This window comes from Manis javanica, chromosome 5, assembly GCF_040802235.1.
Source record: "Manis javanica isolate MJ-LG chromosome 5, MJ_LKY, whole genome shotgun sequence".
NCBI lineage: Eukaryota > Metazoa > Chordata > Mammalia > Pholidota > Manidae > Manis > Manis javanica.
The window spans coordinates 30,828,368-30,972,546 of NC_133160.1; the positions used below are offsets into that span (position 1 = coordinate 30,828,368).

At 42.6% G+C, this 144,179-nt stretch overlaps 1 protein-coding gene and 1 long non-coding RNA gene across 6 annotated transcripts; one reads left to right on the forward strand and one right to left on the reverse strand.

Annotated features, from left to right (window-relative positions):
* Positions 1 to 9,518: 9,518 nt before the first annotated feature.
* Positions 9,519 to 90,051, forward strand: LOC108398375 (uncharacterized). Its single transcript, XR_001853407.3, has 6 exons — positions 9,519 to 9,715; positions 13,345 to 13,472; positions 16,140 to 16,280; positions 78,633 to 78,777; positions 80,924 to 81,059; positions 89,942 to 90,051. It is a non-coding gene; the product is annotated as an uncharacterized lncRNA (long non-coding RNA).
* PROKR2 (prokineticin receptor 2) lies at positions 49,658 to 63,726 on the reverse strand. 5 transcript variants are annotated; one of them, XM_017662339.3, is made up of 4 exons: positions 62,541 to 63,726; positions 61,099 to 61,168; positions 59,870 to 60,474; positions 49,658 to 53,843 (listed from the first exon to the last, which is right to left on the reverse strand). In XM_017662339.3, exons 3-4 carry the CDS (start codon positions 60,409 to 60,411, stop codon positions 53,147 to 53,149), a joined length of 1,239 nt encoding a protein of 412 aa, XP_017517828.2. In that variant the 5' UTR covers positions 60,412 to 60,474; positions 61,099 to 61,168; positions 62,541 to 63,726; the 3' UTR covers positions 49,658 to 53,146. The 5 variants fall into 5 exon arrangements, with proteins under 5 accessions (XP_017517828.2, XP_036873267.1, XP_017517829.2 ...); XM_037017372.2 differs by lacking the exon at positions 62,541 to 63,726 and adding an exon at positions 62,247 to 62,387; XM_017662340.3 differs by lacking the exon at positions 61,099 to 61,168.
* Positions 90,052 to 144,179: the final 54,128 nt, after the last annotated feature.

The window sequence follows — 144,179 nt, forward strand, 5'->3', positions numbered from 1 at the left end:
AGCACCTCCCTTTTGGGGTTGTTGTGAGGATTTCATGAGATAATGCACGTAAGTATTTAGCATAGTGCCTGGCACATAGTAAGCACTCAATAAATAGTAATTTCTGTAGAACACAGCTGGTAATTTGAACCCATGTTTATGTCATCCCAGAGGCTGGTTTCTCATCTTCTACACTGCACCTGCCTGCAGGCAGCCTGGGTGTTCCGGGTCTGGGAAGTGACCACATGGCCCTTGTGAATCATTCCACCCACCCGTAGGACCTGGGTACTTTGTACTTAGAAGGCCAGCCCTTCAGAAGGGAGAGACATGAGGAAGGATGTTCAGAAATTCTCCCTTCTGAGTTAGAATGGTTTGTTGAGGTCTTGCCCACGGCCTGCTGCCCTGGCCTGGGCTTTGCATGGAGAAGGAGGCCCTCTCCCTGGGCAGAGGGCCTGTTTGTGACTCTCTGGGCCCTCTGGCTAGGGTCTGGGCTCTGGTCACAGCTCAGACACCTGCAGCAGTTTCCTGTACGGGTGTGTGTCCTGGGCCAAGGAGAGCAGGGAAGAAAGCTGTGTAGCAGATTATAACGTGGACGGAAGGCCTGAGAGCTCTGCTGGAAAGCTCTGTGGCCACATGAGTTGGGCGTTGGGTGCTTACAAGTTCATAGGCTCGAGGCGGTGACCACTTGAGGACGGGTGATGTGGGTGCTCCTATTGAATTCTGGGTTAGCAAAGGATCAAATGGGTGGTTCGTGAACAGAGGAAAACCGGCCCTGGGCAGAGTGGAAAACATTTTATTAACTTAGCTTTCTGAATGGAGTTGGGGAGGGAGTGTGAGGTGGAGGTTCTTCATTTTGAAGAAATGGTGCTGACAAGGAGGATCTGTGAAATTCTCAAGCCAAAAGAATAATAATGACTTAGAACTATGGGCTTGATGGGGCTGCTGTTTCCTGGGTGTTAGTGGGCAATGAAGATCAGATCCAAAGGCCCCTGGTGTTTAAATAATGGTCTCTTCACTACTTAATTAATCAGGTAGTGATTTTGACAGGATCAGAGAATATGGCCATGGGAGTGTTCAGTGAGCTGCTCTGACAGGCTGACCCTGGACTTGCCTTCTTGACCTCTGGACCCTTCTGCCAGACTTGGCACTCCCTCCCTCATTGTTGCATCTAACAGATCGAGGCAGCTTTTTGCTTTGGAGAAAAGGCTCTTCTAGACCGGGGTGATGGCTGTCTGGGCATTGGATCGGAAATGCCTTGCAGGGTCTCCCGGTGCGGGGCAGGGCCTCGCTCTTGGCCGTCTTCTGGGGTTCTTGTTGGGTATGTAGTGCTCAGAGGGCTTAGTGGGTCTGGGCACCTGATGATCTGTTCCCAGTGAGACTGTGTTTGCTGATAATCATCCCCATCGAGGTCTCCGTCCTCAGCCACTGGAACACCTGTTTCTCACCTTCCTTAGTTTAGGTTCGTGTACTGAGTTTGCAGGCTTTGTGTGGAGAACAACAGAGTAGAAAGGGAGTGAGGAGTATTCTCTAGCAGGTGAAACATGCATACCTGTTCTTTTAAGGTATCCTTTGTGTGCTGTTTCATTTAAAGCCTCCATCCACAAAATGCCATGTTGCTGCCTTCCATCATGCTGCCTGGGTGTCTCGGGACTGGTTACTAAGGGAAAAGGCTGAGCAGACATCAGGGCCAATAAAACCAAAGGACTTGGAGCCCAGAGCCCAAGTAAGGGAGAGGATACAGTGATATATTATCTAGCCAGAGGACTGTGGAGAAGCCATGGGGGCAGAGAAGAGGCCAGGGTCCTGGGCACAGATCAGGCCAGCCCTGTGTCTCTTATCTGTGTGGGGACCAGAAATGGGCTCAGAAGTCCACCCGGGGACATTGGAAGCCCACTAATTTTGGATTATCTTCTGGAGGTGATGCAGATACAAAGTTTTAATTTTCATTGATGTTTAATATTTCTAAAACAGGAGGGGAAGACCAACATATAGAGATGAGAGGCCCCTCGGTTGAAGAATTTTGGGAACTGCGGGTATTGGTTGGGCCGGGCATAGCCATGGACCTCCTCAGTTCTGTCCACTCTGAGGATCTGTTCAACAAGGAAGCTCTGCCCAACACAGAAATGGTCTCTCTGCCCCACTGGGGAGTGCCAGGCAGTCACACATAGCCCATCACTGCCCGGGTCTTGTGTGCTCAGCCCCTTTTGCCTGGCCCTGCCTCTATGCCCGGGCAGTTTCTCTGCTCCTCCCTTGTGGATGGACATGGTGGGATTCTTTCTGACACTGGAGCAGCTTGGTGTTGATAATTCGGTTTTTATGCTCAGACACGGCAACTTTGGAGCAGCTCTTGGGCATGTGTGGAGCCCATGTGAGAGTCCCTTGGGCCTACCCAAGGTGTGTGCCCATTACCTGGCCTGATGCTCCTCTAAGTCCATGTGTGTTTGCCGCAGCTGACCATTCTCTGTGCACTGTTTGGTTGGTGTTGAATAATACTCATAGATTCTTTTTCAATGCAGTGTCAGAACATGATATACTGTATATCGGAAAGTATTTACCTTATTTATCTACCTGAATGTTCCTACTACACAAATAAACACCTATTACCTTCTAGATCCTGTGTGGTTTTTGATGCAGGGCTGTCGACCTGACCTGAGATTGGGGTGGTTGGTTGTGTGGAACCTCTCAGAATGCTGCCGACCAATCCCTGCTTCTAGAGACGCCCTCTGCTCTTGGCAAGCTGCTCTCCTCCTGTTCTTGGCTGTTCCTCCTCAGCTGCCTTTCTGGGCACCTTCTGCCCACTGCTTAGAAGGGGCACTCTGCCCAAGTATCTCCTTACTCCCTGAATTCTCCCAGCCATTCTGGCCCACTCCCAGGGCTCTGATTGCCACACTCAACTTCTGTGGTTCCCAAGTCCATGTCCCTAACCAATGTGGGCTGTGAGTCTTTGTGATGTGGCCTCTGCATGATCAAACCCTCACCCTGGCCCCATCCTACACCCACCCCACCTCAGTGCTATTAACCCCAACCTGTGCTGTTACACAAGCTGGTAATTAGGAGGGAATCTCGACAGCAACCAAGGCCTGCCTGTTCTGCCTTCATCCTGGCTGCCAGCTTCTCCCTGCAGCCTGGCCACCTCTGCTGATCCCTTCCTTACTCCAGCTGGAGTGAGCTTTCTCTGCTTGGAATCCTTTGGCCTTGGGTCAAAGTTCAGACCTAATGAAGTTCCCCAGGCAGCCTGACCCCACGCTCGGCCTACCTCTCACAGCCACATGCTGGGCATGTCCCTTTTATGTCCCAGGTGCTCTGTCTTTTGGCCTTCAAGCACACCCATTTCTCTGCCTGATTTCTCTGCTTCCCAGCTGCCCTCAGCCTGCCCAGCTCCTTTTCACCTTGTGTCCCACCATGAGTGGCACCTGCTTAGGGAGGCCTGTGTGCCCCCCACCTCTGTACTCTGCTTCCCTGGAGAGGCCATGGGCCCTGCTGGGAGCGTAGAGGGTCCTGAGTAGTTGGAAGTCCTGGGTGTGAGCAGGCCAGTGGGCCTGAGCTGATGCCTCAGGCTTGTGGGACCTCCGTGTTTGCTTTTTGGGTAGGGGCCTCTGCCTTTCTTGTCCACAGGGTCCCTGGAGGTGGTGAAACTTCTGGAAGGAATTGCTTCCTAACACTAAAGGTGTAAAAAATACTGCATTTATTTACTTTCCTAAATCCAATAAAATCAGACTCCAAGCCACCAGTTTGCAAGATTGATGAGAATGTCTGATTGAAGATTGATGTTTGGGAAAGGCCATTAAAGCAAAGGCCTGAAGGGAGGGTGGGTAGAATTCTCTAGAAGGAAGACCCAGGGAGAGGGTAGGGATTCTAGTCAATGGGAACAACGTGGGTGAAGTAGCCCCTGAGGAAGGAGCTTGACTTGGCCGTGATGGCAGAGGGGTGACATAACTGAGCTCCAGACCAGGAGGGGCAGGGGCAGGTTTGTGAGGACCCGGGAGTGGCACCCCCTTTCTCCAGGAGCAGGAACTGGGGAGCCCCCGGGGTGCCATGTAGCAGGATCCAAGCACTCATGTGGTGCCAAGGACCTGGAGCCCCTGTCTCCGGGCCAGCTGCCAAAGGTTCTTGTTCAGGCCTGTGAGATCCATCCACTCACTCCCAGGGGGCCCCAGTCTGTGGCCCACCTTCCCTGGGCCCTGCACAGGTGCCTGGGTCTGGTGTTCTTCCACCTCAGAGCCCCTGTGCTCTGGCTTTCATGATCCCCATGCATTCAGTCAACACTTGTGGAGTGCCTGCTCTGTGCGAGGCCCCGTCTGGACACTGCGGATACAGCAACAAAGCCCATGGCATCCCTGTCTTCATGGAGCTCATTTTAGGAGGGTGGCAAATGTGTGAAAAGGAAGCCTGGACACATGCAAGTGTATTTTTTTTGGAGGTCCCAGTCATTGCATTGTGGACAAATTTGCAGTCCCTCATGGGCTCTCAGTTACTGGAGAATCTCCCAGGAACCCTGTGGTTGGTAGCTTCCTGAAGGTGCAATTTAACTTTTAACTTGAAGTAACTTCAGACTTTAAAAAAGAATTCCATACGTACATCACTCACATTCCCCAGATGTTAACATTTCATCGCATTTGTTTAATTACTCCCTCTCTCTTCACACACACACACACACACACACACACACACACACACACACACTTCTGAATTGTCTGAAAGTTGCAGAACCTTTTGAACTGTTCTGTAACCTTACTCAGATTTCACAATTATGTTCTTCATAGCAAAGTAGTATGTACGCTTTTGACCAATGTAGTTTGAGGGACTTTGCTGTGACTCTGAGAAACAGAACTACCCTCCCTGCCTCCTCCCTGCTGGCCTACCCTTTATCAGGTGAAATCAGATGAAATCGCTGAGGGCAACTGTCCTGGCAGCCTTTGTAAAATGTGGTGCGCAGCAGCACAGTATGGCAGTGCTGCCATGTGCCCAGCAGAGGGTGACATTGGGTCACAAGTGAGGCGCGGGGCTTTTTACTAAGAGACATAGCTGGGTGGATTCCTGGCCCAGGGGTCACTAGTTTTGTGACCTTGAACAAGGCACTGAGCTGCTACACAATGGAATCATTGAGAAAATATGCAGAGTACTTGTCCAGCACCTAACACCTACTAATCACTCATCAAAAACTTCTTTTTGTCGTATTACCACGTTGGTCTGAGAAGTGAATTTCTGGGGGATACAGGGGACAGAGCTGGCCCCCACACTCCAGTGGAGGCAGGGGCAGGGCTGGGCACTGAGGCTGGTGCCCAGAGAAGGAAGGGTGCACTTGGGAAGGGAGAAGTGAGGAGAACTCAAGTTATAACTGCAGCTGAGTTGGGCACCTCAAGTTCAGTTGAAGCTAAAATTCATTCTGGAATGATGGCTGAGCAGGTCATGGCATTGTCCAGACTCCCCCTGTGCAGGAATCCCCCTCCACAGCCATCCTGAACAAATCGGTGAAGGAGGAGTGGTTTGTCCTCCTGTCCGTGTCGGTCGGGAGAATGCCTGAGCTTGTTTCCTGATTCTATCCTTTACTGGCTGTGTGACCTGGTGGCTTTGGACAAATTACTTAACTTCTCTGTGCTTTAGTTTCTTCCTCTGTAAAATGGGGGTAATAATAGTGCCCACCCCATTGGTATTGCTGTAAGAATTAAATGAGTTAATACTTGGAGAGATTAGATTATTTCTAAAACCAGTGAATGAAGGGAAACAATCAGACATTTATCCTGCCTTTCCTGAACAACCTGTACCATTGGAATTAAATGCCTGTTGCTTAAAGGTGAGCCAATTAGCAGCCCAGGTAGTAATTTAAAAACATAAATAAAGTGAAAGAAGAGAAGCTTACCTTGCTGAGCATCCCCAGAAAACATATCTCCCCACAGAATAATTGATATTTTTTTGCCTGGCCTACAGCAGCCTCACTGGGAGATGTGGTTTGGTGGTTGAGGGATGGGAATGGAGGGTGAGGAAGGCAGATCTCTTCTGCTTCACTGACAGCTGACGTCTACTATCAAGTGCTAAGACTGTGAAATTGGCCATCGGTGATGAGTAAGACTCTCTTGAGTTCTGTGGGGACGGGATGGGTGGTGGCACTGAGAACATAACCAGAGGCATTTTGGGAAATGGTGAAGTTGCTGTATAGAGCCTTGGCCTAATCATCCCTGAGTTCAGAGAGAGTTCCTTCTCTGTGTTTCCCTCTTCTCCCTGGCCCGCTTACTGCCCTTCCCTTGCTTTATACTGTGGGCCTGAGGCCTCAGGTACTGAAAGGAGTCAGAAAAAACTCATTGGCCTGGTATTATTTCTTTATTTGTTCAGCAAAAAAACCCCAAAACAAAATGAAACAAAAAACCCAAAAATTAATTATCCAGAGATAGACTTAAAATGGACCATTCAGCACTGTGGGAAGGATTATTAATAGCTAATCATCAGTGACATTTATGAAAGCTTTCCATGGACTAAGCAGTATACTTGACCCTTTTTTTTGTACCATTTCCTTTAATTCTCATGACATCCCTATGAGCTAAATATTATTCTGCTTATTTCCTAGATTATGAACCTGGTCAAGTGTATTGTTAAGGATCTCAAGAGAATCCTCTTTACAGGTCCTGGCCCCTCAATTCGTTGTTGCTTGGCAATAACTCTTCCTTATTCTGTTATCAAACTATCTCCCAATTTATTTGAGGCCTAGTTAAAAATATGGCTGATGGCACTTGATTATAAGGTGCTGAGAAAGTGAATCGTGTTTTGGCTATATATTCATTAAGAATTGATTGTGGCTACTTATGCCTCAGGGCAGCACCCTCTTGATGCCCAGCCACTCGAAGGAGGGTTAGAGCTATCACTGGTTGGCCCAAATAGAGAAAACTCAATGACTAACTTTCTGGAGTGGCCTGAGTCCCAGCACACAAATCTGTCCATGCCATAACTCTTGCAACTGCTGACACCTTGATGGAAGACTCTCTTCCCATCACAAGAAGGTGCCAGCTTCTTGGGAATGTTCAGATTGCTTTTCCTGCGTTCAACAAATGCTGCGCCCTGACTGGAGTGGTGAAAAATAGAAACTCCTAGTTTTCTTCTTTAGCTAGGGACCCTCCTCTTTCTTTCTTATTAGTTCTCAGGGGGCTGAGAGGTGGCATTAACCTTGCTTAACCTTTCATTTTAGGTTGAGTTTCCTCTAGGTTCTTAGGGGATGTGAGTGCATGCAATTTATTTGGGAGATGCTCCTGGAAAGCCAGAAGTGGATGAGCAAGTTTGAGACAGATGAGGAAAGAAACCCAATACATGGTTTGCTAAAGACTGACTTATCTCTGACGAGCTAAGATGTAAGAAGATGACTAAAAAATATAGTGAAAAAGATCATTGAAGAAATGGTGATGTCACATTAGAAAATATTTACATAGTGTGAAAGAAAGCAGTAAAGGAGAAACAGGACAAAAAAGGTGAGACATATAGACAGCAAAAAGTATAATGGCAAATGTAAATCCATCTATATCAATAATAACACTGGATTATAAAAAAAGGCAGTGATTGTCAAATTGGATAAAGAAAACATGATCCAACTATAAGCTGTCTACAGGCGACAATCTTTAGATTAACAGACACAAGTAGGTTGAAAGTAAAAGAATGGGAAAGATATATTATGCAAACAGCCACCAAGGAAGTTGGAGTGGCGATACTGCTACTACTCAAAATAGACCTTAAAATAAAAAATGTTAAATGGGCCATTTTATAATGATAAAAGAGTCAATGCTGCAGGAAGCCATAGGAAGTATAATATATATTCACCTAACAATAGAGCCAAAAGATGTATGAAGCGAAAAATGATAGAATGAAAGGAAGAAATAGACAATTGAACAATAATAGTTGGGCACTTCAACACTCTACTTTTAGTAATGGATATACCATCTAGCAGAAGATTTAGGAAGTAGAAGACTTGAACAACACTATAAACCAACTATACTTAACGGACATCTCCATTCCACCCAGCAATAGTAGAATACATATTCTCTTCACACATGGAACACGCTTCAGCACAGACCACATACTAGGAATAAAACAAGACGCAATAATTTAAAAGGATGGAAATCATACAAAGAAAGTTCTCCAACCACAATACAACAGAAAGAAACTAGAACTTCACAAATACATGGATGTTAAACAACAAACTCCTAAATAAGCAATGTGTTATTCACAGAAGAAATCAGAAGGGAAATTAGAAAATACTTTGAGATGGATGAAAATGAAACCATGACATACCAAAAAGTAGAGATGAAGCTAAAACGGCTTAGAGGAAAATTTATAGCTGTAAATGCCTACATTAAAAAGGAATTCCATCTTAAGGTACTAGAAAAGGAAGAACCAACTAAAGCTAAAACAAGTACAAGGAAGAAAAGGTGAGAGAGGAAATTAATGAATAGAATAGAAGAATCAACAAACCCAAAAGTTTGGGTTCTTTGAAAGATCAACAAAATGGACAATGCTTTAGATAAAGTAGTGAAGAAAATGGAAAGAAGGCTGAAATTACTATAATCAGGAATGAAAGAGGAGACATCACTACCAACTTTACAGAAATGAAAAAGACTAAAAGAAAATGATGAATAACCTCATGCTAGCAAATTAAATACACGAAATGGACAAATTCCTACAAAGGCACAAACTACCAAAACTACCAGGAGCAGACATGGTCAGCTAAGAGGCTACTGCAGTAATCCAGGGAGGGGTGGTGATGGTGGCTTGGAGGGGTGCTTGGACCAGGTGGTCAGGCTGGAAAGGGAGAGGCGTGAGACCCTTGGGATAAAATTTAGGAAAGATTAGTTGAGCTTGCTGATGGATTGGATATGGGGTGGTGAGGGAAAGAGGCATCCAGACGAGTCTTAGATGTGAGCCTTGTCCAACAGGTGGACAGGGTGCCATTGTTTTCTCCTAAGAATCTTAGTACTTAGTTCTTGAAGGTGGTTATGGAGGTGCGGAGAGATTTGAGGGAGTGGGAACATAACCAGATGAAGGTTGGGGGGAATGTTTCCGAGGGAAGAAGACATCTGAAACATGTCTCCCTTTCCCTCTCCCTACTTTGGAAATCAGAACTTCTCGTAGTAAACTCTTACGCATTTGGGAGTTGATAACATTGGCCAGGGCCGATTGTTCGCTGCATCTGTTTCTGTTACCTTTGTTTTGACAGTCTCTCTTTCACTGGCATTTGGTGGGCGTCAGCATAATGAAGTTTGCAGAAATAACAGTAGTTCTTTTTCTGCCCACTGAGTGGAAATGATTTGAATCTCATTTGCATATGTTAAATTCCTCTGTAAAAATTACTTCCTGTCTACACAGGCGTCTGAAGAATAGACTTGGAGACTTAAAGGAAAAATCAACTTTACTCGTCCTTCAAACAGCTGCTCTAGGTTGGGCTTCTCCAGAAGAAGATCCTAAGACAAGTTTATTTGAAAGTGAGTTCAGGACAAACCTTCATGGGAGTGGTATGGATGGGAGACGGAGAAGTGTGTATTAATGAGCAGGTTGCTGTCGGGGACAACTAGGGCTGAATCCCCTGCAGAAATTTGGGAGACTACGAAGAGCCCATTCCACAGAACTGTCGCCACCAAGAGGTGAGGAAGATCCTCCAAACTGCTTTGTCCCTGGTTGAAGAGAGTGTCTGGGGGCATCGAATCCTCCAGTTCATCCTACCCACTTTGCCAGATGGCTGAATCCACTTCTCCAGCCAGAGGTAGCTTTCTGATAATGAGGGACAAGCCTTGCTATAGGAAGCTATTGCATGCTCGGGTATGGTGAGGACCAAGGGGATATGGGTGGGTCACTGACATCTGGTACAACAGCTTTTAGGGAAGGCATGGGCTGCTGGACTGGGTGAGCATGCAGGTGGTCTTTCCAAGCATGACATACAGATGACATTGTTGCCTGTGGTAATTTTGTGGGTTGCAATCCCCACAACAACTTACAAAGAGTAGCAAAAGAATTTCCATAGTAGTTCCATCTCAAAAAGAGTCCACTAACTGCTGATATTTCACTCACCTATTCTGTTCTTTTAAATAGCCGACTTGTACCTAGCCCGTGCAACTCTTGCAGAAGGTATGGGCTCATGGTGGCAGATCTTTTCCAGGAGTTCATGCATAAGCTATTAGATAATTGGCTGGCTTTAATTTATTGACACCTGGCTCACGTGGGCTTAGCCTGCTCGATACTGTGGCACAGACTGCATGTTACACAAGAGTGCTAGTGGATGGGGGCCAAATGCAGAACAGCTACACTCACCTAGTCCTACATCCAGTAAGGAGTTGTACCCAGTCTGTATGCATCTGGACAAAAGGAGTGCTTCCAGTCTGGAGGACGTTATCTTTTTCTAATTTGCACAAAGTTGCCATGTTGTACAAAGTTAACAAAGTTGCTAAATAGGAAAAGTGAATTCAGAAAAGAATGAGCAGTATATCCACAGTATGTCATTAAGGCAACCATCAGGCACAATAAAGACATTACTGTTCAGTAGAGATAGGAGATGAGTCATAATTAGTTCTGGAAGCTGCCATGTTTTTTCCCACATCAGTCCAAATACACAACTACACTTTTGAGGACATTTAACTGTTAACCTAGAAGGACTAAATGGGAAGTCACATCAATTCTCTTTAAGAACACCTTCTATTTCAAAACAAGTCCAAAATAACCATTAGCCCCCTACTCTACAAATAAGGGCAGAAAGAAACACAGGAGCCTACCTGTTTGGTCCACAATATTAACCAGCTTTGGAAGGTGTGTGGATGTTGACTCCAGAGTCTCTTGCAATTCAATATCCAGTAACAAGTGAGTTATTTGGCCTCAAATATTATAATAGGCAAGCTGCAATCAGAAGTCCAGCTTTGGCACTGTATGGGAATGGACCCTCCATGGGGGAAAATAGTGGATGTTTCAGGTAGTTCTTTGCCATTGAGAAGAGAAACTAGGAGCGGGGAGTGATCAGATGCTACTCCTTTCCTCTCCAAGCCCACACCTCACACAGGCAGTGCCTATGTCTGGCTCTCTTCTTGCCATGAGGGTTTTTATGATGTGGATATCTAGAACACCACTTTTGGCACAAGTGCATATTTTTCTTACCCTTTCTCTTAAAAATGATACACTTTTCAACCAATCTCCTCTTATACCTTGTTATTACCTTGGAATGAGCCACTGTCATCTCACACCTAGATAAGCCACCTCATAATTGATTTCCCTTCCTCTGTCCTTGTCTTCACTCTGCTATCAACATAGCTGCTGAGGGACCCAGCTCGCTCACATCTTGTCCCTCTTCTGCCCGGAACCCTCTTCTTACTCAGTAAAAGCCAGAATCCTTACAATGCTTGTATGACCTGGCTTTATTTTCTCCTTATGTCCCCACAGGCCCCTGGAATAGGGTGCTGTTCCAGGCACCTCCCACCTCAGGGCCTTTGCACTTGCTGTTCCCTCTGCCTGGATTGCCTTTAGCCCAGATGTCCTCACTGCTCACTCTCACCTCCTGTGGGTCTTTACCTGATATCTCCTTCCTCAGCCCACCCATCTAACAGTGCACACACCTACACTCCATATCACCCCCTTGCCCTTTCCTGGATTTTTCTTTCCTTAGTGCTCATCACTATCTAACATACCAGATCTGACTTATTTCTTTATCTATTGTCTCCTTCTTTCTGGAAGCTAAGATGCCTGAGGGCAAGGATTTTGCCAGCTTTGTTCCCTGGAGTGTCCTCATTGCCTAGAGCAGTGCCTGGGTCAGAAGTGAGTGCCCTGAAAATACAGATTTAAGTGTGAAGAATGGGAAACCCAGAGCCCAGAGGTGCTCATTCTATGAATTTTATCAGCAACCACCCCATGTGACCACTGGGATCACTTCCCTCATGGATTCCCAGGTGTGCAGAAGGTTAGCTTGTTCTGGTCACCCCTTCCGAATCCCCTGCTTCTATCTGGCTGTATGGGCAAAAGAAGCCATGATATCCCCTGGGCTGTGGTTTTCTGTAAAATAATGTGTTTGGGCTGGATGGTCCTGGGGCTCCTAAATTCTAAATTTAGTTTCCTTAATCTTAGATTTTTCTTTTTTTCATTTCTAACTTCATGTGGCCAACCTTCCACAAGACTGTATTACCAGGGTATTTAATGACCCTGCTTGGTGAGCCCCCGTGTCAGCTGCTTATAGTAGGTACCATCAGTGATCAGCCCAGCTCTTGGCACTCACAGTTCCAGGATGTGCCCACTGACTGCATTCCTCTGAAAGTGCTGGCACCTCTCTGCCTGTGCGTTTTCTCTCCAGAGTGGCAGAGGTTGGGAGTTCTGGGGAGTAGGTGTCCCTGGGAACAGTCTTCACCTGATGAGATGTATGAGTTGGTTTTGCCCCTCTTGTGGGCTGACTCTATGGGGTGTTCCATGCTGTCTCCCCTGGCTGCCCAGCAACTCTGAGCCCCAGCTGTCCCGGGTGGTATCCTATCCATCATCTCTTCCTGCCATACCTCTGTTACTCACTCTTCTCCCCTCACCAGTGTTTCCTGGGATCATATCTCCAACAAGCTGATTGCACTCAAATCCTTGTCTCAGGGTCAGCTTCTGGGGGACCACCTAAGATGGTCTTCCCGGAGTCCTGCTCAGTTGCCCACTATGCCTCCTGCCTCCATGGGCTCCCCTTTCTATGGGATCGATTACATCCTGGCCCCATTCTCCCATCTATAGACCCTTCCTTCCACCATGTTGCTAGGACCTCTTTTGTCCCACCTCCTCTTCCAAAATATATATATTTTTTCTAGCCCCTAGCTGGCAACTCCCAAATCATTATGCTGATTGATTCAACTGATCTTTATCTTCGCCTCTCTCACCTACAAAATGTTCATTCACAGAGTATTCAGGGTAAGGCATACTCTCTTTTGGCCACATGTATGGTGATAAACAGTGATACAGACAAATTGTGCAAGACAATAGCAGTCCTTTCTAGAATTTCTCTTAAAGAGAAAAGATGAGGACCCTGGATTGACATAGAGCTTCACATTGTCTCTCAGCTTCAAGTATACACTTGAACTTTTAATTTTTCTTGAATATCTGGCATACAAATGTTAGCCTCCATGTCCTTAACTAGACTAGCAGCAGGGACAGGCTATGGAAACACTGAATTGGCTGCCTAGAGGCGAGGTGGACTTGAAAATAAATAATGCATTCCACAACCCCATGCAACACCACGTGTGGTGCCTTGAGAGATGTGCTGTGCCACCACCACGCCATGCTTCCCCAAGCACTTCTAATGAAGTGAAGGCCCATGGACCCCTGTGTGGGGCTGAGGGAGAAGGTGTAGGGAGGGTACACAGATCAGAGAGTTTTTGTCTTCCTCCCCAGTTCTTATCTATATTTGGCTACCCGAGACCAACTCTGCCTCAAAGACAAGAGGAGAAAAACAAACAAACCCAAAATTCAACTGACTGAAAGTCTGTCCACCTACACATCCAATCCTGGGATCCAGTCAGGTAAGTGATAAAGGTGTGACCACGTGATGGATTACATTACAGCCCTTACAGTCATGTTCTAGAGAATACTGACTTACAGGGATAAATTCTCACAATAGATTGCAGGCTGCAAAGCAGAATGTATAGGATGTCCTTATTCTGATAAATTAGGCAGATGTAAATTATAAATACATTTGTAAATTACTCCCATATACACAACACATGTTTATATCACGCATACATGTAAATTACTTCCACATAGAAATCATATATACAAAAACACAGGGAGAGGAGATATGACCATATTCAAATGGGTACATTGGGAGAAGGGGTGACGTGGAATTTTTGGAAAGGTACTGTTTGTGTGTTTCCAGTGTTTTACATTGACCATATTCTTTTCATAAACAGAAAAATATGTCAAGCAAAAGAATATTGTCTATCCTCCTGTTTCCATGAGTATTGACACAGATAATAGGAGCAAAACTCTCCTCCCAATGCCTCTCCTTCAACCTCATTGTGATTCTGTCATTCATACTAACATGTTTCACCTAAGCTGGAGTGCTGGTCAAAGACCGGGGTGCTGTTAAAAGGTCAGCAGACCTGAGACCTATGCTCCTTGCCCTGAGCCTCTACCCCATGTAGAAACAGCAGTGTGCCCTGAAAGTCTCATCAGGCCACCTCCCTGACTGGTTGTAATGGACCTTGCTCTTCACTGTCCTGTGTATCAGCTTAGCCGGTGGGAAAATTGCTTTAGTTCAGTGATGACCCCAGCCAACGAAAGCATTGCCCTGCTTCACTGCAGAGATGGGGCCACCTACTCGCCCAGTTAGGGCTCAGCCAGTTTTTACAATGATCCTCTTGCACTGAGGGATCACTTGTCTTGGCATCAGAAAAATCTGGATTTTAGTCCTAAGTTGAAATCTCAATGCTCTGTGCTGTGTAACTTTGAGCAAGTTACTGAACCTCTGTGAGTTTTACTTTACCCATCTGTAAAACAGGATCCATGAGAGGGTTGTTGGGAGGATTAGGAAAGTCTATAGCCCAGGGTCTGCTCTCTGGGTCAGTCACCACATGATAGTCATTATTTGGGTCTACTTCTGCCACTACTTCTACTTCTGCCATATACTATTTTTGACCTTGGGCTAGAACTCTTATCTTGCCGAGACTCAAGTTTTGTATTTATTTTAAAAAAACAAAAAATGACAAACAAACTTGCCTGATATTCCACATGGGATCAGGGTCCAGGTTAAGTAAGGTGCAAGTGAGAAATAGTTGTTAATCCTAAACCACTGTTTGGCCTTAGAGAGGACCAGAGGGAAAGGTGAGTGAGTCCTTTGTCAACTGGCTGCAAAAATAGCTTCAACGCTTCCTCTCCTTATATCCACACCCTGCAGCTATGTCGCTTTGTAGCTCCTCCTGTCAAGATGTGGACTTTATTTCTCCCTCCTTAAAATTGGGCTTGGCCATGTGATTTCTTTTGCATTGCAAACAGAAGCTTGAAAAATGATTGCATAATGAAGCTTGCCCTTTCCTGATGCTCTTGGGAATCCTAATACCAGTGTGTGGATGAGCCCATTGAAGGATGCACAACACATGCTCTGCTAACAGGTCCTTTATAGTCCCTGCCAACAGTCAGCCATCCAGCAGATGTGCAAGTGAGGTCATCAACCATGAGCTAACTGCAGCACATGAGGGGACCCAGCCGACACCATGTATGGCAGCGTCTCCACTAGCCCCACACATTTATCACACACACATCCCTTCATATCTACAAGTAAAACCACTCTCTGAATTATTGCCCTTATTAGTAACCAAGCACAGCTCACAGCTCTATCATTCTTGTTCCATGTGTATTTGTAAGCAAATGGCATAGTTCCAGGCAGAGCCAAGGTTCTTGCCTTGCTGGGGAGACCCATAGATGGATGATGTAAGCCAAGGCAGGATAAAAGGCTGGAGCAGCGGCTTTCTGAGGAATAGTTAAAGCAGGTTTCTCAGTCTCAGCACTGTTGACACTTTGACCCAGACAGTTCCCTGTTACATGTGTGGGCAGCTGTCCTGCATAACATAGGATATTTAGCAGCACCCTGGCCTCTAGACACTAGATGCTTATGTCCCCTGTCCCCCACAGTGTGACAACCAGTAATATGTCCACACATAGAGGTCCCCCAGTGGGGGGCAAACTTGCCCCCTAAATCTGCACAGAATTAAGGGAGAGGATTCTGAGTAGCTGTAGGCAGTATGTCTGGGTAATGGTGAGCAGCTGCCCCAGAGAGGGGGCTTCACCCAAGACCCATGAGCAGGACTGGGAGGTCAGGAGGGCTAGCCAGTGCTTCTGGGGCTCAGTGCTGGGGTTATTGAGCCCCTGTAACCAGGCTCTGCACCTCAGTTTCAGGGTGACATGAGCTTTGAATGATCCAGTTAGTGATATACATCTCCCCTTTCTCTCCTGCCACCCCTCCCAGACCTCAGAGCATGCCACCTCACCTCTTCACTGCTACTCCCACCTGTGACTGGACAGGGGAAACTAAGACTTAAGAAACTCTGGGCAGCCAATATGTTTTTGCTTTCAGGATTGGGGGAAGGGAGAGGAAAGGAATTGAAATTGCCTTGTGGGCACTTCAGCCTCCTCAGCCCTTTGTCCCCATTATGGAAAAGGTAATTAAGACTTTGCTTTCTTTCCATGAACAGTGACATAGACCTACAGCAGTTCCTTACCAAAAAGCAACTCACAGCCAATTGTTTAGAAGATGGTGAAATCAGAGAGCTGTGCGTTTTCTCCACACAACACCACAGAAATCAATAGCTGTTTGAGTACTTCATCATAATCTGGTAAGTGTTCAGTAAATCTCTGTTGTAGTATAGTTACAAAGCCTTTGTCCATCTGTGACATATTAATATCCCCTGATGCCATTACAGAGTAAAGATGTCCTATAAACAGAAGACAATGTGCATGCCTGCTCTAATAGCTTGTCTCTCCCACTGTTACTCAAACCACCCTAATGCAGGAACTCTCAGATATGGAATTCTTAGCGAAACAAAGCCTACTTCTTGGCTGTATAACCACCCTGATATGGGTGTGGGAAATACACTAAGGAAATGCATGAATGTAAGCATGTTTCTACAGATGAGGAACATTAGATGAATTTGTTTTTATTGGTGACCTCTGGGCACTGGGGATAATGAAAGACTATGGTCAGGGATTTCTAGCAGGACTGGGAGATGAGATTTCCAGGCTACAGACATCCTGGCTTTGGAGAGCTAATGAATATAGGTGACTGTGTTAATTTGTCATGAGAAAGTACCACAGACTGGGTGGCTTAAACAACAGAAATTTATTTTCATACAGTTCTGGAGGCTGGAAGTGCCAGATCCAAGTGTCAGCAGGGTTGATTTATTCTGAGGTCTCTCCTTTGTAGGTGGCCGTCTTCTCCCTGTCTCCTCACATGGTTCTTTCTCTCTTCATGTCTGTGTCCTAATTTCTTCTCATAAGGACACCAGTCATTGGATTAAGGCCCACCCAATGACCTCATTTAATTTCTTTTAAACTAAAGTATCATTGCTATACAATCTTATATTGGTTTCAAATGTACAACACAGTGGTTCAACAGTTACCCATATGATTAAATCTTCACCCTCTCTAGTGTGGCTACTATCAATGTAGAAAGATGTTATAGAATCATCGACTATATTCTCTATGCTGTACTACTGTTCCCATGACAAACTTCTATTATGATTGAGAATTTTTGTGCCCTTTTATCCCCCTCACCTTCCCTATCCAACCATCCCAGTTCCTCCCCCTTAGTAACCACTAGTCACTTCTCACAGTGCCTATGAGTCTATTGCTGTTGTGTGCCTTCTGTTTTGCTTTGTTTTTATATTCCACAAATAAGTGAAATCATATGGTGTTTGTCTTTCTCTGCCTGGCTTATTTCACTGTACATAATACCCTGTAGATCCATCCATGTTGTTGCAAATGGCAGGATGTCTTTTCTTTTTATGGCTGAATTATATTCTGTTGTGTATATGTACCACCTCCTCTTTATCCATTCATCTACTGATGGACACAAGTTGCTTCCACATCTTGGCTATTGCAAATAGTGTGGCGATAAACACAGGGGTGCATGTATCTTTTTGAAATGGGATTTTGTTTTCTTCAGGTAAATTCCTAGGAGTGGAATTACTGAGTTAAATGGTATTTCTATTTTTAGTTTTTTGAGGCATCTCCATACTGTTTTCCACAGTGGTTGCACCAATTTACATTCCCACCAACAGTGTAGGAGGGTTCCTCTTTCTCCACATCCTTGCCAGCATTTGTTATTTCTTGTCTTTTGGATAGTGGCCATCCTAAATAATGTGAGGTGATACCTCATTGTGTTTTTAATTTGCATTTCCCTGATGATTAGCGATGTGGAGCATCTTTTCATGTCCCTGTTGGCTATACATATTTCTTCTTTGGAGAAGTGTCTGTTCAGGTCCTTTGCCCAATTTTTGACCAGATTATTTGTTTTTTGGGTGTTGAAGCACATGAGTTCTTTATATATTTTGGACATTAACCCCTTATTGAATGAGTTGACTGTATTTAATCTTAACCTCTTTAAAGATCCTATCTGCAAGTACAGTAATATTCTGAGGTACTGGGGGTTAGGACTTTAACATATGAACTTGATGGGGGAAGGGGGCACACTGAGCCCATAACAATGACTATAGCCAGGCACACATCCTCTCTCCCTCTCTCTTTCATGCATGCATCACCAAGTGTACAGAATGCCAGATGCCCGTTATCAGCCAGTGCACCAAGAATTGGCCGCAGGCTCACAGTTGCCCCCTTCTGTGCAGAGTTTTCCTTGTCCAGAAGCTTCCATGCTCGAGAAGGTATGCCCCTTATCCTCTGGCAGCCCACAGCTAATGACCGACATATGAAGGGACAGAGGGCCAGCCCCCTGGCCTTAGGTGGGACCAACGATGTGGTAAAATCCATGCTTCAGGGCTCCCTGTGGACCAGGCTGACACTAGACTCTAGCTGATGACATCCTCACTCAACTCCTTCCCCTGCCTGCTCCTCCTTCTCTCAGTCCCCTCCTCCCAAGAGTCACCCTCAATAAACACATGCACCTAAATCTTGTCTCAGCCTCTGCTCTTAAGGAACTTACCCAAAGACTGTGAATTTCAAAGAAATCACTCAAATGCACTTAACATGAACATTTCTCAAAGGCAATTTTGTTGTTGTTTGATGATTCAGAAGGCATTGCCTGACTGTGCAGTGTCACTGGGCACTTATGAAAGAACACCAATTACTTCTAGAGGTGGGAAGAAATATCCTTCAACAGAGCACTCCTATAACTAGAAGGTGAAATTACACATTTTAATTTAACAATAACCAGAACCCAGCATGTTTGGGTCCAGATGAAGTCAAATCTGAGAGCCAGAGGTCAGAATGATATCTTCTGTCAACACTGTCCACACTGGCGGCCACAAGCATAGGCACTTTGCTCTCATATGTGCAGCTTTTTTGACAGCATTTCACAGTGTTCATCTCATATAGATACATACAGGCCATCAGTGCTGAGAGGGTCTGTAGTCCCTCCAATAATAATACAGAGTTCTGTGATAGGTTGGATTTTGTTCCCTAAAAGATATGTTGAAGTCCTAACCCCTGGAGCCTCAGAAGGTGACCTTACTTGGCCATAATGTCATTGTAGATGTAATTAGTATGAGGTCATACTGGGGTAGGTGGGCCCTAATCACAAGTTCCATATGTTGTCATTGTTTTGTTTTTGAAGTCATGGAAAACCTGACTCAGAACTTGACAAAATTTCATTAAACTTAATGGCAAATATGTAGAAAGCCTCTTTTGATACTTCCTTGTTAAGAGTAAAAGATGAAAAGCTGCATGCCATGTGTGTAAAACCTTGCTCACTCTACCAGATAAAAACAATTGAAAGACGGTATGGAAACAATATGGTGGCAAAATTAAAATGCAGTTTTTGTTTAGAAAATACATGGGAGACATCTAGAAAATATTTCTGGAGGTTTGGAAAATATTAAACAGACTACACAGGTGGGAAATTTACAATACAGTCTGATAAAAGTACAGACAGATGTTCCTAATGTGTCCTATCTTACAGACCTTGTTAGATTCCGTGAGCAATAAAATGCAAGAGGTATTTCTTAAGGAGCTGTGAAAGGAAAGATGAACTAGATAATTGATTCAACAGTAATTTTCTAATAAAACCAGGGTTTGATGAAGAGTAAAAATTAAGAACAAACAAACATACCTGTAACCACCAGGAATCATCTGCTTTGATTCAAGAGGGGAACAGAAAGGATTTTAGAGTGAGGATAGCATCTCATAAAAAGGAATCACCATTATTTCAGAAGTTAGGTGTTGCAGCAAAGGGGTGGAGCCAGGTATACTCCATTGATGTAGCTTGCTGAATAAGAACATTTTTAAAAGGACAAGCATGAAAATCATTGATGACACAAGAGTTCACTGGTTATCTTGTGGCAAAGTTTATAAAAGAGCCTTTAACTTAAAGATAAATTACAGTTTTCCTTTAAAACAAGCCAGACCTTTCACATTTGGGAGCCCCTCCTGGGACAAGCGACTACCAAATAGAATTGACAAACGAAAGTAGAGTCAGATTGTCTGGAAGCCAAGAAACAAACATGGATGAGTGAATCAACAAGGTTCACTTATCTCATGGATGGGGAAGGAAGCTGACAGAGTCAGAATTCACTTCAAAGAGAGTAGGAACATTAACTGAGCCACAGAGTGGTATAAATGTGTGTACTTAATCTCTCAGAACTATAGTGTCAGATGACAACATCTGATTAAACAAGGATTCCATCAGAACTTTTGGAAACTTAACTGTCTCTCTGGCTCAAGATTTTTATAGTAAGTTCTTCACAAGAGCCAGGAGCACCTCATCACTTTTGGAGTTTATTATATGCAATATTATTATAGGTTCTAGTATCCTCAGCCACGAACACAGCCTTTTGTGTCTCCCCTGGCCTCCCAGGCTAACACAACCTTTTCCAGACACATACCTGAATTTAGTGCTGTCTAGCTGTTTTTGGACTAAGAGGGACTTGAGAGACCTAACAACCCAGTGTAATGTGCAGTTCTTTTGTGGCTTTTGGCTCAGACAGAACAACTGCAAAAGACATTTTAGTGAAAACTGGGGAAATTTGAATATGGATTGGGTACTAGGTGATAGCAAGGAATCTTTATTCATTCTTTTAAGTATGATAATGGTGTAGTCCTTACTTGATGCATATGAAAGTATTATTAGGTAAAATGTCATCATCTGTAATTTATTTTAAATACTTTGGCAACAAGTTACATGAAGCATATCTGAGTAAGAATGGTTAAGTCTAGGTAATGGGTATATGGCAGATCATCACACCACTTTTTTCTGTTTTGTATTTTTTTTAATGTTCATAATAAAAACTTTTATAACAAATAAAAAAATAATCTGTACCATCAAGGTGAAAATGTTTTCATTTTGAGGAACAAAGCAAATATTTTTTGAAATAAAATATATGGAGAGAACATTTTCAAAGTTTCCATTGTTATATTAATTTATTGATTAAAGAAACAATGGGTCATCTACCAACTTTCCTCCTGCTTACTTAAAAAATATTGGGAAAAACAATAAAAAAAGGAAATTAAGAAAACAATTCCAGTTGTGATAGCATTAAAAAGAATACAATGCTTAGGAATGAACCTAACCAAGGAGATGAAAGATTTCTGTGCTGAAAACTACAAAATGTATTTGAAAGAAATGAAAGACAACAGAAATAAATGGAAAGAGATCTCATGTTCATAGGTTGAAAGACTTAATGTTGTTAAGATGTCCATACTATCCAAAGCAATCTACAGATTCAGGCAATCCCTATCAAAATCTCTATTACTTTTTTTGTAGAAGTGGGAAAATTCATCCTAAATTCATATGTAATATCAAAGGATCCCAAATAGCAAAACAATTTTGAAAAAGAGCAAAGTTGGAGAACTCATGCTTCTTGGCTTCAAAAGATATTACAAAGCTACAGTTATCAAAACAGTGTGGTACTGGCATAGATATGGGAAAGTAGAACAATGGCATAGAGAGCCCAGAAATAAACCCTTGTGTATATGGTTAAATGATGTTTGACACAGATGTCAAAGCACTCAATGGGGAAAGGACAGTTTCTTCAACAAATGATATTGGGAAAATTGGATATCCATATACAGAAGAGTGAAGTTGGACCACATGTTATACCATGTATAATAATTAACTCAAAATTGATTAAAGATCTAAACTTAAGACCTAAGACTATAAAACTCCTAGAAGAAAATAGGGAAAGCTCATGCACTGGACTTAGCAATGCTGTTTTGGATATGACACCAAAGCAGAGGCAACAAAAGCAAAAATAGACAAATGAGACTACATCAGACTCAAAAACTTTAGGACGATATCAACAGAGTGAAAAGGCAATCTATGGAATGGGAGAAATATCTGCAAATATCTGCAAATATCCAGAATATAGGAAGAACTCTAACAACCCAAAAAAAAATTCAAAGAATCTCATTAAAAAATGGGCAAAGGACTTGAGTAGATATTTCTGTAAAGATGATAAGAAATGGCTAACAAGCATATTAAAAGATACTCAGCATCATTAAACATCAGAGAAATGTAAATCAAAACCATAAGATAGCACCTCACACTCATTAGGATGGCTATTATAAGAAACAAGAACTAACCAACTGAAAACAAAAACAGAAAACAACAAGTGTTGGAGAAATTAAAGTCCTAGTGCATTGTTGGTGGGATTGTAAACTGGTGCAACTGCTACGGAGAATGGCATGGAGGTTCTACAAAAAATTGAAAATAGAACTACTATACAATCCACCAATCCTATTTCTGGGTATATATCCAAAATAATTGAAATCAGAATCTCAAGAAGTATTTGCATACCCATGTTCATAGCAGCACTATTCACAATAACTAAGAAACAGAAGCAAATATCCATCAGCAGTTGAATGAATAGACAAAATGTGGTATATATACATACAATGGACTAAAAAGGAAGAAAAATCATATCACATGCTACAACATGGATGAAACTTGAAAACTTTATGCTAAATGAAATAAGAAAGTCACAAAAAAGGCAAATACTGTAAGATTCCACTTACATGTGGTATCTAAAGTAGTCAAATTCAAAGAGACAGAAAGGAGAATGGTGGTTTCCAGGGGCCATGGGGAAGGGGGAAGAGGGGTTGTTTAATGGATATAGAGTTTCGTATTTGCACAGTGAAAGTTCTGAAGATCTGTTCACAATAATGTGAATATGCTCAACACTATTGAATGTATACATAAAAATGGTTAAAATGGTAAACTTTTTGTTACACACATTGTGTTTTTTAACCACCATAAAAAATGGGGGGAAAATAAACTTGGGAACAGAATTGTTGAGCTGTTTAAAAGCTTCCAAATGAAGTATTTCAGTAGGTTTTGAACTGAAATCTTTGTTAAGTATATAAGAATAGAGCACCCTTTCATTAATCTGCAAGAACATTAGGGAACATAGTGATTTACTTACTAAGTGTCAACAAGAATCTTTGCCTAATTGGTGGTGGAAAAGATGGAAAAATGAGTATCACGATTTAGGAGAGAGAGTACATCCAATAATGTCCATATGAGATTTACTTTTTCTGACAAGTCTTTTCAGCTCTGACAGTAATCAAAAGCAAATTTTGAAAGAAATTGGCTTTCAGATTACATTAGCACAAAATGTTAAGTCAATATTTTAAAAAATTAAATCGAATTAATTATGTTTAATTAAAAATACTATTAAACATTTTAATGCTATCTTAATGAGAACTATTCATTATAAGAAACTATTGACCTATTAATTTATAAAAATATTTATTAAATATTTATTTCTGAATTAGTTCATTCTCTGCAAATTTCCTTTGATTGTAGCTCAAGTATTTTTACAAGTCTGTTTTACAATCCTAAAAAATTACATACTGTATAATTCCATTTATTTAACATTCTTGAAAGGACAAAATTATAGAAATGGAGAGCAGATTAGTGGTTGCAAGGAGTTAAGGACACAGGATAGGAGGGAAGAGTTTCTGGTTATAAAAGCACAACCTGAGGGACCTCTGTGGTGATAGGAATGTTCTGTATTTTGATTGTATAAATGTCAATATTGTGGCTGTGATATTTTACTGTAGTTTTGCAAAATGTGATTTTGGGTGCAAATAAGACCAATGGTATATTGAATCTTTCTATATTATTTCATTTCTTTTTATTAAGGTATCATTGATATACAATCTTATGAAGGTTTCACATGAGCAACATTGTGGTTACTACATGCACCCATATTATTGAGTACCCCTCACACCCCACTGCAGTCACTGTCTGTCCATCAGCATAGCAAGATGCTTAGAGTCACTTCTTGTCTTCTCTGTGCTATACTGACTTCCCCGTGACCCCCCTACATTATGTGTGCTAATCATAAAGCCCCTTAATCCCTTTCTTCCCTCCCTCCCCACGCACCCTCCCCTACCCCTCCCATTTGGTAACTGCTAGTCCCTTCTTGGAGTCTGTGAGTCTGCTGCTGTTTGTTCCTTCAGCTTTGCTTTGTCGTTATACTCCACAAATGAGGGAAATCATTTGGTACTTGTCTTTCTCTGCCTGGCTTATTTCACTGAGCGTAATACCCTCTAGCTCCATCCATGTTGTTGAAAATAGTAGAATTTGTTTTTTTCTTATGGCTTAATAATATTCTGTTGTGTATATGTACCACATCTTCTTTATCCATTCATCTACTGATGGACACTTAGGTTGCTTCCATATTTTGGCTATTGTAAATAGTGCTGTGATAAGCATAGGGGTGCATGTCTTTTTGAATTTGGGATCTTGTTTTCTTTAGGTAAATTCCTAGGAGTAGTATTCCTGGGTCAAATGGTATTTCTATTTTTGTTTTTTTGAGGAACCTCTATATTGCTTCCCACAATGGTTGCACCAATTTACATTCCCAGCAACCGTGTAAGAGTAATCCCCTTTCTCCGCATCCTCGCCATCATTTACTGTTTCTTGTCTTTTGGATGTTGGCCATCCTAACTGATGTGAGGTGATATCTCATTGGGTTTGAATTTGTATTTCCCTGATGATTAATAATGTGGAGCATCTTTTCATGTGCCTGTTGGCCATCTAAATTTCTTCTTTGGAGAATTGTCTGTTCAGATCCTCTGCCCATTTATTAATCAGATTATTTGCTTTTTGGGTGTTGCGGTGTGTGAGTTCTTTATATATTTTGGGGTTAACCCTTTATCAGAGGACTTGTTTACAAATATATTCTCCCATACTGTAGGATGCCTTTTTGTTCTGCTGATGGTATCCTTTGCTATATAGAACCTTTTTAGTAGTTCCACTTGTTCATTTTTCATTTTGCTTCCTATGCCTGAGATGTGTCCAGTAAAAAGTTCCTTGTGCTTACATTCAAGAGATTTTTGCCTATGTTTTCTTCTAAGAGTTTTATGGTTTCATGACTTACATTCAGGTCTTTGATCCATTCCAAGTTTACTTTTCTGTATGAGGTTAGACAGGAATCCAGTTTATTCTCTTACTTGTAGCTGTCCAGTTTGGCCAACACCAGCTGTTGAAGAGGCTGTCATTTCTCCATTGTATATCCATGGCTCCTTTATCATATAATAACTGACCATATGTGCTTGGGTTTATATCTGGGCCCTCTGTTCTGTTCCATTGATCTATGGGTCTGTTCTGGTGCCAGTACCAAATTAACTTGATTACTGTAGCTTTGTAGTAGAGTTTGAAGTTGGAGAGAGTAATCCCCCCAGCTTTATTCTTTGTTCTCAGGATCTCTTTGGCTATTTGGGGTCTTTTGTGGTTGCAGATGGATTTTAGAACTATTTGTTCTAGTTCATTGAAGAATGCTATTGGTATTTTGATAGGAATTGCATTGAATCTGTAGACTGCTTTAGGCAGGATGGCCATTTTGACAATATTCATTCTTCCTATCCATGAGCATGGGATGAATTTCCATTTGTTTCCATGTCCTCTTTAATTTCTCTCATGAGTGTCTTGCAGTTTTCAGGGTATACATGTTTCATCTCCTTGGTTAGGTTTATTCTTAGCTATTTTTCTTTTTGATGCAATTGTAAATGAAATTGTTTTCCTGATTTCTCTTTTTGATAGTTAATTATTAGTATATAGGAATACAGCAGATTTATGTGTATTAGTTTTGTATCCTGCAACTTTGCTGAATTCAGTTATTAGTTATAGTAGTTTTGGGGTGGATTCTTTAGGGTTTTTTTATGTACAATATGATGTCATCTGCAAAGAGTGACAGTTTTAATTTCTTCCATACCTATCTGAATGCCTTGTATTCCTTTGTGTTGTCTGATTGCCATGGCTATTCCAGTACTATGTTGAATAGAAGTGGGGAGAGTGGGCATGCTTGTCTTGTTCCTGATCTTAGAGGAAAACTTTCAGCTTTTTGCTGTTAAGTATAATGTTGGCTGTGGGTTTGCTGTACAAGGCCTTTATTAGGTTGAGGTACTTGCCCTCTGTATCCATTTTCTTGAGAGTTTTTATCATGAATGGGTGTTGAATTTTGTCAAATGCTTTTTCAGCATCTATGGAGATAATCATGTAATTTTTGTCCTTCTTTTTATAGATGTGGTAGATAATGTTGATGGATTTTCAAATATTGTAGCATTTTTGCATCCCTGGAATAAATCCTACTTGATCATGATGGATGATCTTTTTGATGTATTTTTGAATTCAGTTTGCTAATATTTTGTTGAGTATTTTTGCATCTATGTTCATCAGGGATATTGGTCTATAACTTTCTTTTTTTTGTGGTGTCTTTGCCTGGTTTTGGTATTAGAGTGATGCTGACCTCATAGAATGAGTTTGGAAGCCTTCTCTCATCTTCTTTTTTTTTATTTTGGTATCATTAATCTACAATTACATGAGGAACATTATGTTTACTAGAATTCCCCCTTCACCAAGTCCCCCCCACATACCCCATTAGTTACTGTCCATCAGCATAGTAAGATGCTGTAAAATCACTACTTGTCTTCTCTGTGTTGCACAGCCCTCCCCGTGCCCCTCCCAACATTATACATGCTAATCATAAGGCCCCCTTTCTTCTTCTCCCCCCTTCTTCCTCCCTTTCCACCCATCCTCCCCAGTCCCTTTCCCTTTGGTAACTGTTAGTCCTTTCTTGGGTTCTCTGATTCTGCTGCTGTTTTGTTCCTTCAGTTTTTCCTTTGTTCTTATATTCCACATATGAGTGAAATCATTTGGTACTTGTCTTTCTCCACCTGGCTTATTTCACTGAGCATAATACCCTCTAGCTCCATCCATGTTGTTGCAAATGGTAGGATTTGTTTTCTTCTTATGGCTGAATAATATTCCATTGTGTATATGTACCACATCTTCTTTATCCATTCATCTACTGATAGACACTTAGGTTGCTTCCATTTCTTGGCTATTATAAATAGTGCTGTGATAAACATAGGGGTGCATCTGTCTTTTTCAAATTGGGTCTCATATTCTTTTTGGAAAACTTTAAGGAGGATGGGTATTAGGTCTTCTCAAAATGTTTGATAAAATTCAGCAGTGAAGCCATCTGGTCCAAGTGTTTTGTTCCTAGGTAGCTTTTTGATTGCCAATTCAATTTCATTGCTGGTAGTTTGTTCAGATTTTCTTTTTCTTCCTGGGTTGGTCTTGGAAGGTTGTAATTTTCTAGAAAGTTTTCCATTTCTTCTAGATTATCCAGTTTGTTAGCATGTAATTTTTCATAGTATTCTCTAATAATTCTTTGTATTTCTGTGGGGTACATAGTGATTTTTCCTTTTTCATTTCTGATTCTGTTTATATGTATAGACTCTCTTTTTCTTGATAAGTATGGCTAGGGGTTTGTCTATTTTATTAATTTTCTCAAAGAACCAGCTCCTGGTTTCATTGATTCTTTCTATTATTTTCTTCTTCTCAATTTTATTTATTTCTGCTCTGATCTTTATTATGTCCCTCCTTCTACTGACTTTGGGCCTCATTTGTTCTTCTTTTTTTAGTTTCATTGTGAATTTAGACTGTTCATTTGGGATTGTTATTCTTTCTTGAGGTAAGCCTACATTGCAATATACTTCCCTCTTAGCATGACCTTGGCTGCGTCCCACAGATTTTTGCAATGTTCAATTATTGTTTTCATTTGTCTCCATATATTGCTTGATGTCTGTTTTAATTTGGTCATTGGTCCTTTGACTATTTAGGAGCATGTTGTTAAGTGTCATGTGTTTGTAGGCTTTTTTGTTTTCCTTGCATAATTTATTTCTAGTTTCATACCTTTGTGGTCTGAGAAGCTGGTTCAATTTCAGTCCTTCTGAATTTACTGAGGCTCTTTTTGTGGACTAGTATGTGATCTATTCTGGAAAATGTTCCATGTGCATTTGGGAAGAATGTGTATCCTGTTGCTTTTGGATCAAGTGTTCTACAGTTGTCTCTTAGGTCCATCTGTTCTAATGTGTTGTTCAGTGCCTCTTTCTTATTTTCTGTCTGGTTGATCTCTCCTTTAGAGTGGGTGGTGTGTTGAAGTCTCTGAAAATGAATGCATTGCATTCTATTTCCCCCTTTAGTTCTGTTAGTATTTGCTTCACATATTTAGGTACTTCTATATTGGATGCATAGATATTTACAATGATTATATCCTCTTGTTCAACTGACCTCTTTATGTTATGTTCTTCTTTGTCTCATGTTACTTTCTTTATTTTGAAATCTATTTTATCTGATATAAGTACTGCAACTACTGCTTTTTCTCCCTATTATTTGCATGAAGTATCTTTTTCCATCCCTTCACTTTTAGTCTGTGTATGTCTTTGGGTTTGAAGTGAAGTGAGTCTCTTGTAGGCAGCATATAGATTGGTCTTATTTTCTTATCCATTCTGTTACTCTATATCTTTTGATTAGTGCATTCAGTCCATTTACGTTTAGAGTGATTATCTATAGATATGTACTTAATGGCATTGCAGGCTGTAGATTCATGGTTACCAAAGACTCAATGGTTGCTTCTTTACTATCTAACAGTCTAACTTAACTTGCTTAGTATGCTATTTCAAACAGAATCTAAGGGTTCTTTTTTCTTCCTTCTTTTTCTTCCTCCTCCACTGTTTGTATATTAGGTGTCATATTCTATACTCTTTGTGTATCCCTTGATTGACTTTGTGGGTAGTTGATTTAATTTTGTATTTGCTTAGCAATTTATTGGTCTACTTCCTTTACTCTGGTTTTATTTTCTCTGGTGACAGCTATTTAGTCTTAGGAGCACTTCCATCGATAGCAGTTCCTCCAAAATACACTGTAGATAAGGTTTGTGGGAGGTAAATTCCCTCAACTTTTGCTTATCTGGAAACTGTTTAATCCCTACTTCAAATTTAAATGATGATCTTGCTGGGTAGAGTATTTTTGGTTGAAGGCCCTTCTATTTCATTGCATTAAATATATCATGCCACTCCCTTCTGGCCTGTAAGATTTCTGTTGAGAAGTCTGATGATAGCCTGATGGGTTTTCCTTTGTATGTGATCTTTTTTCTCTCTCTGGCTGCTTTTATTACTCTGTCCTTTACCTTTATCTTTGCCATTTTAATTATTATATATCTTGGTGTTGTCTTCCTTGGGCCCCTTGTGTTGGGAGATTTCTGTACTTCCATGGCCTGAGAGACTATTTCTTTCCCCATATTGAGGAAGTTTTCAGCAGTTATTTCCTCAAAGAGACTTTCTATTCCTTTTACTCTGTCTTCTTCTTCTGGTACCCCTATTATGTGAATATTGTTCCATTTGGATTGGTTGCATAGTTCTATTATTAGTCTTTCATTCCTAGAGATCCTTTTTTCCTCTCTGTGCCTCAGCTTCTTTGTATTCCTGTTCTCTAATTTTTATTTCATTTCATCTCCTCTGCCTCATCTAATGTGGTTTTAAATCCTACCATTGTATGCTTCATTTCAGTTACTGTATTTTTCAAAGTTTCTATCTCTTTCTTTATGTACTCTCTCAGATCTTGAATATTTTTCTGTAGCTCCATGAGCATGTTTATGATTTTTATTTTGAAATCTTTATCAAGAAGATTGGTGATTTCAGTTTCACTTAGTCCTCCTTCTGATGTTTGAGGGATTTTGGTTTGTACCAAATTCTTTTGCCATTTCATATTTCTAATGATTACTCTGGAATAATAAATTTGTTTAGGTGGTCCCCTCTAGTGCCCAGAAGCTCTATTCTCTGGAGCTGCCCAGTATCTGGAGCAATGGCTAGGGTCACGTGCGAGTGGCACCAGTGCCTGCCAGGAGGAAAGAGCTTTTCCCTGCTTCCTGGCTACAGTGCCTGTCTCCACTTCCAGGGCCAGTGGGCTGAATGCATAGGGAGGAGCCTCTGCATTTCACCCCTGTAGATGCCATAAATGGGGACGCCTTTTGGCTGGCCTGGCATGATGGTGGGAGCAACAGGTTTCTGAAGTGGTGCCGGTTAGCCGGGAGGAAGGAGTGGCAGGGTGTGTATCACAGTGGGGAGCCTTGTGGCTACATTTTCAGCCAGGGAAATGGATCACCTGAAGATTCTGAAATTTCCCAACCTGCTGGCCTGAGTGTGTTGGGATGATTTTGTCCATCTGTCCTTTCTCCTGAGTAGCAAGCTCTGTGTAATCCTCACCCCTTAGCAGCCCTCTCACTGTTGGGAAGTCTCTCAAAGTGCCTGCCCTCCTTTTGTCCTAGAACAGCTGGTTGTGAGTACCTGTTCTCCACAAGTGGCTAGAATCTCAGCCTCTCTGAATGTTCTGCCTGTCTTTGCTTTCCAACCCCACTAATCTCCAGAGCACCATGTAATGTGAGTTTGTGCTCCTGGAGATCTCCAGGGGTGGGCATTCTGCAGTCCTGGGCTTCTACTCCCTCCCTGCTGTTTCTCTTCCTCCTGCTCATGCTGCTTTACCCTTTTAAGTGAGCTCTTCTCTTTTCCCCAGATGTAAGCAGTCTTTTACAGTCTTCTTTCTGGTCGCTCTTTCAGGATTAGTTGTATTTGCTGTATTTTCATATTATATGTGATTCTGGGAGGAGCATTCTATTTCACTTCTCATGCCACCATCTTTTATGAAACGTCCTTTATATTATTTCTTGCAACTACATGTGAATCTATAATTATCTCAATATAAAAAGTTTAATTGAAAATAAAAGCAACTCATTATCTTTTAAAAAAATATTTCTACCTTTGTATTTAATTTCTTTAAACCTGTACATTATTAATTTTAAATGCAGTCTCTTTTCTCTCCCTTCTTTTTACTTGTCTCTTGTCTTCTTCCCAGTCATGTCTTTATTCACACCTCCCCCCCAACTCCAACCTCCTTCAATGTTGTTAACAGCCTTCTATGGAGAAAAGGAACCATAGGCAATGTTAGTAGATAAATGACTGATTAGAGAAAATGTCAGTAATGCAGATGACAGAGTTGATATCATTAATATTCAAAGAGGTCTTACAAATTCACAAGGAAAAGATCAACTACCCAACAGAAAAAAAAGGGAGATGATTCACAGTAGAGCAAATTCAAGTGGTGAATTTATATGCCACAGGGTGCCCAAACTCACCAGCAGCCAGGGGAATACAAATTAAAATAACAAGTATCACTTTCTACCCATCAAGACTGGAAAAAAATATCTCTGGCTGGGATGTGAGGGCAAATAGCACTTTCACTCATTGCTGTGGACAATGACTTGAAATGGAAATGAATTATTAATAGCAATCTGGCAACATGTATTACAATGAAAATACATGTATATCCTTTTCAAATGCATTGAGCCATGCACTTGAGTTGTGTACTTTACTGAAATACATCCACCTTTGCCCCAGTAACACTTCCCTAGAAATCTTTCCTATGAACTACTACTAAAACTATAGTCCATACAAAAGGGTACAGGTACAGAGATGTTTTTTACAACATTGTTTGTTGTGCCAAAAGAAACCGGGAGTAAAGAAAATGCCTATAAATGGAGGCATGCTTGAATATGGTGTAAGTACTATGGAATATTGTACAGTCATTAAAAGAAGTATATCTGAGCTACACAGATGACTTGGAGGTATTTTCTCAAGGTATTGTTGAGTGAGAAAAGGTAGATGTAGAAAAGCATGTATAACATGATCCCATTTTTATAAAGTAATTTGCCAAGGAACCCTGTATATCTGTGTATCTGTCTGTGTAAGCACATCCTTGTATATACTGTTGAGTTTCTTTTCTCACACTCATTAGTTTTAAAGTTGAGAGGGTTATCAAGTTGAAGATTTATATGAACTTGCTCCCTCCCATTCCCCACCCTGTGCATATATACACACAACTTCATTTGGTGAGCTGGTGAATTAGCCCCTCCCACCCATCAGTGAACTCTCCAGGCTTTCAGGATACACAAATCAGAAAACTTCTTTGGTGCATAAATGTCTGTGTTAATGCTGCCACTTCCTGGTGGATCAAATGTAGTGGATTAAATGGATATAATGTTTCAGTGACATAATGTCACCCAGGAATAGCAGAGGACTCCAGAATGGAATCATGTTGCTAAATTGTCTACCTGGTGCTCTCTCCCCATGGCATCTATTTTCAGTGTCACTGTGGAGCTAACTCCACTTAAAATGCAGTGATTTTATTTAAAGTTGTTTTCAAATGTTTTGGAACATTCTGGGGTAAGAATGTAATCATGATAATTATGATAATTTGTGTGTTCAGTCCATTTTTTTAAAATTAGAAAATTCCCAACTTACTCGTCTTAACAAATATTTCTTAATTGTATAATCTGGGAGTTGACAATGGTCTTAGTGTGGCTCCCTACCCCACAGCACACTGGCTCTCAGTCAGGGCTAGCCCTTTAGAAGCTTAATGAAAAACAGAGACCCAGGCCCCACTTCCAGAAGTTCTGATTTCAATCCTGGAGTGGAGCCTAGGAATCTTTTTATATGTCCTATAAATGCTGTTTGGAGACATCTGTACAACTCCCTGACAGACCATCTACCAGACCTCAGATTATACCTTTATTGGCAGGTGGTGCAAATAATTAGATGATTCTGGATATTAGGGAATGATTTAACATACACAACTCAAATCTGTATTCTGAGGAACCTTCTGTTACTGTTTGCAGGTCTACTCTTTGAGATAATGCCTCTCTTACGTGGTTATTATTCATATAATATGATATTATTTTCACTTTCACCTTTGGCCTTTTCTTTTCATGGGCAAACTCTCCTACTCTTTCTTCCTAGAGTGTGGTTTTCAGACCCTTCACTATCCTGCATAGCTACTTCTAGGAACCAACTTCAGGCCATGGACATCCTTCGTGGGGAGGTGGTGTTTCAAATGGGGCCCAGCACTCTGAGTGTGTGAGCTTTGACATGTGGAGCGGTTGTTACATCCCTAGAGTCAAACTTTACATGTATCACTCTGGCTATTGATGATACTGTTTTGTTTCATTTTTTTTTTAAGCCCATTATTATAGATGACTCAGTTGGTCTTGGGGCCAGATGCCCTCTCCCAGTGAGATCTTCCATCGGGATCCCTTAAGTCACGTCTCCCACTGTCACACTCAATAGTGGACTCTCTAACAGTGTGTTGATCATATAAATGGACTTGAATAGGAAGCTGAAGAGGCTTTTCCTGATGTTTATGTAATTTTGGTATAGCTCTAAAGATGAAGCTGGTAAATAAAAGTTACCCTTACTTCCCAAAGAGAGATATTAGAATGAATGATGCAAGATTGTTTACCCTACTATGAAGAGAGGTGGTAGACATACCTGTGCCAGATTTACTAGAAAATGTTAGGGCAAGTTCAGTGGCCATCAACCCCGTCTCCTACCTGCAGTCTTTATGAGAAGATTCTCTATTTGAAATGATTATTGGGGAGTCCTTGGGAAAGGGGAGTTCAGCCTAGTGGGAGCTGCTGTAGTTTTCTTGTCTTCTCTCCATGGTTCTTCTGTACTCCCCTGCTGTGGCCCCATCTTGTGTAGCATGGGGAAGGAGGGAAGTGAGAGCTCTCAGGCGAACCTGGACCTGTGGGTAAACTTATGTGAAACGTACTGGGGTCTATATCTTACCAGTACAAGCTAAAAGTGGAATGTTAGTAGGCACTGATTGTGAAGGCAGGGGAGGCATCAACAGGCAGACAGCACTCTGCATTTAGAGAAGGAGATGGGTGAATAGATATGGTTGGTCACCAGGTTTAAGCAGTCTTGATGGGAGCTTGCCCAAGGGTGAGGGGATTCCAGCAGGAAGAGAGTTTGGATGAATCTTGGGTTGGGCAAGAATAAGTAAGGAGATGTGGTTTATGCAGAAAGTGCATTGCCTACATCAGGGAATTATACAGCATGGGGACTTGTGTACAGATACTTCCAAAGGACCCCCTGGTGCACCCTACTCGGGGCAAGGTTGAAAGCCTGCCATGTACAGGCTGCAAAGACCTCTGCAGCCCAGAGACAACCACCAAGAGCACTAGGGAAGTACATGGATGCTTCCCTATTTTCTCTAATCCTTCCTTCTCCTGCTTTGTTTAACTGGAGGAAAGAAGTGGAGGAAGGGCAGAACAGCTGGCAGCCCCCTTCCTCCTTGCAAGGACTTGAGCCACAGTTTAGGAATGAACTGCAGGGAGAACTGATGCTTGGAATTGTCAATGAAATTTAAGCTTCAACTTCAACTAGACTGTACTTGGCTTTTCAATTGCTGAATAATGAGTCAGTATCAAAATGAGACTGTTGTTATGATTAAAAGTAGTCAGGTAGCCTGAGATGTTTTCTTGGGGTAGGGACTGAACAGTTTTGAAGGAAAATGGACAAAGAAGCTATTTCCTCTTTGGACCTCAACAAGCTCAGCATATTTAATATTGAGTGAATGAAGGAATTCAGGTTTGGTGATAATGGATTCCTATCATTGTGCAGTCCAAATCCAGAGAGCTGCTAGTTCCTTGGACTCCTAAAGTCCTTGTGATCAGATCTGACATTCATTCAATCATTCATCCACTCAACTTTTAACTGGCTTCTTACTTTGTGCCTAGCTTTGAGATAGGTCCTAGGGGTCCTAGGTGAACCAGCCTCTTGACATCCAGAAGCTGAACCCTGAAAGATGGCTCAGGCCTGGGTTAGGAGAGAAGGGGGTGTCAGTTCAAGATGGAGTGCTGTCTCTCAGAGGTCAGGCTTCCTGATACTCTGCTCTAGCCCTGGCTTGCTCGTTTGTTCATTCAAGAAATAGGTGCGGAGCATCTACCTACTTTTAAGATAATCTGCTTGGCATGTTTCTTAGAGAGGATCCCTGATGGGTAGGTCTTCCAGCATGACAAGTCTATTTCTCATTGTCTGAGAAATTCAGATAAGCAAAGAGGTGGGGTGGGTTAAATGTCTTGGATTCTGTATTTTCTGACCATTAGCACTCTGACTTTTCCAGTTGCTCCCTAGTGCTCTGTAGACTTTCGACCAGACCTAAATCTAGAAAACAGGACAGATTCAATTTGTTGCAGTCAGAGCATTGAGGCCTTGAACACCCTTAGGGTAATGGGGAAGGGTCTGTGGCAGTTATAGTGTTCCTGCCCCCCATCTAAACCTTGGGAGTAGGGTTGCCAGATAGAATTGCAATATTCCAAAATATGATTCATTGTTTATCTGAAATTCACATTTGACTGGGTATCCTATATTTTAATTTGTGAATCTGGCAGCCCCACCTGGGAAGGGGTCTCTCTGAGAAAGACCACAAGACTCATCTCTCACAGGTTTTCAGAAGTTTCTTCCCCTATAAATCTTCCTCTGACCCCAGCAAGCTGGGCCCAGCTGGACCCTGTGGTTGACCCCACATGATCAAACCTCATGGAGGTGGGACTGTGGATGGCTCTGTGTGCAGACCTTGGACTGGAGGCCAGTCTGGGTTCTAGACCATAGTCTGCCACCAACGGGTTCTGTGACTTTGCCCAGGGCAGTTTGCCTTTCTGGACCCCATTTCCCTGTTTAGAAAATAAGATGGCCGGGGTTCTGTGAAACAGTCAAATGCCCCACATGCACCCAGGGCAGGAGCATTTGGTCATTTGTCCACTCTGTTCCCAGTCAGGGCTTTGTGTGTGGAGGGATGGGTGAGAGGCCCTAGAGAATGTAGGAAGTGACTTGTTAAGTACTAACTGCCACGCTCTTCAGGTTTTGAAGGATTGAAACCACTCCGGTACCTACTGAGCCAGAGGTGAATAAGGAGCAGTTAGAGGCCCTGCCCCATTTACCTCTCAGAATGACCCTGTGCCCAGCTTTCTGAGTTCCCTGGAGAAAACAAAAGTTCCTTTTTCTGTTACTAGAATAAAGCAGGCTGGCAAAAGGGAACAAAGACACAATGGCAGACTGTTGAGCTGAGCTTGAAAAGGCCCAGCCACAGGGGCCAGTGCCCACCAGAGCTGCCTGAGGCTCGGGTCACCCTATCTGGGAGGCTGCGCCCAAAAGGCCTTGCTATTCATTCATTCAGTCTTGTTCTGAAACATGAGGCAAAGACAAGGGCCAGATCTATATAGAATCTGCAGGGAAGCCAGAGAAATGATGGCAATAAGAGCAGAGAAAATGCCTCTTTTCAAGTGCTGCTTTTATCCCTCACTCTGGGATCCTGAACATTCAGCAGGACAGAGAGACTGAGAGGCTGGGTAAAACTCACTCCAGGGCTGGAAAACTGAGCAGTGCATCCTTAGAACTGTCTGGAGGACAGAGCAAAGGCATCAGAGGGTCAGAATGTCTGTGGCCCTGAGAACAGCACTGGCTTTTGGTTTTGGAAGAGGAGCTGTGTGTGTAGTGGACACTATTGTTGTTTCTTGAAGACCCCCCGAGGTCTTCTGCCCAGCTCTCCTTGTGCACCCCCAACTGTCGAGGGCTCTCCTGCGAATGCTGGCACCTGTGCCTTTGGGAGATCGTCTTGGCGGTGGAGTCACCCTGAACCAGAGAGCTGGAGGCGCCTGGAAGTTCCATGCGTCCATGAGCTTCCCCCAGACTCCTCCTTCCTAACCTAGGACAGCTGAGGGAGGTCAGAAGCTCAGCTCCCCAGGCAGGCAAAGTCTGAGGTGTAACATATGCCCCAGAGCTCCCCAAGGATTAGGCTGAGATGACCCCTACTTAGCTTCTTTCCCTTCCATATCTGCATTCTTTTTACTGGTTTCTCCTTAATGAATTACCCAAGTCATTAAGGGGAGAGTAGGGGCTCCTAAAGGTCTGCTTCATAACCTCCCAGGTTTGTGTCTTTGCTTGGGGATCTTTGAAGTGATTTATACAGGAGATTCTTAATTTACTGGTTAATGGCATATGTTTTAGACCCAGGCAGATCTAGGTTCCTGTCCCATTTCGGACCCTCACAAGCAGCATGACCTGGGGCAAGTTACCAACCTCTCTGAGCCTTTGTTTCCTCATCTATAAAGTGGGACTAACAGTGGTTCAAACCTCAGAGGGTAGTTGAAGGTTAAATGAGCTAATGAATGTGCCTGCCTGCCTGGAGAGAGTGTGCGCGTTCTGGTCCCTGAGTAACATAAAATAGAAGCCCACATCCTCTGCTTTTCCAGGATGTTCCAAGGTGGGACATGCCAACCGCTAAGTAATGCAGCCAGCCTGTGATTTTTGCAGGAGTTGTTATGGCAACCATATTTTTAAAAGTCACTAAAAGTTGGCAAGGAATGTGAAATTGGGGCTAGGTGACAACAAAAAGTGATGGAATGATATAAATAAACCTAGAAAGGGGAGGAAGGAACTGAGAATATGGGATGTTGGGGCAGGATGATTGTATCCAAGTTGGGGGTTGGGAGTCTGTCCCTGGTCTGGACAGATCAAAGGGCGTGACCTCGGAATGGGCATTGTTACATGGTCGACAGCTATCAGCTTCTGAGCCATTCTGCTCCTTGTTGGGAACCCCTTGGAAGCAGAGAAGGGACCATCTCCCTCCACTGTCCTGAGTGGTTGGAGTAAGGAATCCTGGTTTCAGCTTTTTCGTCCTGTAGTCTTCCTCCCTTTTGCTTCTGTCCCAGCTGCCTGTGTCTCCAGTGAGAGCTCCCTGTGGGAGATATGCCCTCCCTGTCCTCTCACCCAGTAACTAGTAGCCTGAGAAAAGTACCGGGAGTGGGAGACAGTCAGTCATGGACTCACTTACAGCTGAGTAGTTGGGACAGCCTTGTGGGAGACATAATGCCTTGGCTACTGCCAGGTGGACACCTTGTAAAGGACTTATGATTAAACCTTTGTGCCAGGAGGCCAGGAGGACCCCAGCCCGGGCATGACAGAGTAGCAGCTACCATTCCTGCAGGAGAAACGAAGGGCCTGACATGAGAGGTGTAGGCGGGTGTACTGTTGCCCATTCCAGATTCATTTGCTGCCCTTCTCTTCTGCTCTGTGCTTAGATACTGACCCTTGGGGTGGCTTTTTCTGGGCTCGCATGCTAGCTGGATTCTGGCTGAGTTTGACCAGTGGAGGCACCTGAGACAAGAAGGCAGCAGGAGAGAGAGGTCAGAATATACTGTCACTGCCTCTGTTTTAACAGAGTCTCCTTCCCTGCAAGGGGAGCACCTCCACAGGGGCCCCAGCTCTCCACGGCTCCTGTGTCACCATTTTCTTCCTTTGCTCTCCAGTCCTAAGGGTGGTGAAGCTGCCCTCTGCTGCTGGTCTCTGGGGGCCCAATCACCTCTTGTTGGTCCCCTTAGCCCCACACACACCTCTGTGTAAATAGTCCCTTCATTAAAAATCCCTCACTTGAACCAGCTGAATTGAATTTATTCCTACTAAGACCCTGACTGGCACGTGGAGAAAGAGTAAAGGCACCAAGGATTTGGATGGGACTGATTTTCCAAGCCAGCAGTAGGACAGGTTAGCAGGGAAAGGAGGTGGAATAAATTTGGGAGATATGGATGTGGGACCCAGGAATCAAACCCAATAGTAGAGCTGGGTCATATGGGTCTAAATGACAGGTCATCATTTTTAGTCTGTGGTGGTACTGAAACCTGGAGCCATCCTCTGGTGAGAGGAAAAGGTGGGTCTCAGACAGGGAAGATTCCCACATTGAGGGTAAAGTTGCATTTTCACTCTGGGGAATCCTGCATGCAGCATGCTCTGTTTCAGTGGGGTGGGGTACACAGATCTGGACATGAGACCAGAACCAGCCAACAGGCTGAGAGTAATTAGAGAGAGCCAGTTCTTCCAGAGAAACTGGAATAGGTAATGTGGATGAAGGCAGGGAGATTGAGGATTCCTCTTATGGTTCTAGAGAGCCTGTATTGGTAAGACCAGGGGCAGGCAAGAATGGACATAAGTCAGCTGGTGCTAAACATATAGTGGCAGAATCATAGCTCATGAGTTATGCAACTTTGGCTTCCTCTTTAATGCTGGTAGGGGAAGGAAGGATTATTATGATATAGGTGGGTAAAGACACTTGAAAGCAGTGTCTCTGGTACAGAAAGGTCGATTGCAGACTGTTTAGGAAGTGAGTTGCTGGTGTGTTATGCATAATAGGGGAATTCTGTTAGTAATATATGATATTTGATTGGGCTTGGGTAGAGTCATCCACAGGACAGCCTCCCCGTCTCCAGGCCTCAGATCAGGTTAGTTTCTCTGCAGTCTGTCATGAGGCATCCACCTGGCAATGGCCAGGGAATCATGGCTCCCATCTCCACCTCTGCTCTTTGCTGCTGGTGACCCAGAATGCCTGCACGCCCTGTTTCCCCCATGACCTAGATATTGCTGCCTCTCTCCAGACATTAGCACAGGGCTGAAGGGGCAGACCACATTTCCTTTTTCTGTCCTGTCCCCTTATCCCTTTCAGCACCTCCACAACAGAGTGTAAGGGTAGTTAGGAGGTGTAAGTTTTAGTTAGAAGAGGTGTGTAAAAGTCTTGCTTTTATTTCTCTATAACTGAGATTTGATTAGCTCTTGAGCCTTGATTTTTACATTTTGGAGAAAACCTAATTTTGCCAATTCCCATAGGTACATGCATCTGTATCTGGGACTTCATATTCTGTTTCAGTGGCCTATTTGTCTATTCTGTGCCTGAATACCTCATTTTTTTTTTTGAGAGGGCATCTCTCATATTTATTGATCAAATGGTTGTTAACAACAATAAAATTCTGTATAGGGGGGTCAATGCTCAATGCACAATCATTAATCCATCTCAAGCCTAATTCTCATCAGTCTCCAATCTTCTGAAGCATAACGAACAAGTTTTTACATGGTGAACGAATTCTTACATAGTGAATAAATTCTTACATGGTGAACAGTACAAGGGCATTCATCACAGAAACTTTTGGTTTTGATCACGCATTATGAACTATAAACAATCAGGTCAAATATGAATATTCGTTTGATTTTTAGACTTGATTTATTTGTTGATCCCACATTTCTCCCTTTATTATTATTATTATTTTTATTTTTAATAAAATGCTGAAGTGGTAGGTAGATGCAAGATAAAGGTAGAAAACATAGTTTAGTGCTGTAAGAGGGCAAATGTAGATGATCAGGTGTGTGCCTATGGACTAAGTATTAATCCAAGCTAGACAAGGGCAGCAAAACATCCACGGATGCAGAAGATTTCTCTCAAAACAGGGGGGGTGGGGTTCTGAGCCTCACCTCTGTTGATTCCCCAATTTCTCACCTGATGGCCCCCCTGCGACTGTGCCTGTCTTAGGTTGTTCCTCCCTTGAGGAATCTTACCCGTCTCTGGCTAACCAGTCATCTTCTGGGGCCATACAGGGAAATGTAAAGTTGGTAAGTGAGAGAGAAGCCATATTGTTTGAAAAGGTTAGCTTTTTACTTCTTTGCAGATTTATGCCCTGTGGCTTCTATGCCCAGCACTTGTCTCGAGGTATCTTTACCACCTGGAGGAATTATGATACTCGGTAAATTCGATATGAGGCACGGATTCTATTTAAGGGTTGTAATTAGGAAGGAAGAAGAAAAGCTATAGAGGTAGCATATGGAAGAAAACATTGGAGGATTGATTATTTCTTTGACATATCTTCTTGTAGAGTACCTTAAGTATGTATAGGTTTTAAACTACTAATTAATTTGCACACACATATTAACATAATAGGAATACGGTGACATAAACAAAGCAAATCTATAATTACCATCCATCTCCAGTGAAGCCAAGAAAACCATTTAGGCACCCTAGGCATTTGTGAAAATTTATCTATGATATGATGGATATTGTCCAACTGTACTTGAACAGTCTGAGAGAAATCAGACAAATTAAAGCAGCCCATTTCAGGTTCACATCCCGTATGTTCTTTTAACCGTAGATAGTCTATAGTCATGAGATTTTGGAGTGCTACAAGTTGCACCCCTCCCAACTCCTGGTTGAGTTCCAACAGTCCAGATCCGGTCAAATTCGTTGTCTCACTGTATGCACATGCCAGCCTAGACATCTCCCTCCTCATTCCAATGGCAAGTCCAGGAAACAGTGGGGTGGACACAGCCACAACTGCAGCATCGCCCAGATCCCTGTGGAGGCTGTTTGTTGATCATCCCCCGGCACAAGTCCTCCAGAGAGTGCTGATGCCGGAAGCTCCTCCTCATATCGTATCTTAGTTCATTTTCTGGGTATCCAAGCTAGGCCTTGATCTTCTGCATAGAAACAAACAGACCCTTTGCCCACACTTTGACATGCCCTCTGTACCACTGTGCAGAACTCATTGGAGGTCAGTACACAGGAACTGCTTTTTTTTTTTTTTATTAAGAGAAAGGAGTATTATCAGAAAAGAGTACCTCCATAGCTGATCATCTGACACCCTTTAAGTGATCAACATTAAGGATATTTAAAGCATGTGTTGATCTTTGATTTACCAATAGTTTTATCCTATCAAGGAGTAATCCCCCTTTTCTTTCTTTCTTTCTTTCTTTCTTTCTTTTTTTTTTTTAATCTTTAATCTACACTTACATGAAGAATACTATGTTTACTATGCTCTCCCCTATATCAGGTCCCCCCTAACAACCACATTACGGTTACTGTCCATCAGCTTAGCAAAATGTTGTAGAATCACTACTTGTCCTCTCTGTGTTGTGCAGCCCACCCTCCCCTTTCTCCCTCCCCCCCATGCATGCTAATCTTAATACCCCCTTCTTCTTCCCCCCCCTTATCCCTCCCTGCCCCACCCATCCTCCCCAGTTCCTTTCCCTTTGTGAATATCTCACTTTTTAAATTACAATTGCTTTATAATAAATATTGTTCTCTGTTAGTATAAGTCCCTCCTTCAAAAAGGTGCTGTGGTTTGAATTTTGGGATAAGCTTGTCAAGTTCACTATGATTTTTGTTTCTGGATCTTGTAGCCAAGTAACTTGTTGCACTCTCTTATTTGTTCTATTAGTTTTGACTAAATTATTTCAGATTTTCTGGGTAGGCAATCACATTATCTGCAAATAATGACAAGGACATTTTTCTTTTCTTATTGTTATAGTGTTTTTTTCCCTTGTCCTATTATGCTGACTTCTAATACAGGTTGAATGGAAGGGATGAGAGCAGACATTGGTATCTTGTTCTTGATTTAAAAGGTAGCACACACTTCTCCTTCGTTCTCACTGTGGGACTCCCACTCAACTTTCTAGAAACTCCACTGGCTACCCAAAGGATCTGCCTCTCCCAGGATCTGTCCCTCTTCCCTTGCCAGTACTTTCCCTGGTGCTGAGAAGCCCCATCTGTCAGAATGCTCTGGGGATGGGGGTCAGGGCTCTAGAAGGGTGGGTCCAGGTGGCTTTTGACATTCCAAGTCCCCCAGAGCAGCCCCAGAGGAACTCTTCCTTCCACATCTGCTCTCCATTTGCGTATTTTGTAGGCACACCTCTTCATCCTTCCCATTTTTCAGTGAGTGGCTGTTGAATCAGGTGGCAAGGCATGTGACTATATGTTCTTTCTATCCCCCTCCCACCCTCTCTCCTCTTTCTCCCTCCAAGAAGAAATGATAATTGTCAGAGACAGTGAAAAATGATATTTTTCAAAAAGGCAGAATAATATTTTTCTGTTTTTCTTCATGCCCCGTAATTTTTTAAAACCATGTCTCCTCCGTGGAATTAAACCGCACATTCTTATGTGGAAGATTGCTGGCTCCCTTCCTTTGTCTCAACCTTCCCCTTCAGACTGTGCACCTGGGTGCCCTGTGCATGAGAAATAGGGCTTAGTAGCTGTTCCCTCAGCTCTGCAATGACCAGCTTTGAAAAGCTTTGAAATCGCCATAGTATGACTCAATTAAAGTCTTAGCTGAGGGCTACACTCCTTTCCACACTGCGATGAGGAGACTGTGTGGTTTTCTTCTTCTTGTTCCATAACAATAGTATAGAATACTGATAAGCTGTAAGCTTTCAAGCTCAGTTTTTTTTTTTCAATGGGATCCCCAGAAAGTGTGGGCTGAGTTTTGGTTAAATATGTGTTCCCATGGCAGACCTTCCTTTCTAAGGGGTTTCAATTGGCATCAAAGTGGCAGACTCATGTAGGAGGGACGGTGGGCAGATATTCTGTGAGAAGTGGCAATTTGACCAATTCAAGCCTTGGACCCCATGGTTTTATTCAACTAGCACCTCAAGTTCTGTCTTGTGACAAACAAGGTTCGAAGTCAGGAGTTTGCAGTTGATTCTCATTATACAGAGTAGCTACGTCTAGAAGGTCACCTCCAACACTGAATTATCAAATATTGGACCACTTATCCTGGAGGAATTACAGGGTTAGGTTTCTGTGAGCCTTTGACCACAGCATTTTGTCAACTAGTCAATGCATAACCTTGTTTTATGTGTGTTTCTGTTTAAAGACACTTTTTAAAATGTACACCGTTGATTCATTAACATTGAACCAATGGCCAACAGCATATAACTTGTGTCCGAAGAAAGCCTATCTTCATATGTTTTCTCTTTCTTCCTGCCTTGGGGGCCCTTCAGCTGTCATTTAGATGGCAAAAACCAACCAAAAAGCACAAAAAAGCAGAAACCATGGCACTACACAGAGAACGACACCTGTTTGCAGCGCGGGAGCTGGAACAAGGAGGCAGAGCATCAGCTTCTGGGCCCCAGCTTCGGGGCCCCAGCTGGGAGTATGTGCTTTGGGTGACTCAGATTTTTCCCTGCTCTGTGCATGTCTGCAAACAACCAGGGAAATGCCATAAGTATTGATTTTGGGGTTACAAATAAATTGTAGCATGTAAGAGAATTCACAAATACAAAATCTAAAAATAATGAGGATTGACTGTATGTAGAAAAAAGGCTATACATTAAAAAACATTTGTTTATTTAAAAATATACTATAAACTTATTCTTTGAACAATTCCTGGGTGGTCTTAGGTGCCTAATGCTCGTGACAGCTCTTCACAAGGGGGCCCTGATAACAACTCACATTTCACTTTGCCTATTGATTTCACTCCTACATCAAGGGCTTCCAGGTGGGACAAAGGTACAGGGATTTAACCATCTTTCATCGATGAAGTGAAATGACACAGAGGTTTAAACGTGCTTTCACAGGTCAGTTGTGTTTCACAGAACCTACCTACCAAGAAGGTGCCTTCTTATGTCCTGTCCTTTCCATCAGTTTGATTTCACCTCTTTTAAGAATGGTGCCAGGATGGTAAGAGGATAGTTGAGAATGGAGAGGATGTGAGTGAACCACTCTGGCTTAGGAATTCCTAAATTTCTAAGGAGGAGTGAGCCTGAATTTACTGCATAAGAGCGAGTGTTGTAAACCAATGGAGGCAGTACTTAGCTTTAGATGATGTGTTTTCTGTATGGCCTGAGAGGTCTGATGAGTGCATCCAGATGAGAGGGAACTCAGTCATTTAGTTCTGTTTCGATTTTAGTCTAAGGCAGGATTTTCCCAGGGGCCTTTAACCTCTTCCTGTGGCAAACAACTCCCCAATCCTCTTGACCTGCCCAAGAGCTGAGCACATCAGTCTGTTCCTTGGGGCTGAATTTGCTGTATGACTGCCTGGACTCTGCCTATTCCTCCTGCTTTTATTGCTCTCCATAAACTTGACCCTTAGGTTGCCTTGACTGACAGTATTGCCTTGTCCATTTCTGGATCACCTGTTATGTGTCTTCCAGATCAGCTTCATGCTATGGCTGTCCTTGCTGATGCGACAATAGGAGGGTAAATATCCAGCCTGAGGCATGTAGTTTGGGAAGAACCAAAGTGCCTCCAGATTACCCTCAAAGAAAACAATGGAATTGGTACCTGGGTGTATTAGTCTCCCATAGCTGCTGTAACAAGTAGACACAAATTTATCAGATTAAAATAACACAATTTATTCTCTTACGGTTCTGGAGGTCAGAAGTCCAAAGTGACTTTGAGAGGCTAAAATCAGGGTGTCAACAGGGTCGCGTTCTTTCTGGAGATTCCAGGGGAGAATTTGTCTTACTGTCTTTTTCAGCTTTTAGATGGTATCTGCATTCCTTGGCTGTGTCTCCTTCCTCCATCTTCAAAACATGTCATTCCAACTTCTGCTTTGTCATCATAACTTCTTTTCTGACTTTGTTCTTCTTGACTTCTTCTTATAAAGATTCTTGTGATATACATTGGGCTTACTCCACTTAATGCAGGAGTATCCCCTAATCTCAAGATGCTTAACTTAATCACACAAGCAAAGTCCCTTTTGCCATAAGATTACATGTTGACAGGTCCCAGCAACTAGGACTTGGGAGGTCATTATTCAGTTCTCCACAGGGGAATAGAAGATCACTCAGAGTCACTTCAATGGTTTATAAACCCAACATTAAGAGAAGTTTTTACCTAAAATCCTGCTTAAATCAAAGAAGTCAGGCTCAGGTGGAATAAACTGAGAACTACAAACATCAGCATAATGTGTTTTTATGATACTGTAATCAGAATTATATTAAAAAATAAGAATTTAAAAATGCTATAGTAAGAGATGAAGCTGGGTTTGCCCTTCCATGAAATGATCCTCAGAGATGCGGAATGCAGTGGCCTAATTATAAAACAATACTGTTACGAAAAGTGCTGTGGATAGCAGTGCATTTCTGGGTCAGCCATGGACTTCCCAATTTTGTTTCTTTCTCTTGATGCTCCCACAATTCTCTGCATATGGTAAATGGTGATGATAATGAGGAGGAGGAGGAGGGAACTAATTCTCAGAGTTCATCTACAGCTGCCTCTACATGATACAATGACCAATGCTGAAATAAAATAAAAAGACAGGACCTCAGGCATATTATCCAGGTGAGTATGTCAAACCATGCATGAGGCTTTTGTGAACAAATAGGTCAAACAATTTGAATGATGAATGACTTAGCCAAGTGTCTGCTGTCCCCTCCATATCTCTTTCAGGGATCCAAACCTTTAATAATCTTGCCTTCTCAGGATTAAATCAAGTAATGGGTAAAATCTTTAGGTTGACACAGAACCTTTTATCAATATACTTTTTTTAACCAGCTAAAACTCTAGGCAAAATATCACTTCCTCTATAAATCCTCTGTTTTCCCACAATGCTCCCTTAAAAGAAGGCATCAAAAATTTAACTGAAGTCTAGAAAAGATAGAGCTTTGACATTCTTGAAGGACTAACCCTAGACCTTTGGGAATCACCAGTTATATGACCAGCACATGGTGTATAATTTCTTTCATAAAACGTAATTTTTTTCTCATAGGCTGGAGCATTTTCTGAGGGCATTATGAGTTATTTCTTATTTCTGTATAAAGTGTATATTCAATTCATTCATGCCATGGACCTGAATAAGCAAATATGTCATTATCTTCCTTAAGTTCACCTATTCTCTGGTTAGAATTATTATTTTCTTAGGGGATCCTTAACTTCTCACCTAGTAACATCTTAATTTCTTTCTTCACTTTCCACATCAGCACCGGTTTCCCTCACCAGAAAGCCATTGGCTCTCATTGAGGGGGAATTGTTTTGGTTTGTGTTACTAAGAAATGTGATATTTTATAATTTTGTGAGAGCAACTGGATATACAATGTTGAGAAAAGAACAAGAAAGCACCATTGAAATGGCGACTGCATGTTGTTGGCTGGCCAAGTCATTGGTATGCAAGGTGGAAACTTTTGCCTCCCAAAATAACAAATAATCACATCAGGACTCTTTGTTATTGAAAGTTGCCAATATCAAGGGCTACCACATACTGTATCAACCATTCACATTGAAGACATACTCTCTTCTCTTTATTATTTTGGGCACTACTCCAAAAGGTCTGGATCTGTATTCCGTGGGACATTTCCCATTCCTATCATGTGTCCATTGTGACAGCTTCTCTTCCTCTTTTTGCCCTACTCAGGCCCCGGCTTCTGCTGCCTCTTCATCATTGTGATGCATGTAACATTGGCAGACCCACCACTTGAGTGAACAGGGAAAATGTAGCTGCTTGACTTCTCTATCGTTGATCAAAGCTTCATGAACCCCCATCTAATTGGGAGAGGTAGAGAAGCAAACTTAAACTTAGCTGTTAATGATATATAGTCTTATTGAACTTAAATAGACTCCCCTCAGTTTAAATTATCCACTTTCAGACACATTTTGGATTTCAGTCGCTGTGCCCTATTCCTTGCTAATGTGGTGGAGTTTCCTGTGGCCTCCTGTTGGAGGACGGGCGAAGGAAGACTCAAAATTATGGGCTGCTATATGGATCCTGGATTCTTGCTGGCTGTGCTGAAGGATGGACTGCTGAGAAACAATCGGTCCTGTCTGGGCTCCTGGCTACTTGTTTTTGATTGCAGAGACCTCACACATACATAATGGCCTCTTTGACCCAACCCCAGGCTTCTGTCCTGCCATCTAAGTGGAGCACATGGGAATTTATGGATCTCTGCATGTCACTGCTTGCTGCCTCAGACTCCTGTACCTTGTGGCCTCCTCTGCTGCTGTTTTGCTCTCTTGTTGGGTCATATACAGGGCTGCTCATAGGGGGCTGGGGCCTCCTCCATTGAGCCTGGTGAAGCATTCCCTACCCCTTGATCTTAGGCTTCCCTGTAATTTAGATGCTTCTATTTCATCTCCACCTCCACCACCTAGATTTAGCCCATAAAAGAGAAAGAAAGGACAAATGCATCTGGTCTTCAATTAACTTCTATTTTTCTTTCCTAACATCATAGGGCCTGGAAGGGGTGGGCTCTGTTTTCTTTCTCTGTGGAAAGGACTTCCCCTACATCATAGTCTCCCCTCCTGGGGAAGTCATTAAACTTCTTGTCTCAGCCTTAATAGTGGAAGGGCATCCTCCACACTATGGAAGAAATCCTGTGATTTGAGCTGACCCAGTATGATTGGGAGTCCAAGGTGACTAGAGACTTGGGATCAGAGAAAGTAAAAATACTCTGGCTTAATGATGCCAATATTATATCCATTATATGTGCCATAATGTGTATGTCCAGGATTCATCTAGGAGATGTTCCCGTTAATTAATCATTCTAAAAATAACGTAATATCTATTGACTGCTTATGAGGTGCTTGGCATTTTTCTAAGATATATACTTAATCCTTATATAATCCTATGATGTAAATACTATTGTTATTCCTATTTTATACATGAGGAACTAAGGCCTGGATAAGGGGTATCTTTCCAAATTCATATGGTTAAGTAAGAATTACTACTTGGACTTGATTCTGTCTGATTGTGCAGCCAGGCTCTTTGAGGCCACTCCCAGCCCCTGGCATCTTTCATCACCCTACTCTTCAGCCTGCTGCCTGAGTTCTTCCCCTAAACATGCTGCATTCTTTATACCCATCAAACCAAACTATTTTCTGTCCTGCTTATATTCCATCTCATGTCCCCTCTTCTATGTCTTTGCTCATCCTGTTCCCTTTGCCTGGGATACCCTCTCCCCCAATTCCCCATCTTCCAAGGCCTGGCCTAACTAACCCCCTACCCTATACCTTTTTGGATCATCATGGCTAGAAGGAATTTTTCATCTAAATTCCCTCCATTTTTGTGCTTCCAGTGCGTCAACTTTGACATTAAATTCATCATATATTATTTCGAGTCATCTTGAGCTATAGGCTTGCATCTCCATCACCTTTGTTTCTCTATATCAGCCAGCACAGGGACAGGAGGAGGGAGCGGAAAATCCTTTTCTATGCGCACTGGACCATCCCTGCAGCTGAGTTCAGTCAAGGGATTATATTGGGATTTTGCCTAGGCACTGGATCCAGAGGTGAGAACCCAAGGTCAGCATTAAATGAGATTCTGGAGACAAACTCTTTCATGTCAGCTTGTGACTCATAACGTGGAAATTCAGTACAGAGAGTTAACAAAAGAATGCAAGAACCTTGTGTCTACATGACCTCCTGTTCCAAGGGCTGACCTCCCTGCTTCTTGGAGGCAAACCCCCTACTTACTTCCCTGTTCATGGATAACTTGTAAGTTCCAATGAGGCCCGTGCTTCCCACCTATTTATTGAATCTGCAAAAAGTGCCAAATACATCTTTTTCCCACACTAGCTTATCTCTTGAAAAAACTGTCCTATTTTTGGAACTCTTTGAGCATCTGTGAAGGAGTAAGTGGCTTAAGCAACCCCAGGAAGTGATGTGTACCTGGCTGGCATACTTCAGGAGAGAGACTGACCAGAAGCACCATTTGGTTCCTGGGAGGCACAAAGAATGACCACTGCTGAGGGTCAGCCCGCAGTAACTTGTGTAATGATGGCACACCGACTTGGGTGACCTCAGACTGACTTTGCCTTTGAATGTGAGCAGCCCCTTCTCCCACCACCTACTCCTCCTCAGGCCAGGGTCACCTCCCATCACAATATGCTTTCTCATGTGGCTCTAGCATATTGAAAGGGTTCAGAACAAGCCTTCCTAAAACATACCACTTTGGCATGGGGATTATTTTGAGCTGTAGACAATAAAGACCTGAAAGAATCAGAAAGAGCTTTTTGCCTCTCCCCTAACTGCCTCTAAGAATTTAGATAGAGGACCTGGGAGAGACCTGTCCCCAGAGACCCCTAGGAAGAGTATAGGCTAGAAGTGGCAAGTGTGGGGGAGCTTGGCAAAGCCTGCTTGTTGAAACACCTCTCTCTGTCCCATGTCTCTGCATGGTATGACAAACGTTTGTTTACCACATGTTTCCATCTTCCTGTGAATTGTCTTCTTTCTCTGTGAAGCCCCACACCCCTACCCCTTCTCCTTAGCTCAGGATGGCATATAAGCCTCAATTGCCTACCTGTTCTTTAAGCCTCTCACATCTTTGTGGGGCTCCTGAACAAACAAAATTAAATTAGTTCTTCTCTTTTTAATCTCTTATGTCAAGTTAATTAATAGACCAGTCAAAAGAATTTAGGAAGGAAGAAAAAAAATTTTTTTATCCCTGTATTTCCAAATAGCATCATGTACACTCGAGTCAGATGTGTTCTACATCCCCCAATAGGGGCATTTCTCTTATTAGGGAAAAAGAAGGCAGGAGCATTAGGGTGGCCCTTGTGTCATTCTCTCTGGTTTTTCTGGAAGCCTGGAGTCTGGATTATGAAGTCTCTTGGATGGAATGCATTCCGCTTGCCAGAGAGAGGGAAGGTCTCTTTTGTGCACCTAAAATTCTCCCAAGAGGTCAGAAGCCAGTTTTAAATGGCCCTTGAAGCATTCTTGGCAAGGGTTATCTCCTTTGGAGATCGGAGGCAGTTACTGAGTGAAGTTACTAGACCAGAAGAAGGTCCTGGGGCAGTGTTTCAGCGCCAACAAGCGTGCTGTGCCCGTAGCAAGTCATTTCCCCATTTGTAGTTCAGAGCTCCTCACCTAAGGAAAAAGTGAGTTGAATTATATGCCCTTAAAAGGCCTTTTTTCCTGCTCGGGTGTCTTATTGGTGCATGGATGTGCCTTCTTGAGCCCGAGGGAGAGATAATGATTAAATTGAGGAGATATATTTCAAAGCCATCATATTCCCCTAGAAATAGAACTCATGTTCACTTTTCTAATCACCTCCCACATGTCATATTCTTCGTCATAAGTCTAGAATTGGTTTTTGTGTCTGAGAGCTTGACACCATCTTCTGCTTGCTTCCATTTGAGAATCAACTGATTTTAGACATTGGGTGCTGAAAGAAAAATCTCTAATAGCTTCATCACAACGTTGTCTTTTCTCTTTTGTCAAATGAGATGATCTGTTTTGTCAAATAAGATGAAATTTCTACTATATAATTGTATATATAAATGGTTACATATCTTAACATGTTAAAAGTATCTTAAGCTTACCATTAATTCATCTTGAGAAGGAAAGGGTAAATTCAAATTATTTTATTACTTTAACACCAGTTAGATGAATGAACACTCTCCATGCAAACAGCAGTTTTCATTCAACAAACAAGATAATTTTTAAATGAAGGGGTAACACGGGCACAGAGTAGTGGTTCTCTGCTCATTTGCATGCATGACTTCTAGGCTGTTAAGCTTAAGGGATGTAACCAAGATGGGATGGGACTGGTTGCTGGTATGAGATACCACTATTCTAAAAATGCCTTCAACAACTTCCTTCTTTGTTTCAGAGTTGAACTGTTTAGATGGCTATTACTTCTATCTAAATATACTAACATAGATGAAAGATCAGTGGGGTGGGGTGGAGGGGAAGCTTGAACACTGTGTGGTTGAGACTCCTTATGTTACTTAATTTGATAACATAACACCTCTACTCAATGGAAAATCACAAATGCACAACGGTATTTACAAAGGTTGTTTCGGTTAAAATAAATGAGGGAGGATGGGACATTTTTGGATTAAGAGGAAAAAGGGGGTTGAATTCTTTTGACAAACACAATTGGTACACAGTCTACCCTTAAAGAGTCTTATTAGAAGCATCAGGATGGGGTAATAAATAAAAATACTGTTATTATTATGTTCGTAAAAATGCAGATAACCCCAGATACCTACTTACCTGGCTTTAGAATGCACTCAGAATTTATAAACCATTTGGCTTAGGCTAATATTAAAGTAAGTCTACATTTTCTGAGGGTACAGACTGGGCTGAAAGTGAGTCTGCTGGGTGCTGATAGAAGAAAATGTTGATTGAAACTTCACTGTTGGATAAACAAGCCAAAAATGAATTTAAAAAAAAAAGACAAGCAAACAACTAAATAACTCTTTCTCTGTCGAAAAGTAGTTGTTGTCCAAATGTGGATGGGTTATTCCCAAACCAGACACCATTTGTATAGTCTCTGCTTCAAAATGATTCAGGAAGAGATAAAGGCAAATATACACAACCACCATAGATGTATAATAATACAGATTATGCAGCCCTGGGGAGTGCTGCTTGGCAACATTCAGGAAGATTGTTAACACTTCTAGGGCTGTGGGATGCTGAGTCTGGAGGGGTCACTCAGACCCTGCCAGTGAATCTTCCTGATTAGAACCCAGGCCGTTTTTGCTCCAGCAGAGATGGGCTGCACAATGGAGAGTTCAGGGATCCAAAGAATAGGTATGAAAAAGTCCAAGTGTTTCTTCATAATAAGCCGTAGTGGATGGGGTTTCCTTTGTGCAAACCAACTATTCAGTATCACTTATCCGTTTTTATCACTTGATTGTTGAAAAGCACTTTTACAAATTATGACCCCAATGGGGACTCTCCCAATAGTCCTGTAAGCTAGACAGCACAGTTATTTTCATTATCCTTATTTCATTGAAGCAAAGCTGAGACACAGAGAGAAATATCCAGATCATATGAGTCTTGGAGTTAGGACTTCATTCCAGCCCTTTGGATTCCAGGCAGAGTTCATCTTGTAAAAGAGGGTTTGTTCTAGAAAAGTGGTCCAGGCCTTAACAAAATGGCCACAAAGATTATGTTCATTGCCAGGCACAAGCTCTGTCTACCCTTTTCTCTGTCTCCTTCCTTCATGACATTAGAGCCCTTGAAATCCTTTATGCTAAGGAGTCAGAATCTGGATGTGTTCCTTCCTGAAGGATTGTATATCTTCATCCAAAAGAATGGTGAGCTTTCAAGCATCAGTGGAAAAGAGATTTTTTTGGTTCTTTCCTTTGAAATTATATCACTGTAGACAATCAAGGGCCTGGTTATGAGAAAAATTCTTTACTGGCAGCTGGAATCTTAGAGAATATCCTAGAGAGGTAGTAGGAGCTGAGTGGGAAAGCTCAATGTGATGGCATGAACTCTCATTCCATAAGGCTGTATGTAAACTCCACACTCAGACAAACGTTATTTGTACACCTCCACCTCCACTGTGTCTAAGTGCCTTATTCTATGGCCGCCTCACATGTCTGAATTGATGGGATACAGAATGAGGGAAGATGGAAAGTGACTCCAGTCTCCAGATAGCCATTTGTGGCCTGTCTGGTCATCTATACATCTGGATATAGCTTGATGACGCCAATAACTTCTACCATTTTGTTCTGTTATTTAAATATTTTTGTACACAGTATGTAATCAGTCAATATTAGCTCCTATTGCCCAGTCTTATCTCACTGTTGTGGCTAGCACACAGTAGACATTCAGTCAATGTCAGTTGCTGTTACCTGTGTCTGGACTCACGGGTGTGGTTGTGCACACATGATGTGTTGAGCCGAGATCAGGAAATGTTGGCTGCTGTGGTTTGTGTCTAGTCTCACCGTGCTTTACGACCCAAAACATCCAGCTCTCCAGGGTGCTGAGGTGTGAACCTAGTTGCCCTTTCCCCATGCAGCCTATGCGCTTGGGTACTCGTGAAGTGTGCTCTAAGGGTTGGCTTTTGGGTGTTTGTGAAACACCAACGGGTCACTTCAGCCTGATACAGTCCACCTCTTCCGTGGCCGGCATGCCGCTCGTTTTGAGGTCGAGGTCAGCGCTGGACTTGCTCCCGTGGTGGGAGGGACGCCAGTGGAGCAGTATCATCTTCTTGAAGTACTTCATGGTGTTGTTCTTGACCGTCACGAAGCACACGGTGTTGATCATGCTGTTGCTCATGGCGATGCACTCAACGACGTAGAAGGCCGTGAGGTAGTGCTTCTCCTTGATGAACACCGTAGGGAAGAAGTCGCGCACAATGGTGAAGCCGTAGAAGGGCGCCCAGCACAGCACGTAGGCGGTGAGGATGCACATGAGCACCAGGACGGTCTTCCGCCGGCAGCGCAGCCGCTTCCGGATCTGTTCCGTCTGGAAACCAGGCACAGCCTTGAACCAGAGTTCCCGCGAGATCCTGGCGTAGCACAGGGTCATGGTCACCACTGGGCCCACGAACTCGATGCCGAAGATGAAGAGGAAGTAGGACTTATAGTAGAGCTGCTGGTCAACTGGCCAGATCTGGCCGCAGAAGATCTTTTCCTGGCTTTTGACGATGAAGAGGACTGTTTCTGTGGTGAAGTAGGCCGATGGGATGGCGATGAGAATGGACACCATCCAGACCAAAGCGATCAGGAAGGAGGCCGTCTGATAGTTCATCCGCGGTTTCAAGGGGTGAACGATAGCGAGATACCTGGTGGGGAGGGGAGCCATCAATAATAATGAAGTGTGCTTGGAATCATGATGAGTTTCCAACTAACCCCAAGCACACACACAAACAGACAAAATGGCACAGGGGGGGCCCTGCTTACCTATTATCCAGCATCAGCAAGTTTCATCTTATTTTAGTAACATCATTTGGTATTTGTAGTAGTGATTTAGTGGAAACAGCACAGCCTTTGATTGAATGCGGGAATAGATTTTGGCTTTTTCCCGATTGGTTTTGGTGTCTGGAATGAATCACTCAGTCTCTGAGATTTGTTTCTTCAAAGCAACAAGGGGTAAAATGACACCTACCTTGCAGTGCTGCCGTGAACGTTACATATGACAATGTTTGTAAAATGCTTGGCAAATAATAGGTGTTCAATAAATACATATGGTCTGTTAGTATTATGAGTCCTTGGATTTCAACCTTGCCATTCTTCCCAAGAACATAATACTTTCAAAACTCTTCGTTCCAAATATCTTATGGTTTAGAGATGAAAGCAGGGCTGTGGACCTCAGAGAGATGGAGAACTTTCTCAGGGCAGTGGACTAAGGCTTTCTCTCTCCTCCCCCTAGGTGTCATTTTACCTTACAGAGCATGAGGTAGGGTGGGTTTGTTTGGGGTGGGAATCTAAGGCAAGGCATCTAATGAAGTAAATGACTTGCCCAAACTCAGTTGGTCCAGGGATTAGAATCCAGGTTCCTCATACAAAGTTTTTACATCCAGTACGCTGGGCTGTCCTAAGCTCAGATGAGAAGGTATGTGGTTGAATACCTTCTTTCCAAAGACCTAACACAATACCTATTAAATACTTAAGTGCTCTGGGATCATTTCTTGCATTTTATGGGGAGAGAGGAAGAGGTGGCAGGAGAAGGTGGAGGAAGAGAAAAGATATGAGAGGGCAGGGAGGAAACAATTCAACCTTGGAAATGAAAGTGTACACCTTACCTGGAGCTTGAGTCAGATTGGGACCAAGAGCATGAAGCCACTTGTAGAAATTCTATTAAACTTATTCTTCCTTTGTAACCAGACCCTTTGATCCACCTCTCCAAGTTTCTAACTTGACCAAGAAGGTTTTCTGCCATGTTATTTCTGCCTATCCCTGCATATTTTGCCATGAGATTGTTTTATCTTCTCTGGCCTGCCCCTGGCTCACTAGCAACTCTGACCTATAGAATTCAGCTAGACCATAGCAGTAGGCCTCTCCCCAGCTTGCAGCTTTTTGAAGATCTGGGATGAAGCTGAATCCCATCCCAACCATTCACTGCACCCTTGCTGGATGTGTTAATGGGAAGTGGTTGCTGGAGTTCTTCACCCATCCATGGCACCCAGCCTCACCAACCTAACCTGCGTGACTTGCCTGGGTGGCGCAAGGCTCACAGAGCTGGAGTTTCGAACAAATGGGCTGGCCCATCCTCGACTGGGACAGGGACATCTCCCAATTACTGTCTCTCTGCCATGGCTGAGGGTGTTAGCTTTCTGTTGCTGCTTTAACAAATTACCACAAACTTAGTGGCTTACGTGACACAAATTTATCCTCTTACAGTTTTGGAGGTCAGAAGTTTGACATGAGTCTTAATGGGTTAAAATCAAGGTGTTGGTAGGTTTGTGTTCCTTTCTGGATGCTCTGAAGGGAGAATCTGGTTTTTGTTGTTCTTTTTCCCTTTTCTAAGTTGTGCATTCTTTGGCTCATGGCCCACTTCCATGTTCAAAACCATCAATGACCACTTGAGCTTTTCCCACATTGCATCACTCTGATCCTCTGACACTGACTCTTCTGCCACCCTCTTGCACATTTAAGGACCTATGTGATTACATTGGGCCCACCCAGATAATCCAGTGTAATTTCCTTGTGTTAAGATCAGCTAATTAGCAACCTTAATTCCATCTGCTACCTTAATTCCCCCTTGGCATATAACATAACATATTCACAGGTTCTGGGATTAGGATGTGGGTATCTTGGGAGGGGCATTGTTCTGCCTACCATGCTGAATCCAAAGTCCTTAGATAATGCAGAACAAATTCAGGACTGAATAGTTCTATCCCTTGGTCTGGTTCCAGCATGAAAAGTATCTCAATAACCAATGTCAAATAGAATTTCCACATTACTGCTTATTCTATTGTCAACTCTTTTAAATTCTTTTTCATCCAGGAACTTCTTTCTTACTCTATAGGATATTCCAAAATCCATAGTTGTCATCAAATATATCAGAAAGGGAAGAACACTGACCTAGGAGTTATTCAGAAGACCTGGATTCCAGCTGTACACCTGAATCCAAGCTGGGAACTTGGATAAATCACTTAGGCTCCTGGGACTTGGTTTCTTCATCTGTGAAATGGAGATAGTAATAACTTTCCTGACAACCTCTCAGACTTTTTGTCAGATTCTTAGGAAGCAAACATACATAAAACATGTTGGAAGCTATAATACTTTGTTAAAACCTATCTTTTCCCCTGACTCTTTGATTGGTAAGAGGGACATCTGCAAGGTCTTTGTTGGTATCTATCTACTTGGATCTGTGTTTCTTGAGGTCAGTACTCCTTCTAGGGTCTGCATGATTTGAAATAGCATATCTTCCAGGTCCTCTGCACAGGAGCCTTGCTCTTTTCTGGCTGTAGCATCCAAGATGGCAGTAGGTAGCCCTTCTGATATTTGTACATAGTAGGACAGGCATATTTTACCAAGGGGTAAACTGAAGTGCACAGAGGCCCATACCTCTCCAACCGTGGCTGTGTTAAGGTTTGCAGGTCTATCTAATATTGAGTATGAAGTGGTCCCTCTGCCCACACATAGAAATCTTGTAATCCAAAATCCTTGTCATCACAACAAAAGTGAATTAGGGCACACATCTTATCATTTTGCCTTATTTTTCAGTTGGTTTAGAACCTGAATGAGAAAGAGGGGCACTATTTATTAGGCTTCTGTATTGTAAGACCTGAAATTCCAGGTGCTGCTTTGACATCTTTGAGCCCTGCAGGGCCCCAAAGGCCTAGCCGTGGGTTCCTCTGTTCTCGCCAAATATACCCTTTTGCCCCTCAGGAAAGGCTCCTGTCCCACTAGTTCTTCGATCAGCTGGCCCAACTATACCCCAATCCTCAACCTAATGGGTGTCACCTCTCTGGCAGTTGGCCAAATTATTTAAACAAGCCAATCCCATTCTCCCAGGATAGCCAAGGGTCACTCATCCTCTCATTCATATGAAACCTGTTACCCACAGCCCCTACTTGTTCATTCTATACCCAAGTGCAACTCCAGATGGCCCTGCATGGGTGTAGTGTCCTTCTCCCCTGGGCTCTGAGTGTATGTGACTAATTTACTGCTGTCAGTCTCATCTGCTCAGTGTCCAGGCAAGAGAAAACTGCCTTCATCAATGGGGTAAAAAGGAGGTGGTCAGAATAGCATACTTGAATCTCAACATCTTCATGAAGCTTTCCTAGACTATACCAATAACATAATGATCATGCCTTCCTTCAAGTTAATTTTGATTTATTACTTGATTACTGTAGTTTTTATGTAGAAGAAAAGCTAAGGTCAAGGACTGTGTCTTCTGCAACTTTGTTTCCAAATACATAAGTTGGGCACATAGCAGGACTAGCAACCTGCTGTGGATTTGTCAGGTCATAGCAAACGCCTTGGTACCCCTCTCATATCCCTTTGCTCTTGTCACTTCAGTGCACACCTGTCCACTCCCACCTGCCAACACCTGCATTTCTTTGTCTGGCTTCCAGATTCCTGTTGGCTACTTGCATAGCATTTCCAGAGCAGCCCTCACCAGTGACTTCTGAAAGCTGGTGTATAAATATCTCAGCTCCCTCCCTCCTCCCCGCTCCTGGGTGATCTCTGAGGTGTGATCTACACCTGCTCTAAGAGTTCCTCAGCAGGAATAAGCTCCAGTTGCCCCCAGTGGAAACTTGTTCATTAACACAACCTGTATTGACTGCCTTCCCTTCCCTGCCTCAATTCCCACCCCTTTATAGGTGCTTCCTGGTGTCACCTGCACATGGGTTTTTGTTTCAGAGTCTGTTGGGAATAAACCAAACTAAGACACAGGTATAAGGCTGTGTGCTAGGCACTGTGCAGACAGAAAGAAGGCATATGATTAATGAGCTTGAAATACAAGGTTCTTTGGAAAAGACCATCTGTATTTCCATACACAGCATAAGATTGGAAAGACAGGTTGGCCTTGGATTACAAAGGCTGTGGGATGCTAGACTCAGGGTTTGGCATGCATTCTGTAAAGGACTTGGCTTGTAGGAACTTCTGCAGGTTTTGTGAACAATGAAATATTTTAAGAAGATTCATCAATGGTAATATTCTGATGCTTAATATGGATGAGTGTGGATTTCAGGGGACAGGAGCCCCTGAAGGGGTGGAGAGACAGGCTGGAGGAGCATTATGAAGGTCCAGCCATAACTTGCCAAGAAATGAGGCTGGAGAGACAGTTGCCCAGACTTGGTGTGGTGCTGAGCACAAAGGGTGGGTAGGTATGGGTGGGGCAGAGAAAAAGGCAAAGAATGATGGTGATGTTTCCTGCCTGGGTGAAATGGTAGAACTGCTGATGGAACTGAGACCACCTGGGCAGAACTGGTTTGGGCTGAAAAAGGAACTACTTTTTGTGTCGTAACAGGATAGTTGTTTCCTAAGAAACTCCTATGTTACCAAAAAACCCTGACATGATAAAGACAAAAGTTTCAATGAGAAAAAAGGATGAGGACAGTGATAACTTCTCTCTTTAGGCATAGGATAAAAATGCAGATTCCTGGAACTTAGCCCACGGGATTCCCATTCAGTAGGCTGGGGTAGGGCCCAGGAATCTGATTTTGTATTATTGTATCAAATGATGCTTTGTATCATTTCACTCGGGGAATTTTGTGCTGCTGGTTAATAGGTACATTTCATAAACACTGGTTGCAGGGCTGGAGAGCCTCAGAGTTGTAATAACAAAATTGTTCTTCTTGAAGGAATTATGTTATAAAGAGGAAGATGACTTTTAAACCTGTATTTGTTATTTATCATAAATGAAAAATAATCAACTGCTTGATTAAAGAGGACAACAAACCTAAACAGCACTCAGAACGAGGGAAAAATGGAAGAGGTGAAAGGAGACAAAAGAGAGAAAAGATGATGAAAAAACACGTTATCAAAATGAGTTTCAGCACAGCTCACAATGGTGGACAAGAGGATGCGACCCCAGTTGTCCCCCTCAAACAGACCCACTGGTGGTCCACGGCTGGCCTACACCTGTTTACATAACTAAAACGTGTCAGATTTGTCACAAGCTGTTTTAGAAATTTTACCTTATATATTTATAATAGAGCAAGGACTTCCAGGACATCTCATGCAAATGTATGCAAATGATCCATGGATATATGCAAAAAAGCAAAGACAAGCATGTCCTTCTCTTTCTTGCAAACAAGCCCTGTTATCTTATTTTAAAATTAGTTGTGCAAAGAAGTCACTAGAAACAAGAGTACATACTGTATGGTTCCATTTTTATGGTCTAAGAATAGGTAAAATTAAACTGGGATGATAGAAATGAGATCAGTGATTGTGTGTGGGAGGGAGAATGACTGGTAAGGGGCACAAGGAAGTTTTCTAGGTGATGGAAATGTTCTCTATCTTGATCAGGGTAGTGGTTCCAGGAAAAACTTGGTACATGTTATCTTGATGGGAAGCTGCCCTGGTTAACTTTGATGTGGTTTCTAAGCAGTAAGCTGACTACACTTTCTCCTCTTACTTTTGCATTTGATGGCACTCAAGGTCATGTGACATGCCTGCATCTGAAGTGGACATGGTATCTGGGGGCATGGCCCAGAGCTGGGGCACTCAAGAATCTCACCCTTGCCCCTATTTGGGGTGACATCAGCCAGAACTGGAGAAAACAGGTTTCCTCTTGCCCCGTGATGGATCAGTGAGCACTCACATCTGGACCAATGCCAACGTGTCAGGGATGAAGTGAGGGAAGGTGCAGCCTGGCCCAGAACCTGCCGTTAGCCCTGCCCCACATCCTCACCTGTCGAGAGCGATGGCCAGCAGGGCGTTGGTGGAGACGTAGAGTGACACGGTCCGCAGGTAGTTGACAGAGGCACAGAGCACGTGGCCGTGCTCCCAGGAGAGCTGGCGCACCACATAGTAGTCCATCTCGAAGGGGCAGCAGATGATAGCCACCAGGAAGTCGGAGATGGCCAGGTTAGCAATTAGCAGGTTGGTAAGGTTGCGCAGCTTCTTATAGCGGGCAAGGGCAGCAATAAAGACAAAGTTGCCGATGCCACAAACCAGCATGATGCCTGCCAGGGCCACACCAATGACTATCTTGGCTGCAAAGAAGGTCCGGGTCTTGGTCATGTCCTCATCCTCATCCAGAGGGAGGTCGTAATCACTGTAACTGAAGTTGAAGGGGAGGGAGGAGGCATGGTCTTGGTGTGGAGTGAAGTTGGGTGCAAAACTACTGTTGCCATTCTGGGTTGCCATGGGGAAGCTTGGAGGTGGAGTGGAGTGTGGGAGTCTCAGGGGTCTGAGCACTCTGAGCAGGGGATCCAGACCTTCTGCTCTCATGAGGTCAGAGAGCCTAGGACCCTGCTCACACCTCTGGGGAGAGTCAACCTGCAATCCCGGATCCTGGAAGGAGACACAGCCAACTGATAATATGCAGAACACCTGGTAGTATTCCCCCAGGGCTCTCCAGGTATAGGCCAACCAGACCCAGTGCCTACCCACAGACAGAACTACCCAGGGTGCAAGGGGAGAGGAGATCTGACATCTGGAAATTGGGCTCAAAGAAATTGATCCACAGGCTGTCATAAGTCCTAGGAATAGGAAAGATTGGACTCTCTCGAGACACCCAAGAAGAATGTGCATGTTTGCCTTTTCCCCAGAGGCCAGGATCAGTTTGCCTGCCTAGCCATACTCCCCTTCCTCCACCAACTCCCACAGGGTCTTCTGGAAGTTTTATAAAGCCGCTCAAGCAGCTGGCCCAGGCTTCTATGGCAGTCACAATCCTGCACCATCTCCTGGCAGGGACAACAAAGCCAGAGGACTGGGAGGCGGCAGGGTCTCTCCTCCAAAACAGTTCACTGCTCCTTCTGCCCTGGCGAAGCCAGAGACTTGGAGATCACCAAATCCACTTTCACATTGACAGGCTGAGGTTACAGGAAGGTTTACAATCTTCCCTGCTGCCTAGGCCAGAGCATGGCACATAGTGGGGGCGGGACAGGAATCTGTTGAATGAATGAATGAAAATACCAGGATTCTGCAAGAAGCTGGCTGTGGGTGGCAGCGAATTCCCTGCTGCTCCTCGTGCTTAGGCAACCGGCTGTAAAGAAAAAAATCCTTTGTCTGCTTCCCCTCCCTGCTCCCACCCTTTTGATCTGCTTCCTTGTCCCCTTCATGAGGCCCCCAGTTCCTATCTCAGAATCAGCCCTGACTGGGAGGCACTACATCTTATCACCAAGGTGTGTGTCCTCTGAAAGTGGTGGCTGCTCCAAGACCTGGCTTAATTCTAAACAGCTCCCAAGGCCAGGGTGGCCAGCGAGGACCAAGGAGTGCCTGAGGGCTGAACTGCCCCTCATTGCCTACGTCCTTTATACTCTCAGTGCCTCAGGATGCCCATACGAGAGGAAAATAAAGTGTCTGAAGTTGTGAGCCCTCAGGCGATAGGGCACCTTTCGGTTCAAGGCGTTGGAGGGACAGGAAAAAAATCCCTATCCCAACACCCGCAGGATGGGGAACACAGCCGTCCAGCTACGAACGGCCGAACATCCCACCCGCTCTCCCTGAACCCCCGCCGCCCCTAGGACACCTGGGAACGACTTGGGGCCGCGGGATGCCGGTAGCAAAAACAGGACCACACTGGACAGTGCGATGGGCCCGGCCATATGAGAAGAGCCCGGAGCGACGGCCAGCGGCAGTAACAGCGACAGCAGTAGCAGAGCTGCAACCCGCGGCACCCCGCCTGCTGCGTGCCCGAGGTTAAAAACCTCCAGAAGTGAGGATCAAGGGGGCCCTCCGCGTCGCCTCTTCGTCACCCGCGAGGCCCCAGTCCGCGCAGACACGGCTCAGGAGTCACGCCGTCTGGGCTTCTCTGCTCGGTGGCTCTCTAGTTCCCAGACCCCAGAGGAGACCCCAGAGGCTGAGGCAGATCCTGGCCCCACTGTCGCGGGGTAAATTCCCTGCCCTCGACCCACTCCAGGAGCCCCTCCCTTCCCTTATTAGCCGCCCGGAGAGGCCGCACGGTCCCCGGAGGCGCCGCCCTGGCAGGGGCGGGAATCGATCCAGAAATTTGGGCTCTGAAAGCAAAGCACGCGGGGCTTCCGGGCTGGAAGAAAAATGGGGGTAGGGGTCGGATGCGGCGAGCGGGAATGTCCCAGAGACGCTTGCTCTTCTCTGCTCACCTCTGGCGGGTGCCGCTGTCTCGCCCTCCCGGGGGCTCTGGCGCTCGCCTGCCAGCCCCCTACCCGCGGGCTCCGCTGGCCGCGCGCGCACTCCCGTGCCAGCTTCCCGTCCTCTGCCCATCCCAGCGGGCCTGCGGCGGGTGGGGGCCTCTCCCGACACCAACTCCTCCACGTCCAGCCAGCCTGGTAGAATCCCATACTGGCGGGAGGCAGAGCAGCCCGAATCCCGCGGAGAAAGAGGTGGGTGTCAGCAACCCAGCCAGGGCGGCGTGCTGCGCGTAGTTCAGCACCTACCTGCCTCGGCGCCTCCTACCCGCGCGCTCCGCGGCCCGGCCGCTCGGTTCCCGCCTCTGGGACCCGGACCTGCGCGTGCCGAGGCGCGGCGCCTGGCTGTTGCTCTTTCTTCCTCGCTCCAGCGCGCTTCCCGGGCGCGTCTCGGTCTCTGTCTTCCCGCTGGAGTTGGCGCTCCGCCCCCGCAGCTCCTTGCCAAGCCTCGGACCCGGCCCGGTGCGCCCCGCCCCGCGCTTGACTCCGCCCTGGGTCCCCTGCCAACCCCCGCGCGGAGGCAGAGGGTGGGCGCTCCGCTTCTGCACCTGGTGTGCTCAGGGCGCAGGACGCACCGAGCTCTGGCCTCCTTAGCGTGACCCCCCGCAAGGGGTTTCTGCTCCCTGGCGCCCCGGTGTGAATGGGACCCCAGCAGCCAGGTTCAGATGGTGAGATTCCGAGGAACCCGCAAAGCCCTGTGCGCCCTGCCGTGGCGGCTCATGAGCGTCGCCGGTGGGAGAGCTGAGCGCGTCCTGTCTTCGGCTGGAGCCCAGTGCCAGCATCTGCTCCCGCTACAAGGTGACTCCAGGAGGAGCCCGGGGTGCATTGCATTCTGCCTGGGAACTGGTGCTGGGTAGACTCCGAGGAGTTCGGAATGAAACTTTTTGGGCTGGGCCATTGTAGTGGAGGAGGCCCCCCGCTCTAGGAGGAAGGTGGGGAATGGCCGCAGTTTGTGCTGCTCAAAGCCCCTACCCTGAAATCCTTACGCAAACCCTGCAATGCCCACCACTGCCGGATTCGTTGGCCATTCAAAGACCAGTCCAGTTAGGCTGCTTCTGCCAGTCTGGCGGGAGACTCTCGAGCACTCCATCTTGCTTCCAAAAGACTCTGATTTTAGTCAATTTCCATGACTTCCTGGTCCTTGGTTTCCTTATACTTTGAGCGAGGGGGTTAAACAATCAGGACCTGCTCATTCTAACTGCTGGAAAGCACGGAGGGAGGCTCTGGGTTTACAGAATTGGGACCGGAAGCTGAGGCTGGAGATCCAAGTTCGAAGGGTTGCTTACCTTTAAAACCCAGCGGGTTATTGACATCATGGAATATGGATTCTGCTTTGTCAGATCTTCCCATTTTTCCAGAAAGTCTGGGATTTCAGAACTTTATAACCACTCTGTTGGGTTAGTTAAAATGAAAACCTTGTGTTGGCCAAACAAAACGTATCTCAGGATGCATAAAAAAGTCCATTGAGGTGCCCACTTAAAATTCCTGAATAGATGATCAGAAAGCCCTTTGGCCAAGTGGTGATCTTCTGTGATTCTGCCTTTCCCACATTATGTGGGACTAACTCCACCTTCCTCCTCCCCTTGAAAAACTTTTTATTTTTTCCAACTTTATTGAGATATAGTTGACATGTAGCATTGTGTAAGTTTAAGGTATATAATGTGATGATTTGATATGTGTATATTTTGTGAAATGATTACCATAATCATGATAACGTGAAATAATTACCTCACCTTTTTTTGGGTGGTGAGAACATTTAAGATTTACTCTCTCGACAACTTACAAGTTTATAATACAGTATTGTTAACTATAGTCACCACACTGTATATTATATCCCCCAGAACTTATTCATCTTATAATTAAAACTTTGTACCCTTTGACCAACATCCTCCATTTCCCCTGCCCCTGAGCCCCTGGCAACCACCATTCTGCTCTCTATGAGTTTGGCTTTTTAAATTTTTTCTTTCAGATTTCACATGTAAGAGAGATTATACAATAGCTGTCTTCCTCTGTCTAACATCTCACTTAGATAATACCCTCAGGTTCCATCTGTGTTGTCACAAATAGCAGGATTTCCTTCTTTTTTTATGGCTGAATATTATTCCATTGTATATACACTATTATATGTATGTGTGTGTATGTACGTATATGTGTGTGTCACACACACACATATACGTACATACACCATCCATTCATACATCAATGGACACATAGGTTGTTTCCATGTCTTGGCTATTATGAAAAATGCTGCAGTGAACATGGGAGTACAGATACCTCTTCACGTTAGTGATTTCATTTCCTTCTGATATATACCCAGAAGTGGAGTTGCAGGATCAAATGGTAGTTTAATTTTTTGAGGAAATTTCATACTGTTTCCATAGTGGTCATACCAGTTTATATCCCCACCAACAGTGCATGAGGGTTCTCTTTCCTGTACATCTATGCCAACATTTGTTATCTCTTGGATGATAGCTGTTATAATAGGTGTGAAGTAACATCTCATTGTGGTTTTGATTTGCATTTCCCTAATGATTAGTGATGTTGAACATCTTTTCACGTATCTGTTGGTCATTTGTATGTCTTTTTTGAAAGAATGTCTATTCAGGCCCTCTCCCCATTTAAAAATCAGATTACTTGTTTTTTTTGTTTTTTTGTTTTTGGCTATTGAGTTGTATGAATTCCTTATATATTTTGAATATTAACTCTTTATCTGATGCATGGTTTTCAAATATTGTCTCCTATCCCACAGGTTGCCTCTACATTCTATTGATTGTTTCTGTTGCTGTGCAGAAGCTTTTTAGTTTGATGTAGTCCTACTTGTTTATTTTTACTTTTATTGCTTGTGCTTTTAGTGTCATGTACAGAAAAGTCATCACTAAGACCAACACCAAGAAGCTTTCTCCCTGTTTTCTTCTAGGAAGTCTACAATTTCAGGTCTTAAAGTCTTTTAATTCATTTCAAGTTAATTTTTGTGAGTGATTTAATATGGAGTTTTAATTTCATTCTTTTGAATGTGAATATCCAGTCTTCCCAACACATTTGAATGTGAATATTCAGTCTTCCCAATACATTTATTGAAATTACTTTCTTTTCCCCATTGAGTATTCTTGGCTCCCTTGTCAAATGTTAGTTAACTATAAATGGGTTCATTTCTGGGCTCTCTAGTCTATGTGTCTGTTTTTATACCAGTATTATACTATTTTGATTACTATAGCTTTGTAGTGTAGTTTGAAACTAGAAAGTGTGATGCCTCCAGCTTTATTCTCCTTTCTCAGGATTGCTTTGGCTATGTGAGGTATCCCGTGGTTCCACATGAATTTTAGGATTGTTTTTACTATTTCTGTGAAAACTGACATTAGAATTTTGACAAGGATTGCATTGAATCTATAGATGGCTTTGGGTAGTATAGACATTGTAGCAATTTTAATTCTTCTGATCTGTGAACATGGGTTATCTTAACATTTATTTGTGTCTTCTTCAATTTCTTTAATCAATTTCTTATAGTTTTAATTTACATATCTAGCAAGGTGAACTCCTTGCTAGAATATTTCCTAAATATTTTATTGTTTTAATATTATTATAAATGGGATTGTTTTCTTTATTTCCTTTTCAGATATTTCATTGTTAGGATATAGAAATACAACTGATTTTTGTATGTTGACTTTGTATACATTCAACTTAACTGAATTTGTGTATTCTAACAGTTTTTTGATGGCGTCTTTAGGGTTTTCTATATTCAAGATAATTTCATCTGTAAACAGCGGCAATTTTACTTCTTCCTTTCTAATTTGGATGCTTTTTATTTCTTTTTCTTTCCTAATTGTTCTGGCCAAGATTTTCAGTACTATGTTGAATAAGAGTGGTGAAAGTGGTTCACCCTTGTCTTGTTCCTGATTTTAGAGGAAAGACTTTTATCTCTTTATTGTTGAGTATGATGTTAGTTGTGGATTTATCAGACATAGCCATTATTATGTTCAGGTATGTTCCTTCTATTTTTGAGAGATTTTATGATAAAAGGATTTGAATTTTTTCAAACACCTTTCTGCACCTATTGAGAAGATCATGTGATTTTTATCCTTTATTCTTCTAATGTGGTATATCATGTTTATTGATTTATATATGTCAAACCATCCTTGTATTCTAGGAATAAATCCCATTTGATCATGATATATTGGCCTGTAGTTTTCTTTTCTGTAGTGTCCTTAGTTTGGCTTTGATATCAAGGTAACACTGACTTCATAAAATGAGTTTTGCAATGTCCCCCTTCTTAAATATTTTGGAAGCATTGGAGAAGAATTGATGTTAGATACAGCACTAAAGGCATAATCCATGAAAGAAGAAGCTGTACTTCATTAAAATTAAGTGTCTGCTCTGCAAAAGACACTGTCAAAAGAAATGAAAAGACAAACAACACACTGGGAGAAAATATTCGCAAAAGACATCTGAGAGAGGATTGTTATTCAAAATATACAAAGAACTCTTAAAACTCATCAGTAAGAAAACAACCCAATTAAAAAATTGGCCAAAGACCTTAGCAAACACCTCATCAAAGAAGATTTGCAGATGGCAAATAAGCATGTGAAAAGATGCTCTGTATCATGTTTCATCAGATAAATGCAAATTAAAACAATGAGCTACCACTACAGACCTATTAGACTGGGCCAAAATGCAGAATACTGACTATACCTGATGCTGGCAAGGATGTGGAGCCATAGGAATTCCTACTCATTTCTGGCGGGAATGCAAAATGGTAGACAGTTTGGCAGTTTCTTAGAAAAACTAAACATTCTTACTCTAAGATCCAACATTCATACTCACTGACATTTACCCAAAGGAGCTGAACATGTATGTCCCCACAAAAACTGGAATATGGATGTTTATAACAGTTTTACTCATAATCACCAAAATTTGGAAGCAACCAAGATGTCCTTCAGTAGGTCACTAGATAAATAAGCTGTGCTACATCTAGACAATGGAATTAAAGGTATGGAAGAACAGTAAATGCATCTTATAAAGTGATAGAAGCCAATCTGAAAAGGCAACATATTATCTGATTCCAGCTAAAAAGATCAGTGGTGCCAAAGGTTAGAGGAGAGGGATGAGTAGGTGAGCATAGAGGCTTCTGAAGGCATGGAACTGCTCTGTACAATACCATAATGGTGCATACATTTGTCCAGAGCCATAGAATGTACAACACACTAACACACTAACTCGAGGATTGTGGTTTTCTTAGTGCCAGGGAAAGGCAGGCAGATGTCTGGATACGTCTGCACATGCTCTGGCTCTAGCGTGCCTCAGGGGGAGTGTGATATTGAAGCAAGAAATGGGCGAAGCAGGAGAAGAGCGAGTAAGATTCCCCAAGACCCGTGCCTGACTCTGGGGGCTATGAGCATTCCAGCCCATATGACCATGTGGGCAGTTTTCAAATTGCAGAGCGTGTCAAGGCTTTACTTGAAATATGCTCCCCTGGACCCCATGCTGGTATCCCATATGTCAATTAAGATTTTCCTGGCTTCATCAAGTGTTCATTCTTTACCAGGGTTACCATTAAAAAAAAACAAAATACAGAAACTAAAAATACCCTGATGGAAATCATCAACTATAAGATGTGGACCTTAATAAATTCTGCTGTGAAACAGCAGACCACCTTCTCAGCAGAAGGGCATTTTGTTTTCTACTTGTAATCCCTTGTATCAGCCAAGATTGCATGAATGCTTGTCTTTTTAAAAATAAAATATCGTGTTTGGGCTTTCTTTCTTATTCAGTTCAGTGTGGGTATTTTTTGAACCTCTATTAGTTGAAAATGCCACTTACAAAATAAATACACAGGAGCAAGGAAGAAAAAGTTAGAATCAGTGACACATTCCACATGCTTTTCTGAGTGCCAGCTCTGTGTAACACACATGTCTTGGCAATGTAGGGCTTTGCAAGGTGTGACTCAGAGTGCAGCTGAGCTGGGGCAAAGATGGGGTAAGGGAGAAATATCAGCTTATGCCAAGGCGCAGCTCGTCAGGGAACTGGAAGTAGATCTTGAGAAACTATACACACTATAAATGGCTTGAATATTGCACGTGTGTCTTTTCTAAATAGAAAGCCATTAAGATTTAGGTCCCCAAGTGCTTTCATAGGAATGCAGAGCCATGAGGAGGTGGAGTGGGCTTGGGAATCCACGTGTCTACCTGGTGATACATTTGTGGCATTTGTACCACTTTGGGCATAAACTGGGAATAAAGAAGCCTGTTGCTCCCAAATCTTACTGCTCCCATCATGAATATTCTCAGTGAAAGAGGTACAAGATGTCCCTAAACAAAGGCATGCCCTTGATTTTGAGAGTATGGTGGGTGAGAGGTGTCGGGGTTGTGCTAATAGGAACCGCACACCTGCTCTGAGGGCCTTAGGATTCTGCACTCTCTTCTTCAATAAATGCTGTCCCTGTCCCACCAGCCCTGCTGTCCCTGCCCCACCATCCTACCACAATAAATGCTGTCCCTGCCCTTTAAGTAATGATGAGGATGAGGGTGTGGGCAGGACCTCTTGAGACCCCTGGGCTTCCTGTGGCAAAAGCAGAGGTAGGGCTGAAGGAGGCTGAGATGTGATGTTGCACATGTTCATGTTTATATTTACCTTGAAAGGTAAGATGTGAAGGAGTGAGCCCACCATTGACAGTGTAGTGTCTGAAGGACCAGAGGTGCCAGGCTCTTCCTTATAGTTCCATTGTTCCATTTCCCCTCTCTTTTTTTTAAATGGCAAAGGTCCTCCATATTCATTGCTTTTCCATGGTGTGTCCATTCCCCTAGAATGCCTTTTGCTCTGTGACCCTTGAAGCTAGAGTTCAGACTGCAACTTCCTTTTAGAGGCCAGCTAAATCTGCGCCACTGACTCTTGAATTGCGGGGGGTTCTGAAGTCACCATCTCCCTGTTTATTTCCGGGTACCTTCCAAAGCCAGTTAACACTTTGACCTTTCTGAGCCCATCTGGTGGGCTTGAGTCTCTCAGAGCTAGAGGCTGGCTTCTATGTTATGTGCTGAATTAGTGAGTGTTGCTCTTTTTCTTGAAATACAGACTGTTCTTAATAGGACAGCTACTATCTTCCACATTTTCTTTTGCAGGCAGCACTTCACACTGTAAGGGGGATCATTTTGCAATTGGATTGGTTTAGACCAAGTCTGGCAACTCCCTGGACTAGTAAATGATAGTCTATCATCATATATACATATTTAAATATACATATACATTGAAAAACATATACAATTTACCACTTAAGCATTTTTAAGTGTACAATTCAGGAATGTTAAGTATATTTACACATTGTTATGCAAGAGATCTCTAGAACTTTTCCATCTTGCAAAATTGAAACTCTAATTTTTCCATAAAATGTAAATTCCTTTCCCCACCAGCCCTTGGCAACCACCTTTTCTCTGCTTTCTATTTCTATGATTTTGACTAGAATCTATCACCTTTGCATCTACCCCAAATGCAAAAAGCAGTACCTTTATTGTGCCTGATGGTTGCTCAAATAGGTTATCGCAATGATGTTTCCCCGCAAAAGCTCTTTTAGCTTCACTTTAGAAACTATTATTGATGAAAATGGCACTCCAAGCCAGGGTGGCTCTCCAAAAAGTCAATGTTCTGTAACAGAAAGCTGATTATAATCCAGAGACTATACACGTGAAAAAAATCTCAGAAAGAGAAACTGCAACATGTTAGCAGTCATTATCTCTAGATGGCAAAATTACGGATAAAGTTTTAATTTGTCTTTATTTTTAAATGGATGCATGGAAGATATGGATTATTTGTCTAACAAAGAAACAAAATATATACAAAACCAAACCAAAAGGTGTCCAGATATTTGGTACCACGTAAACAACGATATCTCTTTTTGATACTTCCAGTGTTTTTGAAAAGCTAACTGGGGAACAAATTAAATCAATCGGGTAGTTTTGTAGAAATGTTTTCTAATAGCCAAACAACCAATTAAGAATGATCTGGTCAGATGGTTAACCAGTGTAAAGGATATGCTAGGAGAAAGATAAACATTGATGAACCTTCCTTATGCCAGTGGCCCTGTCAGTAGAAAACATTAGGGGAAGTTATACCGACTGGGTGCAGGACCCAGATGGTCCGTCTCAAAGGCACCTGGAGAGTAGCTTTTCACAAGCCTGTGCCTCAGTCAAATGTCACTGATTGCAACACCTAGAAATGCACTTGAACCAGTCCATGCCAAGGAGGAGGATCTGGGGGTGAGACTGGGTCACATGCTGTATTCTTGCTTCTCAAATACTGGGGCTGCAGAGTGCTGAGGAGGAGAACCCAGCTCAGAGCGCTTGGGGGCCAGAATCGCAGGTGGGGGGCCACCACAGCAGCTTGTGCATCCACATGCTGTGGGCTCTGCCTGGTTCTCTGTGTCTTGATCTCTTTGTGTGTTTGCTCTGTTCTATCTCCATGGCTCAGACCCAGCTCCACCTGACTTCTTAGTTTTAAAGCCCAGGAATCCTCTGTGCTAGGAATAGGAAAGAATTTAATTGACCTAGCATATGTCAGGCATCTGTCCAGGTGACCACTAGCCTATAGGGTACTTTGTGTAATTTAGGAAAGGTGTTCTTCCTCCAGGCAGATGCAGCCTTGAGCCAGGGCACACTCAGGCTTCATTTGTACCACCTGCTCCTTTCCTTGTTAAGGGAACAACCCAGACAACAGTACATGGCGGCCCCTGTCCACTTCTGGTTGAATCAGCTGTGGCTGGGCAGGCAGAATCACATGGTCTCCCTCAAGCAGGTGGATGTGGAGACAGCAGCCTCCCCTCTACCCCAAACCCCAGGAACAAACACAGCTCTAGCACTTTCCACCCTACCTTTTTCAGGCAGTTCAATTTACAGTGGGGCTGCTGTGCCAGTATATGCCATGAAGAGACTAACTTTTGTTTGTAAGCATGGAAACATGATTAAATCGAAGTTGATATATGTGTTGATATATCTATAGCTACGGGAAAAAAAATAGAGATCACCTGGGCTCAGTCTGTACCACCAAGAAAACTGAGTGAAATACAAGACAATTTTTTGAGACTACTGAAAAACAAATGGTTTATTAAAGGAAGAAACAGAAGTTGTCCTTCAGGAGATTTTCATTCTAGAAACGGAGGAGCACCTGGGATGCTAGGGGATGGTACGCAGGCAGAGGAAGCAGGAGTGAGATAAGGTCTGTGGTGCCCCTTCTGGCCCCCATGGAACCAGGATACTGGCCCTGAGGAATCCATCTGTTTTCCTTTTGAACTCAGTATGAACCCACTCCTATAAACTGGCTCATGGCTTTCTGCAATCTGTTTGTAATTGTCAACCTTGTTCCCACATGAGACACAAAAGCCCATCTGTGTTTCAGGGGAGTCACTGGCTTCATCTGTGCCTGTCTTCCTCCCCACCCTCTGCCATCTCCTGTGTGAAGAGACTCCAGTCCGCGTGAGGAGTCCTGTGGTGCCCTTGTCCCTGCAAAGCAGACTCTTCTCATGAGTCACGATGCCCTCGGGGCTGGCTACACTCTTCTGCCCTTCTGGTGATATGGAATTTCCAGATTTCCTTGACCCCTAACTGCCACTGATGGCCCTTCCCTCCCTCCTCCTCATCCCTCAGATTCAGCGCAGGTGAGCACACATTTCAAAATGTCACTCCATTAGAAAATGGCAAAGCATTTTCTCTTCTTGTATTTGGAGGTCAACATATTTATAACTGATCTTAGAATATTTTTTGAGATACTGGGACTGTTCCTAGGTTTTCTGCTTCAGGTTTACTATTTTCTGCCAGAAAACAACCCCAACTTGGTTCAGTGCAAGGCATTCAATACCAACTCTGGGCTGGATGGGGCCATCTCGGCAGGAGGTACTGATGGTCACATTAGCAACGTGGCTGTAACTGGTTGGTTTAGCCCTGGCCAGGGCAAGGGGTCTGTGAAGTCTCTGCATCTTTTTCAACCCCATCATTCTGGTATGTTGTCTTCTTTTCCAAAAAATACTGACTTATACAACATGTCATGCTGTCAGGCAACTAACTGTTTAGTGGCGCCTTGGAAGGTTTTAAAAGTCTAGGGAGTAAAACAGTTTGGCTCCTTTTAGAGATCTTTGGCTCAGAAAGCTACAGGGAATTTGTAGGAACCAGGTTATAAAATGTAGACAAAATCCCTGAGCAATGAAAGACCTTTATAGAGTGTCACAGTGTAGACGCAATGACCTTTTGTGTACACGGTTTAGGAGTCCCATGGTTGAGCCATAAAATTGTTAGGGTAAAAGGGCTGAGGAACTCAGAATAGCAAGCCAAGAATAATCCTCAAAAGAAATGTCAAAGTGTTTTCTGCCAGGCAGGCAGGGACAGAAGAGGGAATCCACAGAGGGGAGCAGGCTATTGAGAAAATTATTTCATTATTTAATCCTCTAATTAAATAACTGGACACCTTCTGGGATGTTTTGGTAACTTTCCAGAGTCCAGGAGACATTCATCAGATCTCCCATTTTACATTGCCCTCCCTAGAACATGAACTTGCTATGAGTAGAAGTTGGAGATGAATGAACATGTCCCCTGATGCTTTTGTAAAGGGTATCATGGAACATGTATTAGTGAGTGGATCACGTGTTGTATTCTTGTTTCTAACTTACCTGGACTGCAGGATGACTTACATCTGCTGATACTCTTATAAATGGGCACATTCAGTGGGTATGGTTCTCAGGTGTGGCTGTGCACTAGAATCACCCAAGGAGCTATAAAAAAATACTGATACTTAGGGCCTACTCCCAGGGATCCAACTGAACTGGTCTGGATTATGGCCTGGGTATTGGGATTTCTAACAACCTATCCAGATGACTCTAGTATGTAGCAAAGTCTGAGTACTCTATGGGGTTTTCTTACTACTTTAAATGTTTTTCAACAAATTTATTACTTGAGGTTGCATTGATTGGCCTTCACTGAGGCTTGGCATGTCTACTGAACAGTGTGTGTATGTTAACGACCCAGCTAAAGAACATTCAGAATGTTCCAACATATTTTTCAACTGTGCATGTCTATCTTGCACTAAAATAAGCATGTATGTAGAAATTCACGAGATACTGATTTTGAGTTCAATTGAATTTAGAATTTGCTGAAACTATTTAAAATTTTTTTGGAAAGCCCTGCTAAGAGCTCAGTGTAAATTTTATTTTTGAAAAAGGTTATAATCTATGAAAAGGGACTTGGTTTTTTAAAAGACAGGTTTATATCTTGAATCAAAGTCTGTGAGTTAGAGTGGTTCCTAAGTGTATCAGTTAGATTGTGCTGCATAACAAATTGTCCCAAAATTTAGTGACTTAAAACAAGAACTATTCATTATTTCCTCTGAGCCTGTGGGCCAGCTGGGCAGTTCTGTTGATCTGAACCAGCCTTGGCTGATTGCTTCTGGGCTTATTCATGTGTCTGAGGTTAGCTTGTGAACCCGATGTGGGCTAGTTGGTCTTGGGCAACATCATACACATGTATGCTGGTCTTCCAGCTATAGAGTGGGACTACAGGAGGGACTGGGCCATGTGGTCTCTCTTCCTCCAGCAGACTGACCTGGCTTCATTCACATGGTTGTCTCAAGTTTCTGAGAGTAACAAGTGGGCAAGTCCCAATGTGCAAGCAAGCACTTTTTCAGTTTCTACTTGTGCTGCTTGTTACTGTTCCATTGTTCAAAGCAAGTCATATGGCCAAGTTCAGAGCCCAGGTGGGAAGGGGGCATGAGTACAGGGGGGCCAAGAACAAATGGGTTCATTTCTGCAAACAATCCACTAGGGTGCCTGCCACCTCAATGCCACCAATTCTTCCAGTCTTCTGGGTTACCTTTTCCTTTAATTTGAAAGTAGAATGGTTCAAACCCTCATCCCATAAACCTTGGGGGCCCCATCATTTCCTCTTCCCAGCATCTCCAAGGATCCCTGGAGTGCGTGCGTGTGTGTATGTAAGGGAAGAGGTGCAGGAGAGCATTGACTCTTCTCCCCAACATTCCTACATTAATTTTCTTCTTTCACAGAATTGTTGATGGATCATGGTTTGTACCCCACCTCCAGTAATTAATTGTTCCTCTTTTCCAGACTTCAGCTTTGAAGTATCAAACTGCAGATTACTTGTTAATTATGGAACAGGGAAAGTAGCTTTACGATGGAGTTGTCTAGGGGCCATCATGTTAGCCAAGGAATCAAAGTTAACATCCCCAATCACGGAACAAACTGCATCATGTGACCTCTGATGTGATGTACTGACATGGGCATGACCTCATTTTCGTGGTATTCCTGCCAAAAATGCATAAGCTGGATCTTGTTATGAGGAAAAAAGCCGCACAAATACATACAGTTGGGATACATTGTGCAAAGTAACTGGTTTGGACCAATATCATGTAAGAAAAGGTGGCAGAACTATTCTAGAACAAAGAAAATTAAATAGACATGAAGATAAAATGTACTATGTGAGCCTTGTGTGGATTTTGGATTAAAAAAAATCTGTAAGGATATTGTTGGGAAGATCTGGGAAAATGTGAATATGAACTCTGTCTTTAATATTATTACAGTGATACTAACTTTGTAAAGCTTCCTTTCCTTTTGCACCTCACTTTTTCTTTTGTGGCTGTGTAGGAGAATACGCTTAGAAGACACATACTTAAACATTTCAGGGTTGATTTTCACAGTGTCTGTGATTCACTTTCAATTAGTTTCAGTAAAAACAAGCAAATGTGACAAGATGGTAAGTGGTGTGTCTGGGAAAATGGTACATGGTCGATCGTTGTTCTCTTCTTTCAAATTCTAATAGGCTTGAACTTTGAAGACAAAGTTAGAGAAAATGTTTTGGATATTTGCATTAAAATGCACTAAAATGACAAACTCTCATTCTTTGTCCTGGTCCGAATTTTCTGAGCTTGCTTTTGCGCAAAAAACAAGAACAATAGCAAAATCTCAGGGTTTTTCTCATATTACCTGCCAGGGGATCTTTGGACACAAGTCTCCTAGGAAGTTGGGGTAGGTAGAACACCAGGAAACTTGTCCCATCCCTCACAGGGGGATCTTTCTGCTCAAAGGCAGGACTTCTCTGCCATGTGCAGATCACCGGGGCTGAGAGTTACTTTGGCTTTTGAAATCAATTTTGCTACAGGAGGTGCCCTGCTCTTTCTTCTTCTGCCCTTTCTGGGAACGTCTTGGTGTCATGCTACTTTGATGCTTTATGCCTTCCCCTGGGAAAGTACAGGGAACATGGGAACTGTCATTGTTGTTCGTCAGTCCCTCTGCTTTCCTAAAACACCCACTCTAGAATCATTTGGGAAACAGGAAGCAGATGCTGTTCTCTGAAACTGCCACCTGTTTTACTTCAGAGAGACTTCAGCTCATTATCCCATGTTGGCCAGGCATGCATTGCTTTTGAAAATTATTTCGAAGCAAGATCTGAATTTAGAATTAAAATTTCCTTCTCTCTATGGTTCCTTTCAAGGGCAGACCCAGCTAGACCACTGAACCCTGGATGGTGAATTATTCCTTTCCCTGTATAATCTGGGATCTCACAGTGACTTTTGAAAGCTGTGTGCTGATGCCCTCTTGTACACATCGCCGAGTCCAGCAGGTCCTGGTCTGAACACCAGAGACCCTAGGCTGACAGAAGCTAGTTCTGAACTTAGTTCCAGAGTATTCTTCATACATTTGGATGTGGTTTTAAAATATGAATAATTGTATGCTATTGATTTCCTTATCTGAAAAGAAAAGAAAATCATCAGGTTTTGCATGTTAGCAAAACTAGGTAGGGGAGGGGACTCCGAACTGGTTTTGATGATGAGTTGGTAGCTAGGGAAGGAAGTAAATGGGTTAGGGGAGGGGAAGATGTTTCAGGCTGGTGACCATTGGTGTGGAGGTGCGAGGCAGCACAGTGCATTCTAGAAAGCATGGGCCATCTGGTGAGGCTGGAGAGCAGGGTGAGAGGCAGATAACCCTGAAGAGGTGGCTCAGGGACAGACCCAAAGCAGTCTCACGTGAGGAGACTGGTACATTAGGAGTTTAGACTTCATTTTCTAGGTCAGTAGTTTGCCATTTTTGTCATTTGTAAATCATTTATTGGATGTTATTATTCAAAAGGATTGTTGGTTATAGGTAAATTAAAAAGACACAATTCAACATAATCTTCAATAGTACACCCGAAGCATATGGTTTTTAAAAAGAAATGAAAATAATTGTTTCATATCAGTGAGATGGTATTGTCTGTGCTCTTGTCAAAGTGCAAGGATAAAAAGTTGTGCCATAAGATTCCCTCAATTTCTTCTTTTTGTCTTTCTAAAATTAGAAATTCTTATATCACAATACACAACAACAATGACAGTCAGTGTTTGGCTGTTCTTTCGATGGATCTGCATACTTGGATGGGACAGAGGCAGAAATTATGGAGGTTTCTCCCGAAAGGCCACCTTCAGCCCTTTGTCGGACACAAAGTCAACAAGAGCACCACACTCAGAGGCTGGAGTCAGATGTTTCTACCTGGAGGGGAGCTGGTGAATGGATTCCTATTTACTCTGGTTGAATTCAGTTCCAGAATACTCTTCATATTCTATCATAGCACTTGGATGTGGCTTCAAAATACAAATAAATGATAGTATGCTATTGATTGCCTTCTCTGACAAGGAAAGAGAGTCATCAAGAACTGGCAAAGGAGCCAGTGCTCAAGAACTGAGCCATTTGTACAATATTTCAATTTGTTTCAAAGATATTTTTCTTCAACCCTCTGAAGATACTGATTACTCATATGACTTCTGCAGCAAAGTTACTAAAGACAAACCCGCGTCAATCTAATTCTTGGTCTTCTGTAGCTAAGCTGCTTTCCATTCAGATTGCTTTTGGGTTTGATCTTTGTTCCTTTTTTATAAAGTTTTATTTTTAATAAGCCCTGGGAGGAGCGCACGGCTGCCATGACCAACTGCGGTGCATGTTAGTTCTCCCAGCTCGTTCATTCTTTGCCTTTTATTGACACACGAGCCAAGTGACCCACCGCTAAGGTATCCTTTCATTTTGAAGTTTCACCATGTGTATGTACTTGCAGATTAAAAACAAACAAACAAACAGAAAAGACTTATTTTACTGATTATTTGTCAGAATATTTTATTCTGACAGAATAATCTGTGGGCACCTGTCTTTATTCAGTGCTGAGAAACTTAGTCATTCTCTCTTCAATAGTATTTTTGCACTATTTTCTATATTAAAAAAAAATTAATTTCTTTTTGGTTTCTTTGGGTTTACATTGTTTCTGCTTTCTGCAATCTGGGCTTTTGCTCATGTGTTCCCTCTGTCTGGAATGTGCTTCTCACCAAACCCTCCCCCTGTTTCTCCAAAGTTCAGCCCAAATAACTGCTTTTCCATGAAATCTCTTGATCCTCAACAGCATGTGCTTGGTTCTCCGATCATCACAAAATCAAAAGCCCTTGTGAAGCCAGGATGGTGTCTTCTGTTCGTTTGTATTTCTCAAGGTCCTAGCAGAGTGCAGGACACAGGTGGACTCACGGCATGTTATCTGGTTGATTCTGATGCATGAAAAAGTGTTGGAAGGTCACCACAGAGAAGGGAAACAGGACCCTGGTTCAGGGAGAATGGATGGGGCACATGGGGCATTCTTCTCGGATAATGCACATATGCAGACATAAATTATGTGAGCACATGGTGACTGCTATCTCAGAAATAATGATAGCAGTTAACAGCAAATATTTATTGAATATAGTGTGGCAGCCACCGTGCTAAGCACTTTCATTTCTTGTTGCAGTTCAGCTTAGAACAGGACAAGGAGGACAGCAGTATGATTCTCATGTTTCAGCTAGGCTCCTGAGGCTGAGGCTGTGGTGGTGATGCGCCCAAGCCAGTGAGCAACTAAACTGGGACAGGAGCCCAGGTCTGGCTGACTGCAGGGTGTGCCGGGATAACCATCATGTTCAAGGTGCCCCAAGAGGCGACGGTGGTATATACAGACCCAGGTCGCTTAGTGACCATTAAACATGGTGAATGTGTTGCGTGGCCAGTGCCACAGCTAAAACTTGCTTCTGTCCAGGAAATGTGATTTCTGTGGCAACTGGGTAGTCTTGTGGCCCAGCCAACTCCAAACCAAATTGATCTTTGGCTTTTGGAATCAGCTCTGGGCCACTACTTGTGTAACTGTATGACTTTTAAGAGTGGGAGCTAGTAATCATATTTACATTTGAAGCATTATTAACACAGTCCTCAGGGAATATTGGAACATTATTATTCTTCCTGGGTAATTTGCAAAAGTCTTAAGTGTCAAATGCAAACAGTAACATGCGAAGAATCTCTCCACATTTATGTCTTTATATTCACAGGGGAAGCCCATCATTCCTGCAAAATTGTAAAGCCACATCATTTATGAAGTAAGCCCGACCAACCTGCCAAATTTTTCTGGTCATAAAGATCCTGTTTTGGCTCGATCTACTCTGGTATTTTGAAGAGTTGTGATTTTCTTACAAAGTATGTGATGCTAATTACATGATAGCAAAATGCTCTCTCTTTGCAATTTTGTAAATGGTCTGAGAATAAATTAGGGTGCTGGGAGTAACCACCTTCCAGATGCAGACACCAAGGGTATGGGTTTTGTTTTCTTGAGTGTCCAGGGGAGCAAATGAATGGCTTTCTCAAAACTGGGTGGGAAAATTAAGACCATCAGTTTCCAAGGTGGTCGCTTTATTTTTGGGTGAGCAGTAGGGAATGAAGAAAAGACAGGTCATGCAAGGTGATAGTCACCTATGTGACCCCCTTCAGAACACTCTTAGCATGCCTGCCTAAGCTGTAACCTCCTCTGAAAGGTTCCTATATAAGGTCAGTGTTATGGGTTGATCGTGTCCTGCCTTCCCCAAAACCTTGTCCCCAAACATGTTGAAGTCCTATTTGGAAATAGAATCTTTACAGATGTAATCAAGTTAAGACGAGGTCATTAGCGTGGGTCCTCACCCAATACAGCTGGTGTTCTCACAGAAGAGGGGAATTTGGAAACAGACGTGGTCAGAGAGTAGATGGCCACGTGCAGATGGAGACACAGCCTGGAGTTATGCTGCTGCCAGCCAAGGACTGCCTGGGGCCATCAGAGCTGGGAGTAGCAGGGAGGGGTCCTCCCTTACAGGCTTCAGAGGGAGCACGGCCTTGCCAGCACCTTGATTTTGGACTTCTAGCCTCCAGGTCTGTGAAAGAAGAAATGTCTGTTGTCTTAAGCCAGTGTGTGGTGCTTTGTCACGGCAGCCTTAGAAACATAACGTCAGCAAGTCTCAACACTGGCTGGTGTTTAGAAATACCTGGGGGTCTCGTAGATAATACTAATTCCTGGGCGGCCCACCCCCCCTCCAGGACCAATAGAATTTCCATGGTTTTAGCTTTGGCTTGGGCTATTTTTAAATTTATGATTACTTTATTACAATTAAATTATCTGGTAGGTAATTCTAATGTGCAGCCAAGGCTGAGAACTGTCAATAAGATCATCATTCTTTGTACCCCATGCCTGTGTTTCTCAGGCTACTACTACTGAGGCCAGTGATTGGCATTTCTAATCCACAGGTAGGTATGATCTGGCCTTTGAAGTGCAAGAACTCCACCCCACAGGAGCATCCTATCCAGGAAAGGCTATGTTGTGACCCAATCAGTTCTTCTTTTGTGGGGAATTTGAATGCAAGCTGTGGAAATGATATCAGCAGATAGTGGAGAGGCACAAAAGTACAGAAGGCAGTGGGCACAGCTCACAGCAAGAGAAGCCACAAGTAAGGGGACAATGATGAGTGGGAAGCAAGGGGCAAGAGGGTCAGTGTAGGGGAGGCCAGGAGAAGCTACAGAGAAAAGCAGAAATGGAGATGTCAAGTCTGAGCAGGGGAGACTTCTGGAGTTACTGTATGGGCCTCAGAGCTGCCAGCAGATAACCAGCCCTCCTGCAGTGTCCCCATGGCCCACCCTCCACCGTCTGGCTGCTCTGAGTTCTCTGTGGTCTTGAAGAGTCAGCATCAATTGGGGGTAGGAATGCGGGATGTTGGGCCCTACCCTTGACCTTCTGGCTCAGGGTCCTCATTGTCCCAAGAAGCCTCATGTGATTCATCTATTCAATAAGTTTGTCAAGCACGCTGTATAAGTCCTGGCTGCGTGACTCCTGCTATTATTTCCTGGGCTTCTTTCCTCCCTATTTCTCCTTATAAAGACAATCACCTGAGGAAACCTGAGTGGATCTCTGTTTCTGGCAACCCGGAAGATCTACTTCCCTTATGGAAGGAAGAAATAATTTTCTATGTAAGAGCTGTACAAAGTGGGAGAGATTTTGAAAATGAGTCTGGGTATTAGGGATTGCTGCAGACAGCTTGTGCCCTTCACCCAGGGCTTTGGGAATAGCTGGTCCTGCAGAGGCAAAGCTTTACGAATATCTCTAGTTCAGTGGCTCTCAAAGTGTGGCCCCTGGACGCAGTTTCAGCATCACCCAGGAATGTTGGAAATGCAATGTGTCAGGTCCCACCACAGATCTACTGCATCAGATCCTCTGGGGGTGGGATCCAGCCATCTGTGCTTTTAGAACCCCTCTGGGTGACCGCTGGAAAACCACGGCTCTAGTCCACTGGTTTTAGACCACTCATTTGCTTGTCTTCAGAACTACTGGACAAACGACCCAGGGATATTCCATCTGATCCTCTGATAAGAATACTGGTGGGACAGCTCTGTGTGTGATAATCCCACATCGAAAAGGACCAAATGCCCACAACAGCAAAATGGATGAACAAACTGAGGTATATTCATGTACAGAAATATAGTAACGAGAATGAATGATTTACAGCTCCAGACAAAATGTTGAAAGAAAGAGGCCAGGCATAAAAGGGTGCATATTGTATGACTCATGCATATAAAATACAAACACAGGCAAAAGCAATCTCTGTTGCGTACAGGATGCTCCACCTCCCTGGGACACTGGCCCCACCCTTTCCTGTTTAAATCCTACTCATCCTGCCATTCTTAACTGAGAGGTACCTTTTCTGGTGACTTTCATTCAAAGTCACCTCGGAGGGCAAAGGGCCTGGAGGGAGGCAGAGGGAGGGCTTTGCTGGGAACTGGAAATGTTCTGTTCTTGTCCTGGGTGCTCATGACACTAGTGTGTTCGTTTTGTAAAAAATGTAACAAGCCATATACTTACCATTAGTGACTTTTCGGTAACTGTGTTATTATACTTCCATAAAAATTTTATAACATACTGGTGGGTGTTGTAAAATGTTTAAGTCCTGATGTGATTTTCCTACAACATATTTTTTTATACCTATAATCTGGGGTTTTGGTTCAATCTCTTGTTACCAATGCATAGGATCAGGAACGTTAGTGACCCGCATGGTTGTGTAAATTTATCTCCAAAACCTCACTTGGAAAAGCACTGACAGTTGAAAATGATTAGATGTTTATAAAGTGTTCTAAAATACACCTTGCTTATGTTTTTGAGTGAAGTTATGCAATATAATTATTTTTTTCGACCCATGAACAATTTGACCTCATGTTTTTTTTCTGTAATAGTGGTTTTACGATCTCTATTCCCAGGGGACTCTCTTAAAATCACTTTTTGAGGTCCATGGAAGAGAATGTCTGCGTGATTATTTTTTCTCCTTAAGTGCACTCAGTAAATACACAGGCAGGGCTTTTTGAGGAAGTAATTTTACTGAGTAGATGAACATCTAGGAAATGTTACAAACTCATAATGAAGACATTTACAAATCATCACAGCTTCTTTCTAAAAAGCACAAATACTTGTTACACATGCACAGCCTAACCTGCATTTTAGATGAATAATCAGAAAAGAGGGAGAAATAGAAAAGCATACCAACATAATCAAAGTTTATTCAAACCCCAAATGGCATGGTGTTGCCCCCTCTGCCGTTGTAATTTACAAGGAGCGGATGAAAGAACAATGTTTCTTTTTGAGCATTGCTGGGCTTGGTTTTATTTCCATTACCCAGATTGAGGCTTGATGGAATATCTTGTCACAACTGTACCCAAATTAGATTCCTGGGGGTTTGAGGTGGAAGGAACATTCGAGGTCCTTCAGTGTAATCTGCTTCTTTGACAGGTAAGTAAAATGAGGCTCACAGAGGCTGAGTGGCCATGCACCTGATAGTGAAAGAGCTTGGCTCTCTGTCTGTGAACTCATGCATCTGGGCTTCTCCATGGACAAGCTGAAAGGCAGGCAGAGAGCTGGCCCTGGAGGAGAAAGAGGGGAAGTGATGGGAGCCCCAACTGCCTAAAATTGAGGTGCCCACCTGGTATTTATTCTTCAAATAAGTGTAAGGAAGGCTTCCTATGCCTCAGAGAAATGGTACTGGTGTTACTCTCCAGCCACTCTCAGAATTGGGATGGGCTCACAATAGAAGAATGGGCATTCCAATCCTGTCTCCTTGATTGTTTCACCTGGAGCACATTCATACTGGATCTTTTCTATCTTCTGTGAATTTTTTCCCTCTTTGCATTTTTCTCTACTAATTCAATTCAGTGCATGAGGTTTTGACAACTATGTGCCAGGCACTTAGCTAAATGTTGGGGGTTTGTTCATGAACAATAGCGTCCCTATCCTCAAGGTGTTGAAGGCTAGGTACCAAATGAATCATGATGAAGGTGAAATACAGGGTGCTGTGAGGTGTCTAACAGGGTTTGGAAGCTAGTCTGGAGTGACAGAAAAAGGCTCCTGAGAAATTCCTTCAAAGCCAGGAATGGCAGGATGAACTGGCTTTAGACAGGAAAGACCAGGGCATGGGCTGGGCTAAGAACACTGTCCCAGGCAGATGGAGCATTTTTTTTTTTTTTTTTTGAGAGGGCATCTCTCATATTTATTGATCAAATGGTTGTTAACAACAACAAAATTCAGTATAGGGGGGTCAACGCTCAATGTACAATAATTAATCCATCTCAAGCCTAATTCTCGTCAGTCTCCAATCTTCTGAAGCATAACGAACAAGTTCTTACATGGTGAACGAATTCTTACATAGTGAATAAATTCTTACATGGTGAACAGTACAAGGGCATTCATCACAGAAACTTTTGGTTTTGATCCTGCATTATGACCTATAAACAATCAGGTCAAATATGAATATTCGTTTGATTTTTGTACTTGATTTATATGTTGATCCCACATTTCTCCTTCTATTATTATTATTATTTTTATTTTTAATAAAATGCTGAAGTGGTAGGTAGATGCAAGATAAAGGTAGAAAACATAGTTTAGTGCTGTAAGAGGGCAAATGTAGATGATCAGATGATCAGGTGTGTGCCTATGGACTAAGTATTAATCCAGGCTAGACAAGGGCAGCAAGACATCCACGGATGCAGAAGATTTCTCTCAAAGCAGGGGGGGTGAGGTTCTGAGCCTCATCTCTGTTGATCCCCAAATTCTCACCTGATGGCCCCCCTGCGACTGTGCCTGTCTTAGGTTGTTCCTCCCTTGAGGAATCTTACCCGTCTCTGGCTAACCAGTCATCTTCCGGGGCCATACAGGGAAATGTAAAGTTGGTAAGTGAGAGAGAAGCCATATTGTTTGCAAAGGTTAGCTTTTTACTTCTTTGCAGATTTATGCCCTGTGGCTTCTATGCCCAGCACTTGTCTCGAGGTATCTTTACCACCTGGAGGAATTATGATACTCGGTAAATTCGATATGAGGCACGAATTCTATTTAAGGGTTGTAATTAGGAAGGAAGAAGAAAAGCTATAGATGTAGCATATGAAGGAAACATGGGAGGATTGATTATTTCTTTGACATATCTTCTTGTATAGTACCTTAAGTATGTATAGGTTTTAAACTACTAACTAATTTGCACACACATATTAGCATAATAGGAATACGGTGACATAAACAAAGCAAATCTATAATTACCATCCATCTCCAGTGGAGCCAAGAAAACCATTTAGGCACCCTAGGCATTTGTGAAAATTTATCTATGATATGATGGATATTATCCAACTGTACTTGAACCATCAGACAAATTAAAGCAGCCCATTTCTGGGATCTGTTCACATCCCATGTGTTCTTTTAACTGTAGATAGTCTATAGTCATGAGATTTTGGAGTGCTACAACTTGCACCCCTCCCAACTCCTGGTTGAGTTCCAACAGTACAGATCCGGTCAAATTCGTTGTCTCACTGTATGCACATGCCAGCCCAGACATCTCCCTCCTCATTCCTATGGCAAGTCCAGGAGACGGTGGGCTGGATGCAGCCCCAACCGCAGCATCGTCCGGATACCTGTGGAGGCTTTTTGATGATCATCCCCCGGCACAAGTCCTCCAGAGAGTGCTGATGCCGGAAGCTAGATGGAGCATTTTATAAGGAGCAAAGCCTAGATTTAAGAGAAACAGTGTCACCACCAAGGAGACCTCTGAGTCTTTGTCCTTCAAGGCCTGAGCTACTCAACAGGAGATAAGTAAGCAAAAACATAATTATTTACATAGTGATTTCCTTTCAGAAAAATCAAAGGGAAATCTGAAACATCATTGTTGTCCTCAGAGAAACTCTGCCCCTCTTCTGCATGCTCCTATAGGCATATAACAAAATCTCTGGGTATAGTCTGATTAAAATATTCAATTTTTAAAAATAGTATTAAAATACAAATACATACTTATTGCTTGCATAATGCAAATAATCCTATAAGATGTTTTGGAACAAATAATAGGAAAGTCAAAGTATATATAGAATTCTGTGTTCATAACCTTCCCTCAAGGCCCACTTACTAATGAGAGGAAGTGTGGGTGGTGACTTTATGTAATGGGATGCATCCCATTACAATGGTCAGAGTTCAAGATGGAGAATTAACTGGAAACTGACTTACTCAAGGAAAGGCAAAGGTACTGACATATCACAGTCTAGAGAAGAGGAGAGTCAGGTAGGAAATAATGTTCATTATGCCAGTCAGGGAACAAGCAACAGAAAACACCCCTGGCTATCTTAAGCCAAATCGATATTAATTGATAGGAGGTTTGGGTTTATATAAATAAGGATTAGGGTTGGATAGTGGGTAGAAATTAAGGCAAGTGTGGCTCTTTCAAGATATAACAAATCTGATTTAAATGCTGCCACTGTCTCCAATATCCCCTCTACCTTTGTGGTACTTGCCCAAGTTCTGGAGTCAGAGAGCGTCTGACTGGCTGAGCTTAAGTCACACGCTGGACCCCTTCTATGCTCGGGTGCCCTGGAGGAGGCAGAGGGAGGCTGGCACTGCGAAAAGCCCTTATACCAAGACTGCACAGTATTGGAAACATCCAAATTGGGCATATAGCCAACTATTGTTCTTTCTCATTTATTTATGTTTTTGCTTATTTATTTTCTGTCTCTTGCCCCTGGTATGTAACCTCTCCAACAACTGTCCACTGTTACCCACTGCTGTTCTCTAAACCTTGAATAGTAGACAATCAATCAATAGTTGTGGAATGTATTAATGAGAACCTTCAGGGGATGTAAACATTCCACATTACTTCATGTGTAGACAAGAATGAATGTGTCATTGTTATGGAAGTAGATTTTGGCTCAAGATAAGGAAAATTTTTGTAACAACCAGAGTTGATGAGCAACATTATAGTCCATCTCATGAATAATAAGTATGGAGGTGGCAATGAAATTTCAACATAGACATCCTTTACCCCTTCTTGGGATTACAGACTTTGCAAACTTCCGTTTGAGCCTCCTTTTTCCACTCTCAGGCTGTGTGCTTTCTGAAAAGTGCACTCTATTTCCAAATACAGAGGTTAATTTTATTTGTAAATTCCATCCCCAAGGTCACAGAGACTAGTTCAAAGAGAGGCATGTGACCCAAATCAGGTCAAGCAAAGCCAAACGGGTGCAACCCAGGACTTTTGTTTGAGCATTTGGTGTGATGATGAGGACTTGGAGTACCAAGGGGTCCTTTGTGAAACTTGAGAATGAAGCTGACATGTGTGGGTAAATTGTAATTTTTCCAGAATATCTCTCCTGGCTTTAGTCATCTGCATATCAATAGGTGTTCCTCAGGGGGTGGAGAGACGTTTCATCTCAATATCAATGGGTAATTACCTGGGCAACCAAGGGATTAGCTGAACCTGAGAGGTTAGGGGGAGATCTTGTTTGCTTCCACCCAAGCAGGAAAGAGAGACGGCCCCAGACTGCAGTTTGTAAGCAATAAACTGGTTTTAAGTTTTATTTCTCCCTTTGACTGATTTTGGTTTTAGAGGTATTTTCCCTGGAATTTCCTTTCCCTGGAGTTACACAAAGAAGAAGGCAGACCTGAGAGAAGGAGGGAAGTCCTGATCTTTGTGTGCTTGAAGGCTGATGCACCCTGAATTCTTATGACATGAGCCAACATTTTTCCTTGGGTTGGGTTTTCTGTTAGTTGCAACAAAATGAGTCTCAAATGACAGAAGTGCCAATTCTGATCAACTGCTGGTGACCACCTAGAGCACTGTGTTGAGGAGGATCCTGAGGCTAAATCCTGATACAGTGTAAATAGTAAGGTTGGTGAGTGTTGTCACAGAAGTTGAAAGGGGAGTGCTGTCATGCACAATATGTATTTGCCATCCTTGGGCTAGATGCTCTTTCTCAGAATATCACAGTCCAGATTCCCATTGTAAATGGTAGGCTAGTCTCCAACAGTGCAGCTCAAGGGAAATATAAGAGGGGCCATACATGTAATTTAAAATTTTCTAGTAGCCATATTAAAATATTTTTAAATGAAACAGTGAAGTTTTATTTAACCCAACATGTCAAAAAGATTATCATTTTGATATTTGGCACTAGCCACATTTCAAAGGCTCAACAGTCACATGTAGCTAGTAGCTGCTGTTCTGGACAGTACAGCTCTAGGACCACAGAGTACTGGGACTAGAAGAGACTTTAAAAGCAGCTTCTGCTACCACCTCATTGTACAGAAGGGCAAATGGAAGCTGAGAGAAAAGTGAATAACCTTCGAAAGTACATGAGTAGTTGTATGGCTTCCTGTGGCATGTTTCCTTCGCTTCCAAACACTAAGTCTATATAGTGGGTATGGTAGACAGGATAATGCATTCCCCCTTCCAAGGATATACTAATTTTTACCATGCTAGACTTAGGTTTTTTTTGAATCTCATCGAATCATACAATATTGAAGGGACTATTGAGATTGCTCATCCCCTCATTTCACAGTTAAGGAAACATGGCTCAGGGAAGTTGAGTGCCTGCTTAAGTCTCAGCACTAGAAGTGAGGTGTCCTTATTCACAAGCCAGAGCTTCTCCTACTTCCTCATCAATTCCCTTTTCTTGTCCTATTTGTAAGTCAATAGTTTTTCTTAAGAATATCTAGGAAGTGCACTCCATCAAGCCCATGCAGGGGTGAAGAAGAAGGGAGAATGGTGCTGGGTGCCTTGTTGAGATGAAAATCTCTCCTGTGAGGATCAGCTGTTTGCATATGAATAACTTAAGGGAGATGTTTGGCCACCTCTGCTGCACTGATCACTGATGGTCACAAAATTGCCTCTTATTAATGTCAAGGCTTATATTTCAGAGTAGGGGCAACCAGTTGGGGAAAGCTTGGATTTAGTGTGGGGAAAAGGGGGAGATCTGCTCTAAAAGGCTTTTCCCTTTCTGACTCTGAAGTCCTGTAACACTCAGTTTTCCCCTAAAAAACTGACAAATAAAGAAAAACTCAGAGTTCTTCTGTGCTTGTTCTAGCTCTGAAGAACTCAAGGTACAGCCAAGTCAAGGGAAGAACAGAAGGCTATGTTTACCCTGTTTCTATTACTAGCAATCCTTTGTAGCAGTAGGCACTGATTTACCACCACCGCACTCCGGTGCCAGGAAATTACATTTACCTTCCCTACCTTACACAAAAACCAGCTTCAGGTGGATTGTTGATCTAAATGTGAAAAGGAAAGCAATACAATTTTTAGAAGAAAACATCATAGACTATCTTTATATCCTTGGGATTAGAAAAGCTTTCTTAAATAGGTTACACATTGAAAAATTGAACTACATCAAAATCTAGACTATCCATTCACCAAAGGAGTATCCAAAGAGTAAAAAAGGCCAACAGAGTAGGAAAAGATAATGTGCAATATTTTTGTCTATCAGTGGCCTCATGTTCAGAATATGTAATTTCTATAAATTGATAAGGAAAATTTGGACACCGCAACAGAAATGTGGGCAAAGAATTGAACAGATACTAAACAATGGAGGATACCCAAGGTGACTGTAACTCCAGGGGGAGAATGTTTTCCAGCCTGGGGAAAAATACCTTTGAAAACAAAATCAGTCAAACGGAGAAATAAAGTGGGAAAAACTCATTTATTGTTTACAAGCAGTCATCCACTTCTGCTCACCTGTGTCTCTAGTGACCCAGCTGCAAAATGGGGCCCCACCCAACCTCTCCGGTCCACATATACCCTGGCTCTCCCTTGTAATTACCTATTGATATGGAGATGCATTAAAGGCCAGGTGAGAGATTCTGGAAATATTGCAATTTTACCCACAATGACCAATGCCAGCTATGGTGTTAGGGTTTCACCTACATAGCAGTGTACCAGCATCAATATGAATACATTATCCATTATCAGGCTTTTCACTGAAAGTGAGTCAAGATCAATGCGTCAGAAACAGAAAGTTTGACTGCAGATAAAGGGTAAACAAATACTTATCCATGTGGTTAGTTACTTCTTGAGAGGTATCTCAGTTAAAAAGAAAAGGACAAAATAGGAGGGAGAAGCAGAAAAGGGCATGATACCCTGGATGTATTAAGGAATAGCTGGCTATTGGTTACCAAAGGAAGTAACATTTTAACTTAACTATTAATTTTTTCAATATGCCAGAAGTTGCCTTGTTTTTCAACCATTTAAAGTTATGATGGCAATATGTAGATGTCAAGCTAACAATGTTTGGATGGGGGAGAGACAGAGTTTTTAAAAAATTTTCAGTAAGTTTACAATAAAAACGGTTGAGGACCATTGGCCTAAAAGTGTCTTAGGACAGAGGGGTGGCAGTGGAGGCAGGGCATATAGTGTCTGGCACATGCTGAGGGCATCACATGTTTTTCATTGAAGGACAAGTTCACATTCCCCACCCACTGCACATTTTATTGTAATGTCCAGTGTTTATCAAACTGGTTGTCAACTCAGCTATTCTCACTTTCTGACTTACAGCTTCCGAGGGGGCAGTTATCTTTATAAATTTTTTTTTTTAAATAAAAGAATCACAGATAAAAGGGCCAAATGTTTGGAGGTATGTAATGTAAAAAAAAAAAAGAACAATGGAAAGCATAATAAATTTAGCATCTAAAATTGTTCTTCAAGAAAGTGGCTTGGAGGTGAGAGAGTCACTTAAATTTCACTGTTTATTAGTATAACCTTAGCTGTCCCCTTAAACAGTAAGTTGTTCACTATCTTGTGTAGGTAAAGAATGGAGCATCTGGATGAATTAAACCTTTGCCAAGTAATTATTATCACATATATATATATATTAGTTTTCAAAACACATCAAAGTATACTTGATTTTATCACATAATTACTTTTCCTTTGGCAAATCAGAAGACATTTCAGGATTCTGTGTGCCTTGGAAACTTTCTTATGAATCTTAATTATTGTTCTCTTACAGATGTGTGAAAATGTTCATCCAGACAAACTGGTAAAAAATTTGTTTCTCTTGCTCTCAGAATGGAGACTGGAAGAGGCTGGCAGAAGAAACAAGAGACATACAAACTATTGCATGAAGTATTCACACCAAAATCAAGGAGCATTTCTATAGGGTTTTGAATTTTGATGAATAAAATGGGCTTCTCTCTGGCTTTCACAATTCTAATTTTAATTTTCTCAACTAGTTCTCTTGGTAGTGAGTAGCCTTGCATATTATAGGAAATGAAGAAGTAGTGAGTAAATAAAATAGTTTAATTTCCTGTAATCAAAGAATCAGGAAATTTTAGAGTTGGAAGAAACTTCCAAAGTTATTGATATGTAGAAAGAGAATGCTGGGCATAGTTATTCCTCCAAAATAGAACATTCATAATTGACCCATTAAAAATTTGGTGGATATAAATCACTGAGAGTTTTGCTGTACGTTAAGTACACATTATTATTACTCACTGCAGATGACTGCCTGGAATTTGATGATGCAAGCAATTCTCATTTTACCAGACGGTTGGGCTCCAAAATGTGCCGACTGGATATCTGGAATTTAGAAGATAATTTGCCATGGGATCAGTGTCATGAGTGGGTGTTGGGTTGCTAGGCCATCAGGCATAAATGCATTGTTCCTTAAGTACTGCTAAATACCCAATCCACTTCTTCACCTAAGCATGGTACAGGCTTCAATGCTCCCTCTGCATGGTGTTGGAGTTTGGAGTCAATGACACAAGGGTTCAAATCCCAACCCTGCCACACACCAGCTCTGTGTCTTTGGGAAAAATGACTTATCTTCCTGTGCCTCAGTTTCCTTTATTGTAAAATGGAGATAAGCATATGTCTGAAGTCATCGGACTTTAAGATGTTCCCCCCAAATCTCGCTTCCTGATATTCATGCCCTTATATAGGCATTTCCTACACAGAAAAGGGATGACCTGTGTAAATAGGATATTGTAGAAATGACTGAATGTGATGTCTGCTGCAAGATTATGAAACACATGGCAGCTTGCTGTCTCTTGAATCTGTTCTCCGGGGGCGGCCAGCTGCCATGCTGTGAGGACACTCCGACAGCTCTGTGCTGGGGCAGTCCCCATGGAGAGGAATGGAGACCTCCTCTCAACAGTCCGCCCTGCCTTGCCAGGCATGCAAGCGAGGATCCTCCAACCCTGGCGGAGGCTTCAGATGGCAGCAGCCTCACTAGAGCCACTGTGCCGGAGCCACCAGCAAGGCCATTCTCAGGTTCTGACCCACAGAAACTGAGTGAGATAATAAATGTTCATTGTTTGAAACCACTGAATATTGGGGTAGCAGATAACTAATATATCATCTCAAGTTTAGATAATGTAGGAATGTAGAGGATTTAGACTAGCGTCTGGGCAGAGAAAGTACACAACGAATAAATAAATGGTGGCTGTTAAGTTCATCATCCCCCTGGTATGCCTTGAGTGCACTGAGAGATTTCATTACCAGAAATAAAACAATCACCCTTATGTCGTCAGCTGTGAGCATACACAGTACTGAGGATGGCAGGAAACATTTCTTTCTTCTTCACATTGGGTTTCCCTTTGATTTCACAGATTTGTGAGCCTTGCCTGGTGCCCACAGTTCTTTTTGCCACTGGTCTCTCTCCTTGATTCTTTCCTACTCCTCTGCCCTCCTCCCAGGATCAGGCGGTACCAGGTGTCAGGGAGGTGGAGACGGTCAGGTAGTTGATTCCAGCCTAGCAGATCCTTGATGCTTCACAGAAGAATTATAACTTTGGTGCTTCTTTATGCTAGAGACCCTACCCATCAGGGATGTTGGTCAATCTGAAGGATTGCAGTTAGCAACTCCAGTATTACTAATATTATAATAATATTCATCTTTCATCTTTTCATGGTTATTCAATGTAGCATTCATTTCCACCATGTCCAATTAACAATCCTATTTTTTAAAATTTTGGTATCATTAATCTACAATTACATGGGAAACATTTTGTTTACTAGACTCCCCCTATCACCAAGTTCCCCCCCACCCACATACCCCATTACAGTCACTGTCCATCAGCGTAGTAAGATGCTATAGACTCACTACCTGTCTTCTTGGTGTTGTACAGCCCTCCTGTGCCTCCCCTACATTATGTCTGCTAATAGTAATGCCCCCTTTCCCCTCTTGTTCCTCCCTTCCCACCCATCCTCTCCAGTCCCTTTCCCTTTGGTAACTGTTAGTCCATTCTTGGGTTCTGTGAGTCTGCTACTGTTTTGTTCCTTCAGTTTTTTTCTTTGTTCTTATACTCCACAGATGAGTGAAATCATTTGATACTTGTCTTTCTCCACCTGGCTTATTTCACTGAGCATAATACCCTCTAGCTCCATCCATGTTGTTGCAAATGGTAGGATTTCTTTTCTTCTTATGGCTGAATAATATTCCATTGTGTATATGTACCACATCTTCTTTATCCATTCATCTACTGATGGACACTTAGGTTGCTTCCATTTCTTGGCTATTGTAAATAGTGCTGCAATAGACATAGGGGTGCATATGTCTTTTTCAAACTGGGCTGTTGCATTCTTAGGGTAAATTCCTAGAAGTGGAATTCCTGGGTCAAATGGTATTTCTATTTTGAGCATTTTGAGGAACCTCCATACTGCTTTCCACAATGGTTGAACTAATTTACATTCCCACCAGCAGTGTAGGAGGGTTCCTCTTTCTTCTCATCCTCGCCAACATTTGTTATTGTTTGTCTTTTGGATGGTGGCCATCCTTACTGGTGTGAGGTGATATCTCATTGTGGTTTTAATTTGCATTTCTCTGATGACTAGCGATGTGGAGCATCTTTTCATGTGTCTGTTGGCCATCTGAATTTCTTCTTTAGAAAAGTCTCTGTTCAGATCCTGTGACCATTTTTTAATTGGATTATTTGCTTTTTGTTTGTTGAGGTGCGTGAGCTCTTTATATATTTTGGATGTCAATCCTTTATTGGATCTGTCATTTATGAAAATATTCTCCCATAATGTAGGATGCCTTTCTCTTCTATTGATGGTGTCCTTTAATATACAGAAGCTTTTCAGCTTGATAGTCCCACTTGTTCATTTTTGCTTTTGTTTCCCTTGCCCTGGGAGATATGTTCATGAAGAAGTCGCTCATGTTTATGTCCAAGAGATTTTTGCTTATGTTTTTTTCTAAGAGTTTTATGGTTTCATGACTTACATTCAGGTCTTTGATCCATTTGGAGTTTACTTTTGTGTATGGGGTTAGACAGTGATCCAGTTTCATTCTCTTATATGTAGCTGCCCAATTTTGCCAACAGCAGCTGTTGAAGAGGCTGTCATTTCCCCATTGTATGTCCATAGCTCCTTTATCATATATTAATTGGCCATATATATTTGGGTTAATGTCTGGAGTCTCTATTCTGTTCCACTGGTCTGTGGCTCTATTCTTGTGCCAGTACCAAATTGTCTTGATTACTGTGGCTTTGTAGTAGAACTTGAAGGTGGGAAGCAAGATCCCCCCCTGCTTTATTCTTCCTTCTCAGGATTGCTTTGGCTATTCGGGGTCTTTGGTGATTCCATATAAATTTTTGAACTATTTGTTCCAGTTCATTGAAGAATGCTGTTGGTATATTGATAGGGATTGCATTGAATCTGTAGAATGCTTTAGATAGATAGGATGGCCATTTTTTGGGGGGTCATTAATCTACAATTACAGAAAGAACATTATGTTTACTAGGTGCCCCCCTTCACCAAGTCCCTCCCACATACCCCTTCACAGTCACTGTCCATCTGCATAGTAAGATGCTGTAAAATCACTACTTGTCTTCTCTGGGTTGCACAGCCCTCCCTGTGCCCCCCATGCACTATACATGCTAATTGTAATGCCCTCTTTCTTTTTCCCTGACCTTATCCCTCCCTTCCCACCCATCATCCCCAGTCCCTTTCCCTTTGGTAACTATTAGTCCATTCTTGGGTTCTGTGATTCTGCTGCTGTTTTGTTCCTTCAGTTTTCCTTTGTTCTTATACTCCGCATAAGAGTGAAATCATTTGGTACTTGTCCTTCTCTGCCTGGCTTATTTCACTGAGCATAATACCCTCTAGCTCCATCCATGTTGTTGCGAATGGTAGGATCTGTTTTTTTCTTATGGCTGTGTAATATTCCATTGTGTATATGTACCACATCTTCTTTATCCATTCATCTACTGATGGACATTTAGGTTGTTTCCATATCTTGGCTATTGTAAATAGTGCTGCAATAAACATAGGAGTGCATCTGTCTTTTTCAAACTGGAGTGCTGCATTCTTAGGGTAAATTCCTAGAAGTGGAATTCCTGGGTCAAATGGTATTTCTATTTTGAGCATTCTGAGGTATCTCCATACTGCTTTCCACAATGGTTGAACTAGTTTACATTACCCCCAGCAGTGTAGGAGGGTTCACCTTTCTCCACAACCTCGCCAACATTTGTTGTTGTTTGTCTTTTCAATGATGGCGATGCTACTGGTGTGAGGTGATGTCTCATTGTGGTTTTAATCTGCATTTCTCTGATGATTAGCAATGTGGAGCATCTTTTCATGTGCCTCTTGGCCATCTGGATTTCTTCTTTAGAGAACTGTCTATTCAGCTCCTCTGCCCATTTTTAATTGGATTATTTGCTTTTTGTTTGTTGAGGCGTGTGAGCTCTTTATATATTTTGGATGTCAATCCTTTATCAGATCTGTCATTTATGAATATGTTCTCCCATACTGTAGGATACCTTTTTGTTCTATTGATGGTGTCCTTTGCTGTACAGAAGCTTTTTAGCTTGATACAGTCCCACTTGTTCATTTTTGCCTTTGTTTCCCTTGCCTGGGGAGATAAGTTCATGAAGAAGTCACTCATGTTTATGTCCATGAGATTTTTGCCTATGTTTTTTTCTAGGACTTTTATGGTTTCATGACTTACATTCAGGTCTTTGATCCATTTGGAGTTTACTTTTGTGTATGGGGTTAGACAGTGATCCAGTTTCATTCTCTTACATGTAGCTTCCCAGTTTTGCCAACACCAGCTATTGAAGAGGCTGCCATCTCCCCATTGTACGTCCATGGCTCCTTTATCATATATTAATTGGCCGTATATGTTTGGGTTAATGTCTGGAGTCTCTATTCTGTTCCACTGGTCTGTGGCTCTGTTCCTGTGTCAGTATCAAATTGTCTTGATTACTATGGCTTTGTAGTAGAGCTTGAAGTTGGGAAGTGAGATCCCTCCCTGCTTTATTCTTCCTTTTCAGGATTGCTTTGTCTCTTCGGGGTCTTTGGTGTTTCCATTTAAATTTTTGAACTATTTGTTCCAGTTCACTGAAGAATGCTGTTGGTAATTTGATAGGGATTGTATCAAATCTGTATATTGCTTTGGGCAGGATGGCCATTTTGACGATATTAATTCTTCCTAGCCAAGAGCATGGATTGAGTTTCCATTTGTTAGTGACCTCTTTAATTTCTCTTAAGAGTGTCTTTTAGTTTTTAGGGTATAGGTCTTTCACTTCCTTGGTTAGGTTTATTCCTAGGTATTTTATTCTTTTTGATGCAGTTGTGAATGGAATTGTTTCCCTGATTTCTCTTTCTATTAGTTCATTGTTAGTGTATAGGAAAGCTACAGATTTCTGTGTCTTAATTTTGTATTCTGCAACTTCGCTGAATTCTGATATTATTTCTAGTAGTTTTGCAGTGGAGTCTTCAGGGTTTTCTATGTACAATATCATGTCATCTGCAAATAGTGACAGTTTGACTACTTCTTTGCCAATCTGGATTCCTTGTATTTCTTTGTTTTGTCTGATTGCCATGGCTAGGACCTCCAGTACCATGTTGAATAGCAGTGGGGAGAGTGGGCATCCCTGTCTTGTTCCCAATCTCAGAGGAAAAGGTTTCAGCCTCTCGCTGTTCAGTATGATATTAGCTGTGGGTTGATCATATATGGCCTTTATTATGTTGAGGTACGTGCCCTCTATGCCCATTTTGTTGAGAGTTTTTATCATGAATGGATGTTGAATTCTGTCAAATGCTTTTTCAGCATCTATGGAGATGATCATGTGGTTTTTGTCTTTCTTTTTGTTGATGTGGTGGATGATCTTGATGGATTTTTCGAATGTTGTACCACCCTTGTATCCCTGGGATGAATCCCACTTGGTCATGGTGTATGATCCTCTTGATGAATTTTTGAATTCGGTTTGCTAATATTTTGTTGAGTATTTTTGCATCTACATTTATCAGGGATATTGGTCTTTAGTTTTCTTTTTTGGTGGGGTCTTTGCCTGGTTTTGGTATTAGGGTAATGCTGGCTTCATAGAATGAGTTTGGGAGTATTCCCTCCTCTTTTATTTTTTGGAACTTTAAGGAGAATGGGTATTATGTCTTCTCTGTATGTCTGATAAAATTCCGGGGTAAATCCATCTGGCCTGGGGGTTTTGTTCTTGGGTAGTTTTTTGATTACCGATTCAATTTCATTGCTGGTAATTTTTCTGTTTAGATTTTCTGTTTCTTTCTGGGTCAGTCTTCGAAGGTTGTATTTTTCTAGGAAGTTGTCCATTTCTCCTAGGTTTTCCAGCTTGTTAGCAAATAGGTTTTCATAGTATTCTCTAATAATTCTTTGTATTTCTGTGGGGTCCGTCGTGATTTTTCCTTTCTCGTTTCTGCTTCTGTTGATGTGTGTTGACTCTCTTTTTCTCTTAATAAGTCTGGCTAGAAGCTTTTCTATTTTGTTTATTTTCTCAAAGAACCAGGTCTTGGTTTCATTGATTTTTTCTATTGTTTTATTCTTCTCAATTTTATTTATTTCTTCTCTGATCTTTATTATGTCCCTCCTTCTGCTGACCTTAGGCCCCATTTGTTCTTCCTTTTCTAATTTAGATAATTGTGACATTAGACTATTCATTTGGGATTGTTCTTCCTTCTTTAAATATGCCTGGATTGCTCTATACTTTCCTCTTAAGACTGCTTTTGCTGCGTCCCACAGAAGTTGGGGCTTTGTGTTGTTGTTGTGATTTGTTTCCATATACTGCTGGATCTCCATTTTAATTTGGTCGTTGATCCATTGATTATTTAGGAGCATGTTGTTAAGCCTCCATGTGTTTGTGATCCTTTTTGCTTTCTTGGTACAATTTATTTCTAGTTTTATACCTTTGTGGTCTGAAAAGTTGGCTGGTAGGATTTCAATCTTTTGGAATTTACTGAGGTTCTTTTTGTGGCCTAGTATGTGGTCTGTTCTGGAGAATGTTCCATGTGCACTTGAGAAGAATGTGTATCCTGTTGCTTTTGCATGTAGAGTTCTATAGATGTCTATTAGGTCCATCTGTTCTAGAGTGTTGTTCAGTGCCTCTATGTCCTTACTTATTTTCTGTCTGGTGGATCTGTCCTTTGTGGTGAGTGGTGTGTTAAAGTCTCCCAAAATGAATGCATTGCATTCTATTTCCTCCTTTAATTCTGTTAGTATTTGTTTCACATATATTGGTGCTCCTGTATTGGGTGCATATATGTTTATAATGGTTATATCCTCTTGTTGGACTGAGCCCTTTATCATTATGTAATGTCCTTCTTTATCTCTTGTTACTTTCTTTATTTTGAAGTCTATTTTGTCTGATACTAGTATTGCAACACCTGCTTTTTTCTCTCTGTTGTTTGCATGAAATATCTTTTTCCATCCCTTGACTTTTAATCTGTGTATGTCTTTGGGTTTGAAGTGAGTCTCTTGTAAGCAGCATAAAGATGGGTCTTGCTTTTTTATCCATTCTATTACTCTGTGTCTTTTGATTGGTGCATTCAGTCCATTTACATTTAGGGTGACTATTGAAAGATATGTACTTATTACCATTGCAGACTTTAGATTTGTGGTTACCAAAGGTTCAAGGTTAGCTTGTTTACTACCTTACTGGCTGACCTCACTCACTTATTGAGCTGTTATAAACACAGTCTGATGATTATTTCTTTCCCTTCTTTTTCCTCCTCCTCTGTTCTTCATATGTTGGGTGTTTTGTTCTGTGTTCTTTTTAGGAGTGCTCCCATCTAGAGCAGTCCCTCTAATATACCCTGTAGAGGTGGTTTGTGGGAGGCAAATTCCCTCAACTTTTGCTTCTCTGGGAATTGTTTAATCCCTCCTTCATATTTAAATGATAATGCTGCTGGATACAGTGTCCTTGGTTCAAGGCCCTTCTGTTTCATTGCATTAAATATATCATGCTATTCTCTTCTGGCCTGTAAGGTTTCTGTTGAAAAGTCTGATGATAGCCTGATGGGTTTTCCTTTGTAGGTGACCTTTTTACTCTCTCTGGCTGCCTTTAATACTCTGTCCTTGTCCTTGATCTTTGCCATTTTAATTATCATGTGTCTTGGTGTTGTCCTGTTTGGATCCCGTCTCTTGGGAGTTCTGTGTGCCTCCATAGTCTGAGCAACTATTTCCTCCCCCAGTTTGGGGAAGTTCTCAGCAATTATTTCTTCAAAGACACTTTCTATCCCTTTTTCTCTCTCTTCTTCTTCTGGTACCCCTATAATGCAGATATTGTTCCTTTTGGATTGGTCACACAGTTCTCTTAATATTGTTTCATTCCTGGAGATCCTTTTATCTCTCTCTATGTCAGCTTCTATGCATTCCTGTTCTCTGGTTTCTATTCCATCAATGGCCTCTTGAATCTTATCCATTCTGCTTATAAATCCTTCCAGAGTTTGTTTCACTTCTGTAATTTCCCTCTGGACATCTGTAATCTCCCTCTGGACTTCATCCCTTAGCTCTTGCATATTTCTCTGCAGCTCTGTCAGCATGTTTATGATTTTTATTTTGAATTCTTTTTCAGGGAAACTGGTTAGGTCTGCCTCTGCAGATCCTTTCTCAGGTGTAACTATCTTGGACTGGACCAGATTTTTTGCCTTTTCATGGTGATAGCAGTGGCTGTAGGCAGGTTGCAGGTGTGTCAGCTGGGAGAAGAAAGTCCTTTCCTACTTGCTGAATGCCTTGCCCTTCCCCGCTGCCTGTGACGGTTAGCCGCACTCTTGGAGCAGCCACCGGGTTAGTCCCCTAAGCTGCTGTGGGCGGGGTGTCCATCAGAGCAGTGCGGAGCCCTGTGTGGAGTGGCAGGCATGCCAGGTTTGCTCCTCCATGCTAGCGGCAACCCTGCCAGGCAGCTGTTTGGCAGCAGTAGCCTTTGGGTCTGGCCTGGGCTGCTGTGCATTGGGCTGGGTTTCCGGTCGGCAGCTGGGAGCGTGCCTGCTCCCTCTGGCTCCGCTGCAGGTGCGCATGGGGCTCTTCTGTGCAGGCTTCTCCCTGGCTTCACTGCTGCCGGTGTGCACGAGCCACACCCAGGCTGTTCGGTTGCACCGCTGCAGGCTAGCACAAGCCTCTCCTGTAGCACACGGATCTGCTTTTGGTCCCTTCCGGTGCTGCCGTCCCCGGCGCGTGCTGCCACTCTCCTGCTACTGGGCCCATGTGTTGGGGTCTGTGCCAGTTGGAGGAACGACTGGCAGGCTGCTTAGTGCTATGAGGGCTTTAGAGCTGCACTGCCTCTGTTTAGGGCACCTAAGTTTCCCCGGTATTCCCAGCTGCAGGGACAACTTCGTCCAGCTATGGGGTCCCTGTCTCTTTAAGACTTGCAGAAAGCACTCACTTTTCTTTTGTCTCAGGGGCGCCAGTTGTGGGGACCTGCCCACAGGTTTTGCTTTTCTGTTTCTCTAATATCCAGCACCCCATGCACCTTGTGTCTGCGTTCCAGGTGCGGATTTCTAGAGCTGGTTGTTTAGCAGTCCTGGGCTTTCACTCCCTCCCCGATCTGACTCCTTTCTTCCCGCCGGGTTTTGGGGTGGGGGAGCATTTGCGTCCCGCCTGGCCATGGCTTGTATCTTACCCCCTTCGTGTGCTGCTGAGTTCTCGCGGATGTAGATGTATCCTGGCTGTTGTACTGCATCCACTGGTGTCTCTTTTAGGAATAGTTGTATTTATTGTATTTTCATAAATATATATGTTTTTGGGGAGGAGATTTCCTCTGAACTACTCACACCGCCATCTTCAGGATGGCCATTTTGACAATATTAATTCTTCCTAGCCAAGAGCACGGGATGAGTTACCATTTGTTAGTGTCCTCTTTAATTTCTCTTAAGAGTGTCTCGTAATTTTCAGGGTATAGGTCTTTCGCTTCCTTGGTTAGGTTTATTCCTAGGTATTTTATTCTTTTTGATGCAGTTGTGAATGGAATTGTTTTCCTGATTTCTCTTTCTGCTAGTTCATCGTTAGACAATCCTACTTTGTAGCTCCTTTTTTGGCAGAAGGTGATGGGAGAATTGGTTTCCTGACACCATCTGCAATTCTTTGTCTGGACAGCCCTCAGTAACCCTGAACTGGATGCTACCTGAGCTCACTGATGGTTTTTTTCAGATGTTTTCTGGTGCTCCTCTGAAGTACTCACTCTTAGTCAGCACTGAGGCACTTGAGAGACAGAAATCAAACAGAGAATCATTATTCAGAACTTGCATTCATGTAGGCATATTAAATTAGAGCCAATTAGCAATTATGGCAAATTCTTTTCTGTTGTTGTGGGGCTGAATGGAGGAATTCAAGAGAATAGAAAGAATTCTTGAGAGTACTTAGTAATTCAAACAAACATTAGGCTGAGAATTTCACATGAGGGAAAAACCTCAAGATGGAAATAATAAAAATACAACAAGGAACTTATTTTCAGAGAGTTCCAAGATGAAATAATAACTAACATTTACCTGCATATCAGCACTTTACCCCTATGGGTCCTCACTTAGAACCCTTGGAGGGACATTCTTTAATCTCTGTTTTACAAATGAGGGAACGGAGCAGTGCTTGCAGTGCTTGCCAGAGGACACTCAGCTGGGAAGAAACAGAAACAAGCTGTGGTATCCTCCCCAAAACCTCGTGACATTTCCCTCAGATTACAAGTTTTAGTCTATGAAAACATACAGTTAATAAAAGAATGAATTATTCATAGATTTTAGAAAACAAGTTCCTGACTCTTTTTATTATGGTAAAAAAATGCATTAAATTAGCTTTATCCTCTTAATAAAATGTAAGTGTCTAACTCTTCTGTATTAGTATATGGTTAAGTAGTATTTACCATATCCTGTAAGTAGTGATGGTATCTTCCTACAGTTCTCTACAGTAGCATTGTGCAAGGGAAATAAAATAGGAGTCATATATGTGATTCTAAATTTCCTGGTCCCCCTTAAAAAAAAAAAGGTAAAATTAATTTTGTTAATAAATTTTATTTAATCTAGTATATCCAAAATATCAATTCAACATGTAACTAATACAAAATTTGTTACTGAGATATTTTATATTTATTCATGTACAAGTCTTTGCGATCAAGTGTGTATTTTACATTTACTGCACATTTAATTCAGACACTCGATTTTTATGGGAAATACTTAATCTGTGTTCATATTTCATAATACATACAATTGAAAAAGTTCCAAAGTTACTTAAAGGTTCCTAATCACTGAATATAGGATCAGTTGTCAAACTGGAGTGACATAAAATTAAAATTTCAGTTCTTCAGCGGCACTAGCCCCATTTCAAAGGCCCAAAGCCACAAGGAGTTAATGGCTACCATATTGGACAGCATTGATCTTCCAACAGGGGCCCACAAACTTTTTCTGAATGCCAGAGAGTAAATACTTTAGGTTTTGTGGGCTATGGTCTCTGTCAAAACTATCCAAGAGTGCCATTACAGTGCTAAAGAGCCACAGACTATTTGTTAATGAACGAATATAGATGTATTTCAATAGGGCTGTATTCATAAAAATAGGCAGAGGGCCAGATTTGGCTGTAGTTTGTCTCTGGCTATAGTTTGCCAACTCTGACTAGAGAAACCTCAATTTTCTCCCCTGTAAAATGGATTTTCTGTTTAAACTCTATTAAGTTTAAATGAATTAGTGCATATAAGGTATGTAATGGAGTGTATGGTTCTATACATGTTTTAAAAAATTTCCATTTCCTGTTGACCCACTTACAGGCATTTCCCAGCTCAGGTAGCTGGTCTGGCCCTTGAAAGGCTCTTGCAGCACCTGGGAACTTGCCTTTTCCTTCTGTGTTTCCCCACCTGTAGACTCTATGACAAACTGTCTTTTACAAGACCACTTCTGTTTCCATGTTTCAAATCAGTTTGGGTATTATATTAGTTTCCACTGCATCAGTAGTAAATTACTACAGACTTGGTGGCATAAAACTACACTGATTTATTCACTTACAGGTCTGGAGTTCAGAAGGTACAGAGATTTCCCACATGCCCCCTGCCCCACTCATGTACAGCCTTCCTCATGATCAGCATCACTCAGCAGAAAGGTACATTTTCTTTTTTAACCAAGGATGATTTCCATCAACACATTATAGTCACCCAGAATGCATTGTTCACCTTAGGGCTCACTGTTGGTGGCATACGTTCTATGGGTTTGGACAAATGTAGAATGACACGCACCCATGATTATAATATCATACCGAGTATTTCCCTGCCCGAAAAACCCTCCACCGGTTCGTCCCTCCCCACTCCACCCTCTACCCTGGCAACCACTGCCCTTTTTACTGTCTCCATAGTTTTGCCTTTTCCAGAATGTCAGATGGTTGAAACCATCTAGAATGTAGCCATTTCAGATTGGCTCCTTTCACTTAGGAATACATGTTTATACTTACGTTTTATGAAATATTCCTTAACTCTTGGAGTCACATATGGAATTACTTACAAATGGAATGATGTCATATCTAAGGTTTGCTTCAAAATAATCCTTCCTCATGTGGAGTCAACAGGTGGGTGGAGATGACATGTGTATAATTTTTGAAGCTGGTGATGGGTACCTGGGGATCCGTGTATTAGTCTCTTTACTTTTGTGCATTTGAAAATGTCCGTAACAAAAATTTTTTTTAAACTTCTGTTACAGTTGCTTTTTAGTAGCTACCGATAATTTTTTCTCTGTATATAATTTAAGGTTATGTTCTTAGATCTATGCAGGTTTAATTATTGGATATTCTGGTAGAGTGTTCCTTTTATTATTAAGAAACAGTTTTAACCTTATTTTTACTTTATATTATTCGTCTGGTGTTAATATTGCTACATCGGTTTCCTTTTGGTTAGGTCCTTTTTCTAATACTTTATTTTCAACTTCTCTGGGTCATTGTCTCTTTCTTATAAAGAGCATACAGGTAGAATTTTTAAAACCTGAGAATCACTTTTTTATTATGTCAGTGAAATCTGTACGTTTGCTGTTACATGTGGACTTACCTTTACCATGCTATTTGTGTTTTCTATTTATTTATTTTTTCCCCAGGGCTTCTTCTTTGTTCTTTTCCTACCATCTGCTTGATCAAATTTGATTTACCTTTTTGTTTAGCTCTACTAAATCAAAAATTGTTATTCTTTTTAAAAAATTTCTTTCAGTGATCACCTTAGTATTTTAAGTGTTGCTATTCTGCAACTGGCATTTTGGGAAGCACGGGCCGAGGTTCAGAAATGCTGGTATTTAGCACTTATTGACATGGCTAGAGCTGAAAGATTAAGCCCTCCCCAGTCTGGGGCAGTGGCAAACACTCTTCCTTACACAGTGTATCACGCATGCATTTAATTGCTTACCTGCCCATCTCCTGCGAGGGTGGAGACACATGAAGGGTGGCAGCGTGTCTCATTCACATATTCATGCTTGAGTCTCACTTTCCCTCACCTCTGCCTCAGCCCCAGAGAGCTTCTAGCAGAAGGTAGTCAACTTACATTTGTAGACTGAGTGTACAGAGTAGATGGAAATCAGGCAGTTAGGATATAGACTGCTGGGAATGAATCATCAAGATTCAACAAACAGGAGAATTCACACCCCAGGAATTTTAGATTAAAAAAGAAATATAGAGATAATAAAAGAAATGATTTCAGTTCGTTGTATAAAATTTGGGGAATATTGATAAACAAAAAGAGGAAATTAGGATTAGTTCACCCTGAGCTAATACTGTTAATACCTTTATAGTCTTTTTTCTTCTGCATGTATGTACATGGATGTGGGTTTTTAATGCTATTTCCAATTTCTTTTCACTCTACTGGACATCCCCATAGTTACATTTCTTGTGTAGCTCATATAATATCAGGAATATTTTCTAGGATAAATCCTTAAAAGAAACCTTGCTGAGTTTGTACTTTTCCAAGGCTTTTGATACCTGCCCCCAGATTGCCTTCCAGAAAGTTTGTCCCAATCTGCTTGGTCAGGACTCAGTGCCATGAACTCAGCAGATTGGAGGTGCTCACTCCCCACCCATAACTTGTCACATGAGAAGTGTTGGCTGGGTAGAGGTGGGATGGATGAAACTTTTGTGTTTCTTCCCCCCTCCTCTGTGCTGGGCACTCAGGTGGATTGGAAATGGTGTGGAGAAATACTATCGAAAGTGGTGAACGAAGCGCTCCTTGGTGCTTTCTGTCTAATCAGGAGATGAAAGTGTGCAGAAAACAAGGGCAGAAGGTGCTGCCCTAGCCGACGTGAGGCATCCATGCACACCAGACAGAGACACCTCTTCTCTCTCATGTGCTGTTGGGGAGGAAAAGTTTTCCTTTACCCGTTGAGGTGCTTTGAGCTACTCTAAGAATCAAATTACCATGAGACAAATTAACAGGATAAAAAAAAACAACCCAAATTTATTATGGGTGCACAGAGGCCCAATCAGGAAATGAAGACCCAAAGAAATGGCTGAGGCATGCGATTTCTGTGTGCGTTAGATAAAGAGACAATAAATCTGTGAGAAATTGACAGAACAAAGATTTATGTTTGGTAGCTAAAATAAGCAAGGAATTCTAAACAGCATTTGGACTGGGGTAATAGATTAGTTAAAATGTAACAAGATTTGTTTAACCCCTTCTAGGCTCTGAATTCCCTGTCCCTAGTGGTGGGATGCCTTCCACTGTCCAGGAAGATTTTTTCCTGGTTTGGGGTGGGAGCAGAAGAGGGTCTGAGCATCACTCCTGTTTGGCTGTTTCTCCAGTTGTTTTAATTCAAAGTGATCAATATGCCGTTGTGACGCATCCTGGGTGGCCTGCCCTTGGCCCCTACAGTGCCAAAGTGTAGCAAGGGTCAGACTCAAGTCCTGACCTTTCTCACCCGCATCAGAGCAGTGGGAGGCGAAAGGGCATGGGTCACTCTACATCAATGAGGGGTCAGTAGATCGTTGTCACCAAGTGTGGGCTCGTGCCACTCACTATACAACATGCCAGTAAGTTGAGACACAACATGTTGGGGCAAGGAAAGTGACTTTATTCGAAAGCCAGCAGACCAAGAAGAGGTCGGAGTAATGTCCTAAAACACCATCTTAAGTTAGGCCTGGATTCAAGCTTCTCTTAAGTTAGGGAAGGGAGGAACAAGTGGGGGTTGGGGTCAGGAGGTGTCAGTCGACTCAGACATCTGGATGTCAACATGGGTCTGAGGAGGGTGGCGAAACTTTTCCTTGGTCAGCTGGCTCCAGGCATTTTGCTGACATGGGTCTGGCCATGGTGTCCCTGTAAGTCCCTGACAAACCAGTCATCAGTTTTGTACATACTTCCTTATCTCCTCGGGGGAGGTGGGTTTCGGGTAAGGGGCTGGTTGCATCAATCTTAAGTCATGAGCAAAATTCCTTTTGATGATTAACAAGCCTACGTGCAGGGCTGCAGGGCTGAGCAGAAGCTTTTTGATCCACAAATTAAGGCAGCAAAGGAGACAGATACTATATGAAGGCAGAAAGCCAAGTTTTTCCTCTGTTAGAGCAAGAGGGGCTTGGGTGCTGCATTCCCACCCAGGCCCTGGCTTCAGCCTGTTGTCCTTCCCAGGGGTTGTTCTTGGAAGCTCTTAGTCTGAATAAATATGCTTTGGGGGTGGGGGAGTGGGAGTTGTTCATTCACAAACTGGAATAGGAGCCATCCTTCCTGCAAAGAACAGCAAACACACTCTCTGGTGGCAGGATGAGCAGAATTTTTAAACGTAGAGACAAACGTAGAGGAAGATTAATGGGCCCCTTGCCTGGCCAGAGCTACTGTTCACTCTGCGAACTGGCAGTCACTCCTGCGCCTTCCATGCGGCTTCCTCGAGTCCTGAGACTCTGGTCCTATAGTCCCTGTGCAGTGAGGTTGTTCATTTAAATCAGGAAGAACACAAACCAATTTCATCTGTCAGAATCCTGCATTAAAATGCAGCTGGCCTCATCACCTCACCCAAAGTATCTCTGATTTGGGAACCAAGTTAGGAAAAAGTGCTTCCAGAAGTGCCTCCCTCAAAGTGAGGGAAGGAGAGTGAGGTTTCTACTATATCTTATGCACAAAATTAAATTACAGAGGAATTGACCATCTAGAAGACCTTTATGAGAACCAGATGAAAATTTAGGAGAATCATTTTATAATCTTTGTCTGGGGAAGGACTTCCTAACTAAGGCTGAAATTATGAAGCCAGAAAGGAAATTACTAACAACAGTGACTTCATAAAAATGAAACACTTTTGCAGAGGGAAAGAAATCCCGCACCAGGCAGGGGAGGCAGGACGGGGAAGGGGAAGGCCCCAAACCAGAGTGCCCTTTAAGATTTAAGCGGAGCCCCAGCCTCAGAGCTGGCCAGCTCCGAGGCAAGGCAGCGAGGCTTTCGGCCTTCCTGCTCCTGTCAGTCCGGGCCAAGGGCCACCTCAGGGCTTCACAAACTCGGGCACTTCCAGGTCTCCAAGCTGGAGGCAAAGTGCCTCCCACAGCCTGAGGGCAGTCCACGGAGACGGGACACAGGTGTAAGCAAAGCACTTTGAACCCTGGGGAGGGGTGCTCAGGTCTGGTAGCAGGGATCCGAGGAGATGTCTGGGTGGAGCAACAGTAGAGACCTGAACAGGCATGTACATAAAGGACAGCCGAGGTCCTGAACCAGGCTGTTACAGGCATCCACAAAGACGACTGGAGGTGGAGGGTGTAACTCCGGGGAGAGGAAATCCCGGGGCAAAATACCTAGCTGAAACCAAAATCAGCCAAAGGGGAAAATAAAGTTTAAAACCCGTCTATTGCTTACAAACTGCCATCCAGGGGCCATCTCCCCCCAGCTCGGGCAGAAACAAGCGAAGCCTCCTCCCAGCCTCTCAGGCTCAGATAAGTCCTGGTCGCCCAGGTAATTACCCATTGATATGGAGATGAACTGCTTCTCTTTTCCCTTTAGAAAAGCCTGTTGATATGGAGATATACTAAAACCAGGCAAGAGATTCTGGAAATATTAAATTTTACCCACAGATGAAGAACACTGATTTTTTAGGAAGCATTCTGGCATTCATTCGCTGACCCCAGCCTGGCCTTCTAACCTCTCAGATATTTCCTAATATCTGTTGGATGTTCTAGGCCCCCACTCGGCTACCGGGCCCACCTCTTCTCTGGTACTTGAGTTCTCCACACCCATATGGTGGACTGGCTGCCTCCCTGGAGTGGGAGCATGTGCCATTTCCCCGTGGCCCAGGCGCTCCGCTGGCTTCAGGAAGCCTAGCTTGAGAGGATGCCTGTGTGGTAGGACCCTCTCAGAGCTATGGAGGGGCAGGGGAGGTGACTGGTCTGCCCCGAGCTGGCATTTGATTTGGCTTTTCCATTCTTTTTTATCTTCTAGTTACTCATGAATATCATGAATACGCCCACAGTTGTTGGGAAGTGGGCAGAGTCGAAATAAGGAAGCTCTTTAAAGGGCTTTAAAGAATATGTCTTCAAAAATGTGGCCTGTACATCCACCCGGGATTTGTGGGTGGTCTTCTGCCTCCTCCCCCTTCCCCCCTCCCATTTGAGCAGCCCATCCCCCTGGGAGCCCGCAGCGAGGCCCCGGGCATGCCTGGGTTTCCTGAGCCCACATCAAGCTCCACTTGCTTCCTTGGGAGCCAAACAGCCAAGAGAATGATGCCAGTCTGGACCTTTCAGGACGGTAATTGTTCAACCCAAGGCTTTCCAAGGTAGTGGTTTTCCTTCTTCATAGAGATTTTCTTCCAGACTCTCTGAGTCCTTCATCAGCTGCATGTAACTGGCAGAGGAAAAGTAGAGAACAGACTAGTGAACATACAGATGATATGCTGTGTTCTTTGCTCCTGTGGGGTGTAGATGTGTGTGCACTGGGGTTGTGAGTGTCACTCAAACCTTGCTTCAAACTCTGAGCTCACTCTTTGGCAAATGATGTTTGGCAAATTGCTTCTGTTCTTGAGAGCTCAGGATCCTCCAGAGCAGACAGGAGGAAATGGGGTGGAGGCTTAACTGTTGAAAACCTCTGTTCAGACAAATGTTACAGGAACTCATCGTGTTGGAGAGATTCGCCTGAGAAAAAACAGGCAAAGGGCAGGGTTTCTGAGAAGGCACATTTTTTTTTTGAAATTATCATTGATTTTCAATCTTATGTTGATTGCAAATGTGCAACACAGTGGTTCAACAGTTATCCCTATTAGTAAATCCTTACCCCCTCTGGTACAACTATTATCTATCAATGTCAAAAGATGTTACAGAATCATTGACTATATTCTCCATGCTGTACTACTGTCCCTGTGAACAACTTATATTGTGATTGTGAATTATTGCACCTCTTTGTCTACTTCACCATCCCCCAACCCACCCCAACCTGCCCTCTTGGTAACCACTCGTCACTTCTCAGTGTCTGTGCATCTACTGCTCTATTGTTCCTTCTGTCTTGCTTTGTTGTTATACTCTGCAAATAAGTGAAATTATATGGTATTTGTCTTTCTCCACCTGGCTTATTTCACTGAGCATAATACCCTCTAGCTCCATCAATGTTGTTGCAAATGGCAGGATTTGTTTTCTCTTTATGGCTGAATATTCTATTGTGTGTATGTACCACATCTTCTTTATCCATTCGTCTACTGATGGACACTTAGGTTGCTTCCATATCTTGGCTATTGTAAATAGGGCTGTGATAAACATAGGGGTGCATGTATCTTTTCAAATCAGGGATTTTGTTTTCTTCAGGTAAATTTGTAGGAGTGGAATTCCTGATTAAATGGTATTTCTATTTTTAGTTTTTTGAAGAACCTTCATACTGCTTTCCACAGTGGTTGCACCAATTTATAGTCCCACCAGAAGTGTAGGAGGGTTCCCCTTTCTCTGCATCCTCACCAGCATTTGTTGTTCCTTGTCTTTTGGATATTGGCCATCCTAACTGGGGTAAGGTGATACCTCATTGTGGTTTTAATTTGCATTTCCCTGATGTGCAGTGTGGAGCATCTTTTCATGTGCTTGTTGGCCATTTGAGTTTCTTCTTTGGTGAAGTGTCTGTTCATATCCTCTGCCCATTTTTTGATGGGGTTATTTGTTTTTTAGGTATTGAGGCATGTGAGTTCTTTATATATTTTGGATGTTAACCCCTTATCAGATATGTTGTTTACAAATATATCCTCCCATACTGCCTTTTTGTTCTGCTGGTAGTATCCTCGTTGTACAGAAGCTTTTTAGTTTAATACAGTCCCATTTGTTCATTTTTGCCTTTGTTTCCCTTGCCTGAGGAGATGTTCAGGAAAAAGTTGTTCATGTTTATATTTAAGAGATTTTTGCCTATGTTTTCCTCCAAGAGTTTTATGGTCATGAATTATATTCAGGTCTTTGATCTATTTCAAGTTTACTTTTGTGTATGGAGTTAGACAATAATCCAGTTTCATTCTCTTGCATGTAGCTGTCCAGTTTTGCCAACACCAGCTTTTGGAGAGGCTGTCATTTCCCCATTTTATATCCATGGCTCCTTTTATGGTATATTAATTGGCCATATATGGATGGGTTTATATCTGGGCTCTCTATTCTGTTGCATTAATCTATGAGTCTGTTCTTGTGCCAGTACCAAATTGTCTTGACTACTTTAGCCTTGTAGTAGAGCTTGAAGTCAGGGAGCATAATCCCCCAGATTTTTTCTTCTTTCTTAGGATTTCTTTGGCTATTTGTGATCTTTTGTGGTTGCATATGAATTTTAGAACTATTTGTTCTAGCTCATTGAAGAATGCTGTTGGCATTTTGAGAGGAATTGCATTCAATCTGTAAATTGCTTTGGGCAGGATGAAGAAGGCAGGAAATTTTGGTTAGCCTGATTCTCGAAAGCTTGAGGAGTGAACAGCCATTCAGAACTCATTATTTTGCCATTATTTTGTCATACTGGGCAGCAGTTTCTACAGACTTCAAACTCAAACTCAGGCTTACCAGTTTTAACTCTATCAGTAAAAATCATAGAAGGCATATATAATCAGCCCTTAATATTAAAAAATATTTCCCATTTAAAAAATTGAGATATACTTTATATACAGAAACCTCATCCCTTTTCATGGGACTACAACTTCCACCAATGTCAAGACAGGAAATGATTCATCACATCCCCAAATTCCCCAGCGCTGTGCCTTGTAGTCAGAGCTGGCTCCATAATTTTCAGGCACCCATGCAAAATGCAGAAAAAAGGGTCAGTAAAGATAGTAAAACATAAAGCTTTTAAAATTTCTTCTGCAGTTTCTTTTGACTTGTCATGGTGTTCTTTTATCTGCTATTTAATGTTCTAAGTAAAGAAAAAAAAATTTTGCATTTTAGCATAAGTGCTGTTGTTCATTTTTAGACTGTGTAATGGCAGTTTTAAATGCAAATATAAAAGCATTAACTTGTATGCAGCATCACTGAAATTATATAATTCACATTTCATAGCTCATACATGTATACATATTTAATTCTACAGGAATGACAGAAAGCTGCATGAAACTAACTCAGGTTTTATTTTTTTTGCCTGATGTACACACTTTCTGCCAACACCCTAAGGAACTGGCAGGTTCTGTCACAGGCTTTCCTTATATTTTGACTCTGCCTGTACTAATGACATGGATCAAAGTTCTGTGTTGATGAGACATTGTGAACATTCTACGTGAATGTGGCAGCAAGGGATGGTGGTGGGTAAGAATATTGTATGTATCTTCTCTTCTCAAGGGCATGCTCCATGGATCCACCAGACTTCATTTATAAAACACATGATTAAAAGTTTCAACACAGGAACAGGAGAGCAATAAATTAAGCCTAGGACCTGTCTGAGCATGCATCCCTCTAATCCTCGATCCTGAAGCAGGCCCTCTTTGTAGTCAACCCCTCCCTCTACCGCAGTCATTGATTTGGCAAAACATTGATTGTTTTCTGTCCCTACAGTTTTGCCTTTTCATCAACAATCTAAGTGGAATAATTTAGTGTATGGCTTTCTCAGTATGAGCATCAGAGAGTCATCTCTACTGCCAGGTCTCAGTACCTGTTATGTGGGTGTATTATAGTTAATTTTTTCTTCCCAGTTGAAGAACAACCTTAATCTTAGTACTGAGGGGTGTTCTTGTTTTTTGAGTTTTCATGTTAGGCAGATTGTTTTTTTTCTAGGCAGATCTTGGTTGCAGCTGCCAGACGCATGCCCATTTCATTTGCCGTGGCCAGAAGCCCTCTCACCACCTTTATGGCAGTTGTACGGTGAGGAGGGATACTGCATGCAAAGGAAGTAAAAAGTGACCTCTGACATGAGGGAGTCAGGAAGGGACATGCACTGAACAGGAAGGTATGTGCTACATATAAGAGGATTACCTGGAGTCAGCATCCTCAAGGCAGTGCTGACTTGTTACTTTTCTAGTTGCATTTATTCTTAGAGAATACTCCGTAGATCTGAATCTATTCTGTAGATACTGAGCTACTCCAGGCCTGTGCTTTAGAGAAAATTCTGGAATGCAGACCCACCACTGCCCTGGTGTCCTGAGGCAGGGTTCAGAGCACTCCAGCTTGCTCCTGCCAGGCTCGCTCTCCAGGCCTTGCCTTACCTGGAGGGTTGGGCCCACCCAGGCAGGAAGTAGAAGAGCTTTGATCATTAAACAAGACTCAGGGGGCTGATGCCTTATGCTAAACCCATCTGTGTGACCTTCAGGGTTCCAAATGCACTGAAGCTGTCAGTGGCTGTCCACAGCCCATCAGCACCCGTGGTTGCTCTGCTCACTGGGCTTCCTCCTGTAAACCCTGGACCTCTCCACCTGCTACAGCATGCTCGGTACACGGGCAGGCTAGTCACAAGTGGTGGCAATTAGTCCTCAGTAAAAAGACAGACAACTCCAGGGTGGGTTGTGCAGTTCCCCGAGGCCCCAGCCAGACTGAGCTCCGAGTGCCCGTGGTAACCCCTCACTCCCTGTGCTGGCTCTCTTCCCTCCTCTGTCTCACTTCCTTACTTCCTGGCACCACTTCCCAAATGAACTGTTTGCACTCGAGACTGTATCAGGGTCAGCAGAAGAGGTTACGCTCCCTGGTAGGGGTCCAGTGGGTTGGCTACAGAGCCTTCTTTGTCCAACAGGTGCACGTATGCTCCCTTGGCATCATGGACATGCCTCTGAGAGCTTACCTCGCAGTGTTGTACCTGCTGTCTACTCGCACTTCAGCTCCAAGCATGTGGTTAAGGAGATACTCAGCTTCCAGTCTCCCTTTTTTAAACAGGAGTCAAATTCTTGACACATAGCATTGCCTCAATGTCACTGTTGTTATTGTTGAGGAAGACAAGATGGAGATATGGACACTAGGAGTCTATGATCCATATCTGAAGATGCAACCAGAGAGGTGGAAAAGCCACACTGAATTCTTAGTAATATGAAGATGTGCCTTGGAAGTTTTGCTTATTGCTATTTTTCCCTGCCTCTTTGGGTGGGTTGTGGGCTTTTTGTGAGCTGAGCAGGGAAGGGGTAGAGTTGTGAATGTGGTATCTGCCTAAATACTCTCTAGGTCCTTTCATCTATTTGTCTTTTGTCTCGTTTTACTAAAGTCAACTTGAGGAAAGGGGAGGGAAGGATCTGGTGAATCGAAGTCTCCACTTGGGGATTCCAGTTACCTGACAGCTCCTGCTGCTCTCTGTGGGGGCCCTTCCTGACTCACTGGCAACCTGCTTCCTGGTGATCTATGGCATCTCTACACTGGAGTCCTTCGGCTTGTCGACTGGCTCCCAGTGCTGCCTGCATTCCTTGTGATGCCATTCATATCCTTTCTGGCTCACATGTTGGCAGAAGCCACTTGGGCCAAGCCAGTGCCAATTGCTCAGGATCCTGGATTGAAATGTATTTCTTTAGAGAACAAGTTTTAAACAGTGAGCCATAAACAATGACCAAGGGAGACCTGCTTCCCTGCAGGGCTTCTTCTGACATAGCAATGCAAGAGGACAGGTACTTTTCATTCCTCTCCTCACCCTGAGCCCTCCCCTTGCCCTGAGCCCTCCCCCAGAACATCATATGCAGAGAGGTGGCGTGAGGCGTGGGTAAGAGCCTGGAGTCCAGCATCAGACTGTCTGGCTTCCAATTATGGATATACCATTTTCAGCTATGTGACCACAGTCAAACTCCAGGTCTCAGTCTTCCCATCTGCAAGAGGGATAAAATCATAGCACACCTATTACAGTGAAAATTTCATTTTAATTCTTTTGAAGAATAATGTACCTAAGCACATACGCTATATAAGTACAGTCGACACACTTTCACATACTGAGCACACCCAGGTAACCAGCATCCAGATCAAGAACCAGAACATTCCCAAGACTCCTCATTCCCTCTTCCCCTGTAGTATAGGTTTTTTTTTTTTGAGGATAATGATCTAATATTTGTAAAGTCCTCAGAACAGTGCTTGACACATAGTAATCATTTTATCACTGTTTGTTAAAAAATAAATTAATGACCAGTGAACTCTGGTTTCCTGAAGCTGTAGTCGCTTAGTGCATTTTAGTGAAAGTATGGCTCTCATGCATGTTTTAGACACCTCTCTCTTGTCATACGGTACAGCAGGCAGGGTGAGTTAAGAGTCTTCAAAATAATCAATTATTTCCTTATCACAGAGGAGCAGATGGTACATTATACAGCTAATAGTTCCTGTGGAATGCCAACGATTTTGGTTTGATGAGAAAATATGCAATTAGGCTGCTGTCATCCTTAACAAAGAGCCAGATGCAGGGCTGCCAGGCTGCCACGAGGAGCCAGCACAGCCTGGGCCCAGGTTAGGGGCTGGGGGTGAGGAGGGAAGGAGGTCTGGGATGCAGCTTCCTCTGTCACCTCACATCCCGTGACACACACAAGGAAACCTGGTCGGAGGCAAGTTCCTGTGGAACCGGCCAGAGGGAGCTGAAGCAGGGTTGAAGCATCAGTGTGCACATAGCTAATGTCACACAATGTTTTAAAACTTCAGAGGAAATGGCTATACCATTTATGGTAACTTATTGTATGTTTATGGAATATTAGAATTTGTATCTGTTCCATCTCTTGTCTCTGTGACACAAAGGCAAAAACATCAAACAATCAAATTAAACCATTTAGAAGAGGAAAGAAATCATGGTTAAATGGTTAGCAAACTATTTTCTGGACCACATTAAATTCTGGGAAAAGAGCAAGAATTTTGTTCTGCCCTTGCTTAGGGCCACCCGTAGTGATAAAGACACAGGGAAGAAGGTAGAAGAGGGTCTGAGGACATTTCCTGATGGGGTGGACTAGAGGACAGGCGGCAGCTCCTGGAGTTGTGGGTGATTCCCTTTTCCTGAAAGCACTCACATTCTCAGGGAGAAGGCCTACATACCAACAGCATTAAGGAAAACACCCGAACAAATTTCAGAAAATGTGCAGCATTCTCTGGATTGCAAAGAGACCTTTTAATTCCTAGATCCATCTTTGATGACAGCTGTTCTAACAGGTTTGAGGTAGTATCTCATTGTGGTTTTGATTTGCATTTCCCTGATGATTAGTGATATTGACCGTTTTTTCATGTACTGGCTGCTCATTTGTATGTCTTCTTTGGAAAAATGTCTATTGAGGTCCTCTGCCTGCTTTTTACTTGAATGACGTGTTTTTTTTGCTGTTGAATTTTCAGGCCTATTTCTTCCTAATGCTTTATCATGATGAGAAAATGCTGGACTTTAAAAAGAGAAATAACTGACTAGGAAGAGCAGAAGGATGCTTTCTGAGATGGTAGAAATGTTCTCTGTGTTGATCTGGGTGGTGGGTATACAGGTGCAATACGATCCAGATATATGCTTCATATGTATACACTTCATATACATTACACCTCAATAAAATACAGCTAACAACAGGTATGAGATACACTGTCATGTACTCAAATATTTTCAAAATAAGATGTGAGGGGAGTCATGAAGGTAGTATAGAGTGCCACACTCAAGAGAGGTCCAATTTGTTACCATGAGATTATTTCCATGATGTGCATTTCTTAGGCAAGCATCCCAGTGATCTGAAACCATTTTGCTTCATCTTGGATGACTGGTTGGTAAGTGCACTTTTCTTTGCCAAGTCTTCCTGCCCTGGAAGAAGTGAGACATTGCAGGTAAAAGCACGTAAACAAAAGAGCATTGGAATAGTGCCTAGATGCTGAGAGGAAACAAGAGAAACAAGGCACAGCCCTGCTGAGTAATGTACACTCACAACAAATACAGAACCATTTAAGTCATATTATGTATAATCAGAGCCTAGAATAAGTGGTCAGGTTAATACATAGCAATTTCTTTGGCTTTTGGAGTTCAACATTCTGGACAGTTGTGCAGGCATCAGGACTTCTTCACCTGGGAAGCCTCTAATATTTTTAATATTAATTAATATTATGAATAACTCCCTTCCCCTGGCCAGTCAGCCTTTCAATGCCTAGGCTTTTGGAGCTATTTTTCATCATAACTGAACTTGTTTTAGAGCAGCCCCAAGACATGACTTCTTATTTTGAAAGCATTGTTCGCCTTCCAACACCAGCTTATTGGACTTCTCAATTTGGGACCTGTACCTGGTGTTAATCCTTTACTCTTTACGTGGAATTGGGGTAATTTTCTCCCCATGTCATCGATCTCCAGTATTTTGTATTTTAGGAAGGTATTTTCACTGTCAATCTTCACTAAGTGCCAGTAAGATAACAAAAGCCCCAAGGTTGTGAAAAAATCTAGTAATAAGAAACCAGTCAGGCTCTTTCTACTCAGCTGTGGGCTTTTCATGTGTGGATATAGCTTTATTTTATTCTTTTCAAAGCTTATTATAGCAACAAAGAATAAGAATTAGAACTCAGCCCCAATGGTGACTGCTCTTTGTCCTTCATAGTGGAGGGAGGAAGGCTTTGAGCCATTCTCAGTTCAGGGTGCAGGGAGAGGGGAAAAAAAGAACACTATCCATAGGCTGGTTATTTAATGTGACTTTGGTAAAACCATTTTCAAGAATACTCAATTGCCTTTCTCTCCCCATCCCCTATTTTTAGGGCAGTTTTTAATATACTGATTTTAGCCCATTAGTCCATGCAATTAACTAGGGAAACTAGTGAGGTATTGATGACATATGGTTATTATCCAATATTGACCAATAGAAAGGCAACTTCAGTAATGGAAGCATGAGTTCTAGGACCAGACAGATCTGGGTGTGAAATCCAGACTCTGTTACCTACAGTGATCTTGGATTGGTTAATTAACCTCTTTGAGCCAGTTATGAATGACAAAATATGAATAGTCTAGTTTTCAGGGATGTCGAGGGAATTAAATGAGATGATATATATATATGCTTGCTGTATTTAGTTGCTCATTAAACAGAAATGCTTTCATTAGCTTAAAAAAAAAGCTTACCAAACTGCAAACAGCATCTTACCTCTCCCTGGCCAATTGTCTCAACACAGGTTGAATCACCAGCACTTAGCCAGTGCTTGGCACATGGTATGATTTCAATACACAATTTAAATAAATGAAATGTGCACCATTGCCCTTAAGGACATTTCTATTTGTGGTATGTTCATGTACAGCAGAAGAACCCTCTTACCCCCTCACATATCTTTTTTTTGACAGTGGTATATCTGAATAGGTATAAAGTGGGGCTCTGGAGGGCAGGAGGGAGAACTGTGCTCTGATGAGAAGAGAAGGTAGGGACTAGTCCCACCAGATGATCCCAGTCACCCAAAATGTGACTCCACTGGGCTACCTAGCCTCCCCACTCCTCCTGTCTCCAGACATGGGATATAAGCTTTTCCTCTTCTCTCTCCCAATATGTGGTGGTGCTATTCCCAGTGTGATACCTGCTTTGCATTATTTTTCAACCATTGTGGCTCTGGTTTTCACTTTACAAGACTGATACTTAGGATTAGATGCTTTCTTTAAACTGTCTCTGTCAAGAAAAGTCTAGGCTTAGAAAACACATTGGAAACAGAATCCAAATTGAACAGAATAGAGACAATAGGGGCAAAAGAAAAGGAAAGTCTGGATAAAAGTTGGGCGAGGGGAGAGGCAGAGGCATCTCTGAGTGAGGCAATGCTTGTGATCACCTCCCAAAACAACAGAAGAGGGAGCTCAAGAGTTGTGAAGTGATAAAATGAATCTTGATCCACTTTTTCCTCTAAGATAATAGACAATCACTCTAGAAAATGAGCTACAGGAAAGGACTGAGTTTGATTCCTGTGCCAAATTGCTATGAAGGAAGAAGAGAATATGGAGCAGAATAGCACTTTCACAAGAGATAGAGGAATAAGAAAGACATGCTCACAAAGATGATAAAGATTGGGTAATCTCATATTTTAAAACATGTTAACAGAAATTAATAAATGATAAAAATAAAAGCACAAGCCAAAGTTAGAAAAATTAAGAAAATAAGTGATGTAATAATAAAAGGAAGTTTTGAAAAGAAAGGGACAAATCACAGTACAAAGCAGGTATAGAAAAAATTACTTCAGAAGCTTGAAGACTAAGCTAAAAGGAACTCAAGAGTAAAAAATTACCATAGGTAGTGGTTTAGGAGAAAATTTTCAAAGGAGGAAATTTAAATACAAGAGATAAAAAGGATTCAAGAGAAAGAGATAGATTTAAAAAAAGACAAGAAAAGTGGTCCAATATATGTATAACAGGAGGTCCCAATGTAGAAAGCCAACACAGTGGAATAGACACATACTAAAACCCTAACTCAAGACAATTTTTTTCTGATATAAAAAAGACATGGAGCTATCTATTAAGTGGGTACATCATGTACATGAGAAAAATCAACCCAGAATGGTCAAAACTGAGAAAAAATTCCTGGTCATCAGGCAAAAACATGTCATTTACAAAGGAAAAAAATAAGATTGGCATTAGATTTTTGATGCAATGTTTTATGCCTGAAAACAATGAAATAATATGGTTAAGATATTCAAGGAACATAAAATATGAGCCAAATTTTACATTCACCCAACTTACCTTAAAGTTCAAAAGGCCACAAACTCTTATGAACATGTAAGAACCCAGAAAATACAGTTCCCTTCAGCCCTTTCTGAGGAATCTACTATAAAATGGGCTTCTACAACCAAAATAATTTAAGAAACATAGAGATAGAGACTGATGATGAGCATCAAACATCTATTCACCTGTGGAACTAAAACTAACTGATGGTATAAGGGGGAGAGAGTACTATGTAATACTATATTCTCTAACACTATACAGTTCAACAATAAAAATACAGGTTCTGGAGAGAATGTATAAGATAGAATAAACACACTGATTGTTTTACAGGTATTAACTGGGAGTAATAAAAAAAAAGTATCTCAGATCAAATACTGGGAGAGAAAAGGGGAATGGAGTAAATGACATTATTAAGTAATCTCAGTATTGCTCATAGTACAAAACCAGAAGACAGTAGTCGAAAAGGAAGGGACTAAGAGCATTACATAGAGGTGATAGTATAAAAGTAAATAGAACAATAATGCTAACCTTTCTAAACAGCAAAATTTATTATCCCCCAAAGAACAAGCAGATAAACCATATAAAGACTACCTATAAAGACAAAAAAATATATGATAAAATAATGTATAAGAATTGAAACCAAGTATATTGACCATATCAATAAATATAATAAAAAAGATTTACAGTTCAGCAAAGTAAATTAACAGTAAGGTGTATTTAAGACAAACTAAAAACAAAGATTCAAAAGGTTACAAATGAAAGAATGGACAAAGATAAATCATGCATATGCAAATAGAAAGATGACAAGGTCTCAATATTAACATCCAACAAGGTAGAACTAAGACCAAAAAGCCTTTTAGAAAAAAGACAATAAAGGACACTTTATCAGGCCAACATCTTTATGACAGAACTGTTATTAATATTCATGTACCCAATAACAACTTTAATAAAGCAAAATTAGATATGCAAGGAGAAGGAAAAAAAATACACAAAGAGTAGAAAACTCTGATACATTTTGCTCAATTCCAAACAGATCATATGAGGGAAAATCCACTGAAATACAGGAGACATTTGTAACATAATAGCCAAGTAGACCTTATAAGTATCTAACTCTTAACCCTAACAATGGAGAATACACCTTTTCTGCTGTATACCAAACATTCATGAAAATTGGCCATGTCTTAAGTGCTGGGCATAGAAGCCACAGGGCATAAATCTGCAAAGAAGTAAAAAGCTAACCTTTTCAAACAATATGGCTTCTGTCTCACTTACCAACTTTACATTTCCCTGTATGGCCCTGGAAGATGACTGGTTAGCCAGAGACGGGTAAGATTCCTCAAGGGAGAAACAACCTAAGACAGGCACAGTCGCAGGGGGGCCATCAGGTGATAAATTGGGGAATAACAGTGGTGAGGCTTAGAACCTCACCCCCCCCCCCCTGTGTTGAGAGAAAGCTTCTGCATCCATGGATGTTTTATTGCCCTTGTCTAGCTCGGATTAGCACATAGTCTACAGGCACACACCTGATCATCTACAATTGCTCTCTTACAACACTAAACTATGTTTTCTACCTTTATCTTGCATCTACCTACCACTTCAGCAGTTTATTAAAAATAAAAATAATAATAATAATAAAGGGAGAAATGTGGGATCCACATATAAATCAAGTATAAAAATCAAACGAATATTCATATTTGACCTGATTGTTTATAGTTCATAATGCGTGATCAAAACCGAAAGTTTCTGTGATGACTGCCCTTGTACTGTTCACCATGTAAGAACTTATTCACTATGTAAGAATTCGTTCACCATGTAAGAACTTGTTCGTTATGCTTCAGAAGATTGGAGACTGAAGAGAACTAGGCTTGAGATGGATTAATGATTGTGCATTGAGCATTGACCCCCCTATACAGAATTTTATTGTTGTTAACAACCATTTGATCAATAAATATGAGAGATGCCCTCTCAAAAAAAAAAAAAAAAAAAAACTAATGAACCAATGCTGAGATACCGCTATAAAAAAAATTAAAAAAAAAATAAATAAATGCCTTTTTTTTATATATTCTAGATACTTCCTTGCTGTTGGCATTGTATGTTGCAAATATTTTCTTCTGGTATGTAGCTCAGCTTTTTAATTCATTTGGACTGTCTTTTACAGAGCAAAAATTCAAAGGATTAATGTATTTGAATTTGTCAACATTACTATTTGTACAATATTTAAGAAATATTTCTGTAACCCATGGTCATACAGTTTTTTCTCTACATTTTCTGTTAAATATGAAAGGTTAAAAAAATAATTGGCCATGTCTTAGTCCGGAAAGAAAACCTCAACAAATTCCAAAGAATTGTATGTGATCAAAATGCAATTAATTGATTACAAAGTCAGACTACTTACTAGGAATTTAAAAACCCATTATTAAACTCTTACATCGAAGAAGAAATACTAAATGAAAGTAGAATTTCTTGAAAGTAATAGTAAGCAATAAATAGAATAAAAAATATATCTATATAACTGTATCAAGAATATTTCAAAAAAATGAAAAACAAGTGAATTAAATAACCAAGTTAAAACAACAGAAAAGAATAAAAAATAAGCCAGGAAAAGCAAAAGGAAGAAATTAATAAGGATAAAAGCAAAATTAACAAGGAAAACTGATTCTTTAAAAAAAAAGCAATAGAACAGGCAACTGTTAACCTAATTAGTAAAAAGGTGAGCAAATAAACACACAAAATTAGAAATGTCAAAGTGAAAAACCACCAAACAGGAAAGTTTGTAAAAAATCTTAAGAGGCTACTTTGCACAACTCTATGCAAATACATTTGAAAATCCTGAAGAAATTAGTACATTTCTAGAAAAATGCTGTTTGCCAAATTTCCCCCAATGGAGAGGTGTAACAAGTCTACCACACTGTCTTCTATGATAGTCACAAAAGAGAAAGGGATCAAAATCAATTGCATCAATGTCCCTGGACACCTTGAGAAAACCCCTTCCCCTAAAACATTGTCTATCAGGACTATCATAACAAATTAAAAGAGAAAAGTTGATGATATTGCATTCATAATCCAAGAAAAAACTGTTTTGATGGGTGAACTCAGCCTGGAGTGAGCATGAGCCAGGACAAGAATTAATCCACATTCTGATAAGCACCAAAGTTTACCATGATCTCAGATGTGAAAAACATCCCAGTGGCCATTTGGCCGCCAGCTTTCTTAAGCCTTCCTTTATAAACTCCCAGCACAAGCCCAGATGCTAGAATAACCTCCTCCCAACGGCCTCCTATTGAGGTGCCCATGCTTCCTCAGGTGCATCCTCCTTTGCTGTAGCAAGCTCAGTCTTTATCTTTGACCATAGAAGTGTACTTGGTCATCTTTGACAGGTACTAATCCTTTTATTATGGGACTCTTGAGGACAAATCTCTGAGTAATGTCCCATTCCAGAATATAATGTCCATCTCAGGAATTAGAATCTGGAAACAAGTAATTTAAAAGAGAAATTCAATCAGTGTAGAAGAGATCTAAACATACCACCCCCAAAAGTCTGTCTTCTTCTACTCACTTTCTTTCCCATGCTCCTTGTTTGGGAGCATCTCCTGGTTACCCCAATCTCAGCGCCATTTGTCCCCCCCAACTCTTGCCTTCCCTCTCTGTTCACTCCTTTATTATGTAGATCAATTTAGTCTTCTCCCAGCAGGAAAGACTCTTCTCTGGAGGAGGAGGGGGAATGTGCATTTGGTTTTAGGGTTCTTTTTGGTGGGCTAGGGGAGGGAGAGGTGACAAAACTACCCTAGTAGTAGCTTTCCATTCTCTCCCTCTTACAGAGTTTGACAGTGTATGAGCAGATTCTTTTTCATTCATCCCAGTGGCCTCTTAACAATGAGAAGAGGTGTTGGCAGTTGCAGTTCTTCCCCCTGTATAGTGAGGAAAAAACACTCAGTAAGGTAGGCCCCCCCATCAGCAAATCTGCAGGCTCTGGTCAGCCTCTGTTCCAAGCAGGCCCTCTATCTAATGCACCATGAGCTCATGGTCTGAGCTTACCTTAGTAATAGTTACAAAACTACCACCTTTCCTATTGTGCTCCTACTATGTGCCAAGCTATGCTAGGTGCTTTCTGCCAGCGCTTCTGAAGCTGTGATTTGTACACCGGTCACATAGGCATCTTGTTAAAATGCAGACTGATTCAGAATGTCTGGATGGGGCCTGAGTTCCTACATCTCTAACAAGTAAGTCCTCTGTTAATGCTGATGCTACAGGTCTGCAGAATACATTTTGAGCAGAAGGCTTTATTTACATGCAGTGCCTTGATTCAGCTGCACAATAAATCCAAGTGATGGCCCTTCTTAGCTCTGACTGCCCCTGTGGAGGATTTAAGTTTTCTAATCCTCAGATGCACACTATATACTAATCATGTCAGTATTCCTGGGAGTGAGACCCAGGCTCTAAAACAAGCTAATGGTGAGAACTACAGTATGTGGGCCAGGTAATAGTACTCCCATTTTATGCTGAAGAAACTAAAGCTTAGAGGGATTACTTTATCTAAAATCCTTTATGTAGTCAGTGATGGAGGTAGGATTTGAACCCATGACTCTGTTTTCTGAGTCCATCCTCTTAACCACTGCTCTCTACAGCCTCCCAAGGACATGACTCTTGCAATCTGTTATTGTAGTTAACTGAGGAAAGAAGACCCACACACATTAAACTATTAGAAAACAGCCCCAGCCCGCAGATGCCCCAGAATCTGGATGATTTATGATTTATGGCCCAGTGGCACTAGCAGGGTAGAGAGCTCTCCTTGAGGCTGAAGGTGGCTGCTGCTCCCTCTGACCCAGCACGTGCTCTGGAACTGACTACGCTTCATTGATTGTCTGGCTTCCTAATAAATGCTGACCATTGGAGTATTTTCTCTCCCATTGAGGTTTGAAGTGTAAGAGAAAGCCAGGTGCATTCAATCAGTGTAATTAGTCCTGAATACATGTGATTGAGGAAGTGGAGAGAGAGAGAGAGAGAGAGAGAGAGAGAGAGAGAGAGAGAGAGAGATAGAGAGAGAGAGAGGGAGAGAGAGAGAGAGAGACTGACTCCAGGGCTTTATCAAACTGGAATCATGAAACTGGACAGCAGCCAGCCATCTGCCCCTTACTGATGGGAAGCAAAGGATTCCCTGAGGGTCGGGTGTGCTGGCAATGGCGAGCCTTACTTACTCTCCCATTTACTCTCTCATTAATGAGGGGCTCAGCTTCAAAGGCAGGTAACAAGCTCATCAAAAGAGGAGGGGAAGCCCAGCACATCACGCTGCCTCATGCGTGACTCTGGGGAGAGCAGGTGAGCAGGCAGAGCAGGTGGAGGGAGGGGGTGGAAGTGGAGTGTCTTTCTCACTGTGCTGGCTGACCCTGGTCTTTGAAACAAAGGCTCAAGAGAGAAATCCTAGGATAAGAGTATTATTTCAAGTCAACTATGGCACAACCCTCTTATGCCAGCTACCTCCCTCTTTGCCCCATCACCATCCTATCATTCCAGAGGCTGAGACCACAAAGGCCCTGCTTATCAAGGGCTACCTGGGTCCCAGGCCAAACCAGCTGGCTGAGCAAGGCAGGGAGAAAAAAGGCGTCCTCTGGCCGTGTGTTATCTCAGAACACAAAACACACCATTTACACTCAAGAATTGAACTTTATGCTTGAAAATAGGTATTTGGGGTATTAAACTAGATTTTTTCTGTGCTTGAACTCAAAAGCTATGTAGGTCAGAAAGAAACAGCAAATGTAATGAAGGTAGTTATATGTGTCAGGTTTTCTTTTTCCCCGTGTGAAATCCTTACTGCTTTCTAACATCTACGTACTGGCTTAAACATTTTCTGATGCTCTACTTCTGTTCAAGGATGAAGGAGGCCTGAAGTCTTGCCCAAAATGTCACCTCTGTGGGTCTTCACGGGTTGTGACTCTCCTGTGAATAACAGAGCTTGGAACCAATTTGAGTATTGACATCCCACCAAATCGATCACCCACATGATCTCTCTTCCCAGGTGCCTTCCTTCTGCCCATTCCTTTGTCTTCTACTTTTCCTTCTATTTTTATCCTTTCCAAATATTCAAACTCTTCTTCAAACTTTTGTCCTTTACAAAGATGCAAACCTTTCCAGCATGAAGAACAATGAAGTTCCCAGCTACCCTTGGGTCTTACCAATTCTGCAGCTTCTGGTGGTCTGTGATGTGGAGTAGAGGCCCCTGATCTCTGCCAGCTACAGGAACTCAAACTAAGGAGAGGTTGTGAGGTGCTCTACCTCCAGTCCAGGTAGAATCCTTTCTTTCCAAAGAGCCTAAAACTCAGAGAGAGCTCACCTTGTTAGACTAGTTTTTTGTTAGAAACCTCAGCAGATCTACGCTGTAGATATATCTACCCACTCCCTAGTTATATTGCAAAGTCCTCACTCAGGAGCTTGGCAAGGAAAAGCTCTATGCCAAACCAAGTATAGACGTTTTTCCCTGGCTGGGGAGAGAGGATGTAGAATAAAATGGACAGGTAGGTGACTCACCACATACAGAATGCCTTTCATTTTATAAAGCCACTGCAGTGCTGTCTCATCTCTAAACCAGTGGTTCCATGCCTGGAATCATCTGGGGAGTTTGCAGGACTCCTGGTGCCCAGGCTTCACCCTAAATTGTTTGCATCTAAATGTTTGTGATAGGACCCAGGCATCAGTAGTTTTTTGATGTCAGTGTTTTCAAATTTGGCTGCATATTTAGAATCTCTTGGGAGGCAAAAATACTGATGCCTGGTCCCATCCTCCAGAGATTTTGATTAATGGGTCTGGGAGACAGCCTGAACATTGGGGATTTAAAAATTTCCCCAAGGGAATAACACTGATGGGACAATAGCCGGAAGACAAGGAATTAAAGGTACTGTATGCTCAATGCATTGACTTACTTTGTCTCCACACCTAGGGAAAGATGAAGGTATGTCAAAAATCATAGGGGGGATTTTAAAACACTCATCTCAGAATGTTTAAGTATGTAACTTATTGGAAATAGAAGATGACATTAGAGATCCCTTCTAGTCCTAAGATTTTCTGTTTCCACAATAACAATTGTTTATAATTATATCCATGGCAGGAGAAAATATCTTTAAGGAAACATTAGATTTAGGAAGATTATAGACTCAATCTAGTGAGCCATTTATATAAATAATTCAGCATATTCAAGGATGCATGTGTATGTAGAAAAATATACTGAGAAATGAGTGTGGTTTTATCTCATCTAATATTATAAAGGCAGAGTCAATAAGAAATGATCTTTTACATTTGGTGTGGGGGATTAGATTTCAGATTCCTGATTCCTAAATTCTGCAGTTTGCTCAGACAACTCTGACTGCATCCTCAATACTTTTTCATCATTAAAAAATAATCTATTTACTAATGAAACAAGATATTAGTTCTGGAGTCATCAAGAAGTGTAAGGTTTCTGCCTGAATACCTTCCCTGATAAGAATCACTTCAAGAAACCTTGTAGCTAACAGGCATGCCTTGCATTGTTATTGGAAGGATTTGGCCGTTGAGCTGCCAAAATTTGTGCTGAAATGGATTACATGGGCTTCCTTCTCTTCATTGTCCTTGGTTACTCTTGAGTGATTGTGCTAGTAAGTGGCTAAAGAAACAAGTAGTGGAAAATAGGACTGAATTACAAAAGCACAGAGAATCCTGAGGGATCAATTAGAACCCCTGCATAATCGCCAGTTGACTGTAGACCTAAAAGAAGGGAATCCCATATGCCCAGCCTTCTTTAAACATGACATCAATTCACTTTGGGAGCAGATCTATTTAGATGTCTACATGGTGGGTCAAGCCAATTAGAGTGTAGACCTCCCATGGGAAGTTTCTCCAAACTGGTTTATTGAGGGGAACCAAGCAGAAAAGAGGTGGCATCAGCGTGAGCAACTGCCCTATATCCCCATGCTCCCACTATGTAGGACATATGTGTCAGCCTTTACAAGAGTTTGGCACAGTGTAGATCATAGGACAGAGGTGCCTGAAGTCTAAAGCAGAGTCTGTGAAGCCAGGACCGTGGTTTCCTTGTTCACAACTGAATCCTAGCACCTCTTAGCACAGTAGGCCCTCAGTAGATACCTATTAGTGCTCAGTAGATACCATTTATCACTTTCTTGGTTATCTGTCACTCTCTAGGCAGGCTCAGGGTTGCTTGTTTGGGGTCAAAAAAGGTTGCAGTTTGGAGTCATTGGTACCCCAATGGGGGAAAAGGAGACCCAGATAATGGTATTGACTTTGTCCCTAAGTAACCTCATGGCCTTAGTCAAGCCATCTGAGCTCTGTGCTCAACTTTCTCCTCTGGATACTTGCACATATTTTATTCTTTCTGTCTAGTTTAAAAAAATATTTTAGTAATCAAGTGGATTAAAGAAATATGAAAGTACTTAATGGCATTCATCTTTGTATCCACAGAGTCTTGTTCAAAGCAGGTCTTACAAGGTTTTTAATAATGAATAAAGTGACCACAAAACCCCCATTTTCAGCTCTTATAGTACTAGGCTTATTGTTTTTTTCTTAGAATCAGGTTTAGGATGAGAGGAACCAAAGACCATTGACATCCTCAAATTTTGATTCCTATAGTAATCACATTTACTGAGTGATCTAGCTTTAGATCATTGCCTGCTCACTGACCCTTCCCACTTCCCATACCTCTAACGCATGGGACATCTTTATTTCCATGCATTTGCCTAGGTCCTTCCCCTCACCTGGAATGCCCTTCTCTCTCTTCCCAGCATAGCTGAATTCTGTAGGTCCTACAAACCTCCTCTTTCAAGCCATTCCCAACAGTGGTCTCTGCCTTCTCAGAATGCCAATGTTGCTTCACACTATTAATTATCATTTCAGTGTGTGAATGTCTTGTTCATTCAATTATATTGTAGTCTCCATAAATATATCCTATCCTTCTTTGCAGTCTACCCAGTGAGAATCGCTTACTTATTTATGTGGTAGCTGTAAAACTCCCAGTGTTCACTAGAGCTTAGTTAGCATATCTAGATACTCATAGGACATGTAGATAATTTTGCAGTTTTGCAAATAAAAAAGTGATGAGCTGTATGTATAATCCCCAAGTGAACTCAAAGGTAGAGATGCTAACAAGTGCCAGCAAAAGAAGTCAAGTTGGTGTGGTTGAACAGTCATGCTTTTTAATGCACACCAAGGATACAGATATGGTCCTTCCAACAGCTGTGCAGGCACCTTGACTGTCACAGGATGGATCCAGACTGGAGCTGTCCTCAGTTGTGGTGCTGAAAATTTTACTTTGAAGTTGTGCTCACCAGAGATTCTGGAAATGCTGGACAGCCTAAATAATGAACAAGAACAGTATGGGGGAAGGTCTTTATAGGGTGTTCTTCAGGACACTCAAACTTTACAGTCCAAAACAAAATTCATTTTCCAGACACCCTGTTTTCTCTCTTATATTCCCTAAGTCCTGGCATCCCTGGTTCTTAAATAGTTTTAAAAGTATCTTCTCTCTATTGCCCTTTGCCAGTGCAATAATTTCCTAATAGTTTCTCTTAAATTTCTTACTACTCAATGACTTCCATTAACAATTCCCATCCCCAATGCCTACAGAATTTCATTCAAGTTCATTACGGTGGGAGCAGGTGCAGCAAGGCACTCCAGAAACCCTGGCAGTTAAACTATAATATCAACCCATTGTAGCTGATAATGATATATAAGAAAAACTCCCTAGAGATAAAATAGTTCCAGGACCAGAAATAGTAACAGTAAACAAAGTTTGTCCATGTGTGCCAGACCAAGCCCAGGCAGAGTAAAGATCACATCTATGTTTAAAGAAGGTCTATGAAGAAAATATGTTGTTCATGAGGGGTTGGAGGTACCATCTGCAGAAGACAGGAAGGCGAGTTTGCAGTAAAGAGCTGGTAGTGTTGTCTGAGCAACCTGTCTGTGCCTTGTCACAGATGCATCTCTGTTGGGTAAATAGGATGTGCTGGTTATCCTCAGCTGGGTTTTCTACTCTGCTCTGGCCTTGAGAAGATGGACTGAATGGACTGCATACCTGAGTTTCCTTGCCTTCTGACTTTGTACTGGGTTTAGTTAATGGAGAACGTAATCAGGAAATCACAGGGGGGAGAGGAGAGTGAGACTGGAGTACTGATTCCTCCATTCTCTGCTGCCTGTAATGATTTAAGCTCACAAATTCTGCACTAGCTTCTCTGATAGCTCTCTCCCTCTGGCTTACAGTGGCCATCCTTCTCTCATTCCTTTTGGTCTGCAGGTAGTAATGGTGGTACTGAACCATCTCCTGAGAGGGTAACATCTCCGAGTGTGCCCTCTGTTTCCTGCTGGGTTCCTAAATCAGAGACTGTACTGATTTAGCATTCAAATCCCAGCTCCCCTGCCCCAGTCTCATCCTCACCAAGCATTATTGTGTTTATAAGTTGGCTTCACATGTAAATCCACTTATAAGGAGAGACTGTACTGGTCATGTTGACACAAGCATTCTGTTCTGTCTGGCATTTATACTTCTCACTGTTAATTAGGAAATTGGCATTCTGATTTTATACCCTCTTATTAAATTGGCTTTGTTAGTGCAGCTCAGCCTGTCTGAGATTAATGAATCTGAGGTGCTGCCAAACCCAAAGGTCTGGGCTGAATCCACCTGATGTCATCACTCTTGGAAGCTCTGGTAGCTATCTGCTCCCACCCCACCCACACTGTGGGGACTTAAGGCTCCTCAACCAGGTCATGCTTTCATGCCTCTGGGCTTTTTTCCAGGCTGTTCTCCCTGTCTTTAGCCCCCACCGTGTCATCTCTTGGGTCACTCCTATGATCCTCCAAAGCACTGTCCAGGCATCACTGCCTTTGTGGAGTCTTTGTTTTTTTCTAGAAATTACTTATTTGGCAGCTATTTATTGAGCACCTCTGTACCAGGAACTTTGAGATGTCCTGGGGAAATGGGAGTGACTCAGACAGTCCATACTTGGCAGTTTCATAGATGAGATGAAGGGATTTTTAAAAAAATCGTTTCTAAATGACATCTGACGCTGACATGCATAGGATGCAATGCATGAGGGTGTAAGCAGGTGTTGGGACGAAGGCTACCTGTAAGAGATAGTACTTGACTCTGTTCATGAATGAGTGGAACAGGCAAATATAATAAAGGAATAAAGGACCATCTGGGCTTTTGGGGCAGAGTCTGTCTGGGGTCTATCAAGCTCGTAACTGCCCTCTGAGTGGCTGTTTAAGCATGGATGCCATGTCCAGGACATTGGCCTTCCCACTTTGGTCCCAGATGATTGAGCAGATCAAAGGTCAATCACTCTGTGGTGGGCCAGAAACAGGGAGGGGCTGAGGTGAAAGCAGTTCTGGTATATAAATGAGCCAAAGTAGCCTCTATGTATTGGCTCCCAGATTGTTTACGTCTTCATAGGAGGCTAAGATTCATTAGCTCAAAAGCCCACAGGTACAAAACCCAAAATTTTATACATCCAATTATTTTAAAAAACCCAAAGAAGCAGATTTTTAGCTACTTAGGGCCCACCTGCTTTGCATACCTTGTGGAACTGTACCAGTGTCTGTGGCCATTGATACAACAGAGCCTTGAGGGTTATAAGACTCCAAGCTACTCTGGCCTCTTGGAGCTCTCTAACCCAGACACTCCCTGCCGTGCTGCTAAGCAACCTCACATAGGAAGTGAACCTGTTCTCCAATCCCCATCTCCCTGAAGAGTTCCCTTGCCCCCCTCTCCTTCTGGATGGTGGTCCCAGTGCCACAAGCCTCCAGACAGTCTCATGCTATGAGGGACATATACCCTCATGCAACTATATCCAAATGTTGTCCAATAAAGCATGTGGTTATATCTTATTTTCTGATCAGCCCCCAAATTCTTCAAACCCTCTAGAAGCTCACACTAGATGCTCACTGGATCAACCCATCAGAGCCCTTCTTTGGGGAGATTTTTAACCTGAGCAGGTGACACAATGAGAAGTTGACAGCAGGGAGCAGAAGTAGAAAGGCATCAGAGAAAAGGAGGCAGGAAACAGGAACTATGAGGCATCAGAAGCCATGAATCGAAGGGAAGGGGCTGAGCACTTAGCGGCAGCAAAGGGCCAAGCACAGGCAAATTGGGCTGGAGTGACTGTAATGGTGAGACGCTGGAGTAGGAAGCCATGGGCACGTACAGCCAGCCAGGGAGGAGCAAAATAGTCCAGGAGAACCCAAATGGCACTTCGGTTCCTGAACCACATTCTAGTCTCCACAAGGCCAGACAGTGTCCTGGTTCCAGTCCCACCATGGGGACATGCCACTTGGTGTAAATGCCCTTCTGAATGACAATAACACCATTCCCAAAGCACCCCACTCTGTCTTTATTCTTCACATCCAAAGGAGCCTGTTCCCACATAGGCCATAGGAATAACATGGACAAAGTCTGCAGTGGGGAACTGTGTGTGGTGTTTTGGGGAATCCCAAGCAATTTGCTATTTCTAGGTAAGAGAGTGCAAGAGGGAGAGCTGGTGGAAATGAGATTGGAGAGATAAATGGGGTCAGGTTATAGAGTTCTCAGGTGTGCTCTGCCGAGAGTCCCCTGTGTCATCCTGCAGGAAGCCAGTGAACTTTTAAAGGCAGTAGTAATGGGTCAGCTTCCTGCTTCCATCAGGTCACCTGGCTGGAGGCAACTAACAATCTGGACTGGAAATGATGAGAGAATGCATAGCAGGAATAGAGAGAAAGGGATATATTCAATAAATATTCAAGAAGTAAAATCAACAAGAGTTGGTGACTTAGCTGGGGGTGAAAGGAAGCAAGATCTGTGATGAATGATTCCCATTTTTCATATTTTGGCACTGGCTGAATGGGACGCCCCCCACTGAGATGGAAGAGTGACTTGGGGTCGGGAAGGGAGGAGGAAGAGGAAGAGGAAGATGTGTTTGAGGAGTGTGTTCTCCTGGAGAAACCCAGTGGGCAGCTGGATCCCTGTATCTGGACTTCAGGGTGAGGCTTAGGCCCCATCTCAGCAGCAGCCGCCGTCCCTCAGACTGATCATTGCCCGGCTGAGTCCCTCCCCTGATATGGGCAGATCCTGCAAACCTCTCCATCCCAGAGCCTTCTTCCATGTCCTCTGATATTCCAGCCATTTCCTGTCATCAACCTTTTCAAACCATTCCTTCTTCCTTCTGGACTTAAGTGGGCTCTCCCTCAAGAACCCTCTTTCCCTTATGCTCTCTCAAGTGGAGGCTGGTTTTTATTTCTTTATTTTTCCCTCAACAACACAAGTTCTTCAGGGCCAGGTTGTGGGGTTGGGTTTCTTCTTGATTCCCATTTCCCCATAGGAAGCCCCTGTTCCTTTGAGGGCCACCCCATTTGTCTTCTCTCCCATCTTCCTCATTGTTATAAGCTACCAACATCCTCATCGTTTTCTCTCATTCGCCAAACAAGGTGAGTCCTGTTTTCATGGTCTCCTTCTCCCTTCAACATTTGCTTCATTCTGGATGATATCCAGTTCCATACGGATGAATCATTCACTGCCCTGGGTCCTCAGTTAGTTGACGTAATAATCTCCAAACATGTCTCCCTTTCAACTCAGACATCCATTTCTAGGGTCAAACCCTGCATCGTGACATCTAAAATGGCAACTTCAAACATCCCATTCTCTAACCACCACCTCCTATCAAAGACTCAACTAAAACTATCTTTTGACCTTATTGAAATCTTTCAACTTCTGGCCTTCACCTTTTAATACTATCTAGGACTCCCGCATAGTTATTAAGATCATAGGCTTTGGAACTAGAATGCCAATTAATTTGTGGGAAAGGCTAAGAAGATGAGGATATGTTAATTAAGAAAAAAACAAATCCAAATTCTAGAGTTGATATTGGCGGTTGGAAAAGGGGCATGCGGGCACCGTGGGTAGGTGGGCATCATCACTAAGAGGTGGTTTCTCCCATAGCCATGGCAGGAAAGCAAGAGAAAAGCTGAACTACATCCCTCACATAACTCTCTCATCACTTATTTTCTGCCTGCAGTGTTTTTTGGCTCAATCACTTGGCACTTAATTACACACTCTTTAATTTTTCACATCTGTCTGTCTGGAGCCTGGAATGTGGTCATGCAGAGCCCTCTGGACTTGTATTCAAAACAATGGATTCCAGATACAACTTCTTCCTGCAAGGTCTTGAGCAAATCACTTAACTGCACCTGCAAATGTAAATAACAGCCTTGACTTCATTGAGTCATTGTAAAGATTAATGATATAATAGATATAAAGACATTTGGTAAGCTTTAAAATGTCTTAGGAACGTGAGGTCTACTATCTCCCAATTATATTTCAGAATAGGAATTGTGTGTTCTTTGTGTGATTCATCATAGTGCTCAAATACTATTTGTTGGGTGAACGAGTGACTGAATGAATTAATGAATGCATGAGTGAATGAATCAATAAATGCTTAAGTGCGAGCTGAGCCTCAAGCCTTTTGATCCCAGTCCCACAAGGAGAATTGGCTGTCTTATCAAGTTAACACTATTAATACTGTTCATTCATTCAAACACGTTTGCTGCCTACCACAAGTCTGGTAGTCTGTGTTCCTAGTTGCTATTGCATCCAAAACTGTGTATGAGGAAGTTTTTTGAACCCATCCTGCCGATGAGGAGTCTGAAATACAGAGAAGTCAAGCAACTTGTCCAAGATCATACAGGCAGGGAGTTACAGAGCTTGAAATAAAAACAGGGCTCCTAGATATATGCAGGAGCCAACATTGAGGGGTATCCACCTGAGAGTGTGAGAAGGTTGCACACATACTGGCCAAGAGAGGACATAGGAGGTCACCTATGAGTTTTCCTTTAGGCTTGGTTTCAGAATGATAGTTTCTTAGGTCATGTTTTCTGGGAAACACTTTAAGACAAGAATTCGTGTGCTGGAGGACTGACATCTATGAGGGAGTAAAGAGGCCAGGGTGGAGAAGTTGGATAGTGATGCAGCTGTAATAATGGCCTCAGCCAACCTCCTGGGGATCTCTGGAACTGGCATGGCCCTTTGGTATGAGTTGGGATGAGGAGGTGACTTTGATATCTCTTCACGGACCAGTCATTGGATGCCTGATGTCCCTAGAGAGGGAGTGTGACCTTGGGCAAGGCAGCATCCTGGGGAGGGACTGAGCTGTGAGTCCTTGCAGGCAGCAGCTGGGGGACTGAAAGCCTCAGTTCTGAAGGTGAAGCTAGGCAGTGAATCACAGCATCCATCACAATGTTATTAATACTTCTAAAGAGTGTGTTAATGAGCCTAGTTTGATGGACTTGGATAGAAATAGGAGTGTGAAAAAAGCAGAGCTTCAGAGATAAGGGTTAGCAATATTCACAAAGACCTGTGCCACCCATCACCAGGAATGGCTGCAGGGGCTGTCCCAGCCTGGTGCCACTCAGCCATCCTGTTATCCAGCCCTAACTCCTTGCTCTAAGCCCAAGTTCCCAGGAGGTATTTCCAGTTCCCATGTAGCTGGGCTGTACAGACCAGATGAATACCTTGGCATTCTGCCCTATGAGGTCAGCCCCTCTGGCTGTGGAGGCATGAGCCCCATTCCTAAGTCCCATCACCTCTGGGTCAATGAGATAAAATTTCAGCTCTGCTTCCCCCCACCCCCCAAGGGCTACAGCAAGAAAATGACCTCTTTGTAGTGATCTGTCTGAGAGACCAACAGGCTTTTTCTAGGCCTTTACCACAGACAGAGTCATTCTTAGTGACTCTGGACCCTGCAGAGCAGCAGCAGAGCCATCCAGGCAGGTAACGGTTGCAGGGAATTCATGGGAAAGGGGTCCAGACAAAGAGAGACACAGGCCAAGCCGTGACTATGGAAACCTACATGGGCCACATGTCCCTGAGTAGGCGAGTGTGTCAGTGGTGGGGCTCAGCATGGAAAACCTGCATCTGTTTGGGACTGAGCATTGAAAAGACGAAAGAGCTTGAGTTTTTAGTGGGCCAGGACCAAATGAGGAAGAGTAGGTGCGTTTATTTTGGAGGGATCAACTAAACTCACTCTATGTTGTAGGGACAGTTTGGTGCAAGAAACCCAGTCAAGGGATGTCATTGTAAGGAACTGGGGCATCTAACAAAGTTCAGCAGCAAGAAAGCCCATGAGGACAGAGAGAGGGATGCGAAAAGCCCCTGAAGTGGCATTGGAGGAGGATGGAGGCTCATAAACACACCAAAGCCATTTCTTTGTAAGTGACTTGAGCTCAGTGCTTTTTGCTAATGTTTGTGGGAACATGATGAGGCAAAAGCAGGATTAATTTGCTTATAGTCAGTGACTGTTTACTAAAGCTGAGAGTTATACACATTGATGAAAGATTCATGAACATTTTTCACAGACCTCTGGAGAGCAGATTAGGATATCAAAACATAACAGAAAGCAGAAAAAAGTTTAACTGAGAGATGAAAAACTTTAGATGCATTAGCGCTGTGGCGTCCAGCCAGATCAGTCCAATTATGTCCCTAATTGGGTCCATAAATAATTTATAACCCACCATTTGTGTCTGGGGCAAAGGATTTCTAACAGCAAATGCTTAAGAAGCTGTTAAGGCACCTAATGATTTCCAATTCTGAATTCATTTGAACTCCTCTAGGCTGTGATTCCATGGTCCTTCTTGAACAAATATTGGTGGAAATTACTCAAGTGTTGAGAGAACTGTCTTCAGTCTAGCTGGAATAGATTGTCATAGAACCAATGAGCTCACCTCTCTTTTCTATTAACTTTGTCACTGGCTTTCAACTAAGGGCAGAAGCCTAAATCCAGGAAAATCAGAAATGATCTGAAAGCAAATCTTCCAGAGGCCCGGTGGTTAGCACTCAGATTTCCCTCATTTCTTCATCAGAAGCTGAAGGTAATCTCCCCTCTCTGATGGTCTGCACTAATTTTTTCGGGTGTTGTATGCTGCCTGTTGATATTCATGCTCTCTAGGTCTTCTGATTTTTCATTAAATTTTTTAGTTGGCATATGATAACATGTATAGGATAGTGGATGACAGGCACACATCTTAAGTACAGAAGTCAGTGAATGTTTTTGCAAATGAATTCACATGTGACCACCTCCCAGACTTAGTTATAGAATATTCCAGCTCCCCAAAGGCTCCTTTACTGCTTCTCAGGGCGCTTTGCTTCTGAGTGGGGACAGCTAGAGAACAAAGCAAAAGCCCTGAGGCTTGCTTACCACTGGATTCATGCGCCACCCACTGCAGGAGACGCTGAGGATGCTTCCTTAGTGAGAGCAACATCTCAGCGACTCTGAGCAGACCAGTTTTACATTCAGATGTCCCAGGGACTGTTTGGTAGTGAGATGTGTGTGCACCCAGCCACAGGGGAAAGGTTTGTTCACTTCCTGCCAAAAGCTGTTGAGGTTTACAAAGCCCCTTCTCCCAGGGCCCCATCCAAGGAAGCCACAGCTCTTCCATCCACAAGCTCCTTCACATGTTCTGTAATCTCTGGAAGGTGCTTGCAATGACCACCACATAGGGCAAGTGACAGGCAGCCTGGATGTTTGGTTTGACCAGCGGACCTGGAATCCATCTGCCACTGGTCACTTCTGGAGAAGGATGAGACAAGGCTTAGGCTCCCCTGCCCAGACCTGTGCCACCAGATTTCAGTTCTAGGAACAAGTGCCCATCCAGAATTGTGCCTGGAGGTGGGGAAAACCCCAGTTTTCTCTTACACATGGCTTTGACCCTTGAGGAAATAAAAGCTCATACTTACTGCACATTTATTAAGTGCTGGGCACTGTGATGAACACTTTACATTGATGGTCTTCAATCTGTAGCTGCATTGACTAGTATTTCCACTTCAGAAATAATGAAACAGAGGGGATGACCCGGCTAGTAAAAAGTGGCCCAGACTCCAAAACCTGCAGTCTTGCTCCAGGGCCTTGGCCCTTCCCCAAATGACAGAGTTCCTGGAGAGCCCTATTCATGCTCAGCACCCCCTCTCCTGCAGGGAGACTGGCTTTCTCTGGGCTAGGAGAGGAAGCACAATACACCTGACTTATGAGTTAATTAAGTTCCTGAGCCACGACTGCAATCAACACTTCATAAATCAAGCCCTTATATCCTAGAAGCACAAAGTAATACCTAGAGTTCTGTTTCTGAAAACCCACTTATTTCATAAAAAGCATAAAAATTGATGATGAAAACAAAACAAAATACACAGAACACACTCAAATGCACACACACAGACATGGCAAAGATTTGTTAAGAAGCAAAAAGCAGATAATAGATAGCTAATGTTATTAACATTAAATTGGGTGGATTTTTCTGCAAGGGCTGGATTGGCTAGAGCATCTTTAAATACGTGTTAAATGAGATTTAGATTAGAGATGCCTTCCGTCTTTTTGAGTAAAATTTCCCTGGAGCAAAAATAGGTGTTCTTCACTGTTCCAAGAACTTTTGAACTGAACTCAAAGTCAGAGGCATCTTTCTTAAATCTCTGCCAGGCATGAAGGTATCTGAATCTTTGAATAATACTGCTGCCACTCTGACCATCTCTTCTGCTTTGTTAGAAGTCGTCAGATGATTGTGATGTGAGGTTTGGTCATTACAGCAAGGGTTTCAGGATGAAATAGAATGTAACAGTGGCAGGTGGTCATTTCCTGACTCAACACCTCAGCCTGACCCTCACAAAGCCTTCAGAGCAGCCCCTCCTCCGTGTGCTCTAGAAAACCTCCACCTGGCTGGCCAGAGGGCCAGGATCTCAGGCAGGAGGCTTAGAGGTGGGGGAGAGACAGATACAGGGCTGGAGGCAGCATGGTGAGGGGACTGCAAGGACTGGCTACCAGCCCATGGCTCTCTCACCTCTCTAGCCTGCCCAAAGCCATCAGGGCTGAAAGACAGGCATCTCACAGGACTGACAGCAGCCTTGGCCCTTTTTTGATGTGCGTGGGAGTCACTGAGGATCTGGTTAGAGAACAGGTTCTGATTCAGCAGGTATGAGGTGGGGCCTGGAACTCTGCATTTCTAACAAGCTCTCAGGTCCAGCTGATGCTGGTCTGGGGCCCACACCCTCAGCAGCAAGAGCTCACAGATCCAAGGCCATTGAATGGTCATCTGTGTCTAGCTTTTAACTAGTGCGGAGTGTGTTTCTGACCCGGACCATACATCCCTTGGGTCTTTATCCAGGGACATCTCATCTTAGGTCATCTTTACACTCGGTAGTTTTATATTTGGTCATATTAATTAGTCAATACTTTAAGCCGTCAATGAATCCAAATAGAATAAGGCTTTCTAAAGGGGCTCTTCTGAAATTCTCAGGCTTCTCCTGCAATATGCCTTTCTCCAGACTCACTCACCCCCTTCCTTATTGTTTTGCTCTGATTGTTTTCTTTCTTTGCCCTTTGACTCTAAGGCTTCTCATGACTGATAAATCCTTGCCTCTTTTCCCATTGTTAATAAAAAAGCGATCCATGCTGGTGACTGTGTGTCATTTTGAATGTTCAGGAAATTTGAAGTAAATAAATGAGGTAGAAACCGTAGTTTAGATGAAATTCTGGAGTTGGAAAAACATGATTATGAAATATAAATGAGTAAATATGATTTGGACTGGATATGGCATTGGGAGATTAATCATGAGCTGGAAGCTGGCTGAAAGGAGACCCCAGAATTAACCAGCCAGACTTGAAATACCCATTGCTTTGAGACATGTCCTTTGTGATTTCTCATCACAGACACCTAAGGGGACAGCCAGGTGGGCGCTGACCACCCCTTCCATGTCCCTAGACCACACACCCACACCTCAGACATTTGTGGGGTTTGGGGAAAGAATACAAACAGAGACCCTCAAACCATTTGTCTAGATATTTGAAGTTATAAATCAAGCTAACAAGCTGTAAATAAAATGTTCTATCCTCTGTCATGATGCATATATCTCTGTAATCACCCAGGAAGCCAGGTTCATTGTTGCAATTCTTGTATCTTTGGATTTCTGCCCTGGAACTTTAGGGTGTCAAGATAACTAACCCCTTGCTGTGGTTCATGCCTCCTCCCCTTCTCTTCCACCCAGCTCCGTTGCACACCAAGAGGGACCCTAGTCCACTGTGTCTGGACACTCCAACTTGTGGTCCAAGCTCCTCCAGCCCAAGGGGAACACACATCTAGGGTGTGTTTTGTCCCAAGATGGAGGCCCCAGGTCCTGCTCAGCTCCCTGGGGAATCTGGTTGTGCTGGAAGGTAAAAGAAGAAGGAAACATCCACGTTTTCAGAATGGATCATTATGAAATGCGACATCTCCAGGGATTTTGGTTGTGGCACAGATTCTGCTGGGAAATCCCCCAGGCACTGCTCTGCATATTGAGGTCTGCTCTGTGAGCCATGCCTGGTTTTTTGGGCAAAATCCATACATGGCATTTCAAGCTTACTCTGTTCAAGTTGGCCGTTGGCTCTTTAGAAAAATCACTGCCATATTTCCGGGGTATAGATGCCAGTGCAGGGTGGGGTGGGGTGGGCAGGAGCCTCCCCTGTAATTTGATCATTTTCTGTTGGAGAGAAGCACAGCCAGAGTGCAGGCTTCTGCAGTGGTTGATGGCTTAATTGCCACATGCATCTCGTGGGGAGCACTTACTTGGGATCCCTGTGCTTGACTCCCTGGCACTGGGAAGCAGCTGACACCTGGAGGGAGCCAAAAGGGTTGGTGGCTGCCACCCAGCAGTGAAAAAGAAGTTGGAACCCCCCCCCCACCCTTGCTTGCATTTAAATCACCCCTTTATTTTTAAGGACCTTGTAATCTGGCACCATTTTAGCCGCCAGGGACTGCACCTTAATTGTTCATATATTGTATCCCCAGTGCCTTGTGCACAGGCCAGGAGGTGAGCAACATCTGTTTGGTAGCACACACTGGCCCTGGGCTGGCTCACTGCAAGTGGCTTCACAACATTCCTAGTCTACATGCTCAGTACCTTCCCTTCACTTTCCCCTCTTGGTAAATTGTATTATTGGCCAGAAAATATTTTCCCCTCCCCTGTCTGGGATGGAGTGCACTTTCCCATCCCACTGATGTTGGGCTTGGCCTTGTGATTGACTTTGGCTAATGCCATGTGAACAGGTGTGGGGCAAGCAGAGACTTTAGAAGTGCTTATGTACAATGGCCAATAGGGACATGAAAAAATGCTCCACATGACTAATCACCAGGGAAATGCAAATTAAAGCCACAATCAGATATCACCTCACACCAGTTAGAATGGTAACTATCCAAAAGATAAGAAACAACAAATGCTGGAGAGAATGTGGAGAAATGGGAACCATCCTACATTGTTGGTGGGAATGTAAATTGGGGCAACCACTCTGGAAAGCAGCATGGAGAGTCCTCAAAAAGCTTAAAATAGGAATACCATTTGATGTGGTAATTCCTTGGCCCATTTGATCCTGTCCTTTGTCATGACAGGAGCATGTTCAGATAGCGGCTGGCCCCAGGATGAGGGGACTTGTGGAGCAGACTTGAATCCAACACATGGCCTGGAGCTAAGCCCAGCTGAATGCAGCCAGGCTTAGTCAAAGCCAGCAGTCGGAGCTAACCTTCAGGTCTGGGAGAGAGAATGAAATGTGTATTGTGTATTGTTGTAAGCTGCTGAGATTTTAGGGTTGTTTATATGAAGCCTTAACAAAGCAATAGCTGATTAATATACCCTCACATGCTGGACAACACCTGGTTCAGAGCAACAGCAAAATTGTCTTTGATAATCACAGAGACCAAAAATAAGCAGATCTCATTTTCTAGGATCATCATGCTCTGGTAGTCTTATAGCTATTGAATATCAAGATCCCTTAGAAAAATTTTTTTAAATTGAAGTGTCATTAATATATAATCTTATGTTGGTTTCAAATGTACATCACAGTGGTTCAGCAGTTCCTGTGATTAACTTATATTGTGATTGCAAATATTGTTCCCCTTTATCCCCCTCCACTCCCCCCTGCACCCATCCCAATCCCTCCCCTTGGTAACCACTAGTCCCTTCTCAGTGTCTATGAGTCTACTGCTGTTTTGTTCCTTCTTTTTTGCTTTGTTTTTATATTCCACAAATAAGTGAAATCATATGGTATTTATCTTTCTCCACTTGGCTTATTTTACTGAGCATAATACCCGCTAGATCCATTCATGTTCTTGCAAATGGCAAGATTTTTTTCTCCTTATGACTGAATAATATCCCATTGTGTATATGTACCACCACTTTTTTATCCATTCATGTATCGATGAATACTTAGGTTGCTTCCATTTCTTGGCTATTGTAAATAGTGCTGTGATAAACATAGGGGTGTGTATGTCTTTTCAAATCAGAGATTTTGTTTTCTTCAGGTAAATTCCTACAAGTGGAATTACTGCATCAAAACAGTATTTTAAGCTTTCTGAGGACTCTCCATGCCGCTTTCCAGAGTGGTTGCCCCAATTTACATTCCCACCAACAGTGTAGGACGGTTCCCATTTCTCCACATTCTCTCCAACATTTGTTGTTTCTTATCTTTTGGATAGTGACCATTCTAACTGGTGTGAGGTGATATCTGATTGTGGCTTTAATTTTCATTTCCCTGGTAATTAGTGATGTGGAGCATTTTTTCATGTGCCTTTTGGCCATTTGTACTTCTTCTTCAGAAAAGTGTCTGTTCAGGTCCTCTGCCCATTTTTTGATCAGGTTATTTGTTTTTTGAGTATTGAGGTGTGTGTTCTTTATATACTTTGGATGTTAACCCATTACCGAATGAGTTATTTATGAATATATTCACCCATACTGTAGGAGGCCTTTTTGTTCTGCTGATGCTGTCCTTTGCTGTAGAGAGGTTTTTTAGTTTGATGTAGTCCCATTTATTCATTTTTTATTTTGTTCCCTTGACTGAGGAGATGTGTTCAGGAAAAAATTGCTCATGCTTATATTCAAGAGATTTTTGCCAATGTTTTCTTTTATGAGTTCTATGGTTTTATGACTTACATTCAGGTCTTTGATCCATTTCTAGTTTTCTTTTGTATATCAGGATCCCTTTGTTTTATATTAACACCCAATCAGTGAACACATTCCCATCTATCCCCACTAGTTGTTGTACCTCAACTCCTTCAATTGAACTTTGTAAAATCTACCTGTCCTTCAAATTCCAACTCTGCTACTATCCTCTTTCTTACATCCTTCACAGTGACTTGATTCTTCCTTTTCTCCAAATCCCCACAACATGTTTTGAGCCATAAAATTTAGCCCAGGATCTCTTGTACATAGTGCTGTGTATTCTTCATGCTGAAATTCCTCCTCCTTATACCTCTCTCCTCCCTTAGCTTCTGTATTTTTGTTCTCTTCTGGTTTTCTTCCTAAGAAATTTCCCCTATTAAAACAAAAGCAGATGTCTGTTAGGAACTTCTGGGTAACTTTTTGTTTTTTTGATGATCAACTGTCCTACTTTCCTCCTGCCTTGAATGACAAGGTGAAGGTTGGAACTGTGATAGCCATCTTGTGACCATGAGGCAAGAAGCCTGAGGACAAAAAGCCCAAGTCTCTGACTAATCCTGGGCTTCTTACTTCTAGATCTTTTGACATGCAAGTTATTAAAGCCACTGATAATTAGGCATTCTATTTATAGCTGAAAACATTCCTAATATAATTTACATAGTAAAAGAAAGTAGGTGCCATGGAGAGCTTAACTGTTCTTGATGTGGTATCTTATCCATAAGTTTGTAAATGCAGCCATAATCAGTGACTTACTAATCAACCTCATCAAATTAAGGTCATCTATTTCTATAATTCACTTCTCACTTTCCATAGTTATCCAGGGGTCTCCGTCTCAACACCTCTTTAACCATATATAACAGAGGGCTTTGTGACATTCACATGAAGCAAGGATTATAAGATTTATGACTTCCTGGCAGTTTCAAAGGAGCACAAAGAGAGAACACAGCTCATTGGAACTATAAGCCTGGGGTGGTGGCCAGTTGTCATCTTTAACTCCTGGTCTCAGCAAATGTCTAACTACAAAGAAAAGTCACTCCACAATTAGAATACACAATCTAGTTGGGTATCAAAGGTTCAGTTCTCCTAGGTCAGTAAAGAAGTTGGGATGTTTGAGGGCAAAGAGCTTTGCTATAGACTAGAGAATTTAGTCAGTGTCTAAGGATACAGATTCTCAAACAATATGAAAAACAATGCTGTTTGTCCAGGCATCTTCAAAGAAGGAAATGTATCACTTGGAGAAAGCCGCCTTGAGGAAGCCAGAGGGATCATGTTGTAATTTGGCCTCACCTATAAGCTCTGGACTTTGTTTCAGCTCCTGGGCAGTTACCCCTAAATCCTTGGTGTTTCCCAAGTGACAGGAGGGTCTTTTTTATTCAGAGTGTACCCTTTAACCGCACCTGAGTTTATGCTGAGGCCATGACTCAGGAAGGGGCCCGGCTGGCCAGGAAGACCAACCACATGATTAGAGGGTTGGGGTTTTGGTCCATGTAAATTAGCTGGATATCCGGGAGGCAGGAGTGGGGAGTGGGGGCTGGGAATCTAATTCACCCCATGCCTCAATTAACCAGGCCTTCAGTAAAACCTGGACACCAAGCACAGGTGAGCTTCCTGGGTTGGCAACAATCCAGGTGTATCCACCAGACTTCGGTCTTATCCACATTCCCCAGAAGTCTCCAAGCACCTCCAGTAAACAGTTTCCAGCCGATTTATTTTTATTTCCACTTGTAGAGTTTCTGTCCCAGGACCTGTCCCATGCTCCTGCCTTCTGGGTCACACTGTGGTTCTACTCCACCCCAAGATGCAGGGCACTGAAGCCGGGGCTTTCACTCTTTACTCACAGATTTCCAGGTGGAAGAACAAAGATGGCCAGTCTCCTCGCCACTGCCAAGAGGCTCGAGAAGCTCTTTCAGATTCTTGTATCTGACAGTTGGCTTGGAGTGACGCAGGGCAGAAGCACTGAACAGACTACCCTGTCTTTCTGAATGAGGGAAGAGGAGACGTAGAGCTGCTAATGCCCATGTAGGGTGCCAGGTAGCTTACAGGAGCCTGGACATCTTCTTTTTCTCCTTAATGTTTTTCTACCATACCAGCACCATCATATGAAGGTGCTGGCCTAACACAGCTTTTTAACCTACAAGATTCAGGGAGGGAGGACAGGGGACTCTTGTCCCAGTAGTCAAGATATCTCAGTACAGTAGTTGCTGAAATGCCCCAGACTTGTGCTTGGAGACACTCAGCATAAGGAGATAAACAAAACCAATTTCATAGAAGCTCTTAGGAAGTCACCATGTCCTATAATTAGAGACACCACAGATCTACTAGCAAATAACAAAATGGCCAGACCAGAATCAGTTAACAAATATTTGCTGTGCACCTTCTCAGTGCCACTGGGTCCTGGGAATAAAGCAGTGACCTACATCATCCCTGCCTCATGGAGCTGACAGCCCCTCAGGCCCCCCTTCCTATCACTGAGCATCTTCTGCAGGGAAATGCTCAATGGTGGGTGACAACGGTAGACAGCTTGTGTCCTAACCCTCCCTGGCCTCTGGGCTCTGGGGTATCAGAGTGGGTGGCCTGGATTAATCAGCCCCCAGCCTCTTAACCACTATTTGTCAACCAGAATCTGCATCCAATTCAACTCAGTGATTTGAAGGTTAGTCACTTTTTCTAATGATCTCTTTTTAAAATGAAAGATGACTCCACAAAGTGCTGCTATTTGGTAGGGAAAACATGACCATCAGCTGGAGCAAACATTGGAAACAAACATTAGAATCTACATTTAATATATAATATGCTAGCTTCCTAAACACTCAGCCTGTACTACATCATAGTGAGGCTATGATTTACAAGAAAACCTTAAAATAACCCAAATACCTTGGTGTCCAGGAGTTAATGGTGCTTTCATGATGGCATCTTATCTTAGGCAGAGGGGGTTCATGGTAGATCTCTGGCCAAATAACCGAAGGCACCACAGAGTGTTCATTCTCTAGTTATTGAAAATTGTTCAAATTGGTTTCCATAAACGTCCCATTCTGCCCAGATGGATTTACCCTAGTGTTGACCAAAACAGAGCAATTTTGCAAAATTTTTCCATCAAAGCTAAAAGCCATTTCCAAGAAAGAGCAATAGGATAGCCCTAAGAGAAAGTCCCCAGCTCTGTCTGGTGGAGTCTCTGCTTAGCAGACTACGCCTTTCCCTAATA

Bases quoted from the DNA above. Each gene is read 5' to 3' on its own strand.
- PROKR2 (XM_073236890.1), bottom strand. From the start codon at position 60,714: ATGCACATTCTTCTTGGGTGTCTCGAGAGAGTCCAATCTTTCCTATTC. The intron at 53,844-59,869 runs GTGAGGATGTGG...CCTCCCCACCAG, and splicing joins CTGGCCATCGCTCTCGACAG to GTATCTCGCTATCGTTCACC.